At 40.9% G+C, this 142,412-nt stretch overlaps 5 protein-coding genes across 7 annotated transcripts in view; 1 reads left to right on the top strand and 4 right to left on the bottom strand.

The window, feature by feature from the left end:
• The window catches only part of LOC308139382 (uncharacterized protein), a 17,289-nt gene extending 6,300 nt beyond the window's left edge, over positions 1 to 10,989 (bottom strand). The window contains exons 1-7 of the mRNA XM_080508811.1: positions 10,881 to 10,989; positions 9,595 to 10,202; positions 6,168 to 6,306; positions 5,861 to 5,963; positions 4,947 to 4,985; positions 4,808 to 4,849; positions 3,009 to 3,291 (exon numbers count right to left, since the gene is read on the bottom strand). Coding sequence (XP_080364937.1) covers positions 3,009 to 3,291; positions 4,808 to 4,849; positions 4,947 to 4,985; positions 5,861 to 5,963; positions 6,168 to 6,306; positions 9,595 to 9,781 — 793 coding nt within the window. The 5' untranslated portion in view covers positions 9,782 to 10,202; positions 10,881 to 10,989. The remainder of the gene's footprint in view (positions 1 to 3,008; positions 3,292 to 4,807; positions 4,850 to 4,946; positions 4,986 to 5,860; positions 5,964 to 6,167; positions 6,307 to 9,594; positions 10,203 to 10,880) is intronic.
• Positions 10,990 to 16,797: 5,808 nt separating this feature from the next.
• puraa (purine-rich element binding protein Aa) lies at positions 16,798 to 21,993 on the bottom strand. 2 transcript variants are annotated; one of them, XM_080508272.1, is made up of 2 exons: positions 21,883 to 21,993; positions 16,798 to 18,145 (listed from the first exon to the last, which is right to left on the bottom strand). In XM_080508272.1, exon 2 carries the CDS (start codon positions 18,065 to 18,067, stop codon positions 17,210 to 17,212), a length of 858 nt encoding a protein of 285 aa, XP_080364398.1. In that variant the 5' UTR covers positions 18,068 to 18,145; positions 21,883 to 21,993; the 3' UTR covers positions 16,798 to 17,209. The 2 variants fall into 2 exon arrangements, with proteins under 2 accessions (XP_080364398.1, XP_080364397.1); XM_080508271.1 differs by lacking the exon at positions 21,883 to 21,993 and adding an exon at positions 19,791 to 19,930.
• A 3,479-nt stretch (positions 21,994 to 25,472) lies between these two features.
• On the top strand, positions 25,473 to 90,968 carry nrg2a (neuregulin 2a; the record flags this gene model as incomplete). Of its 2 annotated transcripts, XM_080508305.1 has the most annotated exons (11): positions 46,004 to 46,082; positions 55,023 to 55,182; positions 56,789 to 56,907; positions 75,177 to 75,297; positions 79,398 to 79,456; positions 82,907 to 82,930; positions 84,588 to 84,690; positions 84,923 to 85,046; positions 85,183 to 85,310; positions 86,385 to 86,606; positions 89,727 to 90,968. In XM_080508305.1, 11 exons carry the CDS (start codon positions 46,004 to 46,006, stop codon positions 90,379 to 90,381), a joined length of 1,794 nt encoding a protein of 597 aa, XP_080364431.1. In that variant the 3' UTR covers positions 90,382 to 90,968. The 2 variants fall into 2 exon arrangements, with proteins under 2 accessions (XP_080364430.1, XP_080364431.1); XM_080508304.1 differs by lacking the exons at positions 46,004 to 46,082; positions 79,398 to 79,456; positions 82,907 to 82,930 and adding exons at positions 25,473 to 25,881; positions 78,875 to 78,951.
• A 4,450-nt stretch (positions 90,969 to 95,418) lies between these two features.
• On the bottom strand, positions 95,419 to 100,085 carry slc22a6l (solute carrier family 22 member 6, like; the record flags this gene model as incomplete). The annotated part of the gene is made up of 10 exons (XM_080508290.1): positions 95,419 to 95,526; positions 95,725 to 95,928; positions 97,434 to 97,542; positions 97,623 to 97,837; positions 97,937 to 98,052; positions 98,249 to 98,372; positions 98,984 to 99,152; positions 99,251 to 99,405; positions 99,497 to 99,600; positions 99,690 to 100,085. The coding sequence occupies 10 exons, from the start codon at positions 100,083 to 100,085 to the stop codon at positions 95,439 to 95,441; spliced, it is 1,680 nt and encodes a 559-aa protein (XP_080364416.1). The 3' UTR covers positions 95,419 to 95,438.
• A 6,011-nt stretch (positions 100,086 to 106,096) lies between these two features.
• pygma (phosphorylase, glycogen, muscle A) lies at positions 106,097 to 119,926 on the bottom strand. Its single transcript, XM_080508793.1, has 20 exons — positions 119,598 to 119,926; positions 117,439 to 117,540; positions 117,274 to 117,352; positions 117,087 to 117,190; positions 116,744 to 116,875; positions 116,542 to 116,653; positions 116,375 to 116,457; positions 114,490 to 114,633; positions 114,162 to 114,254; positions 113,522 to 113,668; positions 112,747 to 112,910; positions 112,469 to 112,583; positions 112,261 to 112,362; positions 108,274 to 108,421; positions 108,098 to 108,156; positions 107,875 to 108,016; positions 107,572 to 107,779; positions 106,880 to 107,014; positions 106,618 to 106,684; positions 106,097 to 106,516 (listed from the first exon to the last, which is right to left on the bottom strand). The coding sequence occupies exons 1-20, from the start codon at positions 119,838 to 119,840 to the stop codon at positions 106,367 to 106,369; spliced, it is 2,529 nt and encodes an 842-aa protein (XP_080364919.1). The 5' UTR covers positions 119,841 to 119,926; the 3' UTR covers positions 106,097 to 106,366.
• Between the last annotated feature and the right edge of the window lie 22,486 nt (positions 119,927 to 142,412).

Here is a 142,412-nt window from a genome sequence, read left to right as displayed (position 1 = left end):
CACACACACACACACACACACACACACACACACACACACACACACACACACACACACACACACACACACACACACACACTTTGTTGAAATTGTAAATTTGTTTTCTTCTCCGCATCCAGATTTTACTCATTCGTGTTCTGTGAAACTGTTCCTGTTCCAACTGATAAATCACCTTAAATGCTCTGAGCTCACTGCACATGCCTCCACAAACAGATTTCTTACTTGATGTTACTAAAGCAAAATTTTTTCTCTCAAACAGTTTTTGATGATAATATACTGTTTAGACCACTGCAGTTCAGTCGGTATCTGTGAACGGCATTTCACTAATATTTCCACAATTTTTTTGTTTTGTTTCTTGATGACATTAATACAAGCGTTTGAGCGCTCCTGTGTCTGGCTTTTTGAGGGATTCTGCGGCTCTACAATGATATGCCAGAAATTTTTCCAAGATGAACCAATGACAAGACATTTTGAAAAAAAAACCATCATCACAGCTTTGGGGTCTTCTTTTGAAATTCAGTTGTCAGGGGTAAAGACACGCAGGCAAAAAATACACTGGCACAACCTTGAGGAACTATCTGTCAGAGTGTTATTATACAAAAGTTTGCTTTTATGTTTTTTGTTTTTTTTGGTACAGTTTCTGGAGAAACTGATATATTTTCTATAATTGGGACATTTCTGACCTTTCCTTATGCTATTTATTCTAAATTAAATGTTGCCTGGGCCCACACACAGTTATCAGTTTGCAATATATGAGAAAATATTGAATTGTCTTACTTTGAATGAGGGGTTCTTTGTTGTTTTCTTGCAAGAAAAAAAAAGTTCCAGGAGCAATATAACCTCAAGGAACTGTTGCAGCATGTTTACTATGAGATTGTGTTGTAGGTTGAGCTTTTTTCCAGCAGAGGGACCTTATTGAGATGAGATTTTCTATCCAGTTAGATGTTGTTGTTTTTTTTTTTTTCTTTCTACAATATCAATGATTTCCACTGGATGGTGCTACATTCACCCCTACACTACTCTTTTCCATGTAAACCTTTGACTATATGGTGAGTAAGCTTTTGACAAATTAAGAAACAGGAATTCCCCTTTCATATAAAACAAAAGCAATCTGTGTCACAGGCTGTGGGAGCCACTCATGGCAAGCAATATTTAATTGTCAAAATTATCTATTGCATACAATGCAGGCAGAGTTGAAGGTGCAAACTGGATAATGGACACTGAGAGGGTGACAACAAACAAATAATCCACTTGGTTGAGGAAATGAATTGAATTGTGTTTATAAAGGAGCACTTACTCTCTAGTATTGCTCCTCCTCCTACCAGTGTGTCACCTAGTTTCTGAAGCCAAACTACATCCATCAATTTTCTATCCCACTGTCGACGATTCCAGCTGACTATGGATGAAGGCATTGTACATCTTGGTCAGGTTACGAGTCTATTTAATTACAACACGAGATTAATTAACATCACAGGACAATATCTTTCTTTTTTTTTTTTAAATGCTGCTTAATACCAAGTATCTCAGTAGTAAGTAAATATATTAAAAAGTTGTATTTCTGCTAAAGTGTTCATTGTGATGTTTGGTGGATTTAACCTGAAATGCTCGGAAAACATATCAAAACTTGGATTAGCTCTCTGAATAGCAACAGCTCTGTTTGTCAATGAGTATTCAATTTAATTAAACAACATAAACTGATCTGTCATGCTTATAGTCCCAATTTCACTGGTACCAATTCTGAAAGACAATAAAGAAGCTACCAAACCGGCAGGTGTGCCTGACTGATGTGGTACCAAGGGACAAATCCCAGTCACATAAGCTTTTTCCCCCTCTAGGCAGGCCTCTTTTACGCTGCCAGTCTATAAAGATTCCTCGGAGCTGAGCCACTATTTGGCGACCACATTGGGTTTGGGGAAATAAATCTTCCTCCCTTGCCACAGCACTGAGAAACTCATCTAGTGTGAACTTTGTTCAGCCTGGTTCTCCACAGCTCTCCACAACTATTATTATTCTTCGAGAGGAAGCGGCGTTTACAGATTGTCTTGTTGGTCCTGTGGCCGCTGGTGATTGTCATCCCAGCTTGGTGGAATATTGTGGACTAATTTTTGTTGAGAGTGGGTTTTTGTTCAGGATGCAACATCCATGCAGTGGAATATAACACGCATTCGAGTGGCGGCAGGGTGGTGTCATACACACATTAACTCTCACTACATTTGATCAATTATATTTTTTACCAATTACATCATTATGCCTTTTGCATTTATTTCTACTTAATTTCTACTTACTTTATTTCTACTTAAAATAAAACATGTAATCCATCTTTTCTGCTTTTAGAAGATTTTTTAGGAAAACATTGCAACAAATGACTCTCTGCTCTCTAAACCTGCTGAAATCCCACCTGCCACAGTGCTTCCTTTCAGACTAACGTTGGCCAAGGCCTGTCACAACTCTGAGCAAGCATGATGGTAATTCTACATCACCAGCCGTCTTTAGCTTTCACTGCAACATCACTCTTGGCTCGGTTCACAGGCTTGTATTATCTCTGCTATTCTAGGATCTACCCTAAAACATGTTCTTTATTTGTTAAAATATAGGTGACATTTTCCGGAATCGCACAGTCCGGAGTCAATCCTCTATTGGGCTCGTCGTATGTTTGACACCGACAAGTTAGAGTAGAAAGAGCAGGGGCTATCTCAGCTTCATGGATGTCTGTCTGTTTTGTCTGTCCACAGTGGCAACATACTTCATTTCTATTGCTGCATGTGTGTTTATCATTGTTAGCTCGTAAATAAAAAGATAATGGAAGACAATGGTCCGTTGACTGGACACAGGAGCAAATTTTTACATTAGCTCCAAGCACTAATCCTTTCAAGGGTCACACAAGGTCTGGAGACTCTCCAAGATGACAAGGCGTGAGAGGCAATACTCACCCAGGACAATAAGCCAGTCAAATAGAGAACTTAAAACAACATGTTGAAACAAAGCCTTTTTAAATCACGCTCACTCACTCTTGCTGCCCTGTGATCCCTGGGCCTTTGGAGGTTCTTGAGAGTGCGGTCCACCTTTGGTGGGTGACGTCACCCCAGAGTCTGTTTTGACAGTGCTGCTGGGGGAAGAGGTGGCTGCCAGTCTCAGATTTGTGAGGCCGGGTCTCGTGTTGATATAGCCTGGTTCCACATTTGCAGAAGCTGGTCTCACGTTGACAGGGCTTGTTCTCATGGGAGGCCTGGAGCAGATGGAGGGCTGAGGAAGTGACTTCTCCTCAGTTGCGCTGGCTGACTTCGGCTCAGTCTGCAGAGTGAAGAGTGACAAAGGAGGACAGAGGAGTGCGATCAGTGTTGACAGCTAATTCACATACAGTAGAATTACTGTCATGTTTGATTAAATCATTAGATAAATGATTCACCAAATTACAGTTCTCCAATGACAACACTGTGCCATAATGAAACACGCAGAACTATGACCACTGATTAAGACTTTAAGGATGCGCCGAGAGAAAATTATAAGGTGACTTGAAAATCAGGCTGCCTCGCTAATCTTCCTTCCCGATCTTACGCCTTTCTAATCAACAATCTCCCACTCTCCTCCTCTCTCAGGATGACTTGCTCCCTTTCTAAATCAACTGGCGTGAACCTGTAGCAGCCTGAGCAGCAGCCTCTGCCACGGCACCAAACCGGCTCCCTTGCTGTTTCCAGGAACAAATAATTGCGTTTACAAACAAGACATTCAACTAAATAATGAGCCTTATAGAGGGAGGCTTATGCTGTGAATTCTTGGCCGTCACAATGGCCAAACCTCCCAAGGTGTGGACGTGCTCTGCCACATCAGCATGGGTGGGACGTAGATGTGTTGGGGCCTGCAACACGGAGAGTCTGGCGTAAATGTAAGAAGTGAGGGAGAGACATTTCGTTCTGTGGCAAAGAGAAGGGGAAAAAACTGAGAAGAGAGGAGAGCTCACGCGCCCAAACCTCCGGAGACTATCCCACAATCCCATCCATCTGCGACTGACGCATTCTCTATCTCTGGCGTTTTAATTCCCCGATCAAGTTCATCAACCATCTGTTCTAGGGCAGTCCAGAAATCCTTCCTTGCCTCTGTGATTCAGCTGTTCTCGCAAAGCGTGTCACCTGCGCACACACACACACACACACACACACACACACACACACACACACACACACACACACACACACACACACACACACACACACACACACACACACACACACACACACACACACACACACACACACACACACACACACACACACACACACACACACTTGCATGCACATAAACACAGAAAAGAAGGGGGGGACAGGGAACGCACTCCCCAAACGCGCAGGGCTGGAGCGATGATGGAGCCAGTGGGAGGACAGTTCAGTTCAGCTGTTCCCCGGAGAGAGCCGTGAGGGGTGCGGCAGCTCAGACAAGCCGGAGCACACAGGGAGGGAGAATGCTGGGAGAAAGATGATCTGCAGAGAGGCTGGGAGTGAGGGGACAGCTGGCCCTAACCACCATTTCCTGTTAGATACGGGGGGGGGGGGGTTGCCTCATGAAGACACAAAGAAGGACATTCTAAAGTCTTTTCCGAAAATAACTGCAGCTCGGTGTATTTCTAATCATACCTTGGTGGAAAGCTGATTATTTAAGAACACACAATGCCTGAACATAAGCCTCCCTTTGCTCATAAACCACATGGGTTATATTGTAAGTGCAGAAAAAATATTGTAAAAGTCCTAAGTGGATTGAAACCCCCCCCCCCCCAAAAAAAAAAAAACATGCAGTTCCTTTAATTCATAAATACCTTTTGTGCCTCTGGAGCTGGTGAATGCTCGCTCACTGACACCTGTGGGTTTAACCAAGACATTACATGAGCATTTCAGGCCGCGATGCAGCCTGAGAGCACACAGCTCTAAACACAGCAGGCAGTTACTTTGACTCACCGGCAGAGGGAGTGAAGTAGTCATGTCCTCACATTTGCCCTGTGTGGAGAGACATTGCAATGTTAGTTTATACTTGAGGCAACACGTCATCCTCCTCAACTTTGGGCCACTTCTTTGAGTCAGTGTCATACTCAGAGCACAGACAAACAACCAGTTTTCAGCGTTGGGCGAAAGAGAATACATTATCAGATCCTGTAAAATCATTAATTTGATAAGTTTTTCAGAACGTATTTGCACAGTGACTTGGATAAATGTGTCAGCAGGAGAAAGCGGTGATGGGCCAGGATACTCGTGTTTCCACTGAGTGAGCAGCACGCAGCTTTAGCTCAGAGAAGCACCGTGGTCAGGCCAGATGAGACCATCCGCCCTGGCTCACTCTGGCTCAGTGTGTTCAATGTTGCCATGACAACACAGCAAATCTCGTTTTGAGATAGCGTGAAAGGAGGCAAAGACCCCCCCACCCACCCACCCACTGCACTGCAAAACCGACACACTGCACACACCCAAAAATATCACTAGCCCAGTAATCATCTGAACTGAGAGCTCATTTTGACAATAAATAGATGGCAAAAATAACTGGAATACAGTTCTTTAATGAGGGCATTGATTTTCACCAGCTATGCTCCAAAGACTAATTGATAGTTTTCTCCAACTGTTCTGCAGATGAGAGAGAAGAAAATGAAGTGATGGAAGGATTGAATTTGAGATGGAAATCTTATAATGGCCAAGCTGGAGGTGAACTTTATTGATAAGTTGGTCTGTGATTTTTTTGTCTCAATTGTTTTGCACATTTTTTGTGACCATAGTTAGTTTAATGGAAAGATAGAAAGTAAAAGGTTAAGATGTGAGATAAAAGTGAGATATCATGTGAAAAAGAAGAGTTTTCTGAAGGGCACAATAAAACAGTTACACACCTTTAAATTCAGCGAGATACCAGGTTGTGTTTTAGGAGGAAGGTTCTCTCTTTCTCTTCTGTCAGGTTCCGTATTTTTTCTGCTTTTCAAGATAGTTTTGTGGCTGTAAAACAGGAACAGATAAATAAATGCTCTCATTGTTCTCGTGCTTTATGAAAATGATAAAACAACTAACTCACTTACTGAATTACTGTTATTAAATGGTACGACAACACACAATAGATTATTCTGTATGTATCATGTTGATGACCACTAATCAAAACATACATTTTAGTTCAGTAAGTTATATAATCTAAAAGTCCATTACTGGATGTGGTTCTGAGGATTTGGCGTCTTCTTTTCTCCCGAGCAGATGAACTTCGAGGCGAGCTCGTCCACCTCCCCGATCGTGATGACCGCCACGTCGCCATCCCGGCCGGGCATCCAGGTCACACTCTTACTGTTGGCTGTTTGAAACACACACACACACACACACACACACACACACACACACACACACACACACACACACACACACACACACACACACACACACACACACACACACACACACACACACACACACACACACACACACACACACACACACACACACACACACACACACCAGTAATGATCATTTGTTTGCACATATACATTTAAAAAGCGTAGTCGTTAGCACTTTCCTCTCATAATGAAATGATCAAATATGTCAGATTTTAATCCAGATTTGGCCAGGAGGATTTTTTTATGTGTAGCTTGCACATTCTCCATGTGGAAACATGCAAAAACAAAAAACAAAAACCTAAATGACACACCAAATACATTTTCCTCGACAAAATATTCCTTCAATCATTAGGTGACTCTAGATAGGCTAGAGGTATTAATGTGTGTGTTTATACTGCTCTCTGTGTTTGCCTTGTGATGCAGCAGTCCTGCTCTTTGTACTATAACTTTACCCATAGTCAGCTGGGATGGATTGTATAAACAATTTTGAACATGGCGAGATGCTAAGATAATTAAAAAACAAAAAATATAATATGCCACAATATGTCTTGAAGTATTAAGGTGTTTGTGAATTATACACAGTTTCTGTCACTCAAAGAAAAGCTCGACAAAAGTGAAACTGAATCACTTACAGGAAGTTTGATCAGTTTATCATTAGGCCCCGGAGCTGTAACCTTATTATATTCAATTAATCATTTTCAAATGCTCTTTTGACAACTTTGATGTGTGAGATCATGATATGTATCATACAATACATACGAAAGGAGACAGATGCTGAAAAAAATAGGAAATTTTAAAAAAGCATACCTATTTATGAAAAGCAAGCATCTCTCAGTCCCTATTCCTGAAATACCAATACATTAGTTTTTTTTGTTGCAAGAACACAGAGTTCTCACGAGTTTATGAGCTCAAAAGTATGTTCACTCATAGGTATACAAACATATGTTACTGCCGTGTGACTCTGTGAGAGCACAGAAGAGTTACAGAGATAACTGACGCAGGCCTGGGAAGAAGTCTTGTTGGTCAAAAACAGGATCGCATACTTTCATGGTGAACTGGTTTCGCCAGCCTGCCCTGTGAATCACATTCCAACAGGGCATACCACAATGACGACAAAAACACACCAGTCTGAACATACCTGGGTAAACAAGTCAGCAACCCAATGTGACAGCTGAAAGCACAACCCCACTGTCAGGTGCACATGAGAAAACTGTTGTCAGCTGAGTTTAGGAGCACTGCACATTAAGTGTTCCTCCATTACCCAGCGGTAATGCTGTTTCCTCTCAAAGTCATGAAATTATCTTTCAGAAATGTGTTTGTAACACAGCCAGACATTAAGACTGAAGTGCTCCTTCTGAAAGTTACCAGTGTGCTTACAGTATAACACACACACACACACACACACACACACACACACACACACACACACACACACACACACACACACACACACACACACACACACACACACACACACACACACACACACACACACACACACACACACACACACACACACACACACCCCAGTGTGTTGTCACAACCAGCACAAAAACACTAAACACCACAAAGTCAGGTCAACCACAGGAAAAGCACATGATCAGAAAAGTTATAGGCTGAATATGAGCTCTTAAGCACAGCTGAGTTTGTCCCTGACTTTATTCTATGTACCGTGAAAACAAACTTAGTATGGGGGCTCTCCCATGAGGCAATCTAGATACAATCAAAGTCTCTCTTTGTTTGCCAAACACATACATTTCCTGCAAGCTTCCTGTTACTCTCCATGCTAATTGTTTGAAGGATTGAGTCTTGACTCATTTCCTATTTTTAAACAAAAACACAAACTATCCACCATTTCCCCTGTACTAAAAAAAAAAAAAAAAAAATTAGCCTGTGCTGACAAGTGTAGTGACCATGTGATCTCTGGCTGTAGCCTCCTCAGGACAGCTGCACTGGTCATTAAGAGAAAGAAATGAAAGAGTGCTGTTCTCCCACTCTGCTCCCTGGTTAATAGTAAGTGCTTTGTGATCAGCCAAGACGAGACAGATCACATTACCATGTCAGTCAGAGTTAATGCACCAGCTGCAGTGTGCCGTTAATTGGTTTTCAGTCATATCGGGATATGTGGGAGATTTTACCAACTGTCTGATCTTTCTTGTCTTTCTCTGCAGTTTGCTTTGCTGTCTCAGAGCACTTTGTCATGATTAAAAAAAAATATTGAGAAACATATTACGCCAGTCATTACACAAACCTTTATATATATATATATATATATGCAAGAGGAAATGCAGACAAGCAAGATTCAGCAGCATGCGTCAAACCAGTTTTGTGACAGACTTGTAACTTCCTGGGTTTCTGGTTGTGTTGTTTGGCTTGATGGCGCCATGAATACTGCTAACCCCAATTGTTGCTTTCAAGCAGAAGCCAACCGGTGATGAACCAATTTACCTTTCGCAATGCTTGCATAGTTTTTCTGCCATTTACATGTTGATCTGTCTGAGCAAAGTTTTATCTGCAATGTGGGGTTTTTTTCCCCCTCAATATGACTTTCAGACTTCAGTGGAATCTGTGACTCAGTGACGATAATCCTGTGTTGCTTCAAGGCTCAGATTACATGTGTGACTAGGAATAAAATGAGCCTGAAAACAAAACATGTGTGTGTCAACAGCAATCACCACAATGTATTCAGATATCATAATTAAAGTTCACTATTGATATATGTCCTGTATAGAGTGTATTTTCACCCTGACGTCTAATTTACTCAGCTTTGGTAAACGTTAACAACATCTGTGAGTGGGGAGTTGTTGACTTTACTTCATTGAGCAGCTTCTGTCAGCTGTATGTGTTTGGGACTTGAGACATAAATTCAACTTCATGTATAAACGCTCTGTGTTTGTGTTGGCAAACAGCTGCTGAGATGAGGAGGAACATGAGCAACACCAATGAAAGCAAATCCAGCAGCTCAGGGCGTCTGTCACAGGCAATGTTCACATGCTTCAGCAGTCAGCTTGTCAAGCTTTGGAGCGCTCAATCAGGTAATTCACATGACACTATGCACACATTAAGACTAAAAGGGAGCTGAACGCAGCCCTTAAAAGGACAACAGATGGGTTTCTGTCAGAAGCTTTGTTCAAAGTGTGAGGCGCAGTATGCTTGAAAAACTTGAAGCTGCACCCTGTCGCTCTGGATAAACAGGAAGGAGACCAGCTAAAAGAGTGGAGGAGGTAGTGATGGGTCAGTATGGTTACCTTTTCTGGGCTTTGGCCGCTTTGACTCGTTGCTCCTCTCTTCTTTCTCAAGTTTCTCCTCCCGCTCTTTCCAGCGCCGCACCTGCTCCTGGCGCATTTTGAGAAACAGAGTCTTTTTCTGGTCGTCATTGAGAGCGTTGAGCACATCGGGGTCGATGTACATTTCCTTTAGAATCTGCTGCAGCATGTTGTCGGCTGTATGGTGGGTTCACTTGGTACCACCTGGCCAAGCTGAGCTGTCAGTCAGATGGAGGAGGCTGCTGTCCTTTGGCCAGCAGCTTCTTACCAGTGGACCGTAGAGGTTTGATCGTTTATAGTCTCATGTTGTCCGGTAAAAACTTAGTGAGCTTATTTATCATAAAATCACCCCGAATCTCCCACATAAACCCTTCATTAATAGATTGTGTTTGCTCTTTTTTTCATACTGTACAATCTCACACATGCATACACTCATTCAGTCACTCACCCACACACACACACACACACACACATTCACTCACACATTCACTCACACACACGCAATCGGGCTTTCTTTCTGTGTTGTGCTCCCAGTTTCTCCACCCTACATGTCAGTTGTCTTTGACTTTGGACAGCATCATTGGTCCAATCTACAAAAAGAGAAACACAGGGAAGGCATTTGTATGATTACAGTGAGCTTTTTAACGGTGGGAATGTTGTAATACAATATAAATTTCCCATCCTCCACACTTCTTCCGTCATCTATCGTGTCCCTTCCTTTATGAATACGGAAGAGCCTAAATCCTGTTCCTACACTGACACAGAGCCTGCAGCCCAGAATGGGAGGAGATTCCAAAGGAATGGGACTGTTTCTGTCATCAGTGACCCATCTTGCTGCTTCCCCTCCCCAAATCCGTGTTTCTTTCTTCACTAGACTCCCACAAGATAGCGGCTTCATTTTACATGGTCAGTGTCTGGTTGTCAGTGGGATGAAAAAAAAAAATAGAAAAGAAAAGAAAGACGAAACGGGGTCATAGCCTAGAACAGCACGAGCCAGTTGCTCTAACAAGGGGATTGAAATGGACCCCTCCAATCACAGTGGGTAGTTAAACAATGGCTACCACATAAGCAGCACTTGGAGGGAAAGAAAGCTGGTCTCAGACAGGGAAGTATCACACTGGTGGAATACAGATTGGTGTCTGCTAAACACGTTGCAGTGTGCACAGAAGGAAACCCAGGAGAGAGGGGGGGAAAGTGAGTGGAGAAAGTGAGTGATACGGAACAAAGGGGAGTTGTAAGAGAAGGGTAGAATTTGCTGAAGTACTCACAGTGGGATGTAGGCAGCCGCTCCACAGCAGAGTATGCTAACTAAGCTGAGAGAGTCAGAGTGCTTGTGGGTCCTCCTCGTCTTTGTGTGTATGACTGAGGCTGATGACATCACAACATTCCACGATCTTGCTCCCTCCCTCTCCTTACCTCCTTCTCTCCTTCTCTTCTCTCTTTCTCAGGAACCCTCTCAGCAGCTCGCAAAAAAAACCCACATGCACAGTCAATTTAATAAGAGAGGAAGAGCGCAGTTCAGGAAGTTGACCTCACACATTAAATACGTTGTAAAAATGGACAGAGAAAAAAGCGGAACCTCCTCAACTTCCAAACTCCCCTTCCACACAGGAAACTCTCTTTTACTAAACTTTACATCTATGTATTAGTCATTAACAGAAAAGGGACAACCATTACCGGTAACTTAAAACCGACAAGGTATTTCATAGATACTGTTGTTTTATACACTTTGTGTCGGTGTCATTCAGGTCAGCTTCTTTTGCTATGCTTTTTTTTTTTTTTTTATAGCTGGTCATTGTGATATGACAACAAAAAGTAGCAATAAATATAAATACAACAAAAAAACAACACACAATTTCCAAACACATAAAATAGTGTAGCCCTTTCTTCCTAAAGTCTGTCATTACTGAACTTCTCTGGACATGTTCAGATTCATTCAGTGTCAGGCGCTTTATCCACGAGTCTACCACAGAGTTGACTGTCAAGGCTGCAGGACAAAACTTGGATGAGCCTCAGAACAAAATATACAAACCTCTCACAAAAAGGTCAAGGGAGTTTTTTTGGTGGGAGATGACAGTGTTTACCTCTGCACTTAAGAGTGCTGCTTGCTAAATTTCTGTACTGGCGATCTCTACGTCCGCATGTATCAAAGCTTATAAATGGTATGAAAAGGTTTCCATGGCACTGCCAGCATCTTCTTGGCAGAATTTACACCAGTTCAAAGAGTTCAATCTTTTTAAGCAGTTCAAATCTGACAATGAGGGTATACTTTAAAAGAAAGACATTGGGAGTACATTAAGCATTTACCTGCGTCACTTTGAGAAAACAGAACAATCTTTTACGGGAAAAGGATCAGACCCCTGCAGTTAGTTCAAGTTCAAGTGTTTCTACATGTTTAGGGATGAACGTTGTTTTAGGGGATACCTTTTTCTTCGACTGGTATAAGTTCTATAAATGTAGTCAATGCCAGTGAGCAGACAACAACACTGTGACATAAAAGACTATTTGCTTGTCTAATCATTGGTACCATGTGAAACATGAATTCCTGAGTATATTGTGAAGTAAAATACCTAACCTAAATCCGAGTGTTGAAGCTATGTAAAAGTTGAGGCTTTGTCTGTTGAGTCTTCACACATTTTCTCCACTGGAGCTCCTCTCCTGTGTTTCTGAGAGGAGTCATTTGTAGGTGAAGAGCAGCATCTAGTGGCTCACATCAGAGAAGCCTGCAACCAATTACGTCACCACCTAAAAGCTAGTGGCCAACTGCTTCAGCCTGTAGCACTACTACATTATAGTTGAATAAAATGGAAGCAGTAACACACGGACAATTATTTTCCAGCACATGCAGCCACCCTATGGTGCAGTACAGCTCTACATTAAATGTAACCCTGGAAAAAAGGTCTTACAGAGACTCATACAAAGACAGCTTCAAACAAAAAGGAGCACCATGTTGCACGTTGTAGCTAGCAGTTTGTATCATTCATCATTAACTGCATAGAATTACCAGAATGCCTCTCATATATATTGAGCAGTGCAAGGGGCTTACAGAGCAGCATGAAAAAGAGCGATACACCCTTGACATTATGCCAGACATCGGAGGGTTAGCACAAAGAGACAATCTACTGTCACTAACTGGTCCTGAATAGTATGTGTTTACAGTGTGAGAAGGAAGCTGGAGAAAAGCCCACACAGGCATAGAATCAGGCAAGCTCCACATAAAATGATGCCATTTAATAGTTGGTTCAAACAAACCTTTTTGGTTTGATCGACATTGTATTTGAATATACTTCACCTTGAAGTACCAACCAAATCTGAGGACTGACAGCTGCTTATAAAGCTTGTACAAAAATGCGTCAGTGTTTCTCTGTGTATGATAAAGAGAAACGGTCGACTTTGGAGTTGGCATCTGGGCTGGGATCCATTACATTTTATCACATCCGTCTTCAAATTTTTTTTTTTTTCTTTTGTCCCCATCACCCCTGGCCACCATTCTGGGACCGTCAACTTAACAACGGCCCTCAAGAATACAAATGTTCTGCAGCAACGCTGCTGAGCATGTCTAGTGCCTGCACCCTGACCCTGCTGGAACACACTACCTTTGCTTTCTTTCCGCTCATACTGGTTTCTTCTGGTAGGTTGTTGAGGTAAAGGAGAAGACTGTGAACAAAACAACCATCAAAGGCCAAAGAAACACATTTCTACACAGGGCCATGTGTTAAGAAATGAAAAACAGTGAGCCTGCTGATGAACTGATGAATCTACATAACAATTTATTAAAAAAAAAAAAACATTTAACCAGTAGTTAAGACAATGATTCTTTGAATCTTCCTTATAAGCAAAATAATATCCTAATGAAATAATTCAGTAACTTTCAAACATGTGGAAGCAGTTTTTTTTTTCTCCCTTTGGCTTGGCGGTATACAGGTTAATGCCTGTCTTACCAAATATGGTGAATCTCTTGTCAGGAGAAAAAAAAAATCTTATCAGTTCTGTTGGTTCACGATCAATACCTTCTCATTCCTTCAGTGTTATGTAAACAGTACAACTCACAAAAGAGCAACTGTTGCATACAGGTGATCACAAATTGCATAGTCAGAATGATTAGAGAACAAGGTAATGCTTTATTTTACAGCCTGGTTTTACACATACAGTACTAACGTAAAAATCTCTAAGAAGACATAAGAGATACTTGTCATTTGTAAAGTTTGCATTTTGGAGGCTGTAAAATTAAGCTTTCGTTATCAGTATCATCGCAAAATGTAGAGTCAGACAATGTAGACAACACTACATCATAATCAAACATATTTTCAGTGAATTGTAGACATTTTGGTCAGTCTTTTTTTTCCAACAAGAAATGAAACATGAAGAACACATACATATTGAATGTAGATTTTCCCTCATGGGTAAATTAAACTTTTTTCTCTTTTTAATTTGTCAAATGTACATAAATTATATGTAATGCATCATAACCAAATGAGCAATTCAAAATACCCTCTTAAAAAAAAGAAAAAAGAGGCAACATAAGAGAGAACGACATTCTTTGTTGAGATCATATTAAACAAGTATTGGTCAGGCATTTCATTCACCTGGGAAAGCAAAGTGCTACACACAACAACCACTGAAGACAGTTCACCATACACCTTAATGAGGATTGACTGAAGCACCTTTTCTTAGCTTAAAGCTAAAATGGAGATTTCACTGTTTTTGCTTTTTTTTTTTTAGTTTTCCTTTTCACAAAAACTCCATTGTATGTTTACAGTCTACCTTCAATAAACCATTAGCCAAGTGTACCCTTTTCCTTGAGAGGGGCATACTTGCAGAGACAATGATCTAGTTCAAGTACATATGTGAACTGCTTGACCCAACAGGCTGCTAAGACCTTGGTTTAGTATATTTTCCTCCAGGATGGAGCTTTGAGTGCAAATAAAGGCGTACAACTCCTTCGAGAGAAATAAACATGGAATTCAGCCACATGCTTTCAAATAGTAATCATATATTTAATTGATATACATATATTGCCACCATTGGCACATACGATATTGCACACAGTGATGAAATGTTGCACAAAAAAATAGATATATTTTTTGTGGGCGAAAACATTCCAAAATTACAAATAATGTGGAATAACGGCAGAAAGGTAAAACTAGATAAAACAAAACAAAATAGCAACAAAAAAAAACAAGACATGCTTGCTACTCCCCATTATTCGAGCAAATAACTTACACGTAACTACCCAAGCCAAACAACAAGCATTTCAAGGGGTGTGGGGGCTTTCCAACAATTTCTCTCATGTCAGGCCACTGCTGATGTTGACAATCCGCCCCTGCTCTCCCTGCTCGTGCGCTTGGCTAGTGAAGAGCCCACTCTTCTGCATCATCTTGCATCAAGGTGACCACCCCTTTTCCATGTTTACAAGTAGGCCGATACCTGGATGGCTGGGGTTGAACAGGGATGGCAATGAAGTTATAGGAAGGAAGGTAGCAGGGGAAAAAAGTTACGAATTCTGCTCCTGTTGCTTGTTTTTTTGTTGTTGTTGTTTATTTTTGTTTTGTTAAAGAGTTTTAGTTGAACTCTTTTAGCACCACGAGTCGTGCACTAGCACACAAGGGGGCTGAGACACAAAAAGATAATTTAAAAAATGGAAGAAACAGGAAACGGGAACATAAAAAAGAAGCCAAACTGCGATCCAAAGCACCAGGCCAGCGTGTAAGCATGCGGAGTGTGTAAGGCACCAGGTTGTTTATATGCTGAAGAGGATGCTCCCAATCAGGTATCTTTTAGGCTATACCAAAGGCTCCAAAAATAGGTGGTCAAGGACAGTCTAGTTTGCTGGTTTCCAGTCAATCTAAACATGGGAGCAATCATTTAATTCAATGCTGAGGTAACTCTGACATTATCTGATTGTTGCCAGCTTCTCTGGAGATTACTGACAGAGTTTATAAAACTGCTATCACACATCTATGAGATGCGACTGAACTGGACTAGAACCAGTTATTTTCCGTGTGGCAGCCCAAATATGTACAATTAGACCAAAGACAAAATCTCACCACCAACAGATAGATATTTGGGCTTACAAATCTGAAGTCGAGCTAAGAGTGTGTATCTAAAGTAGCCCCACTGAACTTCACACCTCGGGATCCTAAACCTTTTCGGGACGGGCACAACTCGAGGTCCGACCAGGTGAGTCGGACCCTCGTCATCACGGCTAAGCCAGGCGTGCTTCTCAGAAGCCCTCATTCTGTGTTGGCGATGTTTTGATTACTGTTCACAAGGTCCCTCCTTTTAAAAATTACACTTTGAAACAACTTCCACTATAACTACACCAAACCTTTGGATGGAAATCACTCAGTACTTGAACTTGAGATCGGTGAACGACAGGCAGATTTAGATACGTATGGAAGGGTCCTTGAGCCAATATTTTGGGAAACCAACGAAATCTTAGTGCAGATTAACATGCAGCAACAGCACTCCTTGGCACCATTTAGACTTGTATGACTAAACAAGAAAACAAAACGTCTCTGTTTCAGAAATACGAACCAATAATGCTCTGCTGGATTTTACCAATTAACACAGTATGTGCAGGATGTTTGTCTTATATAATCTGCGATTCAGGCCTTTTTTTGCTACATGTTGTCACTGCATTCCCTCTATCAAATACACATTTAGTACCTTTATAATGAGCACATTGCATTAACAACGAGACACAAAGGTAGTCTATGATATATCCATCTGCATGGCAACATTTTCAACTGAAACAGAAGTTACAATATTAATATTTCTTTGAATGCTTCTGGCAAATGTCATCACTCAAGATCCATTGACCAGTTCAATATATATTTGATTTTTATGCAATGCATATTGCACAAGAAATAGACCACTTATTTCATCTCATGAAAATGCCTACATATATATATATATATATATATATATATATATATATATATATATATATACTGTATGACATCTAACCAGTTTTCTGAAGCAGGCCTTACCCTCATATGATTTATGTGTAAACACATCTCTACTCACAGGTAAAGGTAAATAGGATGGCAAGTACATTTGATAACCTTTTACAAACTTTTTTAATTTTGGTTTAAAAATTAAAATATCTGATTTGTGCTGAAGTCATTAGCTCACATGAAAAGGAACCCCCTCCCCCCACCACCCTCCCCCCGAACTGGGCAATATTTCCATTTGAACATTGCAAACACTTTTTTTTTGTTTGTTTTTTAACAATAGCTTTAACTGGTACAAAAGTTGTTGTTTTTTTCTGTTAATCAGGGAAATAAACACTCAGTTCAATATAGTCAAGTAGGAAACCATGTTCAAATATAATGTTATTACTTTGTTTAGCAGCCTGTTACTGTATTAATGGTGGATAAGTGGGGTAACATCCAGCGATGAGTGACAACATGTCATAACTGTCAGGTTGTGGAGGTTTCTTATATTGTGGGTGATGCTCCCTTGGAGTTAGACCATTACAGTTAAATCTTTAGATTTCTTTCTTTATACAGTAGAGTTTTAATTATAATTCTCTTGTTATTTTCATTACTCTTGCACGTTTTTCTTTTCTTTTTTTCCTCTTTTACTGTCTATATCAATCCTCGTCTCCATCATCCGCCTGCATCTCCTCTTGTTGCTGCAGCTCGCATGCCCTTTTCTCCCGCTGCTTCTCCTGGATCTTCTTCATGTCCTCGGCGTATTTACAGAAAGTATTCCCAAATTTGGACCACACTTTGTAGGGCACCGTGATCGAGTTGCGGTACGTGGGCTTCACCTCGCTTACCCGCATAAACACCCCGTACTTATTGGACCCGACGTCGAAGAAAAAGCGCTTGTTGTCCACAGTCAATGATGACCCCTCGGGCAACTCCGCAGGCTCGTCCTCCACGCCGTAATCGTCAATAAGTTTGGCCAAAGCGTCACGAAACTCAATAAGTCCCTGTGCGGGCAGTGCAATGGTCTGGCCCTGCGTGGATCCCAAACCCGGTCCCCGGTTAACGGTCTGTCGGATCCTGAGGAACCGTCCCCTCTGGTTCTCTTTCAGATCCATGTAGTATTTCCGATTCTCCCGCACCAAGAACTCGCTCTTCAGCGCCCGCCGGGGCTCGTCTTGTACCATCCCCGGGTGGCTCGGCCCCAGCTGGGCATAGTGTTCGATGAAGTCCCCCAAGTAGTCGCGGAACTCGACCGCCACGGACATGGACAGAGTGAGGCGGCTCTTGTTTCCACCGGCCCCGACTTCTGCTATCTTTAAGAAGCGGCCCTTCGCGTTCTGCTTTACGTCCAAATAGAAGCGTTTGTTTTGGATGTCAACCCTCTTCGACGCCAGCTCCTGCGTCTCGTGCTGGAGCCCGGAAGCCGAGCCCGCCCCTCCGGCCGCAAGGTGCATGGAAGCGAAGCCTGGGCCCGGGGCTGCTCCTCCCTGCTCACTTCCACTGTCTCTGTCCGCCATGATGCTGCCTGCCTGCCTTCTCCCTCTGTCTACTGCAAAGCCACGGCCAGCTACAGCCGCGCGGGGCTCTCGCGAGATCTGCACACACACAAGGAGGAAAATTAATTAAATAAATAAATAAATAAAAATGTTATAATGCAGAACGATCACGATGACTTCTCCGTGTATCGTTCATGCAATGAGCTGCCACTGCATCAAAACGAAACCAGGCAGGCTTATTTAGGGGAAACGATCAGAGTCTGCTTAAGTTTCGTTTTGAAAACGGTCTCAGAAATAACTGCTCATGCTGACTTGGAAATACCCACAGTTTCCTTCTGTTATAGTTTAGTGAGGGGGAAATACATTTATACATTCACTGTGATCTACTGATTAAAATCACACCTACGTCTATGTCTATGGATTGCACTTGTTGTCTCTTGACTTGATCATTTGACAACTTGCTTATTAAAAGTTTCTTCGGCTTAAAAAAAAGGACGAACTTAGTCATTTGCAAGCCATTAAACCCACTTTATTTTATTTAGTGCTTCAAATGTAGCGCTTCTATAATTCACACCGCATTCTGGAAATGACACTACAAAACTATATAGTTCCAATAGTAATATGAATAAAATAGTTTTGCAAGCATAGTTGCTGTCAGCTATATATCCAAAGCTTTATGGGACATCCATTAAAAATATTCAGTTCATTTAAAGATACAATGTGGTTATTTATTATATTGAGTACATCAATTAAATGTATCGATTTTAAAACGTGACCATTTTCGATTTTTCACTGGCTCAGTGTCATGCTTTATATCTACAACTTAGTATTCCAGGCAAAGGGGGACAAGAAATCGACAGATCAACCAATATTAAACCTAGATTTATCTTTGATTTTAGAATTATTTTCAAAAGTTATTTAACCCACTGTGAGAGGTAATGCCATTACACGAAATAGAGCCACTTATATTTTTGTATAGAGGTACTGATGTTTTTGTATAATCATCGCACTTAACCGAGCTGCCTTCGACGAGCTTTGGTTGTGGTCAACTTGAACTTGTATTTTCATGTGGTATAAATGTATCAGATCACCATCTTGAATATGACAGCATCCATACATGAAGTATATCTATGAGATCCGTACAGCACAGCCACACCGCTCCCTCCAGTAGGACTGAAGTTTAATACTCCTGTTAAATCCAGGAAAATAAAATCACTGATGACCTTAGAACAGATGTCAAGTTATTTGTACAGTATATTATTTATGATTTGTATCCATCGTTCCTTGCAAGCTATAAAGCATGTACCCTGTATTGCGGAGGGCGTTATACCTCGTAGGCCTACTCCTTAATTATTCAGTGAACAGGCCTCCGTCTCTCTCTCTTTTTCCCCATGTCACATCAACTATCAACGGTGCCCATGCTTGCTTTTCTATTTTTTTTAAATTGTGGCAAAAGCGCCTGTTGTGCCACCATGGCACTAGGAGTGTGTTTCAGAGGCGAGGCCACATTATTGATTGTCAGTAATAAATAATCAAAGCATTTTAAAACATAAACATTTGCATCCAGCACTGTTCGACTATATTATAGGCCTGGCGATGCTGTATTTCTAGTTTGGTGCAAGCTCACAATAACATGATGGACACGAGTCGTTTGGACAAATACATATAATCTTAAAAAGCGCAGCCTTGATTCCTAAAAAAAAGAGAGAAAAAATATCAATTTCAAATATAAGACAATATTTACCTGCAACCGCTGAGTTGTGCAAATCCTGGGAAATACTTCATCCACTGTAAATTGTCTTCCGTCGTAACAACAGGTTCAAATGATTCAGTTTAATCATAAACTCAATCACTCTGAACGGACCAATTCACACTTATGCCATTGTAAACATCTTTTATTTTTCAGCCATTGGATAAAATCGATGGAGACTGGCCGTTTTCCTCAGGTCGAAAAAAAAAGGATAATTTTAAGAATCACATGAGATCATTTGAAAGTAAAACGATGCGAGAAACTATGAAATCATGTCGGTTCCAGACCACATGACTGTAATGTCTGACCTGATCTTCAATTCATCCTTTTTTATTTATTTATTTATTTTACTTCATGGATGACGATTTCCCCCCGGAAAGTCTGAATGATGGCAAGTGCAGGATCTCTCAATTTTAAGCGTATATTTGACAAATACCCATTTTAAACTGGTGTTGGAACACACCAGCGATATTAGTTTGATGTGATGCAGTATTTTTTTCAAATGTCAAATTGTATAATTTAAGGCCTTTTTAGTTAGTGCGATATGCGACTCTTTTTCTTGATGCGCCTTTAATTTTTTTTTTTTTTATCGTGCATTAACCAGATTTAAAAATATATATAATAGACTGAGTGACAGTTATGTCTGTATATTCCACAAAGATGCTTTGAAGATCTGAAATTGAAATACAACGGAGTGGAATGCCATTCCATTGTATAAAATCCACAGATCTGCGACCACTTTTAAATGCTTTACATCCCACATGGTGCATGCATATTTTGATAATTAAAAAAAAAAAAAGTAGAATTGCTGTGCTTTTCATTTTTAGACTGCATGAAATTTTTTTTGGAAATAATGGATTATTAAAAAAACAATTCATACAGTGTGTAGCAACTTGAACATGCTTAAGTAAACATTTAATGGGAATCCGATGACCAAGCCCTCCGTTTAGGCCAAAATTCAGCCTACAATATTCAGGACTTCGTTCCTTCTTTACCTGCATGAGACGAGGCGACCGAGCAGGCCTGAAAAACACCATGGTCTTCCCCCATTTTCTTTTCTACCTTTAACTTTAACCGAATCGCTGTTTTTCTAATATTCTGAAGCCATTCAACCGTGACTAGTTTTTCAGTCTAAAAGAAGCCTCCCGCCACTTTTTTTTAACGCAGAGGTCGCTAATACTTGGAAAAAGTAAAATAAAAATAAAAGAAAACTCATTCATAATTAAAAAAATACTCCAAAAAAATACATACAAGTTAAATAAATGTCACGCAGGTTATATACTTATGTGTGTTAACCGTCTTGCAAGTTGCTTTAATACATTTACGATAATTCATTTTATTAGTGTTCGACCTTGTGAATATTTAAAATTATATATTTAGGTCGCTTTATAAAGAAAAAGATGCCTCTCTGATTTTCTTACAGGTTTTAATTACTTCATCAGCTTCACAGGAGCCTGGGTTCATCAATGAAAGACCTTCATTCAGAAATGGTATTATTGAGGATAGCAGGGGATATTAGATGAATAACCCTTGCTAATAGCTTTGATGTAGCCTAAAACAGAGTTTGGCCTATATTCCTTATTTAAAACCCTCAAATTTAAGTCGCTTACCCTTTGCTGACTCAAAATCTTACGTTTTTAAACACGAGACCACCAAATTCATGGGGCCGATTTATATCAGCCCAGCAAACAACCTGCCAATTGAACTAATCTGCCATCAACTTTGCACTTGTCCCATTTTCGGGCCAGCTTTTAATCATGAATATGGGTTTGTAAAATCAGTCCAGTTTATATCCCGAGGCCACGTCCAGCGCTGACTTCAGCCTGAGGAGGTGTGGTTGTCGTCGCAGTTGGTAAAAATCAGCCGTTGCGAAAGTTTCGCCCTACATCCAAAAACAGAGGAAAGCGGCGTCGCTCCAATGCGCAGCTCCCGTCATGTTTGCGGCCATATAGCTCGCATGTCATGCCTCTACAAACTCTGCGAAGCAATGTCACACGCTCGGGCTGCGCATCCCGACGTTTTGCAGGACCGTAACGATCCGAAATGCATGTAAATAAAGCGTCATTGCAACCGAGCGCCTACGTACCTCCCCCACTCTCCCCGCTCGGTCTGCGGGCGCAGCGCCTCAAAGCCTCGACGGGGAGCCGCAGGAGACGAGACGAGGCAGCGGGCGCACGCGAAGCCGCTCGGAAGGCCTTCGTGACGGCACAGGAACCTCCGGAGTGTCTGCTTCCACAAGATGGACAAGCCACGGAGAGTCGTGGCACGGACGGAGACGGTCGCACGCACAAGTTCAACGCCGCACGTTTCACCTCTGATGTCAACACGCAAACGTGCAAACGCGGTGCACGCGCGCCACCCGTCGGCCCGAGTGGGGGATTGCAACCTCGCCGTCTAATGGCAACAACAGGTAGGGCAGCGATTATTTGGGCATCGTCTGCAATGAAGTAAAGTGTAAAGTGATCCCAGCACGATCTCCTGGTTTCATGCCACGATCTTTGTCACACTTTACGTCATTTTAGGGAGTGACCGTTACACCCATCTCGTTACACATCACGTGTGTGTGTGTGTGTGTGTGTGTGTCTGTGGTGTGGACCGTTGTTAAATACACTCACTGACCCGGATGGTCCTCAACAAGGGAGGACCATCCGGTCCTCCCTTGTTGAGGGCTGTTCGGTCGTTGTATTCCCGGAGCAGGAGTCTGGTTCGCATTGCCGGCAGTAAGTCGGACCTGTTTCCTGTGCACGTTGGCCTCCGGCAGGGGTGTCCTTTGTCACCGGTTCTGTTCATCATATATATGGACAGAATTTCTAGGCACAGCCGGGGGCCGGAGGGGGTCCGGTTTGGGGACCACAGAATCTCATCTCTACTATTTGCGGATGATGTGGTTCTGTTGGCCCCATCAAGCCTGGATCTCCAGCGTGCACTGACACGGTTCGCAGCCGAGTGTGAAGCAGCTGGGATGAGGATCAGCACCTCTAAATCCGAGGCCATGGTTCTCGACCGGAAAAAGGTGGCTTGCCCCCTCCAGGTCGGTGGAGTGCCCTTGCCCCAAGTGGAGGAGTTTAAGTATCTTGGGGTCTTGTTCACGAGTGGGGGAAAGATGGAGCGTGAGATCGACAGGCGGATCGGTGCAGCGTCTGCAGTCATGCGGACGTTGTATCGGTCCGTCGTGGTGAAGAAGGAGCTGAGCCAAAAAGCGAAGCTCTCGATTTACCGGTCGATCTTCGTTCCTACCCTCACCTATGGTCATGAACTATGGGTCATGACCGAAAGAACGAGATCTCGGATACAAGCGGCTGAAATGAGCTTCCTCCGTAGGGTGGCTGGGCGTACCCTTAGAGATAGGGTGAGGAGCTCAGTCACCAGGGAGGAGCTCGGAGTAGAGCCGCTGCTCCTCCACATCGAGAGGAACCAGCTGAGGTGGCTCGGGCATCTATTTCGGATGCCCCCCGGACGCCTCCCGAGGGAGGTGTTTCGGGCATGTCCCTCCGGTAGGAGGCCTCGGGGCAGACCCAGGACACGCTGGAGGGACTATGTCTCTCGGCTGGCCTGGGAACGCCTTGGGGTGCCACCGGAGGAGCTGGAGGAAGTGTCTGGGGCGAGGGAAGTCTGGGCAACTCTGCTCGGACTGCTGCCTCCGCGACCCGGCCCCGGATAAAGCGGTAGCCAATGGATGGATGGATGGATGGATGGATGACCCGGATGGTTTCAGAGTGGAGAAATAGATCTCATGCAGTAATAAGTTATGCCTATGCCTGCATGTGTTTGACTTTAACAGTCAAGAGGTTTATTTTATATAAACTATAGAAGAAGAAAAAATCAGCACCACGGAGAGCAGCCACTTCTGTTCCGCGCCTGTCCACCCATACACGACGCGGTCAACACGTCTGACACGATCTCTAATTCCTATCCTAATGTGTTTTCCACAATTTATTGTGCCAAATGAATCGTTTTAACACTTGCTGAGAAAGGTGATATGATGTCAACCCCATGTATTGCCCTGAATATGGCAAAATTCCACCTGGAAGTCATTTGGTTTCAGGATATTTCACACCACACATTTCAAACCTAACACTGCTCTCTTTACATTTCTAACCTTGGTGTTTGCAGCTACATGTGTCAAATTGCTTAGGAATCCGTTTTGGTCAGCAGATGTCGCTCTTTGTGGAAACTGTCACTAACATCCTGTATCCGCATTCTATCTGACAATAAGGCGTAATAAAACCATGACAATAATGACTGAAAATGCATTTCGAGTAATGGCAATAGATATTTCTGTGTTAAATTGTGCGTCCCAGTAAGATCTAGACTGTTTCCAAAGTCCTTTCGTGGAGCTTTTATATATATATATATATATATATATATATATATATATATATATATATATATATATATATATATATATATATATATATATATATATATATATATATATATATATATATATATATAACACATTCAATCAAAATTCTACAAACGCAGTGCAGTTTGATTGCATTGTCCTTTAATACAGGTTATAATATATATTTTTTGTTTATATTTGTACTTCATTGTACAGCTGTTTTAGCTGTATAGATTTAATGCGGTTCTTCAACATCAGTTTTTTTTTTTTTTTTTGAGTCAGAGCAGTGAATGTGACCTGAATGCAGGGCATGACTTAATGGGATGAGACGCAAAACTCATTCAAAACAGTCTCCTGAAGACACTGAATTGCTTTCGCAGCCTTAGTCATCGCAGCCATATGATTTCTCTGGGCTCACCGGACTATATGCGGCTGCAATTTTCAATGTGAATCTATTTCTTCTTTTTTTCCCTTTTTTTGGGGGGAGTGATGCCTTGGCTACAGTAGGATGCGCTTTTGAGGAGGGACAGTCATGGATTTAAGATTCCATTTCTTTCATTATAACGTGAGATCACCGCCGATAAAACACGATGGAGTGATTGACATACAGTAACAGGGTTTTGGGAGTGAGGAGATCGACCCTTCGGTCCGTCGGTTGCCTGTTTCCGAGTGCTCCGATCCTGCGTTTTTGTTGACGGAGCCCCTTGGCAATCGGCGTTATTTTCTCTCCGTCTGTGGCGAGAGGAGGCGGAGAGAGAGCCGCGGTGGAAGGCGGCGTATTGGCGTTGTCGCTGCCGACCAGAAATAATTGTTTTATTTTGTGGAATGAAAAGGTGGCTTTTTGTTTTGCGACCGGACTACCAAACTTGTGGTTCACTGCAGCATTTTGCGTCTTTTCTCTCCGCTGCAGATGATACAGAAAACCATCATAGCGGTACCCAACCACTGCAATTTTTGGGCAAAGATAAGAGTGGCGTCGTCTTGCAGTTAAGGCTACTATGGCAGCGTAGGGGGGCATCTTCTGGATGGGAGATTTCCTCGCTTAGCTTCTCTACAATGCCTTATTATTAGAATACGCTGAGTGGATTCGAGACCCAGTGTCACCCCGCGCGGCCCCCCCTCGTTTCAAAGCTGCTGTTTACCCATTGAAAATCACTCGAAAAAGCAGCGGATCCCGATGGCATGGACACTTATGCAAGGTCTGCCGCGCTGCCGTGCTACTGGAGCCTACTCGCTGTCTCTTCATCCAACCCAGCTCCATCGCCATCGCCCCGCAGCCGAGAGAGCCCTGCCGCAACGCGACCAGCGACCACCGAGCCAAAGCAGGCGGCATGAGGCTTGATTCAGTGCATTTATCCATGCTGGTCATCGGGGTCTCATTCGCCTGCTACTCCCCGAGTTTGAATTCCCTGCAGGACCAGGCTTACAAATCCGCCGTTGTGATCGAGGGCAAGGTGCAGTCTACGCCTGTGAACATCTCTGCGGAGCCGTACCGTGTGAATGTCAAAGTGCTGGATGTTTGGCCCCTGAACAGCGGGGGTCTGGAGCGAGAACAGCTCGTCACCGTGGGGGAATTTGGATCTGAGGCTCCGTGCACCAAAGTGAAGAAGAACCACAAGTACATTTTTTTCATGGACCCCACTGACGAGCCCTTGGTTTTCAAGGCATCGTTTGCGCCTCTTGACACGAGTGGAAAGAACCTAAAAAAGGATGTTGGGAAGATCTTGTGTGAGGACTGCGGTAAGTTAATGTAGCCTATTGTGGATTACCGGTGAAGTCCAACCCGGAAGAATGAACGGTCTGTTGTCAGCCCCTGTCATGGGGCTTTTGGTGACAGGCTTCCCGTTAAATTGTAATTATTTCGGCCACAGCATGGCTTGGAGTCATTGGGTACCAGATAGGTGCCTAAGGGGCGTCTATGCAGCAATTTTCGACAACTCTCGCAGGCTCCCATAGCCCACATGATCAATCAAACTCTCTTTCTCTCTTTCTCTCTCCCTGAACTGCATTAGACATGCGCCTCGCACTGTTGCTTGAGAGGAATTGCAGCCTCTATGTATCGAGCGATCTGCATCAAGTAAACTATCATTACTTTGGTTATTTAAAGACGATTCACACATCATATAGTATATCGCATATGTCCGAGGATTTGTGTAATGGTTTCATTTTTTTTAGTGCAGTTGTAGCTTCTCCAAGGAGCACTACATATGTAGTTTCTGAGGCGCCTGGTATGATTTCAGGACCAGGGACAGCGGCCTCTATCACCGCGATCACGTGTAGAAAATCACGCTGCCCTAAGCAAATTGGCTCCTGTGCTATATTTAGGCTCATGCCCCGCATTAATGCTTAATGCCCCACACTTCTGCATAGCTTATTAAAGTCTATGTCCTTTTTTTGCACACATGCATTTTAACATGAAGTCAGCCAGCAACTCTAGTTGCAGTACTTGCTTGCAATCCTTTGATAATTGAGCACGTGAAATAATCAACATTACCATGCTCATGTTTGGAGTTTTCTCTTTCATTCCCAAGTACTTCAGAAATTATGGTTCATCAATAGATGTCACCCTCTGGGAGTAATTTTAACACTACTGTATATCCTTTTGCAACAAAGTTAGGTGTGGGTTTAATTCCCATTGTGGATTATATGCAAGTGTTTCTTATAATTTTCTGTGCAGTTTGTCATCTTTCTGTCCCTTCCTCTCCCTCAGTCCACCAACTTTGACCTTTATGTCTAGACTATGCAAAGTATCACACTATTGCAGTATATTATTGCTAATATACTGTTCAAGGTGGACTGACACCAATTTATGTTTCAAACCTACTTTTATTCTCATATCCCCAGCAACTTGATTACTGTTAGGCTTTTTCATGTGCTTCTGCATGGTGAAATGAGTATGTTAAGTTGTGCAAGGTAGTGTAGAAGTACTTTGTAAGTGGATCTCTGGATCTGGATCTGTCAGTGCTTATCCTCTGGCCAGTCCTTTGCTTGTGCCCTTGTGTTTACAGCTTATGCCCCATGCTGGTCAGGATGCAACATAACTTTGAAATTTGAGCTGTTTTCTCTTCTTTATTCTAAATGTTTGATACAGCGAGAGGTTATGCCACTCATAAATCTTAGTAAACACATTTGCACTGAAGTGTTGTAGCTTAGAACATGATGTGTGCCCAGGGCTGCTACCTTCCTAAATCCTCTTAGCCTGTACTCATGAGACACACACTCTCCCTTCTCCTCCCGGTTTTGCCACACCCACTCTGGCTTTTAAACTCATCATCCCATCAGAGGGGGTAATACAAAATAGACTTCATACTCTTGGGTTTCTCACACAACCTAAATATCCTTCATCTGTTTTCGTGCCACTTAGTTAAGCTCAGCATTGAGGCGATCAAAGCCACCTATAGTTCCAGAGTAAGTTGCCACACAAATGTCTTGAGACATTTATTGAGTGGAAAGTGCTCAGCAAAGTATTTGATTTGGCACTGTTACACTACTGTAGATGCAGGGATGTTTATTTGGTGTGATGTCTGTCTTCACATCTACAATGTCACTCTCCCGTCACCCAATCATTAGCAGAACCTTGCATTCAGACAGTATGTCAGAAGTAGTAAAAGTATCCTAATATCCCATTGAACTCCAGCCTTCATTCAGAAAACACTAGCAATCAACAATATTCTTTGCATTATTTTTTCCTCTTATATTAGGTTAATTAGCATCACATTCGTACACCTGTGTATTTTCACATCCAACCCTGCCTTCAGTCCCTCTTGTGCAGAGGTACACAAGGTGCGGAGTGTGCAACCTGGGGGATTGCGCGAACTTACTGTACAATTCTCAAAGCGATGCAGTTGTTGTCTTCCTGCTCCTTAGGGCTGCCTTTGACTAAAAGGCTACCTGCAGCGCTCACCACCTGCACCACTTCCTCAGGACCCAGTCAGCTTGGAGCCCTGGGTGCCAGCCAGAAAGGAAAAGGAAACAACGACAAGCACAGCTCATAACAGACAAAACAATGCAATCACAAGTTCAAGTGAGGTTATCATGGTTAGCATTTTGTTTTTTTGGTTTCCTGTGTCTTAAGCCGATCATACAATGATACTGGTTTGTATAAGATGAGCACAGATTTTGAACGACTCAGTCCAGTATCTTAGCAAGAATATGGTATTTCTAGGGAGAGTCCATTTAAAAGAAGGTTACACAGCATATCTTACAGAAGCAAGTATGTTTAGCACACTTGATTCACAGGTTAAAACAGTACATGGTATCTTATCATTTTACTGCATACACCTAAAATTACCTGATAATTCCCTTTGATATAGTCCTGCATCCTTCATATTTTCCCATCGTTTTATTGTTGTTTGTTGAACTGGAGAGGAAGTAGAACTCCCCCACCTTGACACCTCAAGGAACCCATTTTCTTCTCTATGTCTTTAGTAAAAATATACCAGTTCAGCTGCTGATTTGTGTTTTCTGACAGATAAAGAAAACACAGTCAAAAATAGCTTTTTCTTTTTCAGTCTTACCAACTTTTGTTGATCATGTGAGATTTAGTATTCGTTTTATTTCAATTCACCCAGTGTCTGACATTATGATGTGTGACAGATGACAGAAAAGCAAGACAGTAGTTCATCTAATGAAAGTGATTATGTTACATTGGAATCAAACCTGACACTGTTGTACTTTGATGCGTAATTTCAAATATGTCACATTTGCCTGTTAGCTATGATTTGGCATAACAATAGTGTTTTTGTCCCTCATGGCTCGGCCTAAATCACAAGCTTTGTCATAAAACAAGTGGTAGGTGAGGCCCCCCAGAGGCCCCCCAGCTTTCTATCTATTCACAGACTCCATGGAGGAGACCGAGATGTGTGTGGGTGTACTCAGACTCGTGGGAGACGTGGCAATATTTAGGTGCATCAGAAGGTAGTCTGAGTTGACGAGTTGCATGTTGTCTTAAAACCTTTATACAGTACATGTGAAAGCCAAACATGCAAAACACTCCTGCTCCTGTAGTCCTTGTATTCTTGACAAGTGGGTTCCGTGTAACGATATTGTTTTGTTTGCACAGGCTGTTACTAATCTGTCACTGTGAAGATCCACTGTATGCAGGTCTCAGCTGCTGAATTGAGGTGGTAGACAGGCAAGACTTTGCTCCAGGCTATGCATGTTTCTGTGATTTGAAAGAGCTCCTTAGAAAAGCTAGACATAGAACATGAATGACAGCTGCTGCCGGCTACTTGGGTCGCTCCTGCCCCACAAGTTTGTCTGGGAGCACTTTCAGCGCCGAGATGCAGGCACAGGTTGATAGTGTCACTCTAATAACAAGTTCATCAAGCAGGCAGTAGTAATATTCACTGTATTTCACCACCAACTACTGTAATGTTAAGGAAAGAATGACTAAATTGTTTTCATTGGTTTGTGCCTGAGTCTGGATGAACAGATTTGTTTCCATTTCTAACTATGTGAGGTTAAACTGTATGTGTTGTGGAAGTGTTCTTTTTTTTTTTTTAATCCTCACAGGGTCATTTATATAGAATTTTAGCTCTGCTGAAGCTTTGCTTGGCTCCTCCACACTGACAAGATAGCTTGATTTATATTTATAAGACGTGTGAAAAAGGGCGATGGCCATTCTGTGTAATTGGTCGCTCATTTTCCTGTCCATTAGGCACTTTCTCACAATCACTCAGACTTGTACTCTACATTTCTAAAGACAGAATTCTACAAGCTATCATTATGATAGTCAGGGGACATTGGTCGTCCATCTTTTGTGATTGCTGAAGTTCCAATTCAGCAGGGACGGAAAAGTTGATGTGGCAGACTTGAGGTGCACTGATTCAGGTCACGGGTGATTTCTGTTTCCACAGTACCGACTTTTAGAGAAAGGGATGTTTGATGAGAGTAATTGGTGTTTTAAGTCTTGCAGGCTCTGGGCTGCGAGGATTGTTGTTAAGTGATAGTTGTTACAGCATCATGAAAATAAATCTGTGTCTGAGACTGAAAATAGCCTCTATTTCTTTACAGTTTGGAACAAAGTGTGTATTACTTCCAACAAAGATGTATATAATCGGTTGTATTCAATGTGTACATCATTGCTATATGTAGCTGTTTGACCCAACTATAAGAAAGCAGAATAATTTCCTTTTTTCCCCCCAAGACATGTTTGCCACAGACCTGTCTAATAGTGATAGTGTCATTTGATGCATTTATTCTGTAAGTAGCAAGTTAGATGACTCTTAAAGAAATAGGGATTTTATCCAATTTGGCTGCAACTTTGTCCTTGCTACAATTTCTGTAAGTGCTTTACATTCAACAGTCCTTAGAAACTGTTGGTTCATTTGGACCTAAAGCTCCTCCATCTCACTGTCTGCCCCTTCTGTCCATCTATATTCCCAGTTTCTATGGGTTTTGTGGGACTGGAACATCGCTGAACAGGGTACACAACTCCATCGCAGATATATCCCAGAGACAGACCACTCAAGCATGCACATACATATAGGAAACACTAATCATTCCCACAAGCAAAAGGCATTGCTATGTAGTCACCCTTATTACATATTGTACCATTGGAGAGTGCTAATGTCCAATAAATTATATTATATTATAATAATATAATAAAGCACCTGTTTGGATTGTGGGAGTCAGCTAAATAATCCAGTCAAATCCTAGAAAGATACAGGTAGAACATGCAAACCGCACTTGGGCATTTTACAGATGGTATTCAGTTCTGTCGTGAGTTGGTAGGCTTTGCTCATGAAAATCGGCAAAAGAAAAACATGTATCATTATGAGATTGGTTCAGTGTAGCTCTGAACAGTTGCAAAAAATAGTCTTCATAATAGAAAAAGCTAAGTATTATGATGCTATTGCCCAACCATTAAAAACATGCTTTAATTTCTCACAATATTGTCAATATTGTGAGGATTGCTATATGCTGTTAGGATATAACCATAAATATGCTTCATTTTCCTGGACCTGTAATTATAGTTCAACAAAAGTTTACTACAATAAGAAAATTATATAAATCAACGTTTGTATTGTAACTAATGTGTCCATTGCAGTGACACATTGAACCTGTGTACAACAACACCATGAAACTGCTGCTCACTTTAGGCAACATTATGAGCAAAAATGTTATAATGTAAATAATTTCACAATTAGTAAATAGCTTTGATTGAAAGTAATCAGTGTAGCTTCAAATACAGGGTAACTTAACATTATTTCAACTTTTGAAAAAGGCCAACATAACCTACTTTCACAACTATATTATAACTGATATTCACAAATGTGGGTGATACTAATTCATTTGAACAACTTAATATTAGAAAAAACTTTCATTACAGGACACTTGTTGAAACTATGAAATTTTGATACCTACATTGTGGAATATATCAAAACTTTTTGTTTATTTTAAAGTTTTTTAAAGTCAGGAAAAGATAATACTTTGTATTTGAAATTATTTCAGATCTTATATATAGATGATGTATCTAAAAAAATCTTTGCAAATTTCTAGAAAGTTCTTGTTCTTGTTCTTGTTCTTGTTCTTCTTCTTCATTTTATAGTTATTCTGTCTGATTTCAGAAGAGATGCACAAGCTATACCTTATATCCAGCACCAGTTTAATTATTGTTTCATCGCTAGTTTAAAGGTTAAAGGAAGAAATGAGTATGTTACAAAAGACAATAGTTGATGCCTGCTTTAAATTTGCGGATATGACAACAAGCTTAAGGACACATTGGTCTGACATATTTTGTGGTCACAATTATATTAATATGAAACAAGCACCTTTGTAAAGATCCCCAGTTATTCAGGTCAACAGTTATTCAAAAAGCCACATGCATAATAATCTGAAGTTGGTTCTGCTCTGAACTTTTATTTTGTAAAAGTGCTTCCAATGATAGCATATAGTTTTTTTGTTTTTTTTCCACTTTCCCTACAGTTCATGCAGTTATGAAAATTATTGTAAAATAGTGAGTCCCTAAAAGAATGCAGACATTTAATAAGGCTATTAGTTACACAAAATGTGTGTCTTAGAGAGTTGTAAGCAGCTTGCCGGGCATTTCATGCAAGCAGACCTCTGACATATCCAGGCTGGGATTGGACGGTGACATGAACTCATAATAATCCTACCAATTACCATTTTAGAGAAGGAAGCAAAAAAAAATGGAAGGAAAAATTATTATTGTCTTCCTTTTATATATGACTTAAAATATGTTTTTATTTTGTAGTGCTTGTCTTATTTTTTTTTTTTAATCTGTTGCATTACATCACAGTTCATACTGAGGTGAAGGAATTTCAAGAACATGGAGATTTTCAGGATTAAACTCCAAAAAGACTTACAAAAATGAGAACATGCAAGGAAAGTTATGTTTTGATAGATTACAGTAGGTCAAACAAGTTTAACTGGGCTGCATTCACTCTTATTTAACTGGGGGGAAAAACATCTATCCTCATGAAAATAGCTTTTGTCTACTCTGCAGATATAAAGCTAAAATTGTGGTTACCGCTTCTTAATAACTTTAATGTGCTGCACCAACAGACTATAAAGTACTACCAATTTAGTTCTACATGAGTTGCTTAACCATCCCACTGTGGCAGATATTTTCCACAGTTTTAAATGTCTGTTTAACATACCCTTTGATTTCACACACACCAAAGCAATGCTTTGGATGATTATATATTTCCATGCTGTACTACAGAATTATGTTGGGCTCATGGAAAATAATGGGCTTACTTCAGCTGGATAAGAACTATGGGAACAGGTCTACAGTGCCATGCAGTTTAAGGCTTGTAATTTCATATCAAACCAATCACAGGTTCAAATATTTTCAGTGAAACTGTTGGGTGTTTGTTTGACTGTGATCCCGCGGAAGTAGCAATAAGCTTATTGACATCAGACTGATTGGGAAAAAAGTTACATACTGATGGGGCTTTTTTGCAGTTAAAACCTCAATATAATGAATGTACATGCATGTAATCAGTGATTTATCAATTGTACAAAATAGAAATTACGGTATGTAGCATAAAGCAACAACACACATTTTGGTATTTCCAGTGTAAAAGCTCATTTGCTGGGCTTACACACAAAAGCCTCATCAACATTCATATATGTCAATCAGTGGCATTAGATTTTTTTTTTTGATCAATCCTTTATGATTTTCCTCATTTGGAAAAAGTAGACAATGCTTTCACTTGCCAAACGTTTAGAATTTAACTTCCACTTTCTTTCTGAAACTAATAAACATCTATTATGACCGTTGTTCTTCAGGTCGACTGTCTGGAAAAAAAACCAACCAAAAACTACAAAAACATTAGACAGTGATAGAGGATTGGGTCAGCTGGCGGTGTGATTGAAGATTAGTATCTATTTGGTACCTAATCTCACAAGCAATAATCTCCAGTAATCTCAGGCTTGGATGAATGGCACTGGCATTACAGCTGCCTTTGTTATTAGCAGAACTATTCAGAGTGGAATTTCAGTATTTTATAATGAGAATAAAATGCATTTGTCTTTAGAGATGAGAACAAAACGTGGTTTTGTGGAGTGATTCCAAAGCTTTGTCCATCAGGTTCAAGTGAAGAATAGAAAGGCTTAAATCAAAGTAATGAACGGGTCTATAATTAGAGAGCAAAGCACTGGCTATTTTTATGAGGACTTTGAGAGATGATATGATATGATTATAAGAGCACTTTGATGAAGGCAGGGGACATGTAAACATCTTGAGTAATTATATTACATTGTTATTAAGAGATGAGTCATTAGTTATAATAACTATGTCCCTTTGTGTTGTCCACAGTTTCTGCCGAGCAGTTTGCTAACAAATGTGCCTGTATATTTCATGTGTGTCCTTACTTTAACTGTAATAACAATAAAAAAAAATCTGTGTGAATAAATCACAGAAAATGTATTTCTAAATAGAGGAGCTGTTTAACAAAACTGAATTTATGCTTTATCCTGTTGTGATACTACTTTACATAGCGTTTCACAGCTCTTTTCAACAGTTAGGACTCTGAATTTTTCAACCCATTGAAGAATGTTACCTTCACCACAATGAGGCAGTATATGATCAGGATCAGGAAGGAGGAGAAACACCGAAAAGTTGAAAGGGATGAGTCCGTGGGGAATGTCACAGCAGTTGCTAGACTCCCTGCCTCTGCAGCTGGAGCAATGTCAAAAACACTCAAAAGCACAGTCACTGCACAGTCCGGAAGATATGTGCAGGGCAACAACTTCAAGTCACTGCCGGTCGGAGCTCACTTTGATCACAAAAGCAAGCTATCTCTCCTGTGGTAGACCTGTGCTGTTAATTCTGCAGTCAGCTGTAGGTGGATGTTGACGTTTGACTGAACTAAACATAATGGTGTCCCTTGAGGAGAGACAATCACGTACAATGTTAGACTGTGGACAAATAGACGGCCGATTCTAACTCTGGCCCGTCTGTTGTGTAGATAAACACACTTTAAGCTGAAGCATCATTTGACTGGGCTCTTTTCTCCCGAAAAAGAAATGCTGTAATATTTAGTGTCAAATTAAGATCTCAAGAACAAAACCAACCAAATAATTGCAATGAGAAGAGAAATACAGTAAAATAATTTGCTTTATAATCCGTCTGATCCCATTTTCTCCCTCAATGTTACTATATAATGTTTTTATATCGACTTGTATCCTACTGCTTTGTGAAGTCAGTTTAAGTTTATCCAACCTTTTGAATCATTCAGTAATTTGCAGCTATCTTGGGCTGCAATACTCTTCCTTCACAGGCTGCAGCCAGTGCATGTAATTAAATATTTAAACCTTTTTTTTTTCCTGCACAGCATGGAAGGTTGTCTACAAAATTAACCCTTTAGACTCATCACTTGATCAGCTTGAAATCTGGATGTAGGGGTCACAAAAAACCAAGCCCCCACATTAAATAAAACAGTGAACCATAACCTGTGTATTGTGCACGTTTTGTAGACATACAAGTGTATAGCGACCGTCCTAAGAGCCTAACTTTGTTTTAGCATGCAGAAAACAAATAATAAACGGGACTTTTTGCAAGCAGAAACCAACAATCTACAGATAATCCAGCCATTCACCAGCATTAATAAAACACTGATATCTATTTTCACCATAGATGATGAAATAAGGTTGTTTTTTTGTGCCCTGGCTTTGAACCACAAAGGCACTTAATACAACAGACTGGCGAATGATTGGAATTTGATTTAAAAGACGGGGGCGAAGATAGCATTTTTCTGGGTATTTGCCTTTGTTTATATCAATCAGCAGCAAGTTCAGTATTAACCCTGATTTGTCTGGTAATCTAGCTCTAGATCAATGCATGTAAATGGCATAACGCTGAAAACCCCAGGTAAGCTCATTTTTCAGTGATCTGCAATCTTGTTAAGCTGCTTGGCTCACTGTGATATTAAACTGGTTAGTGTGGCATGTAAAATCCTTTCATAGCCACTTCTGGTGCTTGTTGTCTCCGCAGACTGACTGAGTGACTGACTGTCACTTTTGGTGGATACTTTATATGAACAGTAGATTTGCCTGTGACCCTAGGCTTGTGGTTGGGATTGTCAAGATCACACAAATTACTGTTTGGATGAACATTGTTTTGGCATGTTGTAGAAGTGAATCTCCTATTGCTGAGGCCAAGGGGGAGGGGAAAGCTGGCGGGCACACATTTTCATGTTCGGTCGATAGTAGGTTTTTCTAGCTGTGGGCGTACCGCAGAAGAAAACACATTCCATAACATCCATAAACTGGTTTATAGGAGACAATAGAGTTCCTCAATCACAAGGTATCAAAGGTTTGTATAAACAGCTTAAGGTCTTCAGTGTCATCTTTAACTCTGGTTTATTTATGGTACAGCGTCACAGAGAAGTTAGTAAGGTATGTGCTTTACCTTGTTACCAGGGTTGAACAGAGAGATGAGGGGGAACCGCAGGTGAAACTTGAGCAGTCGTTGAATTTCTTTTTTTAAACGTCATTTCTTGCCGAGAGTCTAACAAAACAACACAAAAGCCATGGCATCATGTTTCTGGGGAACCTGCATTGGCAATAAGATAATGATGTTCCAGAAACAGTTTTCAGGACAAACCAAGAGGGGAAAAATAGGAAGAAATGGAATCAAATGTGGCTTTAAATAAATACTACTGGTCAGTCCTCCTTCACTATTGGCTTACCTGAGACCAAGACATATGTCATGTGAAGCAGTATTTCAATGTGTGCAACACATCTACTTTTGTGTGTGTGTGTAAATATGTGTCTATGCATCCATCCTTGGGTTGGTTTTCTTCATATATGTCAATGTTTCCAGGGAAATTGAGTTTGATTTTGCTTGTATGTGAAATCTGCTTGTCAGTTATCCCTGTGTAACTGAGGGCAATTCTTCACTGCAGCATCTCTTCAACAAGGTGTCAGGTAGATTCACAGGAAGCAACATCACACTGAAGGACAGTGCAGAAGATAACCTTTCACTGCACTCTCTCTCTCTCTCTCTCTCTCTCTCTCTCTCTCTCTCTCTGGCATTCAGCGGCTATATAGGCATCGCCACACTCTCATCAAGCCCCCCCGCCGTTTTATCGTAAAATCAATGTGTCATGTTTCATCAGGCTTTGATGTGTCGAACATTTTTTTTTTCTTTTCATCGTGCCATGGCAAAAAAACCCAAAACAAACTTGTTTTAATGGCACAAGAACCTTGATGTTGCATTAAGTCATCTTCATTCTGTAAATACCTCTGCCACTTTCTTCATGAGCAGGAGTGAGTCTTTTCTTTGTGTCATATGACGTTGGAGAGTTTTATAAGGAAGCAAGCTATTTAAGTAAGATTTTATTCCCCAACACTGTGTAGGTTCATGCCAGTGCTTGCGTATGTTATTCTTTGGGTAATTGTCTGAAATTCTGTGAAGTACATTTAGTATAATTCTGCGTTGGCAAGCATATGCATGTCTTCCTGCGTCGGTTGATCGTAAGATGTCTAGTTTTAGAAGTTTTATCCACCTTTCTGCAAGTGTTCAAAGACGATTAGTTGCATGCCAGCTTGATAAGATGCTGTACATTTAGGAAAGTGTTTGTCCAGAGGTGTATTACAACTGTCAGTTATAATTGTCCAAAGAAGTTGACAGTGTCCATGACAGGAACTTCAACAGAACGATACGGAACAAAAGGACCATGGGAAGGGCAACTGTGTTTGTGTGCAGCGTGCCGAAGTGTTGAAAAGAGGGGCTGCCGGCACTCCTGCTGGGCGCCTCCCGGTGTGTTTAAGGGACGTGTCCGGCCATGTTCACCCCACACACAGAGTACATATCCTGAGAGAAGGTTTGTTTCCTCAGGTATGTTGTAGGTGTGGATTGATGTGTGTCTTAACATGAAAAGACTTTACACAGAATGGAATGGCTTGTTGGCAGTGTTGGGAAGTGGACCAAGAGAAAATCTTGTTACCCTCTACAGGGGTCTCTTACTTTGAAACAGTAGTTTGATTCATCAGAGTCAGAGAAAACACGTATTCATAGCAGGGCGGAGAGGAATTGCCTAATTCTGTGATTGAACGTAAGGCAGAGGAGGAGTTGATAAAAGATTGTGACACTGCTGACTCACAAAAGGATAACTTGTCAACAACTGAACACATGCATTCCTTGGTATTTACAAAGTGTATGTTGATATTTAGACAGATTTAAGTTCACCATCATCCCACCATAAGATGACTAGATACTTGACACCCACACTCACAGCAGCTCTTGCACGCTGTCTGTGTTTCTACAAACTGTGACGCCATCAAGTTGTAAATCTTGGATCTTTTCCAGAGTGAATGATTTGGGAAAGATAGCAAGAGATAGTAAATCACTGCAGCTGTTTTCATTCATATTCAAAGTTATATTCTTAAACTTTACAAATAAGAGATGTGAATAGGTAGATATGCGTGCAAAAGAAGTACAGAGCATTGCAAATTTAGACGATGAGGCTTTGACATTCTGAAGATAAAAGAAGCATGCATGGCTGTCTGCGATTTATCCTGCATGTATGATGTGGGTGGGGGGTCGGGGGGGGGGGGGGTGACTGGGGGTGGGGGTGTTTTGGTAGTAGGCTGTTCCTCTGTCCTTTACCCTTGCTTTCTTCTGACCTTCCACCAGTGCTCCTGCTCATTATTGTGTTGCTCTAATCTGGAGGGGACAGGACTGGGTGCAGAAGTGTATTTATCTTCCTGCACAAATAGGACCTCTTTCCGTCTGGTCCCTGTTCAGCTTGTTGTTGAAAGATAGTGAGCAGCGTACAGCGAGTTTCAGTATGTGCATGCGTTTGTGTGTGCTGGTGTGCGTGTGTGCACGGGTGAACTGAGATGTGTCCCAGCTGGCCTACAGACCAGCACACTAACCATCACCTCACTGCAGCAAATGCAGACAAAAGAGGAATATATCTGCCTTGTGATATTGATACCCCTTAACTCCGGGGGTGTTTTACCCTAAATGAGAAAGCAACATTCCTCGCAGAGGTCTGTTGTACTTGTAAAAGCCAGTAAGATCAGTGTTACAGAAAGTCCCTGTAGTGTGAGCCCTGTAGACCTGTTTCCGCTTTTCTCCATCACATCTGTTGGGATGTGTACTTTTGCTACACATTGTCTTGGCATGTTTCTTTTCATTCCTTTGTTTTCCTTCCATGACATTAGACATACAAGCAGGCAGTTATCATACTGCAAGTGGCCATGGGCCAGCAAACCACTGTAGGCTAGTCATTATAACAAAACTAAAAGTAAGCATGAAAAACAACTGAAAAGATAGCCTGTCATTGTTTCCTGCTCCCATACTGTAATGTAATTCTGGTAAATCTACTGGTCAACAACTTGACTTCAGTTTTGTAATGCAGTCAGTAAGACGCTAACATGTGCTCCGCATTCTTAGCTGTTCATTTCATCCACACATGTGCCTGAGAATGATATTATTACTACATGGATTTTGAGCAATCTTTAATACCCCGGTGGCTAAAACTCAACTATTAGATTTTAGGCTAAAGCTTTGGTACTGCATTTCTATCACTAAGCTGCTCATGCTGGCGGTGGCTTGCCTATTTAGGACTATTACAGCCTCAGCTAGCTATGACCTCCTTCTGTGTCAATGGTGCGCTTGGCGGCCGTAGATTTAACTGCAGTGTGTTGAAGAGTGTGTGTGTGTGTGTGTATGTGTGTGTGTGTGTGTGTGTGCAGTCATCTTGTCGCTCTGAGTTGACCCAACCACAGCCCTGGCTTCCTGTCAGCCATGCCTGGCTTGCCAGAGCACAGTGTGAGGCCATCCTGGCACCGTCAGCTGGGGCCACTCTCTTGCCCACTTATCAAGCTCACTTAATTTGAGACCGCCTTGATCTGGGCTTATGCCGCCAAAGAATGATCTAAGCATACACATGCGTAGTGGCCTGTTTTTCAGGAAAAGCCTACATTGGTGAAAAACAAACAAAGAGATAAGAAAGACTCTTGATAAGCTTGTGCTCAGCCATGAGGGGCTAAAGGAGAAATGCAAATGATTCAAGCAAGAAGCTGGTTTCTCTCTGTGTGAAACTCCTCACAGTGTCCTCATTGTGACATGTTTGTGCTGCTCTAAAAGCACATTCTGGAGATAAAGGACAAGTGCAGAGCGCGAAAGGAATTTGATTTGATGTGAAGAATGTGAAGCAGAAAGCGGATGAGTGTATGTTTTTGAAGGGGGGGAAGGTTTTTGCTGATAAGAGCACAACTGTCCCATGTTTTTCCGTGTGTAAATTTGCATTATGTGCTTTAAAACACAGTTGAAATGTTAATTCATGTTTTCTGATACACTACAGTAACATTTATCTCTTGATTTACTTAGATACACAACTTTAATTTCCTTTTACAATTGTGACATTGGTTGTGAATGTTGTGCAGATAAATACGTTTGAAATAAAGATAGAGCAAGTGCGATTAGGTAAAGTCAACAAGAAATACACCAATTTAAAATAATATGTAATACAGGCATGTGGGTACAAGGTTTGTAAATTACAATGTCGGCACAATGGAAAAAACACCCAATCTACAAGTCAAGTCATTGGCCGTCATTCAGATGTGACGTCTGAAAAGTCCATTTTGTAAATGAAGTATGCTCTCATACAGGCAAATGGTTTGTATTTGGTACACTGTGAGTGGGAAAAAAGTCCACTTTGAGAGCATCAATGACCCATGTGCTTCTTCTATTTACGTGTGGATGCACCTGTGTGTTTGCATGTGTATGTGTATGTGCGTGTTTGAGGGGGTATATGTTTGTATTTGAGTGTGACAGTGTATACTTAGTCAGCCGGAGGACACTTAGATTGAGTGTGTGTTGTTCTCTCTGGTGAGAGCACACATATGTGTTTGCGTGAAGACCTGGTTCTATGTGGGTGTGTGTTTGATAAACTGTGAGAGCATGTGGGAGACTGTTTGTCTATTCATCTGGGTGAGAGCAGGAGAGAACGAGCAGAATGAGGAGGTGGAAGAGATCTGCTTCCAGCCTCTATCTTCAAGTCAATCTGCTCACAGTCACACAAACCTCTTTATCTCTTCTTTAGACAGAAGGTAGAGAGACAGGCAGAGAGAGACAGACAGAAAGGCCAAGATTCAGATAATAAGTACATTTAAAAGGAGGAAAAAGAGAGAGGGAAAGACGGATTGAGAGATTCAATCAGACAGCCTTAAGAAGATAGAGAGGATTTTTATTTAAGAGGATCAAAGTCATGGTCAGACAGCATCTGTCATTAAATATATTTGTGCTATTTCAATACCGTACTATAGAGCTATTATCGTCCAATTCATGAAGAGTCATCATTGAAAAATATACATATAATGTACAGCCGATGAAATACAGCAGCTTTTGTGATTTTGTACCATTTCCTACTTTTGCCACAGTGGATGTTGAGTGGCAGTTGTCACCCTCTGCTGCCTTTTCTACAGCACTGATTCCTCTCCTGTATGCACATACATTAGTGAACACACAAACCTCTTCTCTCTCACCCTCATACACGCATGCATAACCACATATTTCATCCCTTAAACATGACTGATGCCAAAAACGGCCACCAATTTTCGACCATGAAACATGACTGAGCAGTTAAATGCCTGTTTAGGTATTTGCCCACAGAATATGTAAAAAAAAAAAAAGAAGAAGAAAAAAAAGCTGAATAATTTAACATCAATTCATTTCTATTGCTGATGTAAATGCATATCTCTCGGTAACTCCTCAGCCCCAGAAAATGTCCAGATAAGGAGGACGGTCAGTGAGAGTTTGGAGGCACAGAGATCACATCTGGTAGCAGGGCTGTGTGCGGTGCTGGCCTGTTATTGCAGTATCATGCCCCATTGGCTGAGGAGTTGCTATGCTCATCACTTGTTCCTCTCAGCCCCAATCAAACCTGTCACAATATGAGTCAGCATGTCCATAAGTGGGGAAGATGCCTCTTTACATTAGCTCAATCGGCTATATCGGTTGTATCCAGTGGGGCAACATCTAAAGGGGAGAAAGAGGGACTGATGGTGTCATATGCTCATCAGAATTTGCTAGTGACAGATGGAGACTGGAGCGGAGCTGAAGAACTGAACAAACTGAGAGGCTAAAGAGCTGAAATCTTATTTTCTCAGTGGCCTTGAGAGTGGAGCATGCTCAGTGCTGATGTTTGTCATCTTTCCCTCTCTGAGATGCTACTGCAGTGCTTCCCAGCAGGCTTGGCACAGGCTTACTCATGGACATCTTTCTTATGGAACGATACAGTGGCCAGACTGCAGCTGCTCAGTAGATACCTTTTTCTGCGCCCCCCCCCCCTTCTCTGTTTATGCTTGGTCTCTGGTTGCTGCTCACCTTTCTTTTTTTTTCTGCCTCTCTCGCTGTTTCTCCCATTGTATTTCTTACACATTATCTCCCACTTTCTCTGCAAGCATCCTTTCTCTCATCCTCACTCCGCCCTTCCACATCTCTCTCTCACATACTCTAGTTGCTACCCTTAAGACTACGGTTGCCATGGTGACAGCTATGTGCTGCGGAAACGTCAAAGAGCCGAATCCACACAGGATCACTTCCTTTTTTAACACTTAAATTCTTTCTTTGTTGTTTCTCTTTGATTTCTCGCAGCTTCCTGTAAATATCAAATAGCTATGCTTGATTGCAACTCATCCATCCATTTGCTATGTTGTAAATGAGGCAGCAAATGTGATCTTTGGTCTCTTTCTGTGATCCTGAACGAAGCTGTGACAGAGCAGAACCATTAGGAACACTCAGATTGAGAATCTCAGTTGACCTTGGCACATCTGACCTTGGGAAAATAGACCATTCTTCAGGCCTCCAGATGTCACTGACATTGATTTGTGTCATGTCTCCCCTCAAGGGGGCTTCACCGGCCCACCCAGTGACACAAGTTTTTCGTGCTTTGTGTTGAATTTTTTGCCAGTTGTTCATATCTTCACTCTGACACAGTACATACATAGAACCACACGTGGTTCATGCCAAAACTGCGAGCATCATTCAGATTGTGAAATGTGTATTTTGTATACTTTTCTGGCTCTCTACAACAACAGACACCGCAGCAGGATGAACAGGGGTTTTATCTCAGCAGTCGGACGGCCTGTCTGTTTTCCTCAAGCACGGTCAGTTGAGGAAAGAGATGCCTTGTTAAAAGGTGAATATTAGCAGGTGGGGCCATTTTCTGTCATCTGATGAAGATAACAATATTTTCAGAGCCACTTCTCACGTCAAACTTTTTACTTTCTATCATTCTCTTTTTCTCCTTACATTTTTGTTAAATTAGTTCCAATCCTTGCTATTTAGTTTCTTCCCCCCTCCTGCCCTCACCTCACCGCTGAGAATACAACCTACACATCTGTGTTAAAAGCAGGCACTATACCCTTCTTTGAGCCCCCCACACATATACACTTTGTTAGCAAAAAAAAAAAAAAAAGGCAGATATAAACAACATAACCTAATGGCTGTTTAAAGCCATTATGTCCAAGAAGATAAACTCATGTGTCTGTGAAAGGGCCGGCGTGCTGTTGAGCAGTATCAGTGTGATGATGTGCAGGTATGCTGTTGTTAAGAGGGACCTCCTCAACTCCATCATGTAGGAAAGCTGTCTCCCTTTTTTCTGGGAGCAACAAGGAGGGATTAGGAGGAAGGCAGAGATGGGGTCTGTGAAGCATTTATGAGCAGGGCATACAAGGAACTTTTAGGGGTTGCTCCTTTTTTTTCTTCCTTTTTGGATGTGTAAAGTTAGGCTCCTCCCACACTGGCCCATTGTGCCCCTCCACCACCAGACCCCGACTCAAGGACGGCCCAGGGCTGCTGAAAAACAGCAGATGCTTTCGAGTAGTTCTGGAAAAAAAAAAAAAAAAAGAAAAGAAAAATTAGATTTGATTCAGATCCATATGTCCAAGACCATATCTATGTCTGGGTGTGAGAAATTGAGTTAATTTCAGACCCATGTTGTACTACATGGGAATGTCACGGACACTTGGGGGCAAAAAGTTCTAAATGAATCGTCTTATCATCAGTATTTTACTACCAGTCTCCTTTCCTCTTTTTTTCTATATGTTATTGCAGTTTTTACATATTTCTTGCAAATGTGCTTTTTCGTCTATAGAATTTAGAACAAATTTTCAGTTTAAATTACGGAAGCTGTATGTGATCCTATAGTTTTGTAAAGTTTACACTCATAACTTATGTCACTGAAGGTTTCATTTAACTAATTTGTGCTATGTGTGGTTGTGCCTGAAGGTAGTCATGTGGTCTTTAAGAGGCGGGATAAGAAATGGCGCGAGAAGCAAATCTTGTTACAAATCTACATCCCATTATGCTGAAAGTCACGTTTCCTATGTCCTCACGTCATAAATACTCACATTTCTGACACACACACACACACACACATAAACCTTATGCCCACCCACAGACAGGCAGTCCTGGGGACGAGTCTCTTCTTGTTGGATGGAGGTAGTGGAAGTGAGTGTTAAGATTGAGGGGCAGATTGGATGTTAGGGTGACGGGGCAGCTCTCTGTCTCACTGTAGCCCTTCGCCAGTCCCAAGTTACGTGTGCTGACTGATTAGATCATCGAGAACAACCACTGGGAGGAGAAAAGAGAGGAAGGAGCTATTTATTTTTCAACCCAGTGAAGCCCTTCATTGGACCTGTTTGGCCTGGCAAAACCTGGCTTTGAGTCAACCTCTCCAGGTTTCTGTCTCGTGAGGTGACCTGTTAAGACATTACCCTTCTACTGCCCCTTTTCAATCCCCGCTGCCACCGCCTACTCTCAACGTCAAGAATCCCCTGAAGGCTTGCCTGGGACCAACCCCGGGATGGTCCCACGGATGACTCATCTACTGATTTTTTTTTCTTGCTTTCAAACTCCAGTTTCATTGAAAGTCACTCTTCTGTTGTTCCAGTTTGTTGTTGATGTGGTGTTTTTTTTGTTGTTTTTTTTAGCTGCTTTACAGGACCATGGAGTTCAGTCAGCATGAAATTAGGAAGCCTTGCTCTGATGTAGTAGCTTAAAGTAAGTCTGGTGATCATGTAGTCACAGTTCAGGCTACGTTAAATGAAGATAAATAGATGTGTTTCCGTGCTGTTATCAAACTTATGTTTGCATTACATCTTGACAATCCTGAAAATACACTTTTCTGTTGTCAAATGAAAATGAAGACGTGAGGCAGTCGTCTTCAAGAAATATGTAGTTTCTGTTGCTTCATACGTACCCTGTTAGCTTGCAAGTTGCCCTGTCTTACCTCTGCCTCATGTGTCTTGTGCCATGCTCTATTTTCTTGTATCCAGTCCGAACAAAGTTGCATAAAAGTGAAAGAAATTAAAGAATTCTAAGGAAGAGTTCCTCATATTGCTATAACAACTTCATGCTGAGCTTGTTGGAGTGATTCTAAATCTTCTTTGCTGCATGGACATTGATGACACCTGGCCAACACTGACAGTGAAAAAGAGAGATTCAACCACAGACATGCCCGAACCCGCCTGTAGTCCTAAGAGAGGTATCGACAGACAAGAGAGGTGAGGAAGGGGAGCAGCATGGCAAAGCCAGAGATGATTTTGTGTAATTTTGCAAGAAGCAGTCTGTCACAGATTGCGATCGGACATTCAGCACCTCACTCACCACTCTGCTACATGTATCCACGGAATCTGTGCTCGGCAAATGTGAACCAGATGTGAAGTGTTTTGGGACCCCAACATCAACCTGGCAAGGGCAGGTCTCCGCCTGAATTATCTGGGTGGGGTCAGCAGTGCAAAGGGGACAGTTGAACTAGTCTCTCTTCACTTTTGCACGGTCCATTACAAAAGGGGAAGATGCTGCCAGCGTTGGAGAAAGTACCGTTGGCTACAACCAGAGTTGTGGAGCTTGAAACAGTCCAGCTTCAGATTTTTTGCGTGAACTCCTTGGGACCAGTCTCTCACTGTCCTCGGTTGCGGCTGCAGGGCCTGGAAGAGCCACTGCTTATCTGATGGATCGTGTAAGGGAACAGTTGATTGCCTTAAAGCAATGGGAAATGCCTTCCACGCTCCCTCCCTCTTCCCTCCCGCCCTCCCTCCCTCCCTCCCCCCTCCCTCCGTCCTCCCTCCTTATTCTCTCTCTTTTCCCCTCTCTATTCCCCTCTCTCTCTCTCTCTCTCCCTACCTTTCTCACTCACTGCTCCCTCCCTTCCTCCGTCTCTCTCCCTCTCTTTCCCTTCCTCTCTTTCTCACTCCTGCCCTGCTGTGAGTAGGTTGGTCCTTGATTGGTGCGAGTCTATATAAGAGGAGAGACACTCTAACAGGCTCAGAGTTTGGTGGTGCCCACTTGCCACACATTTCTAAAAGGACTACTGGGCTATTTTTTTGGTGTTTTTTTTTTTCCCCTGAGGATTTACCTAGTTCTGATAGCATGACGGAGAGCAAGAGGAAAGATAGAAAAGGGAGAAAGAAGGGGGGCAAGAAAGGACACAAGGAGACGGAGACTGCAGGTAAAATCAAATGAAAGGTGGTTTGTGTGTAACATGTGTTTACTTGTGCGTGCGTGAGGAAGAGCGTGAGAAAGTAAAAAAAAAAAGAGTGAGACTACATTTGTATTACTGCATCACGGAAGTATGAGGAAAAATTTAAGTATCACAGTGGCTTGTCAAAGCTTGCTGCCAGGTTGTCACATGGATTGTCCTTCAAATGTGGTCAGTGTGAAAAAAGGCACATCTGGTTTTGGCAGCACTTTGGGAGTGTATAGAAATCAGCTGAGATGGCTTGTGTATAATGTAAAAAAAAAAAAAAACAATACAAAAAAACAAAAAAGCTCTGCACCTCACAGAGGCAGACTGAAGCTGTCTGGTGAGCTTTAAGCAATGAAGTGACTGGATATAATCTGGTCCACATTGAAAAATACTTTTGTTAATGCACATGCTGTATCACCTCTTGAAAGACATACTTATGAAAAATATGCCGCGATGGATTTTGACGTGGTTATTGTGAGGTATTGTACTACATATGTAACGTAAAGCTGTATATGCACCCCCGGATAGGGTTAATAATGCTTTTATGTGCTGATCCTAATTCTGAGTGTGCAGTGAGTCATGCAACATAAAAGTCTGCCTTTTTTTCCATTCTCTTCTTTTGGCAGAGGCTTTTTTAGCATTAGAAGTAGCATGGGAGCTGTTTGGGTTTCGAGTCACAAAGGTAGCAATGTGCTTGCTCAGTAGTGGATCCTACAAGCTACAGCATGTCACTGTAGTTTGACCCCAGGTCATGGGGAAGCCCAACCCCCCACTTCAGTGACACTTTCAGGACAATGCTATTATCATGACTGTAGCAACTATGTGTCATCTTTGCTTTGATATGATGCTCTTCGAAAGCATCTTCTTTTCTTGATTGTGCATTTGTACCTGATGATATCACTCCCGTCAATCTCTGATACATGATTTGTAAACTTCGGTCTCGAGTGTTTTCACATTTTTTTTCCTAATCTTTCTTGAGATTCAAACCTCACATTTTACATATTTTATACACTGTAGTCATATTTTTTTTGTCATCAATTATAACTTTTACTTCTTACATAAACATGGAAATTATTGTTTGTATAAATATACTGCTGGTTTTCATTCTGAGTTTCTGATCTTTGAGCAAAGAAGTTAAACAAGTCCCTGAACTACAGTAGATGTAGAATAGTTCCAGGGGATTTTTTTTTGGCATTTATCAACCGTGCAGCTGCCACACGCACACACGCGCACACACAAACACACGAACACAGAACAGCTGCATGTACTGTGCGCATTCTGGTTTATTCGCTCCACTTTTCACCAAAGTAGTCGTGTGAAAACTAAACCGTGTTTCACTCAATTTGATGGTATTTCAGTGAATTCCTTTATAGATGCCTTTCACCGCTGGATTTGACACATTCTTTCAAACTCTATCCTCCAGCACCAACCTGTTCTCATTACTATCAGGCACTGCCATTTTGTCAAAGCTGCTGGCATCTTAGAGAAACCCGTACAATACAATGCCCTTTTGAATGAAGACACAGAGATGTCTTGGTCAGGTTTCACGAGAGCTTACAACCTGTGTTACAATAAGTATACCACACATGAAGATTAGTTAAAAACGTAAGTTTATTTGACCCGAATGAACATCTGTTTTCTGTGTTGACATGTGCAGATTCTACTTGGTTGAAATTCTTAGTTTTTTCATCCAGGGACCCTTGATATTTTCCCTACATTGGCTTCAATCAATTCATCTTTATACGATCATACTTGTCTTTTTCTTTCTCTGTGGTCTGTCAGAAATGGCTGAGAATACCTGCATTCCTGATACGCCAGCGGCTTTTGCAAAACTATCGGAATTGATGCCTTAGGAAAGTTGCCAGGATGTTTGAGTTAGATTTTTAAATCTTTATTTACACTTTGCAAAAAACTGGGTGAACCGGTGATTTGTGTGTCATAATGAAGACATGCTGAATGCTTGTTGGGTCTATATTCCCAGCGTACAGGTTGTGTTTTGGGTCTACGGCTTCAAATTGGGTCATCTGTAATAGTGAGGAACTAAACCACATTTTTGGAGATTAGCTTTCCATTGACTACTTTCATCTGATTTGGAGGTTGTTAAATCCTTCAAGTAGAAATGTGTAGTCCAGTAAGATAATCGCTCATATACTATTTGTGCCATCTGTGCCTAGTTGAAAAGGAATCAAAGGTCTTTTCATTGCTTTGCTGATGGGCCAAAATCACAGTTACACTATTGTGCAAAATGTTTGAAAAAAGAAATACACAGTAACTGTCTGCAAGCTTCTTCTTTCTTGAAAATGTGGTAATTTATTCGTCTAATTGAAAGAGAACATTTTCCTGTCACAAAATCGGCTCTCGTATCTGCAGTTTGATTTCGGGAATCTTTCACCGGGATGGACGACATATACAATTTTCTGTGTACAGACGTTCATGCGGTGTGCCACACAATCTGAATTGAGAGATCTTTTGAAGCTGGTAGACTATCTCTGTCACTTTGACCACCACTGAACATTGCTGTGTCTTCCTCTGTCCCTCAGGTTTCCCAATAATTTGTATTTCACACATTTTTCTTCAAAAACATGTCTAACATGAAACAGTTCTCAGCTATATTTGCCATTTTACTCAGCATTTTGACCAGAAACAGTTGCGATGTGTTCATTAAGGGCAAACTGCTGCTTGAATGCTACATGATGATTGTAAGCTGACATTAGTTTGAGAAGGTTGCATGAATTCCCAAGTGAAAGAAATTGGAAGACTTTTACAGAAGCTCAGGATGATACTTCTGCCAAATTATTGGTTCTCAATGAAAGCAAGAGACACAAACAAGGGAAAATCTGGGGCTGTACTTGTTGTTGTAGTCCAGCGTGTTAAATACAGTATTAATACATGGCCTTGTAAAGTTATAAGACGTGCCTCTGATTTAATGTTTATGACCTATTTGATCCTATTTGATTGGCAAACATGATATAATTCAGGAACCGCTCTTCTTATCTTGTGCCAAGACAGAACACAACACGTTCTCTTCCGTGTGACTGGGCTTGCATGCGTACTGACGCCTTATGGAAGTGAAGAGTTGGCTCCTTTATTTTATACCAGATGTTTTGTTTTTTTATCATGTACTTGTGCATATCACACCTTTTTAAATTAAACAAATCTACTTCAATCATTCAGCAATAAAATGATTGAGGGATACCAATCAGCAGTGGATGGATACGCTTTTAGGTAAACTTCAGGGGTCACCTTTATTTGAATGATTGCTTTTACATAATAGAGCCTTGGCTATTACTGCAGTAGAATAAAGGTAGGCGAACCTGAAAGCCTACATCGCTTGTACATCACAATGTCTGGTCTCAAATCGTGACCATTTAGGCTTGCAAACAGAAGTCTTTCGAAAGTGATTCAGACATAAGAGATTGGGAAATGCAGTCTCATCATATGATATTATACAGGTCTTTTTTTGGGGGGGCAATTATAAGTGAAAATTCAACCCAATTATGTGTGATTTTCCCCGTCATACAATTCAGTTAGATTTTCATATAATCACTGCACAGCCACCTCTGGTGGGAGAGTCCTCACCTTGAGTGTGGGGGACCCAGGTTTGAGTCCCTGTTGCAACCGAAATGGTAAAAACGGACCCACTCAAATTGCAGTGACTTACTGTGGACTCTTCTTAAAGGAAGTCATCAGACAGTCATTTCAGTTTGCTCGTATGCTCAGAGCATTAATTGAATGATCAGTCAGATGTATATGGTTCCTCTTGATGGAACGAACCCGTTAGGTTATGTCAAATAATATTTTCACATGTGTATCATATGGTCACTGCACAGAGGAGAAAGTGCAAATACCATCAGAGGGTATATCTAAGGTCCATCATTGTGGAAGCAATAAATGTGTGGGTACCTTTGTGAAATTTGAAATTTGATTAGATTGAGGCACAGAATTACCTGGCTAAGTATCCATCCATCCATCCATCCATCCATCCATCCATACAGCCATACATGATCAGAGATGATCTATTCATCTGAGATGTTGGAGAGGACACTCATGCAATACTTCACTTGTTTTAAAGCCACACAAAAGCCTGGTGGTGTTTACTGAAGGGCTCCCACAGGTATTAGATTTGAATATCTACTGTGCCGGTAAAAAAAAAAGAAGTCCTCTTTGATTTAGTAATACAACCATGTAGATTCATAGACTTTGAACTTGGCCTTTCGCTCAACACCTGCTAACTTTGAAAGGGATGATTCTGGATTGGTTTTACATGCCAATGATTTTAGCTGCAACAACAAAGAGAGTTTGAATAATCTTTGAAGCAAAGGCAGGTTGGTTATGCAATTAGCTGAGTAAAATAAAGTATAATCCCCAATAATGTAAAAGTATTAGCACAAGTTATTGTATTTGCAATCGTCCGCCATGACTCAAGAATGCTGCGACTTGGGACCGTCTGACCTGCTTGACCACTGAATCAAATGTAGACAGATTTGTGCTCAGTCACTATGTATCACTGTCCATATATTGGGAAAAGTGGAGACAAACATGGTAAAACGCAAGTTATTGAAATGTGTGCGTCATTGTCAGTGTAACTCGAGGTCAGTTTAATTATTTTGCAAGCAAATATGAGAGCAATACACTTTCTGATAGTTTCAAGTTTATGTTCTTTTTGGAGTCTGTCATCACCCTTTCATAATAGTCCATCTTCCCTTTCTGTATTGTAATTCTATATTTTCTTTTTTAAAGTACATGATTTAATTAATTTCACCGTGATGCTGTCATGATGCTGATGATAGAGTGGTAAAAAATTAATGATAGGTGTTTTTTTCTTCACTTTTTGAAGATTTTCTTTTATTATTTCGGGAACATTTACAAAAAGGAAGAATCATTAAAATAGTTTAACAACATTTCTGTGAAACTCTTTTCATTAGTGTCTGGTCTCCAAAAAGCCTGATGATTTGGATGAATGAAACTCAAATAGTAGCGGCAGTTTAAAGTGGACCTGCAGTGTTCGTAACACAATTGTACCATGTCTTACATGAACAATTCATCACATAATTGTTTGGTCAAAGTGTGTTGGCTTTGAAGGGAGACTGGAAATGATCTCTTCAAACAGATGTTCTGTTACAGTGACTGAGGATGAGTGTTTTAAAACCATTCCCACATCTAAAACTCATTTCTCTGGCTGCCTCACCATATAATTTGTCTTTTGACAACGTGCAGTGAAGTGACATAACAGTATAGTGATCAGGGATACTTTGTCTAAAAGTGAAAGCACAAAGGCATGCCTAAGATTCCTTTTCTAAGCGCCTGGAAGTAAAACAGAAACGTTAAGTCAATAATGTGAGCAGTGCATTGTTAACTCATCAGGCCACTTTGTTTTTGAACAACTATCTGGGCTGAGGTTTCCAACTGTTACCCAGGGCATGAGCTGTTGACTGGCCAGATAGGCTTCTATTCTCAAATTGGGTTTTTATAGTCCATGTCTGCAGCTGCCCCTGTGCTTCAAAAAGAGAGAATCAGGCTGTTGTTGAAGCAAGGGTTTATCATTACTACGCGACACTTTTTCCACTGGGGTAATGGAAAGTGAGACAGCCATTTCTGTTCAGGAAGGAAATAATTAATAAAAAAAAAATAATGATACTGATGCTTTACTTCCCTGTCAAAAATCCGATTTGTAATTTATACAATTTGCATGCTTTATTATAAATATACGCTTGATGGTTTGTGTCCCTCAAAGTGTTTCCTGCGCTGCTGTCTTTTTTTATGTTCTTCCAAACATGAGCAGTTATTGTCTACAATGTAGATTGTACAGTTTAGTTTTTTTCCTGCAACCGGAATGAAAGAGCTGCAGACATTATAAGATTTGTACATGAAGACCTATCTTTTCATGGTTTATTCTTACCAATAAATGTACCTCAGGGGTAAAACTGGAGCTGCAGGATTTGACAGATTCCTGCGTCTTCATTAGAAGTCTGGGTTGTAGATGGAGCAGACCTACACATCTGGCTCAGCGAGTTGATGAGAAGTGCAGTCCTGTGTTTCTGTAACTTCTCCAGTCAAGGACAATGCTTGTTTAATTTACTTGGCAAGGGCATACTTGTGTCCAGGCAAAGTACTAAACATTTTACTATACAGTGCAACCTCATTTCTGCCGTGTTTTAAATGTGACTGACAAGGCTTTCCTCGGGCACCGTGATTGGCCCGAGTCTGGCAAAGTTCAGTGTGTATGGAGATCATGTAAAGTTGTTCAATTATACAGAGCTGGGACCACACAGTTAAACCTCCATTTAGTTCCTTTGGTTTTTATGTCATCAGAAGTAGCTGTAGACTTAAAAAAGAAGAAGAAAAAAACCCCTCTATTGAAATCTTAAAATAGGTGCAAGGGGAAGATGTTTTTCAAACATGTCACTGCAATGAAATGTTGTGGAATTACTTTTAATAAAACCACCTGGATAGTCTTGCTATTTTCAAATAAGCTGTTTGAAATTAATAGAACCAACAAACCATTGGTCATCATTTAGCAAAAATAACAAATCACATCTGGAGCTTCAGGAGTTTCACACTCAGTATGTGGTCTTGCAGGGGGAGATCGATAAAACCAAACTGCTTGCAGAGTTGATTATAAATGGCAGTTGGCAGTGTATGTTCAGTCTATATAATGTATATAATGGTTTTTATAAATGTGGGTTTTATCAATTCGAGCGATCGGGTACCCAAAACCATGAACTTAGTGCTTGTAAAGTTGTAGCCCAAAAATCTATTTTGAGACCACAAGCTCTGTCTTTCCCTGTCATCTTTGAATCTTTGTCGTTGTTTTCCAAATGCCATGAATATCATCAGTCACATTTTCCAACAGGAAACTGTGCGGATAAAAGTCCCTTGTTTTACCAGCCGCAGAGTAATTTTAGTAACAAATGGCTGCGATTGAACTAAGAATAACTGTCTTTCCATTGATCTCTGTTGGTTGTGATCTATTCTGAATCTGACATTTGGCTATCTGTAATTCCACAGGAAATCAGCATGTACATCAAACAGATATATACTTGGCTTACTGTCTCGGGCAGTTGAAATAAATTGGGGAAGTCATGCAGGGTCAAAATGTCAACGCCTTTTAAAAAAATTTGAAAACAGGTCACTGGTGACCATTAAAATGGTGAAAAGAAATATCAGTAAAGACTGCAGCACTGCCAATTACCACTCAAAAATGTCATTCTAGGCTTATCACTTGTAAATATTTACCAGAAATGGAATATAGCTAACTCTCTACATACAATGTGTTTCTCATTAATACCAGCCGAGAATCTGTCCAGCGCCAGCAACCAAAGAGGTTAGTGGCTGTGACTGAGAGCGCTGACCTCTGGCTTCTGTCCGCAGGAGAAGCGCCAAGTGACGAGAAGAGGCCAAGCAGAGCTTTATAGTCAGGGTGCAGACTGAGGATACACTCTCGAACTTCATGCATAGACACCAGTTTGCCCTCAACAGATCTGCTTCACTCTTTATATAAATGCGCTTGCTGTGCATGTGGATCTTCTCTTTAGTTGAGTGAGGATCTGTACTAAACCACAGTGACCTCTGCAGAAATGACAAGGGACAAGGTCCTTCTCAACATTGTGGGGAATTTCAAGCACTCACACATGTTGCTGAAATTCTCATTGGCAGAGGCAAAGTAAAAGAGACAAAATGCGTTCTTGCAAAACAAAACTGCATGCAAACGCCATCACGGTCGGCTACCTATAATCCCACAAACACAACAAGAATTGCAACATCATTGGGGTTGTAGTTTGTGTGCAGACATGTTGCTTTTAGCAGGTCAGTGAAGTAGGACAGTCTCCTCAAACAAAAACAAAAAAGAGGACAACTGAGGATAATTCTGGTGCGCCACTATTTCAGTGTTTAACTTAATTTATCACCTGTGTGGACTTCATTTCGCCTGTCATGCTTTGTTTGTCTTCATTTAGTTGTCAGCCTTAAGACGTTATGCACAGCAAACAGCTGTAATTTGTAGGACAATTCAGTTCAGCATGTGCATGAAATTGTAAATGCTACACATGGAGAAAGAGCGTGTGTGTGCATGCATGTGTATATCAGTGTGTGTGTGTGTGTGTGTGTGTGTTTTCTTTTGAAGGGGGGTTAGGGGGGGTTGGTTTTGGCCAGCCCAGGGCTGACCCCTGTTCACCCCTTTACTCTCGCTCTGCCGTGGATGAGTCTTCTTCTAAACATGTGTGCAGCTGTCAGCTGACAAGTGTTTGTGAATGTGTGTTGTGTGTGCATGTATATACATGTTTGGACTCTGACCTCTTTATATCTCAGTTAAAACAACAAGCAACAACAAATGACAGACCATATCGATGTCTTCATTAAAGGTATGAACATACTCAGGCGGAATCTGAACAAAGAATATGAAAGTTCGACGGGAAAAAAAAGCACTGTGTGTTTGGATTTCTTGACAGTATTCAACAGGACTTTCAGTATTGCCCGGGACCTCTGAGTTATAGTTAAAGTGTTTTCTTCTGGTTTTTATCATCATTACAATGGTATCATAATGTTACCAGCTCTTTTGTTTACACATTGTCTGTAATTGTGCATGAGTTTGTAGTTTGCAGGTCTTTTTCATCAGCTGGTGGATGTTTGCTAAATATTGCTTCAGGTGTTTTTATAGCAGCAAACCTGGAGTGAAAATCAGCCTGTTTATTAGTCTGAGGCAAGCTGATGATGTCTCTTGTGACAACATCTGGAGGTCACATGAGAAAACTATTGGCTCAGTCTGTAAAGGTGGTGATCGTCTCTGCCGCTGTCTTTTTTTTCTCTTTATTTTTCTTCTTCTGCTTAAATACACAAATATACTTCAAACAAACCCATTAAAAAGTCTGTGTCCATATATTGACAATCGCTTCTCTTTCTCTCTCTGGCTCTCTCCCCATGTAGCTGTGGCTCCAAAGTTAAAACCGATGAAGAATCCAATAATAGTGGGCGAGGGAAGCAAGCTCACAGTCAAGTGTGAGGCCACAGGAAACCCTACCTACAGATGGTTCAAAGATGGCTACGAGTTGAAGAAGAGCAGCAAAATCAAAATAAGGAACAGCCAGTAAGTACAAACCACCCGTGTCCTGTAAACATAACAAGCATTGGAAGATGAAAAGACATGTAGGTGCTCCGGAGGTGAAGCATGGTTGTTATTATCGGCAGGCCGGGCTAATGCAGTTGTTTTTTCTTCAAGAAGGGGTCTTAAGGGTGCATTTGCTTCAGTTCATAACTTTGTCAGCCAACATGTTACATTGAAAAGTGATGCATCTTTTGCAAGAGCACCCAATTTAACACAATCAAAATTTTGGCGTATGACCAATAGAAAATGATCCCTTTATAACAGTGATTTGCATAAACAATCTGGGGTTCAGGGGATTCACACATGATTGTTTTACTTTCAATTAAGAAAAAATGAATAGAGATAAATAGAGTGAAACATTAGGATTAGGGTTTTGTTTTAGTTTTTTGCTTTTATTAAAGCACACACTTGTATGACTGAATATATTCTGAGTGAAATAAAAATTAATTATAATAATAAACTTTGGTGCAAAATAAATGAATACTTGTAACAGATATATAGACATGACAGTTGCAGACTAGGTATACCTGTAAGCATGAAGGACAAGTGTTTTTTATTAGCTGTGGACCAACAGCTGGTGACAACAATGCATTTCGACATGAAACTATTCAAGAGGTCGCACATCCATCAAAAACATCATATTGTGAGAAAAAGCATGTGCAGTGTGAGGGAATAGACTTAGATTTGTTAAATTTGTGCTCCTGTTGCAAACTATTTGAGCATGTTGTAACAAAAAATAAAACCATACAGACAGTCAGAGCAGTTCACTTTTTTTCTGATTTGGTCCTGTGCTTTAAAAATTTTTTTATTATTGCACTAACCAAAACTCCTAAATGTTGCCCGGCTGTTCTGCAAAGCTTTATTTTATATATTTTATTCTTATATGTTGAGCATACAGCCTCTACTGTAGTTGTTTTGCTACTGCTCTGCCCTTAAACTTCAATTTGGGATAATATCACATCCAAAAATGAGCCGTTTCATGCTTTGAGAATTCACAGCACATAGAGGAATAAGTTACTTTGAGGATTGAGAACTGTCCTCTTGAAAGTTTTACAGACTCCTCTCTTTATGATATGGTCTTCTGGAAAACAATAAAAAAAAGACCCGCAAATTAGTCAGAGGACACTGTAGTAATTTTATTTAATGATGACTTGGATATTAACAATAACACTGTGAAGGAAATAGACCTGAAACAATGTCTTAATAAGGGATAGGTAACTTGCTTTTATGCTGTGAGCACCCCCTGTGGCCACACATGATAGTTACAATCCAAAGAATAGATATTTGCTGAAAGCGAAAGTAATTACGCAGACATTATAGTCCTTTTTTTTCATGAGGATGTTTACATGGGGTGGTGCAGTAGGACAACATGTTAGGTCGCTGGATCATGTTGTCCTTTTCTTTCTCATTACTGACAGTCCTCCGCCCCTCCAGAGCAAGTGCTCATGTGTCCTTATTAGTGCCATGCTGCTTTTCGCCCTGTTGTCTGCATCTCTGCGTCTCCATGTTTCCACTTGTTGCGTTTCCATGCTATTTCCTCTCTGCCCTGATTCCCCTGACTCAGCTGCGCGAGTGTTGTCACCCACAGGAAAAACTCCAAAGTCCAGATCAGCAAAGCAAAACTGGAGGATTCTGGGAATTACACATGTGTGGTGGAGAACCCGCTGGGAAAGGACAACTCCACTGGCACTGTAAATGTCCAAAGCAGTGAGTACTGACTCCTAAGCAACTAGTGAAGCGGCATAAATGCACCAGCATTGTTGTTGTTATGATTGTTCTCTTGCCAATTGAGAGATCTAAAGGAGGCCTCCCAAACAGGCATGTAACAACGGTAACACGCATGAAGAACAACTGTCTGAACATGTGGCCCATCAGTCAGTGCAACCGGGCATTGTACTCTGAGATAGATGGGATTGAAATGCAGTATATGGTCTGTTGCCCTACTTTGTGATTCAATGCAAATTGCGTGTGATCCGCACACAACTACTGTACATTGCAGAGTGCCTTTGACTGTCACCAGAGAACAACACAAGCAGCAGACGACAGATCAAAATCTGAAACTTAATTTTAGTATAAATGTTGTAAATAGTGCCTTCAGAGCTTGTGATAGAATCGAACAGGCTGCTTCAGTGTGTGTGTGTGTGTGTGCGTGCGTGCGTGCGTGCGTGCGTGCGTGCGTGCGTGCGTGCGTGCGTGCGTGCGTGCGTGTGTGTTTGTGTGCGTGCATGTGCATGTGCATGCATTGCAGATTTTCGCAAAGTACTGTAGCAGATGAAAGAGTTTTGTTAACAGCTGCATCCATTTGGTGAAGTGGTGAGTTTGTGTTTGTTCCCAGCAGTGCGGGCAGTGAGCTTGTGGCTGCTGTGGGCAGTTTGTTGTCAGAGTGGCTGAAGATGGTATGAAAAAAAAAAAGAAAAGTTTTTTAAGGACCATACACAGCTGATACAGTTCATGCAGCTCCTGCCTCCTTTGTAGAACTGATGTTATCGGGTGCTGGACTGTCAAAGAATTTTATAGCAGGCTGTCTGGCACGCAAGAGTCAGAAACTGTATGATGTGCTTTAGGAAATGCAACTTCCTACTGGTACATTGAGTTCACTTGGCTGCTCCGGCTGGAGATTGCTGAATAATGGCTTAAGGCTTTGATACTGTGCAGAAAAGAGGCTGTGATGCAGGTGAAACACTGTTCAGATGGTGATTTCATGCCTGAATCAAGTCTAAGTTGATGACATTTGTATATTTACTTTGTTGTCACTGTATACAGTGGAAGAAGACTGAGGTGTCTATATCTTCAATCTCATTGCTGACTTTGACACCTGAGCAATTTCTTTAGACATCCCTCTTGGGCAGAGGTGTTGCTGGTGTAAATATGGGACAGAGTGACGTTTGGCCATCACTCAATGTCCTTGTGTTCACATTCAGGCGTCATAATCTCCCCTTTTTTTTCTCTTTACATTTGTCAAGGCCACCTTTTAGAACCATTGTTTTTTTGTTGGAGGATTTAAGCTACATTATTAGAGTCAGAGCTCTTTTCGGACAAAGAAAGGACCCACAGAGATTCTCAGGGGTTTGAACATGTGAAGTTTAATTTCCAGCAAACAATTCTGCAGAAAAAAAGAAGTCATCCCTCTTACATTTAAATGGGGGCCTTTGTGTTCGCCTTCTTTTATTTTGTGACAGCTAAAAAGCTTCACAGGAGTTTTATGGACAGATCGTGTGGCTCGTACTGTGTTCTATGTTATGACACTTGCCCTCTTTAGTGCTGCGGTGACCTGCTTCCAACTCATGAGCATGCAATATTAAAAAAGTCAATATTGCTACGTTCTGAGACATACTGTGCTCACATTTATGAAACATTAATTTGCTAATCTGTAATTACCGCGTAACAACTATGTTCAATGGTAATTAGGTAAAATGGGTTAAACCGTGCCCTAAACCCTGCAGAGGTCGGGGAATCCCTGGTGGTAGCACCTGTTGCATGAATATTTAATAAACGCTTATGAACATGTAACTGGTGGCCCATGAAACTGTATATGATGATCTTAGCAGGCATAAGTTCTGGTAATTCAACCATATCAAAGAAAATATAGTATTACAAAGCAGGGAACAAGTGGGCCAGGATGTGCAGTAGCCTGGATGGATAAAACATGACTGAACAATGATATGGTGGACTAGACATTGTTTTCACTTATAACACACGTTGTTTAAGACAAGTAAAACATGATATCCCTTCATGTGGTGCAGAATGTAGAGAGCACATTTGATGAATGGAATACCAACTGTTGAAGTTTCCTTCGCTGGAAGCACAAGTTTGCATACCGATGCGCACACAGAATCACACGCTTTGGCATTTTGTGTGAGTGTGTGTGTGTCTGTGTGCGTGTGTGTGCATCTCTGTATGGTCTTTGTGTGGCTGTCTGTCAGCACTGTCATTTCCTTAAGTCGCTCCTGGATACTCCAACAATGGCATCACTGTACGTCCTTTCGTATGCCGTGATCACGAGATGTCTGTCTCTGTGTACGTGTGAACATGTTTGTTCACTGTTAAAATAAAAAGAAAAAAAAGAAGTCCCATTGTGCTACAACAGCAAGCCTAGTTCTGTCATGCTTGAGGGGAGAAAGACAAGACGGGGCGAATCAGGGGCGATATGTCCATAGGCAGGGGGAGGGCTTCATTCAAAATACATACGTCATTAAAAGGAATTGGCAGCGAAACAGTGCATGTTACTGTGATTGCCATGTGTTGCTGACAGACTAAAATCAGCAGACACTCAGAAATAAAACACGACATTGCATTTACAGTGAGAATGGGACAATAACATGCTTTCTCTGTCTATGAAACATCTTACATCTTTCACTTTAAAACATCTGCCTGAAGTGAAGATACCATGTGCATGTTTCTAATGCAGTGGTTGGCCCATCGCTGTAGACCGAAAGCTGCTTTTCATCCTAAGGTCATAAGAGAAATGGCAATTGTGTTAAAGGGCTGCAGTGGAGTATGCTTGCCTGCTGCAGTATGTTGCCGAAGCAGCATGTAGCCGCAGTATTATCTGTGTATGTGTGCCTTTTAGGGAGGGAGAGCGAGAGGAGGAGGTGCAGATGGACAGAGAGAGCAAAAGAAGAGGAGAGCGTGAATAAAGGGGGGGGGGAAATACAAAATGAGGGAATGCATGACAGAAAGCAGACAAAGACATTAGGCTCGTGAGTGAGAAAGAGATATAGCCAGAGGAAACCAAGACAGACAGTGAGGGAGAGTGGAAGGCAGGGGAAAGTATGAAGAGGAGGAAGACATGAGCCCGTTGTGTTGCAGAGGAGAGTTTCACACCCATTTTAGAATGCAGTTAGCTTTGTCTGAGGCATCTCCGTACTGTATCTCATGTCTACGTTCAAGTGCGAGAGCGTGTTCTGCCTGTGACACACCACGGCGTGCACGCTAACTGCATTACCAAGGTGAGGTCTTCGGAGAAAATCCCATTAATGGATATGTGCTCACCTGCTGAATTTGCACAGTCAGAAAGTAAGATCGTCACACGGCTACTCGGCATCATCCGACCACTGGGTTACAGTGTAGCACATGGCTATGCCTTGCTGCTGTCTGTTCTGGTGAAAGCAGCGCTGAGCTCCACCACATGGTGAACACAGGCCACCACACCCAGCACAGCAGCTCACTCAATTGACTGCTTGTGCCTGTGTTAAGTGGATGATGAATGATTATTTAATCAAAATTTCTGCATATATGTTTTGTAATTATTGTTCTTTTTTCTCTCCTTTCGAGGATTTAAAGATAAGTCATTCCAATGCAAATCGAAACTTCTTTTTGGATTCTCATTGGACTCCAAGATTGAAAAAAGTAGTCCTCTTCTGTACTGGCATAGCAAAACATTTGCAACGTGTCTGAATAGGAACATAGAGTTACAATTAATTACACAAGGAGTGCCAGACAAAGCTGACTCGTAGCCCCAAGGAGTGATTAAATAGGAGTTGCCTAAGCATTCCCTAAATTAAAAGTGATGCTTCAATTTAGTACAAAATGACTCAATGAAGAATCACTGCCATGTCCCATAAAAAAAAAGAGGGGGGGGGCATGTTTAATTGATAGTACACAGAATTGCTGGACACCAACCTGTGTCAACATTGAAGTTGAAGAAATGCAACATTTATGTAAGCTGGAGTGGCGATCGTGTGCAGAGCTGCCCCAGTCAGGAAAGATTAGCCTGTGTGCTCCGGGCTGAAGCATCCGTCAAAGTGAACCCTTTTTCTGCATTCTAAGGCATGCAGTGCATCGTGGCCCCTTGCCAGCCATGCAGTTTGCCAATAACATTGATTGATTGGACTTGTGTGGGAATTTTACTTCTGTTTTTTCTGTTGGACCAGTAGAAGAGAAACACATGCTGATTAAGTGCCAGTTACTGTATAATTATTCAGCACAGATGGTTGGACGTTCTGCTGAGTCGAATGTTTTAGTTGCTCGTTATCAATGTTTCACCCTTAAGACCCATTTAATGCTCTCTCTGAATGCTTTGGCTCTTTGGCAACATGTGATCAATCAGTGGAGCAATTTTTAAATTCTTTTCCAAATCCACAAGAGTTTCCCTCCATGTTTTATTGTTTTTGTTTTGCCAACTTCGGCATTGAGGCCAAATGTATAACAGCATGCGGCATGTGTGTGTTTCCAGGTTCTGACTATCATGTGTCTTTTAAACAGTCTCTGTAACAATTGCTGCCTTTTTGAGAGTGGTGTTTGCAGCCTTATGCCCAACCCCCAGTGCAGAGGGCCAGGGACCATTTGTTGTCCATGTGGTCTGACCTCTCCCCTGTAATCAGTCTGCCATGGTGAGACCTGCTGGCCTTCTGCTGAACGGTGTAGTATATCATCGACTGTTTTCTATAAGGCCAGCATGAAGGAGCAACACTAGTCAAAGTTTGCTTGGCTCCACGTGGCTTCAGATTAAGGCCTCCCATTATCCTACAGGCTGCTGTGTTGTGATAAGCGCTTGTGAGGCAGCCATGTGTCTGCAGGCTGCAGGTCACATCCTTGGGGGGTGCTGCGCACAGCTCCACTGAGAGAGTGTGTGAGCGTCCAGGAATGTGTTGATGGAAATCACAGCTGAACATATGATTGCTCCAACCTCAGCAGTCCTGCTGAGGCCCACCAGCAACAATTTAGCGCATGCACGCACAATGCCCCTCCCCTTTTCCAATTCCACACACACACACACACACATAGGCACACGTGCAAATGTGCACGTACCTTTACATTTTTCACCCCATATCCTGAAGTCAAACACACTCCTGCTGTCAAAAAAACAAACACAAAACAAACTATAAATGCTCCATAACTCTCGCAGTCAAGTAGACACAACACTTTAACGTCTTTGTAAAGCTACAGCATCGTCTGTTTGTTGATACATGCATGTTGCAGCCTTGTCATCTTAAAACATAATCATGGGTGTGTGTTTCATAAGGTCCAATACATGTTGAATCTGCAGAAATCGTTGCTGTTTTCAGAAGGAAATATATGTACTGAAAAAAGTATTAATTGTGAATCTATTTAAACAGTAAATTTAGATAATGGTTGTGATCACAAATTATTTGATCTAATTCATACGAGAAAGCACTAATAGCAAGAAAAAAGATAATATACCATCCGGATTCACAACCATTAAAGTTTTACTAATCAGTTCTCTCCTGTCAGTGGATGCTCCCAAACTTTTTACTTCAAAACACTTGATTTTGCTGTCTTATAAATTAGTAAAAAAGGCCAGAGTATAGATCAAAGACGTTTGGAGCATGTTTTTCCATGCCATGATTCATGAATATTTTCCTCAGATTTGACTTTCCTTTTTGTACTTGATGTTAAATGCTACTAAGAAAATAATTTACGTAGTAGATCAAAGAAGCCCACCTCTTTTTTTTTCTGTTTTCTTCCAGTAATTCTCTGTATCTGTGCAGCGTAAAAGAAACATGACCGTAAGTACTACTTTGAGCCAGATAAACAACAACTTCCTTCACTCCTTCTATGTCACTGCGCGGTCCACATAGTAAAAACAAAGCTTACTCACTCCTACTACGCAAGTGACAAGATAAACTCCTCCATAATGACGCTAAAGGATGTTAGTTGTGGCCTTGGCTGAATGTGGAGTATCTGTAAGCCGGTCAATTCTATTGATTGCTGTGGGTAAGTAGCAGAAGCAGCAGCCATGTCTGAAAGGAACAGGCCTTCACATCTGCCAAGTGTTGTGTATTTACAGGCCACTGGAGAACAGCTTGTCAGGCTCTGTGGATCAAGCCGCTGCGCTATTAGTCATGCCCACTTTTTCAAAATTATCTCGGGGTCTTGAGCCCTGGACAGACGTTTGTCCACGGTGGCCGTCTGATCTCGTGTCTCATGAGCTGGAGAGCTTAAAGAACATTAGGATCAAGTCCAGGTGCGATGCAGGAAATTGGATGTTGTAATCTAAGAGACAGAAATTACAACGAACTGTTTGTAGGGAGCACACATGGTTTTTGAGAGTAGAAGCAAAACAATAGACTTTTTAAAGTTTCGGTTGCAGTTGTTCTGTGTGATATTCATGATAGCCTCCAGGCAAATAGAAAATATGTTATCTCACTCATTATATTGTCAGGATGTATACTGCCTCTTTTTGACATCATTTCTCACCACATGACATCTTGAACATAATACGATTTTCGACCTTGTCTTTGTAAATTAATCCCAAAATCAGAATTCTGTCCAACTTTTTTTTCTTCTTTTAATATGGTGGTGACTTGGTTATTGGCTGCATTAAGTATAACAACAAGATCCAGAAACGTTCATGCCACAAGTGGCTAAACTCCCACAACCAGTGGGCTGCAATTAATGTCTGATCCAGAAACGATTTACGATATATTATTTTGTGTGGGTTCGGGATTCATGTATAGCCTATAAATAACTTTATAAAACAAAACAATTTATTCATTCATGAAACACATATGGAAACTTCATAGGACTCCACATCAAGGCTTTCTTTGACATATTTTCGTGAATGACAGTAACAAGACTGGTGTGTGCTTGTAGTACCTGTTGCCATCTTTGGCATCAGATGTACATATTTTCCTAGGTTTTAGGGCCTGGGCATGTGTGTTTTGATCACACATGTGATATACTTAAATAAAGTCTGTAAGGCATTTTAGTCCAACACTGCATAAAGTCATATATTTAATATGCTTGCACTCATGTAATTGGTATTTTCCTTCAATTTCAATAATCTCAACATATTCTGACGGAAGACACATAGTGTGTGACTCATAAAATGTAAATCAACTCCAGTTTATGTCAGTAATTCATTGCTTTTTGACAGAGACTACACGTGGTATGAGTTATTGGCTTCTTTATCTATGTGCTAATTTTTCTAAGACGCAGCTGCTCAATCCTATCAGTGCCAGAGCTCAAGAAAAATAACTAAAAGTTGTAAATAAAAACAAGTAAAGTTTCTCTATACATCGTGGAATTTCCTTTGCTCTCCTAATTCGCTTTAATCCTGCCAATCCCATGCGATGAGGGGGCGTCCTCAATCAGATCTCTGCAAGAAATGACTGAGTTATTAAATCTCGTCTCACTTCTTAGGATATCCAGTAATCTGGCTGTGTTATGTGGGACAGTTAAGCCGTCAGTGTGAATGAGTGAGGATATTGCTATGTGTGAGGAAGGAAGCAGCTGTTACACTTGAAAAGCTGAGTGATGTGAGCAGGAGGTGACACAAGGTTTTTGCTGTGTGCGGGGCTTTGTTAACTCTTCCACTACCTTGCATGCGAGACCTAATTTCATAGCATAATAAAAGAATCACTTTGAGCCGCCTCCCCCCCCCCCGCCTCCCCTCCCCAGCTGTCCCGGTGGTCCTCTCCCTGATTGTGACCTCAACTGTGGGTGCCAGCACAGGGTTCAGTTTTAACTTGCCCAATAACCGACACAAGCACTTTGTTGTCCCCTCAAACTTTCAAAGAGGAGAAATTACTGCCCCTAAAGTCGCTCATTGCATCATAAAGGCTGACTTCTACTGAGTCAGTAATAATTTGCTGCTACTTGAAAGTCACGTTAGCGGAGCCACATCCCTGGTCTGTGAGTTAACCATTGTTCACTCACATCAAACAAAGTCCCTGCTCCTCCTGTTACTCCACACTTTTCTGAATAGGGCACTACGGTACTAATTCTCTGTGTCGTCACACCTTTTTTTCAAAGTGTGTGTGTGTGTGTGTGTGTGTGTGTGTGTGTGTGTGTGTGTGTGTGTGTGTGTGTGTGTGTGTGTGTGTGTGTGTGTGTGTGTGTGTGTGTACATGGGGAACATATACTTACCATTCCATTGCTTAAAGCTCAAGAGCACAATGCTATAGTTTGGTTGCCACAGCTGTCTCTCATCCTAACCCTCCCATTACTCCATCACGCTTGCTTCCTTTTGTTGGTGATTAAGCAATTCATCACATCATGTCTGCTGGGGTGAGTAAGTCCTTTCCAGTGAATTCTGTAGTGGGTACAGAGTTACCGTTAGCAGCACCGGAACCTGTTTTTTTGGGGTGTGTGTGTGTAGGCGTGATGTATATATGGAATAGGGCGCACTTTAGTCATTGATACACTCACACTGAGCTCATCCTGTAGTATATACAAGGGCGGCAGGCTAACAAAACACCCTTTGCTCCATTTGCCTATTTTCACAACATACAGCAAGTTGTGGGTGGTGTCAGTGCGTGTGTGTTTATGAGTGAAAGAGGGCTGCGGCGCACACGTATGGGGATGTGTGCCTTCTGGCTTTCGGGGAACAGCAGGGGGAAAAACCTTTCGTCCGAGCAGCTGGCCACTACTGTAGTTGTGAGCACAAGACCCAAATATGGAGCTGTGGTATATGTCTTCTGTATCTGGTAAAGGTTGCAAAGTCTGCTTCTCCTCCGAAATGAGGGCCAGCTGTTGAAGATAAGAGACGAAGAGCACATGGAGGATACCGCACTTTTTGTCCTTTTAAAGTAAAGAAATTTAATTGTATTATGCCGTGTTAATCACCGATCCGCCTTACAAAGTTGTGGTTTCTGTTCCTACTGTTGTCCTGCAATTAATATCTTGAAGCAGTAAATATATGACAGCTGAAACTTCAGCTGTAAGTTTCTGGTACTGACCAACCTCATATGATATGAATCAGTTCATATTAGTTCAGTGGCTCCGGTTGAGTAAAAGGTGTTTGAAACATCTGGCTGATTGGCCCTTCATCGACAGATGCTGTAGGAATTTGGCCCTCAGCTCCAAACTTGTCACCTTCAAATCGCAAATCTGCTTCTCTGACCTTCACCATCAGCTGTCAGCGCCGCTGCCTATCAGGCCGGGTTCGACCAAATATGTCGCCGTGTTTATTGACTCCCAAGTAGACCATATGTTCCCTCGGCCCCTGGAGGGTTTTCCTTTTTCACTACAGTGAATCAGTAGTTTGAGTCTTTGGCGAGAGTAAATTCACAGTGACAAAGGAAATTATCTGAACTCGTGCCCTCATTCCCTTTGTCACCTTTCACTGCTCACCAGTTGTCACTCTGCCTACCTGCTGGAAACGATTCAAACTGAAGGATGCAGTAAACAATAGTTTCTCGGGTCAGAGTGGGAAATGGAAAGCAACGGACATCCTCACACTTAAAACGTGAGAGCAAGCAGATTTTCAAGCCCGAGCGGCATCTGAAAAACGCAAAGCAAAGAACAACCCTGTCAGGAAGTGGGCCACAGAAAACACCATGTGTCACTTTGTTGCCAACTGCACGCATACTGGTGCCCGCCAGCGGTCACACTCGCACACGTTACTGCGCCCGCATCGTACCCTGCCCTTTCCCAAGTGCACTGTGCTTCTTCGCAGCGCGTGAGCAGCTGTTGTGCAATCACATACTAGGTTGCTCTTTGATTTCACTTCACCGCTGAGACGATCGAGGCAGGCAAGACCAGGCATATCAGCTATGTGACTGAAAAATGGTAATAGGAGACAAGAATATAAAAGAAGACGCACTGGTTGTTGCAGTGGCAGTCTTGCTGAAGAGTGGGTGGTAGATTAATGTGCCGAGCTGGCTCCATTTTGTTCATTTCTAAACATTCCTGTTTCATTCTGAAGGTGTTTGAATTGTGGATAATTTTCTATTGAAAAAAGCTTTAAGTGCACTCTCTTTCATAATGGGCGCTTTCGTGCGTCGTACCCACAGTAAATAGTAATTTAATTCCTCTTTGGGTATTTGACATGAAATCTCTTTTCTCATTTTAAACTCCGTACAAAACGCTTCAAGGCACAGATGCTGGATATTGCTATTGATTGGGTGTGGCAATACTGTATGTGTGGAAGTAACATGCTTGGTTTTTGTTGGCCTTGGCACACAGAAATATTTTCCAACTTCTGATCCTGTCAATGATCCTTCTCCTCTCTGCCTTCTTCCTCCCTGCTGTATGTCTGTATCCATCTCTTTTTTTCCCCCTCATCTGTTTCGCTCCTTTTTTTTCCTTCTTTTGTCCATTGCTGTCACATTTGTCTGGACTCGAGCGCTTGTCAAAATATGTCGTGGGTCTAAATCTGGAAATGAAAACATGAATCTCGTCCCATTTGTTATTCAATTTGCAGCATTAAACTAACAACGTATCAATCTTTCACTAATTTAAACCAATTGTGTATCCATAGCAGACAGTTAATATTTTATGCAGACAATTTCCATGTACTATCTGGCCTTATTAATGGTGTGATCTGTCTTTGCTTCCAACTCCTATAGAAACTGTAGCACTATTCAGTATCTCTTGCAATATAACGTTAATCCCAGGGGTAAAAAGCTTTTTCTTCCTTTTCTGTCATGCATGTATTATCTAAAAACTCATGGCACATCCTCCTTCACCACATCAGACGCAGCTGTCAACAACCTCATACTGAACCAAAACCACACTTCCCAGTTTGGTTCTTTGTACCACGTCTTATCTGCTAATCTTATTTATTCATTCCATGGAGAATAGACGGTCTTGCAGGACAGCAAAAAAAAAAGAAAAGAAAAAAAAAAACTTAGCACTGTGCATACAAGTGTAGCAAGAATGCATGCAATATGAACCGGCCTTTAGTATTGAGATAAAAGATTGAGGTCCCAGCTGTAACAGGAGACATGTCAAAGATTCTCTGCCAAAAGTCGAGAGGTGAGAGGAGTGTGCATTCAGAGCTTTTTCTGGTACATAAAACTGACTTGTGGAAAAGCATGTCTGGGTGGCAGAGCTATTACAGATACCCCCCTATTTATGTGTCTGCTGAAGGGTGTGCACTTAAAACATTTATCACTTTCCCCATCTGATTTTTATGGCCTGACTCAATTGGCTCCCCTTGTTTTGAATTGGGTTGAAAATGGACTTGATTGGATCAAACAAAGTCTTGCCCCTCAGTGGTACCGTGTTTGTAGCATTTAGATTACACTGATGACTATATATTTATGTGGTCAATGAATAGTTGATTGAGAATTTTAGTTCCTTTATGTAGTGTCTACATCCATTGACAGAGAAAAATATCCATATTTAGGTCTGCACACTGTTCTCACTCGGGGACACACTCCCAGATACTAGGCAGCATAATTTATTATTTTTATCATAGTAAAATCATTTTTAGGAGTTAAAACAAAAAAGTTGTAATAAAGTCCAGCTGGATCTTGTCTTCTGCTGCTTGAATACGTTCCTTGGCTTTTTCCCCCTGCACAGATTCAGGTGTGTGTGTGTGTGTGTGTGTGTATGTGTGTGTGTGTGTGTGTGTGCATGTGTGTGCATGTGTGAGTGCGTGTGTGGGTAGGTGGGGGTAAATTGTGCTGCAGAAGTGAAACAGATTAAGCCAAGCTGAAGTGAATTATCAACATTTGTCATGAATTAGGGGTACATGCATGCAACTCTGCACAGTGGACCGTCCAATTGGAAATGTATTTCATTACACAATTCAGTGTTCAGGGCTGGGTTGCAAGGTGAAGCGCGGGGCTCACCATTCAGTGCAAGCCCGTTTCTGTTTGCTGCATATGCACAGGGTGCCTCAAGAGGAAAAAAAACTATGCAAACGGGACCTCTCTTTTCATTTTTACGATTTTCCTAGAATCCTTTGGAGAGCGTGGAAAGACAGGCATGTTTATGAAGGTTTCCAGATGGTCTTGCTTGCACCCCCAGCTTTCCTTTTCAGTTCTAGGGCCATGAAGGATTAATCAAAGTCAGTGGCAAGGGCTGATGGCTAAACACTGTGGCTCTCGCTAACACAGAGGAACCCTCTCTCCGACTTCCCTCAACTCAGATTCAGCCCCTGGGCTACAGTACCGAGGAAAGTTAAAAACCAAGGTTAGAAAACCAAGCAAACCCAACCAAACCTTGACTACATAAGTGCAGATAAACAAACGCTACCCACAGTTGTGTTTAGCAGAGCAGTTGATCTCCTCCTCAGGTTAAGGATATTCATCTCTGACATCCAGCCAGGAGACAACCTTCACGATCGCACCTAAACCCTGGTGCTCTCTGTGAGGAGGGGGATTGTGCAGCACAGCTGGAGACAGACAGCACCATATGGCAATGTAAAAAAAAGTGCACCAGAACAAATTGATGCAAGTTGAGTCATATAGACATAGGTATGTATACATTCCCTGTAACATCAGAAGGATTTCAATTTGATGACTTTCTTTTTTGATGGTCTCAAATCCATCCTCTGTGATTCAACACATCACACTGTGCTGCATTAGGAGAGGGAAAGATTTTCTATTGCTCTGTTCTGTTCAAGGTCTCTCGTTTAGAAACCATTTTTAGCTTCGCCATTACAGTCTTGTCTCTAGGGATAAATGCAGATGAAAGTGCTGTCTGTGGAGAAATGTTGACAACCAAGAAAAACCACAAAGGCAAAGTTGAAATAAAACAGTTAATTTCAAAATTAGATAAAGCTATTTTTGTCAGTAGTGCCACACATGGGCCCTTCTGTTATTGAGCCTTTCAAAATGAGAAAGAAAATCAAACAGTTCTTTTGTTGAAAGAATTAACTCCAATCTGAATCTGCATCTTTGCTGGTTGGTAAACTGGATCGTCTAATCAACACTGGGGCTTTCATGGGCTTTACTATACGTTGTTACTGGCCAAAATGTCTTTATCAGACAAATGCAAGAACAGTACCACACTCATCTGACTGCAGCTGCTCGATATGGCAAAGATGAACGCGCACAGCATTCACAACACATGTGATGAGAACAACTGACAAGAGAAATGTGCTGCGGTTTGTTACCAGCAGCTTCATTGGATGAACAGACCAGGTTCAGCTCAGACCAATATTTTCAGTAATGTTACAAACAATAAGGGAAAGTGAGGAAACAGTCTCTAGACAGTCTGATAAAAACATATTGGCCATGTATTCTCCATCAATACATCTAAGACATGATAAAGGGCAGATTACCATCTGGACAGGTCGCCAGTTCATCACAATGTCAATACAAAGACATAAACAATCGCACACACAATTTATAGTGACTTTTTTATCCAAATGTATACAGGAAGAACTTGCATACCCCACACTGAAAGGCCTTATCAGGATGCAGGTTCAAACCAGGACCTTTGTTGGTCTTAAATTGTGAAACATGCTTATTTAGACACGCTGCATCTGAGAGTTTTTGGAAATGTATGAAACATTGTATATTTGGAGAAACAATATTATCATATTGTAGCTCTGCTAATATTTCCACAGGATATATCTGTATTTATAAAAATCTAAATCCTCATTACCAAGTTGTAAAACTTGATATCTTTCTTGGACTTTTCAATCGGGTTTTTGGCCTTGTCATGGCTCTTTAATCCGGAGTAAACATGTAGTGCAGACTGAGTAAACACTTTGTTGGCTGAACTGGCTCACCTCAGAAAGAAAACACCATTCTTACATCATGAGTGGGATGGGGTTTGTATGTTCCTGTCCTTGTATGGGTTGGAAGGCAGATAGCGGCTACCTGTGATGGTGGCGCTCTCATTCTCCTCATTTTTGGGTTGAGGTTGAAGTACACTGGCGCTCAAAGTGAAGGGTATCAGGACACACTGTGAACTACTACAGCACCTTCTGTTTGCCATTATTTCGATTGTGTCACTTTTGAGATTCAAGCTTTTTTTTTTTAATGTTAAAATGAGTTAGACGCACAGAGAAGGAGAATTTGTGTTGAGTGAAAAGTGAGAGAAAAATTGCAGACGTTCAGCAATGCACAAAATGCATTTTTCTGTCACTGAACAGTCATTTCAATTTATTGCACAATAACGTTGCTTCTGACTCTGTATTTTGCGGTTGAGTGTACTTCATGTGGTGAAACGCCTTTGTGTGGTGACCTGTTGAAAGAACATTTTCATCAGACTCGCCTCACTGCCGAAGGGGCTCAGTCAACAATGGACAACGTAGAGTTTTTATTGGTTTGAAGTGACTTCTTCTGCCATAAACTCTGCCTCGTGAATATAAAACCTTCATGAATGCCACAATCCAGTTCTGTCTGCTGGAAATCACATTCCTTGTGTGGAGCATTTTTTCTCCATTATCTGCAAGGGAACTTAGTTTGCTGCCTGTGCTCTGTGCAACAAGAGGATTGGCTATGTTTAAGGAACTTTTATAACAAATGGTGATCTTTAATTGAACTTTGTTGAAAACAAACAAAAACAAATTTTTCACTACTATTTTTCCTTTCGAATTGTTACTTAAAGGATGTGAAATTGTATATTCTGTATTTTATTGTGGAGGCAGGCAGGTTTAACATAACACTGACAAAAAAAAAGCTGAGACTGCAGATGAAGATAAAAAGCAGTAACAGGCCCTCGTGCGGAAAGTCAAAGGCATCTCATGGTCCTGGCCTAATATTTTACTGCTTCTCAGCAGGTTTTTACATACTTTTTGTCAGGCTTTACAAGTTTATTATAAAACGTGAAGTGGCTGCATGTGGATGATTTATATGGGCTCAGTGCATCAGTTTCTTTGCAGGTCTCTTGCTGTTTAAATCAAAGCATATTTTAAACTTGAAATCTAACTTCATAGTTTGAAACGTTGAATCTTTTCACATTGACCACTCCTGGTGTCCCTGGCTTCACGGGGTGTGCACATTATGTACTAAAGATTTGTAATTCTTTTCACTGTGGCCACTAATGTGGCTTACATTTGACTGTGGTTCTGTGGTGAGTTGTCGTCACTGTATAGCTTTAAGGTCTTTTGGATCTCTGCCCCACATGTTGTCATGTCCAGCTCTTTCATTACGGGGTTCTGCTGACAATGCTCGTATGCATCATAATTAAACATTTTTTAACCTTTCTGCACCAGATGTGCTGAATCGAGGACTTGTCTTCAGTCTTCCGCGCTGGAGCAAAGCATCTGCTATAGGGGAGTAACTGGAGGACACAAGGAAAAGAAGGGAGGACAGCAGCGGAAAGGAGGAGAGGAGGGGAAAACTGGGACACTGACTGTGCACTGTCATAGATTGGATGTCAGTAGTTAATGACTGCAGGCCAATAAATGTTCCCAAATGAATCATTTTTGTTAGTACTGGGATGCATGCCATCTTTGAAGTCAGCGAGCACAGACGCACTTGCTTGCACTTGCAACGCAATGGGAAAAAAAAAAAAATAAATCAACTTCCTCTTCAAAGTTTGGTTCAGTTACCTGTAAGAATTTATCACTTTAACGGCTTGATGATTTTTAAAAAATCTGTGGTAAAGCTAATATTAACTTGATACGATACAAGATGTCATCAAGGCAGATTTATATGTAAAGCTGGAAATGATCAGATATAGCTATGGAGTAGTAATATTTTTATGTTGATGTTATAGATATAGGCTATCATTTGAAAACATTAGGAAACTAATGAGTGCACAGATACTTAAAAGGAGAAATAAAAAGTTCACCATGAATGCTAAAAGCCAACTTAGGCTAATTCCTTTGAAGTGTCCGAACAAGGCGTTCAGTTTTTTATGGCTTTGAGGGTAAAATAATGTCCAAAGAACCATGTTTCTGTTTCTCCTGAAAGCTCTTGAATGCAGGCAGGTGGTGTTTGTTGTTTAGGCTATTGAACCCTGTCTGTTGAGGGGAGATGTGTGGGCTCAACTTGCAGGCTTTCAGCTGGACGGCATGGCAAAAACAACCTCAGTGTTACAGCTGTTCAAATCTAAAGTTTACTCACAAAGAGCAGCTATTTATCCAAGACGGTTCAAAATAAGGTTTTTAAGTCTTTCTTTTACTGTGATAGAGGGACATATTGGTAATTTCTCCTCACTTCACTTAGCCTAACTTATTTCGATCGTTACCTGGCACATCTGATGAGCAAATAGAACCACAATTGCATTTAGTGTGTTGTCATTGGGAATCAAGTTTTACCCTGGGAGCAGAAATGTTCTTTTCTCAGTTTTTTTTTCTTTCTTTTTTCTTTTGTGTGAATGTGGTTGAGAGTGAGGTTTCAGTTCAGCCCAAAATCTGTGATAAACCACAAAAATCTTAGTTACGAGAGCATTGATCATGGAGACAAAGTGGAGAAAAGACCTTTGTGACCTGTGGCCAGTTTAAATTAATTTCAAGTTAAGAATCAACATCAGGTTGTAAAACAGCAGAATTGCGATAAGATTTTAGACAAAACGAATGTGAGGCAGCTAAAGTAATAAAGTCTTTTTGACTGAACATGATGAGAATGAGGGGGAGAAGAAGAAAAAAAAAGGGACTACAGTGAAACAGATTTGGCATGACTAGTAGCCAAATAAACTTTGACAGCAGAGCTTGTCCACGGTTCAAATATCAGCCTTGATCCTTTCTGTGTGAAGTTTACATGTTCTCCAGCTCCCTGTGTGAGTTTTCTCCGGGTCGTCTGTTTTCCACACACAGTCCGCCCACATGCAAGCCAGGTGGACTGGAGATTATGTGTGAGTGCGATTGTTGGTGCGTTGAGCAGCCCTACGGAGGACTGATGATCTGTCAGGACGTTATCCTCCTTTTTCTCCCGGTGCATTCTGGGACAGGGCTCTCCCCTTCACAAAGATCTGCGCAACTTGTTTCTGCCGCCTTTTGTTTTGCGTGTTTTTTACCGTTCATGTCTGCACAAGGTTTCTATTTTGAGCGTAGGAGGGCTTTTACAATGTTTTGAGTTTCTCTCTTCCTGACAGCTTTGTCTGATCTTTTTATGAGGTGTTTTACACGCGAGCACTCCAAGCAAGGGGTCAGGTGATGATGAAGTAGTTCTGATTAACTGGTAAATCTGGAAATGCATTTGGAAATTCTGGAGGTGGCTATGGAAAAGGGCTTGTTATGAAAATGTTCAATCTCCTCTGGGGGAAACTTAAACAGTGCTGTACCGCGACATTCTATATAGTAGCCTCAACTACGCTAGATTTGCAACTCTAGAATTATAGAAGATCAAATATAACTCTCAAGTCATATCTACATATCATCAAATGAAACGAGTGAGTAACACAATGCATTTTTGCACACCTTATTTTCTTTGGGAGTACATTTTGTTTACGAAAACACATTTCTAGTATTTCTTATAATATTTACTTTGGACCTACATGTGCTGGCTGATTTTTACAAAACCCAGACCGATGTTATCTATTTGCCTTGTTATGGTAACCAGTGAGGGACTAACTTTCTGTTGTTTTAGCCGAACAGGACATGTTCTCTCACACCTCTCCAACCAGCACAGACAGCCACTCTGTAAATGTAACCGTGCAACAAATGGAAGTTGTGAAATCTTGTTGCGGTGGCAAAAAGCCCACGATATGTCAGAGCCAGCGTCCCGGCTGAAAATAAAACCCGAGTGCAATTTCTTGTCACAACACTCTGCATGACATGAGCATCAGGCTGCTGGAGCTGATGTATTGTGGTTGTAAAGGTCTCCCAATCGGAAACTTCTCTCTCCCTACCAAACAAACTGTCACATTCAGCCAAGGTGCTAATGGCGCCTGGCAGCAGGTACACAGTTACAATCATGTGTCAGCATCTGACATGTGAAGCACACTCCTCCGTTCTCAAGCCCAGTCCCGCCACGGCACAGCTCTCTCTACTTCATCCCAAACTTATTATATCTATTCAATCGGGGGGGGTTAAGTGCAGATACATGACATTTTGGGTCATTCCAAGGATCTGCGTCAATGCATAAACAACTCCTACGCCGTGTCGGGGAAATATTTATGTTTGCACGTAGAACTTCTTGAGATGATGTCAACACTGCTTTAAGACACAATTACATCTACACACTTTGTAGATGGAAAACTAAGAGTCCTTGTGGTGATACAAGTGTATAATGTGAGTAACACACAGGAAACTTCCTAGAGATTCACTCAAGTTCACATCAAACGGAAATGCTCATTTGAACTTTACGTCATCATTTATTAATGTTACTGGAAGAGATGAGGAGCGTAAACGTGACAGTAAAAAATGATTTGCTCTGTCAAGTTGTAATATTTTTTTTTCCCCTTCCCATTGTCTTTCCTCCGTTGTTCCTTTTTCCTAGTAACCACAACGCCATCGCCAGGCTCAGGCCACGCCAGAAGATGCAACGACACAGAGAAGGCCTACTGTGTGAATGGCGGCGACTGTTACTTCATCCATGGTATAAATCAGCTTTCCTGCAAGTGAGTGATCATTTTTGCTTTTTGACCATTGTGTTTATCAAGCTTTGTTCTTGGAATGATCATTCTCAAAGAAAAATTTTTTTTTCGTGTCTTTTTCTTATAATCATTAATTTCTGTTTTTGCTCCTCTTTTTTTTAACCCGCCTGTTTGTTTTCATACTATTGCTATATTCCCCGTCTTTTTCCTTCCAGCCGCAGCAGCAGCAGCAGCAGCAGCAACTCATCACAGGGACATGCTGCCAGTTTGCATAACTACCCACCTGTTGTGTATTTTAACACTAATAATGGAGTGAAGCGGTGGTTTGCTCATCCTTTTAAGTCATGTTTAGTGTACAGCAGGGCCGCACATTAAAAGCCTTTTGAAAATGTCATGAGTCACTGGTTTAGTAGTGAGCAAATATTTATGCCTGTTAGAGGCCCCCAATGAGGTAAATAGAATCATTGCTTACATTTGGCAGAGGGGATCAAGACCCATGTGTAAAGTGGACTGGATGAACCATGCACTGCTGCTTTCCAGGGACAAAACAGGTTGAGTCTATCACAGGAATGACCTTTTTTGATCTTTAACATTTAGATTTTAGTTTGTGTTGGATGTGAGTTCGAAGAAACATGTTGATGTTCACGGTGACTTGGGGAAAAAAACCCACATCTTTTCGGGGGGGTTTTGTATTTACAAACACATTTTAAAGTTTAAAACTGCAATGTTCAGTAATAATCAATTGAAAATAAATTTGCGATTAAATGTTTTAATTCAATGTTAAGTTATGTTTACAGTTTAAGCCTCTGGAAATGTGTTGCCCGCCGTTAAAATAATCATATTTAAGGTCTGAATCCTTCATTAATGTGAAAGTATCCATGCTTGGGTAAAGCAAAGAACAGTGCAAGTATTTTAACTTGCATCACCTTTTTTTGATTAATAATGAAACCCAGTCCACGTATACAAATTATCCCTCGTCGTGGTTGTCAGCTATCATGTTGCCTGTTCTGTTGGAGCATGTGTCAACGTTGCACAAGTCCTCTGACTGGTGTGATATACAAGCTAAAACTCTGGGTGGGCCCTCTGTGCCCAGTTGGCTGAAGGCAGCGTGCTCGACAAGCAACGAATGAGGACATGGCTGCAACAGCCGTTCAATACGCTGTGTACAAATTGGAGGCAGCAATAACTCAATTGCTGCAGCTAATTCACTCACGGCCGGGGCATGGGTCCAGAAAAGTTGGATAATGCAGTGAAGGCCTGCAGGGATTTGTTGCCCCACAGCCATCTCATTCAATATAGGCCAGGCTTCAGTGGGTATTACTCACCGGCTAAACAAGTCCCGCAGACAGCTAGCCCTACTTCTATGCCCAGCTCCTTCACTTTGAAGTATTGAACTTTGCTTTAAGTAAGGTTGATGCATGACCTAAACTAAGTAACTCAGAGGAGTACATACCTTTATATGTAATTACACTATATTCATCATAAAAATCGGATTCCGTAAATGGGTTTTGTTACCAGCTAAAAGTAAACTACGCATTTGTCTGGTGTATTAGTTATTTTTTTATATTTATTTATATACTATATTCATTTATAGAATGGGCTCCAAGGGGAATTCTCTTTCAGTTTCACAGAGCTCAAATCAAGCCTATTGTTCTCAAATACAAAGACCTGCGAGCTTACAGTATTCCTGCAGCGTTCTCACTGCTATATGACGTTCCCATATATTTTAATGGATATATGCATTTATGTTTCCCTCCCTGGTGTCTCATTTCCCCCCCAAAGTTGTTAAAGCTACCTCACCTACAGACCATACAAAAAAGTCAAATAAATGGATTTTAATATCTAAGTAAAGCAGAGTTTTAAACTTCTGAGCATTGACAGTGAAAGTAAGTTGATTATCTCTAAAGTCAAACCAAATGTTACATTTTGTCTCAAAGCTCAGGTTCCTGCATATTCAAGCTAAAACATTATTGTCCTGTGCAGATCCATTAGGGACAAATGATTTAAGTTGACAAGTGTCATTCACAGGCTTATATTACGACAGTGAAAGCTATATTATGTAATGTAAAAACATATCCCCCTTCTGCTTTTATCACAAATCTCACCCTGCATGTATGGTTCTTCTGCCATTGCAGTTCATTACCAGCTCAGGCCATATTAATTCAACAGCGATCAGACCGGTGGGAAATCTCTCGGTGCTCCCGATGAAAAGTCCAGCCCTGGTCTACATGTGGTTTGAGGTGTGACAATTCCCTGAAGTTATATTAATTACACTTTACCTCGGTGACTCACTCAGAAGTTTCAATTATAAAGACATTGAGTTAACAATCACATGAAGCTGAGAGAATGTTTACATTTTCTAAAAGTTATTAAAAGTGCATTTGACGGCTGACTTGAAATGCAAAAAGAAAATTCTTGTCTTAAAATACCAATGGGAGCATGGTGAGTTGTGTCCACAGTGAATACGGTCTGCGGTTTATTATTTTAAGAATGACTCCTGCTTCACATCTCTTAACACGTGGCTAAATGCTTTTTCCTCCTGAATGTCACATGTTTATTTTTCTGCACCACGGTGGACATTTGCCCACTCCTCTGATTTTTAAATTATCTGGTGACAGTTGATTTCTTTCATCTTTCAGCCAACTTTCCCCAGCCTAGGTGGTGCTATCCCCCAGTTAAACGCCATCACTCAGGATGAGTAATTTAATGCTGGACGTTATGGTGCTCCTGGGAGGGGTTGTGTGAAACCAGTAAATCTGGAGCGGTGACCTTTGTTGGATTGGTGGTCTAGTTGTGGCTGTTAGTGGAATGCTGGTGGCCCTAAAAGACCAACTGCTCATCCTAATGGGATTATAATGAGGAAATATGCTTCAGCCCTCGCACACTTGATCGTGACGGCAGTCAGTCTTCAGTTACAAAAACATAAACTGACATGTAAGAAACCCTGACTTATGTTTCCAGGCAAAAATAAACAGAAAAAAAAAAAAAAAGAAAAGTTGTGCAGGCATGTTTGTTCCCAGATATACAGCCACACATTTAGTTTTCAGCTTATTTATCAAACTAAAAACTGAAATTTGGGATCACATTCACATTTGATTGTCATGTTCTTTGGTCATAATTATGATGCCATCACATTTGCAGTTACAAGGATTCCTGCTCAGAGAAGAAACTACATTGCCCCATTTTCAGCTTTTCTTGCACAAGTTCCCTTGGATTAATTTATTGATTACCCATGAAGCGGTGCATTGTTTATTCCCAGCTACAGTCCAGTCGTATTGTATCTTCTTGCACTCTTTTCTCATCCCCCAAATATAGACCGGTGTCAGAAAGATACCTGCACTAAGAGTGTTGGATTCTGTTTTTTTTGGCGTCCTATTTCCTTTGCTTCTGTATTGTTTTGTGTTGTGGGTCACTTTTGAAAGTTTTTTTTATTTTTTATTTTACTGCTTATTTTCGCTTTACTTTTTGTGATGTGCTTGCATTTCAACCAACTTGACGGTAGGGCAACAATGTGTGCCAAGGGATTTGCAGTCCGTGAAATTTACAATGCTCCTCACTTCCTGTGTTTTCCTTTTCATAACACTTGTCTGCTCCTTCCCAGATGTCCGGATGGATACTTCGGCCCACGATGCTTAGAGACTGAGCCACTGCGGTTGTACATGCCCAATCCATTCAAAAGTATGTTCACTTGATATGAGCAGCTGAGAACAGAGACACAGTTGTCACTGGATTACCTCTGTGGACTCCTGCCGCCACCCCACCCTCCAGTTTTCTTCCTCTCTCTCGTCCTCTTTCTCCCTCTCAGGTCGACATGCAATGAGCTGTGCACTACACCCTGCACACGGTGGTGTCATCCATGGGAACACTCTGCTTCTGCTGTCTGCAATTGTGCGGTTGTTCTAATTCTGTGTCTCTCTCTCTCTCTCTCTCTCTCTCTGTCTCTCTCTCTCTCTCTATTTCCCTCCCACCCTACATCCCTCTTTTCTCACTTTTCTCTTACGCACACTCTCCTTTTCACTCCACCCTTGCCCTCTCTCCCTCTCTTTTCTCTCTCTCTCTCTCACACTTACCCACCACTCTCCCCTCCTCCTCTCTCTTTCTGTGGCTTTGTATCTTTCCATCAGGTGTCCAAATGACTTTACTGGTGATCGCTGTCAAACCTACGTTATGGCCAGTTTCTACCGTATGTCGATTTCCTCTTCTGACTTTCTGCTATAGACTGTCCTCGTGTCGTGCGTGCATGTTGGGTGTAGAGAGCCTGCATTCATTTCCTGTTATTACCTAATAGTTGTGTCTGTCTCCGATGACTCATTCACAAGCTGGCATAGATTAGTGGCGTGTTACTGTGTTTGGTCTGCATGTGAAATTGTCTGTTTTTTAACTCGTGGTGTGTTGCATGTTGCATTGTAAGAAAAAGAGCCCATAGTCGGTCTGATATCAACAAGCAACCATCTGATTTTAGACGCTTTGTTTGATGCTACATGATTTGCACACAGTCAGCTGCATGCAACAACAAAGTCAGAAGAATTACGCTAATATACTAATGTTGCCTCATTATGCAATCAGCCGGTAAAAATGCAAGCATGTTATGGTCCAACCATTACTGGTTTTTGGATGAAAAGCCAGGCCTGAACAATTAGAATCAACTAATAGGCATGAGGAATGATTGGGTTTGTTTGAAATGCACCATTGTATCTTTAAGTACATATTTAACTTGATGAGATCTCTACGTATTTCTGTAGGAAATATAATGGATCGCAAACAATATATTATATGCAGACATTAAACATATGTGAAGGCTGATTTGGAAAGTAGTTATTCACAATTTCTTCACAATAATTATTTTGTTTTGCTGTTGTTAAATCAAAAACCCTGAACTGAATGAGAGTAACACAAGATGTCAGTTCATCAACTTTTGCACATTTTAATGTTGAGAGATTAGCAATGAGATTTCCTCGGTTTGTAGTCCCACATGTACAACACAAAGTTGCTGCGAGCCACTCTAGCTTCCAGTCTGTCTTCAGACCAATGAAAAAAACAAGCAGCAGGTTGGAAGATGAGATAGCCAATGCTATTTTTGCTTACTAGCCCTGCAAACAGAGAGCAGACTGAACCCTCCAGTGACTCTTCACTGCCGCCTGCATAAATCTCACAACGTGCATCTTTAAAGATACTCGCAGCTTCTTCATTTCACAAATTAATTGCAAAAATCTTTAATGTTACTGTTCTTACTCACTTGATCATAGTTTAATTATATGTAGCATTAGTTGTCTTAAGTGCTTAAGGGCATCAAGTCAGTTCATGTTACAACAAGATGTTAAATAACAGTCACATTTACTTTTCCAGTTTCCGATCAGTCCATAACTTGCTCAATGCCTGAGCATGATCGAGTCCACACTGGATCACCCAGGAAATTTCAGTTGTTGCTAAAATTCGTTGCTTTAGAGGAAACAACAAAATGGTGCTCTCACAGCAGATGTCCTCGGCGTAGAGTTCAAGCGTTGTAGTAAAATGCCGTGTCGAACAGCTTTGCGAGCCTGGGGTAAGAGAAGTCAACTCTGCACTGTTCCACATGGCAACATCAGCAAACACATCCATCAACTGCAGAATTATAGCAAGATTAGAGGATGGTTTGTGGAAGACTGCTGCTTGATAGATCTTGCCCCGAAGGCTTTTTTTCTTTGAAAAATATCCGCATGGTCTTGAATCAGACTTTTTGAGATTATGGACTTGTTGATGCAGTCTCCTTTATTTAGATGACACTATCACTTGTTGGTTGATTACTTGTATGTAAAGTAATGTTAAATGTAGTGATTGATCTGACATTAATGAAACATAAACAACAGATTTTATATAGCTCGGACTCGGATTTCTTTTTTTTTTTTTAAAGATGCTGTATACACTATGTTAAACATGGCATAATCATAATAATATAGAATTAAATACCAAGTCTGTCATTTGAATTGGATAATAACCAAGAATTCTTTGCGATCTCATTGCATTTTTGTCAGCACCATGTCTTCGCAAGCCCACACAGTTGCAATTAAATGTAAGATGGGAGGTAGAAAATAACAAAGTGTGTCTGTTTTGAAGCCACATTGTGGTGTATAGTCGCTTCCCTGTAGTCTGAACATATTTTGTACAGTTTACACTTAGTGTTTGTTGTATGTTGGCACAGAGTACAATGCAGGAAAAAAAAGGCTCCTAACTACAAGTAATTTCATCTCACATTAAGTCGTAACGCACTGTGCTGAAATTGCTTGGTTTTTGGCAGAGCAGACACTGATGTGTGGGAGCTCTTTTTCCGACTTTCACTCACTCACTTCCCTGCACTTTTTTCTGTTCAACTTCGAGGCAGCTGTGCATTTGCATCAAGCAGCAGCGTTTAGTTGCTCTTCTCAACCAGCGACACCAACAAGGACCAGAAACTTTGATTACTATTGCTATTTGATTATTATTATTGTAAACGTACCACTGATAATTAAAACAAGTCAGTTGAAACATACTTGAGTTGCGAGAGCCTAAACAAAAGCAGAATTCTACCTGTTTACATTTACGTTACGCACAAATGAAAAACAGGCTTCTTCTGTGCATGATGATATTGTCAGGGGAACCACTTGCTTTTTAGATTCTACCCTCAATCAAAGAGAAGAAGTCAGGTTTAGTTTGGAAGAGCAGGCCCATGTGCACACACACATCAATTCAATACAACAAGGTCCGCCTCCAGAAGGGGCGCCTCCCATCCCCAGGAGATGTCGAAAAGAAGGAGGATGGCTTCTGCTCCTCAGCTATAAGAGCTTGGATTAATAAAAGCATGTTGTCATAAGAACAGCTGGGACTTGCTTTAGCCCAAGTAAAGCATGTGAGTTGCCAGAGATATGGACTCAGTGAGTTGGTACAACCGCCCCCGAAGGCCTCACCTCGCCATAAAACACAAAGTCCGGCCATAATTCTCATTCGCTGTGATTATTCCTAAACAGTACACATACACTCCTTTTAACTTGTCCGTTCATGTGATGGGTGTGTCCGAGAGCTACCACTGTAGCATTTTTAGAAAGGAAAAAAACAACACAAAACAAACTTAAAGTGCAGGTAATCTCAGCTGTTGACGCACGTCTGCATCACACGATAGTCACGGGAGAAGCTGTGTGACCAATATCTACGTCAGATTAGGAAATTTCATCCATTCGTGCAATAAAGTTGCACTTTCTAACAACCGGAAACATTGGGATAAAGTTCATGTGGAAAATGTGTGTTTTCTTGCTGAAGTTTGCATGAAAACAGTTTTGATGAAAAATAAAAATACTTCCCACAGACAAAATAATACAGTTTTTAGTTAATCATTATCAGTCAAAAATGTATATAATAATACATTAAAGCAAACCTGTACGCTCTGTGCATTCATAGCTGTGTGTGGTTGTTTGTAGAGTGGTTTTGGATTCTGTGTTGCATGCCAGTTTTCCTTTCTGGACTTTCACTGACTGTGTTGACAATTACAGACAAGTGATTTTTGTCTGAGTTGCTGTCATGCCAATTTGTGTGTATTCCACTTTATGCCGGAACATGCGACACTCTTAATCTGGTCTTCTCTTTCTGTTTTTCCTCCACCTCTCTCAACCCTCTGCAATGGCAGAGCATCTTGGGATTGAATTTATGGGTATGAAACAATCCATTTTGACTCTCCACCATAGCGTAGCTTCGTCGACGTCCTTCATTTTTGACATGCTCCTGCTCCATCTGTGGTGTGAAACCTGTAAATCATATCGCCACCCCCCCCCCCCCCCCCCCCCCCCCCGATTAACCATTTGATCACCATTCAGTAACTCATTAGAATGAGAAACTCTCAACTCATGCAACCAATCCTCCATCAAATTAACATGGATGTGATCGCCTTGAACTCTCATACCCGTGCAATGACACTGACGATTAACTGAGTTTCTCTCCTTTTCCCTTTGGATTTTTCCATCTGTAACAAGCATGATGTGTCATGTTTGTGGCCGCCAAACGTCTTCCTTCAATATTCAGCTCTGTCTTTCCAACCCCTTCAGTCTGATCCCTGAAGTTTCTCTCATTGTCTTTGATATGCCATCTCCTCCTTTTTATTCATGTATGACCTTGTCTATTCAATCTCCATCACTCCGTCGTTAGTATAGGTGAAATGTAACTTTTGGATGGGAACTTTAATACCTGAATTATCCTTTAGTGAGTAAATGCTGTGACGTGAGCATGCGATGCCAAATTTAGAATGAGAAGTGTTTCTTCTATCTGTCACTGTTTCCATCCTCCTTCATTGTGAGCTCTTGTTTTCCAGAAAAGTGCTTCAGTGGTTGAGAGAATGAAAAAAAAAATCTTGAGGGGTTTATTCAGAGATCAAGTGCATTCATGTACTGGACAATGCAAACATCAATTTAATTGTATTTGTTTAACAGTCATAAGTAGGTAACAAGTGAATTATTGCCTCGCTTCCTGCTATAAATGAACTGGCTTCAGTGATTTATTTAAGGTGCCAGAAATTTGACACAAATCGGGCTGCTAATGTAAAATGCTGCTGGTGACTGAAATAAAGGAGACTCGTTTGGAAGGAGTTTTACAACTTCAAATCATTTATACTTCATTGTTTATCCGGGACCTCAATTTCCCCACTCAGGAAACACAGACTCTGCCTCAACCACGCATAGGCTCTTCTCTCGAAAAGCAAAAAACAGCAATCATATATTGTATTCACCTCATTTCAAAATGTATTTATTCTTGGAGAAATTATTTTAAAAAGATCAAATATCTGTATTTTTCTTCTCTAAATTCCTGAGTAGATGAACACTTCGTGATGGATTTATCAGATGAAGTATAACACATATCGAAGTGAGCTGTTCTATGAAAAACACTAGTTTACAAGTGTAACAGATTACTCATTTCAAATGTTGACCATATATACATTGAAACTACATTTTCAGAAACTGCAGTTGCTTAATAGATCAGCCTGAGCTCCAAACCCCCACCTCCTCCACGTTACTGCAGCAGAGGGAGCAACAGCATCTGTCGTATTTGTGATTATGTGAGAGGAGAGATTTGAGTGTGAAGTTCGTTGTCAGGGAGAGGGAGGATGAAGCTTCATACTGCTCAGGATTTAGTCAGAAAGAAAAAAAAAAAGATGTGGATGTACATTGAAAAACTGTGAAAATCTTGAAGGTGCTAATTTTTCTTTCCCGTCATTTCTCCATGGTGTGCGTGCGTGTGTGTGTGTGTGTGTGTGTGTGTGTGTGTGTGTGTGTGTGTGTGTGTGTGTGTGTGTGTATTTATGGGTGTGATGTTGACAGAGGCAGAGGAACTTTACCAGAAAAGAGTCCTGACAATCACGGGTATTTGTGTGGCTCTGTTGGTGGTGGGCATCGTGTGTGTCGTTGCCTACTGTAAAACCAAGTAAGTCCAGCTCACAATAGAAACCAATAATCATTTTTGCAGATTTAGCCACATTTCATCCTCAGAAAAAAAAAAAGTAGCTGTTTGCTGCGTGTACAAGCTGCTGGTGCGCTGTAATGGGAATAACAGCTTACTGTCTGAAATCCAATCTTTTTATATTATTACATATGTTTAAATAGTTTGTTGCATTTTGATGTAAAGCAGCTTACTGGGACCAATGTCTGGTTCACAGGAAACAAAGAAAGAAGATGCACAATCATCTGCGACAAAACATGTGTCCAGAACATCCTAATCGCAGCCTAGCAAACGGACCCAATCACCCAGGACCCGGCCCAGAGGAAATCCCGATGGTAAAAGTATGTTTCCAACTGGATTCCTGACTTTGTTAAAGATCACATGTACACAAATGTTATTTTGAGTTATGCACACAGTTTAACCTTGCTTTTTTTTTTTTTTTGTACCTCTGCGTTTTCCACTTCTTCCCCATCCTAGTGCATATCAAAGAATGTCCCACCAACAGAACGAGTCATATGGCCTGTAACAGAAGGATCGATCCCTTCCAGTCACGCCTCTTCCAGATCTCACAACTCTTCCACACGAGCCCACTCATCAACTCACAGGTAGGGGTCTGCTACATGCTCTCTCAGGTGTGCTGTTCAGTTAATATAATTCTCCTCTGGTAAAATATTCAAGTCCATGTTATAGCTTATTAACAGAACAAAATAAACCACCAAATACATTTACATAAACGATCATGTACTATTATGATTAGTTTTCTGCACTGGGCCATAAAATGTATAAAAACTGAATAAAGGCACCTGAAAGAAGAGATATGCTGAGTTTGATTCAGCTTCTCATAATATTTGACTGATTTTAGACAAAACTGCAAAAGCACATACTGTGATGTTAAACTGACTTCCATTTCTTAAATGATGAGATGGAGCTAATCTGCTGCTGACAACAAAATCCATCCAACCTTCTTGTGTGCCGCTTTATCAAACTTAGCATCGCAGGACACTAAAGCCGATCCTAGCCGACTGGATTAAGGCAGGTTACACCTTGTACGGGTCACCGGTTCATCACAGGACAAACTGGGAAAGACATTGTTGCAGGAAAAATGACAGAACTGACACATGCTCAAGGAGAACATGTAAACCCCTACACAGCTTGTGGATACTTTTCCACAAACCTGAACAGAATTGTTACTGTTAATGTTAGCTCCAGACATTTCTATGTCTGACAATTTTTTGACACCTTATGTGTATGTGTAATCCAAGATGGAACCTAAGCCACACACAGAATCTATTGCTTCCATGAGAACATGTGAGGAAACAATATGAATGTGTTGTGCTCGCAATTCTATCCATTACTCCATTTTTGGTTGATTAACTTTTTCCAGATTAGTGCTGGAGCTATTCCCAACTGACATTTCAAAAGTGGCAAGTCTACCTCAGAGAGGTCCAAACTAACACAAAGAGACAGATATATGTAACTGAAGAAAGCATGTCTATGCGAACCAGAAGGAAGGGTGGAAGGAGATCACGCAAGCTCTTCCAGTAAAGTGACAGATGCACCGGCTGGAAGAGAGGTGTAGGATTAAATCATCTGCCTTTGAGAATATTTGCACATTGCCAAGCTTCTTCTCGCCCTGGAACCTGCTGTGTGGGCCGTTAACTCCTTTGTGTGATTATCAGACACGAGGAGCGGACATGGAGCCTGGAACATTCTGACAGCATCCTCTCCGACTCGCCGGGAATGATGTCGTCATCCGTGGGGACCAGTAAATGCAGCAGCCCTGCGTGCATGGAGGCACGAGCACGGCGCGCTGCACACTGTGGTTACTCTGACCCCCATCGGCCGGGGCTGCAGTACGGGGAGTCCTTCGACTCGCTGGGAGACTCTCCGCACAGCGACAGGTGGGACAGCGGCCTGTGTGGCTGATATGGCACTGGGTTTGTCATGAACATTTTGAGAAGTTTCCTCTCTCTGCTGGTTCTCTCTCAGCCTCGAGAGGCCAGTCAGGGCACTCTGAGTGACTCAGTGGAAACTGACACACAGCAGGCATGATGATGAAATACGCTAAGGTAGGCAAGAGTGAGAAACAGTGCTTATTTTAATGGGAACTCAGTGCATACAGCTATTGTAACATTAATCCCTGGCTAGTATGTGATTCCAATTGGCTCGTGTTCCCTTTAAGTTTACGTAAGGAGCGGTTTGAAGTTTTGTGAAATATACGTGTTTGCTGTTTTGCTCACAGTCACATAAGAAGATGTCAATTTCAGTTCCTCATCCAGAATGGTTGGCAGATAAAGTGGAGACACTCTGTCAAAGCAAAGAAACACAGCCTTCATCACCTCCACAGCAGCTTATATTTAGCGTGTACATATTTCTGCTCTGAATCCGCAGAGATGTCAATCTTCTCATGTGACTCTGGGAAACACGTCAAACAGTCATATTTCCCCAAATATCGGACTGTTCCCTTACCATGAACTAGTACATGACAGGTCAAATGCAGTATATTTACTCTAAATATCGTGCTGTCAGGTCTTCCACATGGTGTATATTCAGATAATGTATTTCAGGAGTTTTCACTGTTACCCATGACCTTGATCCGAGTTTGATCTCCAGGCACCTCAGATAGTCCCAGATGTTGTTATAGGAACTCATAGTGACCCCACAACTTTCAAAATGCTCTTCTCGCTCATTCCTAACACTTTTGAATTACAATACAGCTCCGACTTTAAGGATGTGTTGCTCAACAAGGTCGGCTTTAGCACTGCGCTGGGTGGAAATTCAGACATCTGGGAGCATAATTGGTCTCTACTGCATTAACACAACTTCGCCCTCAAAAAACATTTGTGAAACATGCTAATAGACCACAAAGTAGTTTAAATAAGAAAGTGTGTGTGTGTGTGGGGGGGGGTTGTTATGTAAGAAACTTCTGCCTTCCTATCGCTTGTACCATTGTTTCCAAATCTTGGTCCAGAGAGACCCGCACGTCTGCGTGCTTCACACATCTCACAACTCCAGCGCATCTGATACAAATGAATGGGTTGTCATCAGGCTTTTGCAGGGCTTGATGACGGTCCAATGATTTGAATCAGGTGTGTTGGAGCAAGGGTACACCTAACACATGCAGGCCAGTAGGTCTCCCTGGACTACAAATTGGAAACACTGGTTTTATACACAGGCATTTTTTCACTATTTAAAGTCTTCAGAGTCAACATTAATCTCAGTATCTTGCAGGCCAATTATTCCAGAAGAGTCGCTATGAGAAAAGATCTGAGGATACATTTTCATCATCATTTTTCCATTTATTAAAAACAGAAGTGGTCTTATTTTACCATGAAATTTTCATCCAAGGGGGACTAAATCATAATTTGGTGTGTTTGGACACTGACATGAGGCCACATTTATTTCAACAAAGACAAATTGAAAATGTAAACAAATGTTCAGACTTCAGATCTGTATTTATTTTAGATGTATTGGAGTGTCCATTGAACCACTCATCATCGTGGCGTCTTCCAATCAGAAGTGCAGCTGCTTCAGTGAACTACTGCTCACATTTAATCTGAAGAAGATTCAATTATCTCCTCAATTTAATTTTTTTTTTTTTTTAACATTGGGGCCGTCCAGAAGAATAACAGGGAACAGATGTAGGCATCTTATTATACTAAACAATTCTAAAGGTGAAGCACACTGCAGTGATTCATGGACTGCTATTGTTGCAAGATGCAGACTGTAGGTGTTGTCCAGCTTCACTCAAGCTTTATCAGCTGAGCCAAATTTTAAGGAGGTTCGTAAAGCAGCTGAAAACCATAAATATAACAGTATCTGGGTGAACCCTCCTCCCAAGAACTTCTCCATAGCGAGTCAAACAAGATATAGCTGGCCTTTTACGTACTTCACTTCTGAGGATATCAGTTATACCTGCAGAGAGGAGGCATGTGTGCATGAATATCACCGTGGCCACTATGTTGCTCTGCATAGCCAGTTGCTTAATCAACATCCCCCTCAGAGTCCTCCCAGGTAACACATACCTCTTATATCATGGTGACAGCCTCTGCATCAGCTGCATCAGCTGCATCAGCTGAATCAGCGGTGCTGTGGGAACATCTCAGGCTTATGTCTCACACAGCCTCTTTCCCAGTTTCCTACAGGCAGTAAACAAACTCTCCATCCGCTCTGGTTCAAATCAATTCACTACTGCCTTGTCAAATGTAAATCCTGAAATGCTTTTCAGATGTATTGTTTTCTGATTGTAATAATGTAACAGTATATGTATACGTGTGTGTATGTGTGTATATATATGTGTCTCATATATATATATATATGAGACTTATATATGAGACTTTGTTCAGAAAATCAGGCAGCCTTAGTTGTTAGTGGACAGTGGTAAATTTCACGCTATCACCATGAATTGAAAACTTTGTTTTGAAAAGTTGAACATAGAGTTTGCTTATCCATCTCATCGGACAGGCTGGTCCAGACTCCAGACCCCAAGGCAGAATAAATTGAGCCACGAGTTAATTTTAGTAACTGTACAAAGGTTGTCAAAGTTCCTTACTGTTAAGAGCAGATTAAATGTTACAAAGAGGACCATGGTGTTAATAGGCATAGAATAATAATTTGACTTTCACAGTCAATTTATATTTTATACAGTTTGACAACAAAATTATTGACAAAAGAAGGGGATCCAAGACAGATCCCTGACGGACACCACATGAAGCGTGTAAGTGATGATATTGGACATATTATAATTCAAGCAAGTGAAATACACTTCCTTTTTTTGGGGGGGGGGGGTGACTTCGAAAATAATCAATAAAGTGAGTTTTGCTTGGATGATGGGCTATTATTCATAAAACCAGGTTAAATGTATCGGTGGAAATATGACCTATTTCCTTGTTTTTAAGTGCCGGCACAACTTGACACTTGGTGTCAAATGTATATTTAAGCAACAGACTGCTTCCTCTTTCTCAATTCTGGTCTTTGGTCTTCTCTAATTAACGATAGTTTTCTCTGTGTATTTATCGCAGATACGTGTCAGCCCTGACAACACCAGCCCGCCTCTCCCCAGTGGATTTCCATTATTCATTGCCCCCGCAGGTGCCTACCTTCCAGATCACGTCCCCCAATGCCAGTCATGCCATGTCCCTCCCTCCTGCTGTCCACAATCCCTACCCTCTGGAGGACGACCAACCTCTGCTGCGTCGCTACCAGGTGCCCCTACACGACGCCCAGTGCCAGGAGCCCTACCGGCAGCAGCGTCGTACTTATCTAAATGACAGCAGGGGAAGCCTGCCCTCCAGCCCCTACCGGCTGGCTGAGGAAGAAGACTATGAGACCACCCAGGAGTATCTCTCCTCTCGGGAGCAACCAAAGAGAAGTGGGTCCAGTGGAACGGGCAGCCGGCGCTGGCGCAGATCCAGACTGAACGGCCACGTGGCCCCACGTGGATACGAGGCATCTCGGGACTATGGGTCGCGAAGCTGCCTAACAGATAGTGAGTCAGAGGAGGACGGGGAGAGCACGCCCTTCCTCAGTATGCAGAACATGAATGCCGAGCCCTCCACCATCTACAGGCCGGTGGACAGTCGGACTTCTCACTCGTCAGGGCGGCACAGTGGGCATGGGAACATGCACACGAGACTCACACACTCACGCTCCAAACCGGACAATACACCCCATTAAAGAGTGATACTGAACCAACAAAAATCAATATAGTATAGACCTGCATCTATAAGAAATATTTTTATTTTATATAACTGACAGATATTCTAAACAAATGAAATATTTATTTTCATTTTAGCAAAAGTTGTCTACTAGTTAACAGCAAAGACTTTTTTATAGGGAAAACTCTATTTATATGTACATTTTGATTTACAGCATAAAAAGATGTGCCAGTTTTTTCACAACGTAAAAAATAGAGTAATATTGTGGTGCCTTTTGCTGTATGCCGATGCCAGAGGGCCAGTGGAGGTTTTTGTAGCCTTTCTTATATGGACGCCTCATTTTTTTATACACATTTATGTTTGTTTTTTCCTCTCTGGTTTCTTGTTTCACTTTCTTTTCAAATTGCATTCTTTAAGAAGTCTAGCCCCACTGGAGCATAACTCCTTTCATATCATGCAATATAAACCAATTCAACATAAAGTGTATGTTTACATTGATATGATTCGCCTTTAGGGTTTTTTGATTTCGGATCTATTAGAGCGCCTGATAAATACAACGTAGATTACTTTTGCCCTCTGACTAATGTCTACAGAGAGAGAGAGAGATGGAGGGAGAGAAACAGAGAGAGAGAGAGAGAGAGAGAGAGTGTGTGTGTGTGTGTGTGTGTGTGTGTGTGTGTGTGTGTGTGTGTGTGTGTGTGTGTGTGTGTGTGTGTGTGTGTGTGTGTGTGTGTGTGTGTGTGTGTGTGTGTGTGTGTGTGTGTGTGTGTGTGTGTGTGTGTGTGTGTGCATGCCAGCTTGCTTGCATGCATTTGTGATTGTTAGATGAATTTCATTGTTTGTTGTGATAACATCAAACGTGTGGGTCTGCTGGCATCTCAGGAGAGCTGAGAGTGGAGCGTCTCCGAGGTTCACAGAGTAGTGGTTTATCAGAACAGAGGCAGAGGCAAAACAAAAACATTGCATCTGCTTTCACTCCAATCCTCCTCCGCTCCATCTCCCATGTCCCATCATCTTTCTGTGTCCTATCTGTGTTTGTGGCATGGTGTTAAAAGGCCACACAGTGTCTCAGGATTTCCACATGCTCTCCCCCACTTCCACCTTAAAACTCCGTTCACTCTCTTCCTCAACTTAAGGTCTACCTAAGACTACGGTTCTCACCTGCTGAGTACCTCGATGTAAACATACAGTCTACCAGTTCCCTGCATACTCCTCTCCAGAGAAAAAGAAAAGCCAGGTGGAAACCGCTCAGTGGAGAACAGTACTAGACAAATTAATATAAACGAAATAGCTGTGAAACTTTGGAGGATCATACAATGCAAAAATATGCAAACTTTCTATTTTGCTGTTTGATTACATCATTTTCTAAGAGGTGACTGTAGTGTGTTGTGTGTGAAAAAACTATGTGATGCCTGTAGTGTAGAATGAAATAACATGATACAAATGCATATTTACCTGAGTTATGTTTTTGAAACCATTATGCAGCCATCTATCAAGCTGTCAGCCTTTCTTGTTCACGTACTCACCTCCATCGAATGACTGTGTACATGAGTTATTTTATCACTTGTTTTTATCCCACTCCACTTCACATGCACACTTCTAATGTCAAATAGCATCCAGATAGTGTCTCCTCCGATAGTACTGTGTGCTGCTTTGTCTCGTTGACGGATCTAGTCATTTCAAATTTCAGCCTGTAAATGATGATAATTAAAGGAATTCATTTAAGCCCTTTGTCCTCCACTGATGAGAAATGATATTGAAAATGTATTTCAAAACAAACCATGGAAAGGTGATGCTGTGATAAAAGACAGCTGATAATGTTTATTGGTTTGTTCCTACTCCTTGTTTTAAAAAGAAAACGACGAAATGCTGAATTATCAAGCGATTTTTGACCTTTTAAAAACGTCTTAATAAGATTGATCGGCTACCCAAACGGTAAATGCACGGGAGTGTTGTTTTAGGGAATGGTCGCTGGTCACACCACAGTCACATGTTACAAATATTTCATTGAGTTTCTCACATCCCGGTCTAATTTTGTATGTCTGAATAATGCAGAAGACGGCACTGCACTACTAGTTCCAGCGTGATACTTCCCTCACTTTGCCAGTCCCCTCACCGCAATTGAGATGCTCCCAGGCACATCCTGCCAGTCTCTACTGTTTAATTTTATGACCTCCTCCCACCCCGCCCCACCTGACCCCGCCCTCGCTTGAAATGTTTGAACACCTCTCCTCTGCATGTCCTTGTGGTCAAGGTTAGATGGGTGCATGGTTAATAAAAAAAAAAAAAAGAAGAAAAAATTTTAAAAAAGCAGCAGACAATTCTTTTTCCAGTCAGTGAAAGTGTATTTCATTTAACATTCAGCAATAAAAAAGAGAACCTTTCCCCCATGTCATTCCTGAAATATGCTAGAAAAAAAAAAGAAGAAAAAATGCGAGATTGTCATAGATTGTAAAATAAAATGAAAAATGAATCCACCTGTTCATATGAGAAAATAAATCTTTATTCATATCATTTTACGTTGTAGTTATTTCTGCAGAAAACTTTTGCTCTGCATTTTGAAGTCATGGTTTGTTTTTGGAGTACGGTTTCCACCCGTCTGCCGTCCGTATGATACACAGTGTGTCTCCCGAGTGCACACATAAAACCTGATGTTGAAATAAAATCTGTTTAATACGGTGAGTGGGGATTTATAAATTATGCCTAAAACTGGTTTAGATTGTTGCTGTGCTCTTTAAAGTGATAGTTAATACAGACATCTACCATAAAAACTACACCTCTTGCGTGAGAGCTGAATATTGTAAAATTATATAACTATGTCAAAGAGGAAAATCTGATGTAGGTCTGGTCTCAGTTAAAGAACAATAACCATCAAACGGCTGTTACATCATTTATATTACCAATCAACTGGATATGGATTACACCGGCATCATCAGATTAATGTTGAGGATCATTTGTGATCATTTAATCCTGTAAGTTATATCAGCCTTATCAAATGGAACACAAGCCACTTTGTCAGACTCATATCTTTAAAAAAATAGATGTTTGTGGTCAGTGTGGTCAAAGCTTGATGAAATACTTTGACTTATAGCTTCAAGGAGTTTGAGCCTCATTTTTTTTTAAATCATATACAGATGTTGCTCTGATGAGATTGTGCATTAGCAGGAATGATCCACTAGATGGTGTCACAGCAGTGAACTGCTCAGTCTCATTTTTATAATAAGAGGTTATACTGTATTTTCATTTTATCAAATAGCAGAACCACGTGTATAAAACAGACAGGAGTGGGATTTGTGTCAAACATATGAGCAAAGACACTGACCTGACTGCCCTTTGAAATCACAATCAAAAAACATAAAATATGCTGTATAAACTCAAGTAAAGCTGTAGTGTTTAACCCTTTATGGGTAAAGTCTCTGTACTTGATAACTTCCTCATTTCTTTAAATTTCTTAGTATTTTAGCCACCAATGAATACACGACACATTAAGTTGTTGTGCAACACACTGACATATGTGAAGCTTGGCCACAGTTGAAAAACTGCTGTGGAAATTATGGTAATTTCTACTTAAAATCACTTAAAAATATAGAACAACGTTGTTATTAAAGTTCATGTCATCCTTTATTTTAAAAAAAATCATATCTAATGATACAGTCATATTTACATATAAGGCATTGAAATGTTGATCAGTAGTATTTTCCTGAAATGAGCAGGCTTTTGCTCAGTTTTACGCTTTACAATTGATTTTGATATTACTAATGACCTAAAATAGGAATTTCATTCCTTAAATAAAATTTAAAAAAAATCCTCCCAAAATAAAAGACAATGTTAAAAAAAAAACACAAAAAACTAAGTAGCCCTCCATACAACATTGTGAAAAGTTCTTATTAAATGCCCTAACAGGTCCTAATAAAAACTAGCCATGAGGAGCAGCGAAACACACTCTTTTTCCTCCTTGCGTGTAAATGTGTATTAATGTCATCGGGAGCACTTTATTGATTCTCATGTTGGTTTCTAGATTTTGACATGTTTCCGGATCCTGCTGGTTTTTCTTCTCTGTCATGGAAATATTGCATAAAGTCTCACTGCTGGATCATGGCAGGAGTGGGAGAGGTTTGTTATGCCAGTGCATAAAACATGGTCACCAAGTGGAAACAAAAACACACACACTGCACAATCTTTCTCATCAAACATTGAAAGCTTTACAGATATTAGTTACACAAGCCTGTGAGACTTACAGGCTTAATATTTAAAGGCTGGCGGGATCGTTTCAACCTTATTCCTGGAAAGCCTACATGCAGGTACAAGGTTAATAATCAAGAACAAACAAAAATGTCAGCCGTGCTTGGGAGAAATCCTTCTTTTATGCGTTCCTTCATAATGTAACATTAGGTCGGTTTACTCATTGATCTTTCCAGACCAGGCTCAGGCTCAGGCTGGCAAAAATCATGGCACAGCAGCTCTTGCATCTCTTTCTTTCTGCTGTTTGCCCGCCTTGCGATGGGTGGCACTGTTTTGTTCCTGTTTTTTTCCATGTGTTTGAAATTGAGTCCTTGATGTCCTGCTCTGACTTGCTTGAATTAATTGAGCTGATGATGACTCAGTCCAGTTCAATGTGACTTTACCATACCACGCTTTGCTGGTATTGGGCTTCAGCAGATGAAGACAAAGGACATATTCACACAGAATAGCTGTTGATTTCAATCAAGACTTGTTTAGATATACAACATTCTTCATATTCAAGTATCAAAAACAACAGTGAATGCATGCTTCTTTTTTTTTTAACCGCTCAGGTTTAAAAATACAAGTTAATCTAAACAGATACTTACAATAAAAAAATTGTGCTTGGTGCAACATTGTGGCTAAATTACTTTGTGCCTAAGATAAGCAAAAATCTGATTGTCGACAACACTCATTTCTCCATATTGACCTGTCAAACAATAGCATTTGCAACTCCATTTCTCCATGAAACACAATGAACTCTTCATGGAAATCAAAGCCACAGAAAAGAAGCAGTACCTGCTCTACTCTCATTAACATGTCAGCAGAAACATCAGGAGCACAGTGCAGACGCCCTCAGGCAGCCTGCTTCAGGAGATTCGCCTGGGTGTCTTGTAAGATTACTGCCTCCTTTGGTGACTGTTTGGATCGTATCCCAGATCCCCTGTGTTCAAAATAGAAAAAAAAAAAAAATGCAAATCTGACAAATCAGTTTCTCTCTCTCTCTCTCTCTCTCTTTCTCTCAACTGTCTATGCCTTTCTTTTTTTGCACAAGTAAACCGTGACGGTGAGGCATTTGTTTCATCGTTTCCTTGCTGAATGCAGGAAATGTGGAGAAGGAAGAAAAGACTTAATACTTCACCTTTCCTCCACGTCTTGTATTGTGTCAGGAAGGGGAATGCCGCGTGTTTCTGGGAGGAATATTCCAGCCAGCCCGCTGATGATTGGAGCGCCTCCATAGATCAAACCAGGCAGCCAGGCAATGTATTCACCAGTGAGGAGCACCATGGGAGCCACCATCGCTCCGACACGAGCCATCATGGACACCCATCCCATACCAGTCTGACTGTGGTGCAGAGAGAAGACCCCAAAAAAATAAAACCCGACATTTGAAAACAGTAAAACATTACCCAGAGTGCAGTAGGGATCTCCAGCTGCACCTTTAAAATGTGCACTATGGTTAATGATCTCAATACAACATATTGGAAGGGAAAAAAAGACAACTGAGGCCTTTGTTTCTCAGAAACATGTGCGACTGCACAGTGTGCAGCACACATATCAGGTCACGTTCATTCCTGCATTTGAATATTTGAAAAGCCAATCCGCTTGAGGACTGTTTGTTTGAGGCTGATGAAACTCGGAAAAACACGCCATTCAGGACCAACCGTTGCTGCGTTTCCAGAGATTGGTATGATAAACAAACAGACTTCTGCCCCAGAGGCCGTTGTGTATGCAAATAGCTTCAGAACCCCAGTGTCAATAGCACCTTGGATATGCATGAACTGAGCAGACAGTGAGACTGAGCTGAATCTGAACTTATTACTGATGGCATGACCCAAAATCTATAAAATCTCTGCACAAATCAAGATGTTGCATCATTTAGGTTACTGGCACAAAAATGCTCCGCGTGGATTTGTACTGCAACTGTTTCCAACTCTTCGCGACCTTTGAACTCCGGGTCAGTGTCTGCTCTATTAATTGTTCCCGTCTCCTCTGTGACCCGTTTTCTCTGTCTGTACATGGAACTATATCATAACAAAGTGCAGCAACGCATAGATCTTTGGGTGTAACCACAAGTGCATTTTGAAATATTTTCATGCAGAAAGTTCCAGGCCAGTGTTCGGATTAACGCAATATAATGTTAGTAGGATGTTCCTGGGATGCCACTGTTTTTGCCGTAGTGTTCTTGTAATGTAAATGATTTCTCTGATGAAATGAGTTACTAACCAGTCATTAATTCCCTGTAGTGAGCTTGTTACAAATGTTGCAGAGCTGATATAGAACTTTAGCCAAAGCTGTTGCATATATATATATATATATATATATTCATTCAGCCATCGGTTTTCGGATTTCTCTGAAGGACAAGTCAGCTGCCATCCGGTCCTGAAACAGCACCACAGGAGCTGCAATTGGAACTGCTCTACCTTCAATCTGACTCCATCTTAAAGTATCAGTTCAACTCTCTGAATTACTTTTAAGCTTCACTTAATGAAGCCGCATTTCCAAACCGCTGAAGGACGCCGCATGCGGTGTTGATATGTGTGAGCCAACCCTCCATTTCATGAATGTCAATGAAGCTACCACAAATCCAAGTTCAGGGACGAACTGCTCAGATCTATTTTCAGATTTGACACAACAAAACTAACAACAGACTTTGATGCACTGGCCAAAAAGGGAGACCAAGGACACTGTCAATGTAAGTTTATCCAAATGAACTATTAACTGGTATTCAGAAAGTTTGATTTTGTTGCTGTATAAACAAAAGATAGGGTCCATGCGGTCAGTAGAATCTCGACTGAATTGGTGGAAACCTATTTGATGGAGACACATTTGTTGCCATGAGAGACTTACCGAATGATGGTTGGGTACAGCTCTCCTGAGTAAAGGTAACAGCAGTTGAAGGATGCGGCGAGACAACCTTTACCCCACACGGCCAGACAAGTGCGTGCAGTTTGATTTTCTGAACACAAACGCAACGGCATAATGAGATCACTGACTTGCTTCGACACAACCTCACGTGAATCGTAGTGTGTGTCGTACCAAGAGGTACCAGCACGTTGATCAAAATAGTGATTCCAGCGATGATCAGAGCGCCACACTGTGAAGGCCGGCGGCCAATAAAACTCATACAGATAGTTATGACAACTTTAGCTGGGATGTCAACGGCTCCAAAGATGACTTGTATCAAGTAGATATCCACGCCAAACTTTTGTAGATCCATGGCAAGACCATAGTAAGCAAAGCTGGTTGATAACCTAAGAAAAAAAAACAAAAACACATTTAGTGTCTTTACAGTTTTAGAAAAAGAACTCAAAAGCTGCCACCTTCTTCTCGAGTAAGTATAGAGTGTGTACCAGACGGCACTGAGGCTGAGAGTCATGACCCTCATATGGGGAGTACGAAAGAGATCCAGGACCGAGTAGGAGCCCTGAGCACAGGACAGCTCCTTTTTCATCGACTCCTGGAGTGTCTACACACAAAGACAGTCATATCACTGCGTCATCCCTCACACACACACACACACACACACACACACACACACACACACACACACACACACACACACACACACACACACACACACACACACACACACACACACACACACACACACACACACACACACACACGCACACACAGTGGTGGTACAACAACAGTCAACTTACTTTAATACTAATTTTTTCTCCTTCCTCTTTGTACCCGTTGAACTTTGCCACACTCTGGAGGTTCTTCACGGCTATATCGGCCTTATTATTTAGGGCTAACCATCTTGCGGATTCATGAAACCACCTGAAAGAAACATTTGTTTAGTGTGTTTGGTAACATATCAAACTATGTATTCCAGTTACATTCATAATATTGATCTTAAATATCAAAGGTGCTGTGACTGAGAAAATGACAATTACTTCCAGGAATGTTCCCTTTATCACAAGACAGACTGGATACTAGAAGAACTACATTTATTGCAACACACCTGTCAATATATGTATGTATGTATGTATGTATGTATGTATGTATGTATGTATGTATGTATGTATGTATGTATGTATGTATGTATGTATATATGTATGTATGTATGTATGTATGTATGTATGTATGTATGTATGTATGTATGTATGTATGTATGTATGTATGTGTGCTACATGTGCATGTACCAATGCATAATTGTAATGGAATGTATATACAGTGTATACATATATACTTAATAATAGTTATGGCATAACATTAGTCAAATGGTAAAAGGGCTAAAGTGCACTTTCTATCCATAGCCAGTCATGGGGATCTGGGGATTATATAACTTTGAGACAATAGTGTTATCCACTCCCGCAATGTGTGTGTCCCTTTTTATGTATCCTTGTCGCTGTAAGTGATTCTTTTTTTGTGTGTGATTTGCAACTCACCAGGATATCAGGAAGAAGACATAAAAGGGCAAGGATACGGCCAGGGTCAGCCACCTCCAGTCTCGTAGGAAGTAGGCTATGAGTGCCAGGATCAGCTGTCCCACCGTGTAACAGTAGCCTGTTATTGTCCCCATCAAAGTTCGCACACGGGTAGGGATCCACTCGACAACTACGATTTAAAAATGCCACATATTGAAGTATTTTGGCATTTTCAATATACTCTCTCAGTATGTGGCTGTATTTCCTCTGTGCGCCGAAATGTCTTACTGAGTGAGAAGGTGTTGAGTCCCACACCGGACAGGGCCATGCCGCAGCCGAACCGGAAAAAACAGTACATGGAGAAGGAGGTGGAGAAAGCAACGCCTGTCCCGGACACTGCCATCAGCAGGTTAGAGATGAGCACGAGGATTCGCCGGCCATATCTAAGACCAGGAATGAGCCATACAAATGCTTATCTGATGCTTTGCATTGTTTGGCACAGAAGAGAAATGCATGTTTGCAAATATACTTTACCGGTCTGCAAGGCCTCCAAAGACGATAGCACCTACAAGCACACCTCCCATGTATACAGTTTGTCCCATTTCCTTGAAGGAGCGCATGTCACACACCAAATGCCACTGAAAAATGAACACAAGTTAAAATCTTTACACATTGAACAGTTCACGTCAAACATCTTGGAACAAAACACAAAATAATTGGTCCTCACGTCCGATATGATCGTGGAGCTCATCTCGGTCATATTATAGGACCAACCGTCTGTGCATCTCTGCAGGTCAGTATCGTCAACATCCCCCTGCTGCCCTGAATCTGAGCTCCCGTTCTTAGCCAGGAGGTGCCACTGTGGAGCAATGTAACGCTGGCATCTGTGTGGATTCCCCTTGTGGTCCATTGGCACTGTGATGCGTAGCATTTCCTCCGGGCTCAGCTGGCTCTGGGACATATTGGAGTGTGCGCTGCAGAAGTGGGGAGGCACGGCGGCCACAAAGTTCTGCAGCAGGTTGTGACTGGCCATCATCAGGACAGGTATGGACAGGAGGGTCACATGCGTGATCTGAAAGCGGCCTGTGCCACCCACCTGATCCAGGAGGTCACCAAAAGCCATATTTCTCTTCTGAATGCCTCTAAAAGGATGTTGTTGTTTCCCAGATTAAATCTTGGATGTGCAAAATAGAGTTGGCTGTTTCTGCACCTGTGACAACATTGGAAAAAAGCATCAGCTGCAAAAAAAAAGCACTTAGTGAGCCACTTAAAAGTGTTAGATAACAGGAAATTTGTTAGACTTACCTGGTAAATTAGTCCTTTCTCGTTACATAAGATATACAGAAAAAAAAATCTGCCAGTTTAGTAAATTTGGCAGCTTTATTAAAACAGCTCCCTCACATTGCTATTATTTCGCATTAAATCTTTCAAAGTGTCCCAGAGAGAGTCCTTTAAAAAAAAATAAAAAAAAAAATCTGAAAGAAGTAAAAGAAGCCGTCTTGTTGCTGCAGCGTCTCAATGTGAGTAATCAGCTCTCAAATTCCAACAGCTTTTCAGAACTTCGGATTATTTGAAGTACAGTCAAACCTCCGGAGGTATTACCAGCTCACTCCGCGAGTGCTGAGGTAGAATGCAGAGTTCTTACTGTGCAGACGCAAAGTAGCGTTGAAGTATTTGAGAGCAAATGAGCTCCAGCATCCAGAGTGGGCTCATAACTCCGGTCAGCTCTTTGCCCCTTTGCACCGAGACACACTCTATGACCTTTAGTCCTGTTTCGCTCATCTGTGTGCAAGTGTTGTGCTTTTCAGCTTCTCTGCATGTGAGGTTACGTAAAGAATCTTTTTTTTCTTGGACGGTTTTGCTTTCCCTTATTTACTTTTCTTTCTTTTTTTTAACTTGTGATTGTAAATTGATTTTTTCATAAATACAAGGATCAATATTAACAGTAAGAGGAAATAATGTTCAGACGTCATTAAGTAAAACAATAGGTACAGAACTTAGAAAAGATTTGGATGAACATTTAACTTTGAATCCCATGTTCAAACACAGACGTCATTGTCAATAACTGACTCTGAAATTATGTCAGAAGGAGATCTTTTCACACAGTAATGAGCACCTTATTTTCTCTAGACAATGTATTATTTGTATTCTGTTTGTTGAGCATGTGTAGCTAAAAAAAAAAAAAATCACATTCCAAAACACATATGTGACATTTCAGCCTGGCTTGCATCCTGGAAATGAGTTTTGAAGAATGTGTGCATTGTGTAAGGATCAGCATGAGATGTCAAACCCAATGAAGCTGCAGGTGCGCCAAAGAAAAAAACAACAAACCCAGTTTTTTCAGCTGTGAGAGTGTTCGGTGGAAAGATTTGTCCCTTTTGATTCCCCTCTTTATCACGTTACTTTGTACTTTGAGCCTGTGTCGCATTGCTTTCTGACAGAATATATGAAAAAGTGCTGGAGACTGAAAATGGGGATACAAACAGTCTGCTACACAGACCTTGTGAGCTTTGTGGAAGTTCAAACGGGTGCAAGTCAAGAGTGACTACTCAAAAAGACAGTATCCAGTTACTTTGTGTACAATCACTTCAAACAACAGTCTTGTTATGTAACAAAGGTGATTTTTGTAATGAGTATGGGAAACAAGTAAAAGAGTGCTCTGCATACATGACTGATGCATTGTGTAATTGGATGTAAGAGGTAACCAGGTTTTCATTCATGTGGTATTTTGAAAGTAATTGTGTGTTTCCAGAAGTCTGCTCTGGCATGTAGAAGCTACCAGAGGCCAACAGGCTCATGACCAAAACAAAACAAACAGAATTACTGCGTCTCTTATTAGGGAGGGCATGATTGCATGGGCCGAGTGGAGAGAAGTGTGCATCCATCACCTCACCATTGTGGATCATTGTGGTGATTACTCTTCTTTACTGGACACGATTGTCTGAGCAGAGTTTGTGATATCTGTCTGATCCAGTATTTGAGAATCCCCAAGTATTAATTTGAAGGGACAAAGTCAGAGTCAAAACATTCAACACAACCACATTCAGATGTGGATAAGCATACACTGACATCAATAAGACAGAAGGGAAATAAAGACCTACATGTATTGACCAACTGCAGATTTGTTTCTGCTGCATAACACCCACAGTTTCACCCAAGATGACCTTCGCTTCCTCTAACTACTGAGCTGAGAACAAGCACAGGCAGCCGCATCATTTTCAACATCTGCTGAGCCAAACAAGCTCATCAGATGGGTAAACACATATTTATTTATGCATGTAAGTGCCGTCTACCAATAGACTTTCACTGTTCATATTGATCAGATTGACTGTAATTGTATGTACATAAGACATTACATTAATTTTGCACTGTTGTTGAGGAGAAATTTTTATAAAGCCCTCCGGGTTTCTTTGTCTTCCTGGCCCACATCCACATACTGAACTATGAAACTGTAAACAATTTCTGTGCTTGGATGTGCTAAACTAATAAATAAATGCATTAAAGTCCATCTGGTGGTAAACATCGTGAAAGCGATGGAATTAATATGCATGACTTACACACACAACCTACAGACACAAGCGAACATCCCGTAAGAATACAAAATATGTTCCTCAAAATGTGTTAATCCTGCATCTCATGAAGAAATATTCAGTTCACCGGCTGCAACAATGCCTGTTTTTACGTCTCTTCAATAGACAAAAAGAGACCCCAGAACTTTGTCAAAACATGTTTATATGAAAGGGAATTACTAATAGGTCTTTGATTTGGAACAGCATGGAAACAATCTTGTGACACATTGTGAATGTTTTTGATGAGGACCTGCATCCATCTTTTAAGCTGTTTCCTTAAACTCAAAGTTGCAGGGGTCAGGACTCAACCACAGACAATTCAAAGCCTCAAATACAAGGTTTTTTTTTTAGGGGGGGCTGTATAAGTAAAGTAGAGTACCTGGAGAAAACTTGCGCAACTTACACTCCGGACAGTACGAACCTGAACTCAGTATATTCTCACTGTGAGATGAGAGTTTGTTTAAAATGATGCACATCCTTGTTTTTTGTACAGAACTGTACAGTTAATATTTAAAACAATATCTAACCATGTTCTTCTGGTCCCAGATTGCAATACTACTCCAAAGTTCAGCGGTTTTTGTATTCACCTTCTGGAAAACCATGAATTGAAAAAAAAAAAAAAAAATGAATGCCTTAACCATGTAAAATATATGCAGTAAAAATAAGTGTTATTTGATTAAGTTAAAATTAGCTGCAGGCATCACAGTTGTACCTCAACAGTTGTAATGAGGTTTTTTTCACGATATGAAATATGTCAATATCATCTTTCTTGTCAACACTGAATAATAAAGTAATTTTTCTCTTTTTTCTTGTAAACCCATTGAAGCGATTTGAGGAGTGCTAGCTTTATAGCTGAAAATAAATATTTTGTGTAAACCTGTCATGTTCGGGTCTTTGGGTTTGCTTTACGCACATTGACGAACATTGTCAGCCTGCTGTTAACGCGTAACAAATTTCCAACTGTGAGTTAGTGTTTGTCACTAAATTGCAGTTCTCATGAGAGCAAAGGGTCTTTCTGGGAACATATTGACAAACTCTTTCCTTTTTTGTTTTTTCCTTGACGTTATCTGAAGCCATTCAGTATTTCTTGCGTTTGAACTTTAAACTTCTTTAAAAAGACAAACTCTGAACGAACGAGTTATCTTACAATTTATCGCTCAGGTGAGCCTACTGTTGCGGTCACGTTGACAATAGCGAGAAAACCACGTGTGAACTCATGTGTGGTGTTGTTTCTGTTGATGTGTCCATAGTTCCTGAGCTATGACGGACTATCTTGGCCTTGGCGTCACCGAAAGTACAGAATGGTTTAATATTTGTGAAAACACCAGGTCTACTACTATAAACTATTTCCCTTTTCATCCTCAAGATGCTCTTTTTTTAAAATCTCTTTGTGAAAATGTTAAATGTTTCCAAATGTTTGCTGTTTGCTACTGGTTTAATGATTTGAGTGCAGCAAAGTTTTTTTTTTGTTTTGTTTGTTTGGATTTTTTTTAATCTGATGGCCTATTTTATCTTGTAATTTGTATAGCAGTGGTGTTTGGGGTATGAAACACAGCTGCAAAACCTTCATTGTCACTGTGTCCAGTTTCACCTTTACACCCGCTCTGAATTTTTTCTGTCTATGAATAAAATGAGAAACGATTCGTCTGAAGTGCCACTGACCATTCATAACATCAACCTTCCAATGAAATTAATTTCATTTACGTAAGCAGTCCACTTTTTCAATGAAAAATCTCAGTGATATTCGAGTGAAAACCATTAAAACTTGCATTATTGGAAATTGTGGATTTTCTTCTAGTTGTGTTCAAAACAACATATGTAGCTTTGTGCAATGTAGTGTTTGTTTGTTTTTTGTGTAGTGTTGATCTATGTGCTGGTCTTTCATGTAGGTCGTAGGGATGTTGCATCATCACTGCACAAATACAAGCTGATCCAGGGAGTACATGCCATATGGTAAATAAGTGAACATAATAATGCAATAATCATCAACCAGTTAAACAATGTTACTGCATGTCACGAAATGTTGTCATTAAGCAAGATGAATGTATGTCCTCTTTCTCCACTTCACCTTTTTACAACACTGCTACGAGCAGGCACATCAGGGAACTTCAGTTAGGAGCTTTTTCTGCTTTTTGCACGTTTCAGCCATAGACTGAATGCTCCAACGATCCTCCAAAAGAAATCAATGGTTTTTAAGACGTAGTGATTATGTAACTTTTCTTGACAGTTCTTGTAATTTGTGGCTTTAGAGGAAAGTTTCCTGGTGTTTTTTTCTTTTCTTTCTTTTTTTTTTGGGGGGGGGGATTGCATTGCAATACATTATCAGCTCGGTCTACGATAAGATTTACTGCCACCTGGCTACATGCCATCATTGAAGGTCAGAGCACAGAGCCAAAGTCCTGTATGGCGTCTCGTGCTGTTGTTGTCATATATGGGACTGATGGCCTTGGCCTATTAATCACTAATCTCACTTTTGTGTAATTGTTTGTGCTTCTTTTTCAGGAAACTCCACTTTTTTCACGGTCACCCTTGGCCACTTAGTATCAATCAAACTTCAGTTCAGGAGTCCAGCTTGAACTTATTCACATCACGGCTGATTCAATATTTGCTATAAATCACCATGACAGGTTTGATGGCTCATGCAATTTTAGATTAATTACAAATAATCACGTTCCTGCACGCAAACAACAGACCAACACCAGAGAGTCTCTTTTCATTTTCACTGACATCATGCAGAGTCTGCTGTGTTTCGCAGGAAGCTGACAGCATGCTCAGGTTTTTATTTTCTGCCTTCACACTAGGCTTCCTCCAGTTTGAGAGAAAGAAGAAACCTTTTTTGGTTTGTCCACAGAAAATCCATCATACAAAACACAGAGAGGTGTTTCGGCATTGACATCACCACTTCCTTCAAATTACAGAGTGGACTTGGAGGCCTTAAGGATGATTGAGTGCTTTCTTTTTTTCAGAAGTATCTAATTATACTTTTGTGCTTTACCACCCAATCATTGATGTCATCATTAGACAGGCCCTTTTTCCCTTATTAATGCAATTACACTCCCATTTCACATCTGTCATATTCACTGTAGCTGCACAATGAGTAAAACATCCAGTAGATGGAGATGAGTCATACGGGTGCAAAAAAAAAGAAGTACAAATAATATTTTTCTTGCTTTTGTCATTCTAGATCATGTATAATGAAAAGAAAACTTCATGAAACACTGTCAAAATGTTATTACATGACATATGTCTGACCTTGTAATTTAATCAGAGGTTCATTGACTTCTCCTCTGAGTTTTCAATTTGTTTGTCAAACCCTAGCGTAATGTTTAAAATATGAACTAACCTGACTTTTACCTTATAATATCAATGGTATTGCAGGCAAAAAAGTCCCTTTGCAACATTATATGCATGTCAATGAAGCAATAACTCAGTAATAAAAGAGATTAAAAAAAAAAGCTCTCAGATTGTTATTGTATTTTAGACAAATTTACTCAGAATGGGACTGTGGAAACGCAAGAGTTTATATTTTAGAATAAAAAAAAAAAAAAAAGTACCACCATTAATATAACAAAGCCAACCACAAAGCTTTTAATCCACTTCTGTACTTGTGCACAGATACTTGCAACCGTTTTTTCAGACCAGACTAAAACCTGGACATTGTGGATATGTAGCTATGAAAATGTAAACCTTTAATAGAACAGGGTGTGAAACACTGTAAAAAATGTGGATGCAGGTTTGTGGGGGCTTTTACGAGACAAGCAGTATCCACCATGTAGGTTCCAAGGGCATTTGAGCCTATGGGGAAAGTTGATGTGTTCGCTGTTAAGTGGACAGTTTATTGCTTGTCATCGGGGGCCGGGAGTTTCTCAAGCGTGGGCTCCATTCCCCAGATCTCACGAGCATACTGAGCGATGGTGCGATCGCTGGAGAATTTTCCACATCCGGCAATGTTATAGATCACCTTCTTGGTCCATTCCTTGGGATTCTGTCAAATCGAGAAAGAATGATGAATGACCAATTCGACTTGCGATTGGTTCAATTATTCAATAGTTTAGAGCATTTTAATAAAGATGTTTGAGCAAATACCTTGTAAAGATCATTGACCTTCTCCTGGCTATGGATGTACTCTTCATAGTCAGCAAAGACCTTAAACCTTTGCAGAAAATAGTGATTAATCACGTGTGAACACACCTAACATGTACTAAGTAGTGCAATTGCATATGTGCATGAGTGCTGAATATTGAGCATGCAAAAGACTCGCAAAAGCTTGCAAGTTTATACACATTCTTATTTGTATGTGTGTATGCATGTTGGTGCCGCAGGCTGCTCATGTTAGATGTGTCTCTACCTGTCATGATGCATCAGCATGTTGACAATTTCCTTAAACAGGTCAGGCTGCTTTGGGCTAAAGAAGCCTCCAGCAATCTGGTCAATCGCCTGTTTCAGCTCAGGCAGGCGGTTGTAGTACTCTCCGGCGTGGTATCTAAGCAGGACCAGAAATAAATAAAGAGAAGCTTGTCACTGTAGTAACCGCCTCATTCACAAAGGAGTCATCATCAATTGTTGCACAGAAACATAGGCAGGTTCCCCAAGGTCACATCCTTGAGCGTGGCAAACCTCAGCTTGTGTGAACAAAACATTGAGTCAGGGAGCACCAGCAGGCTGAGTACAAGACAGAGATCAGTACCAGTACCACTGCAGGACTGCAGAGCTGCAGGATTGTCAGACCGGATGGGACTCACTGAGTTGACACTAAAAAGTGTTGACAGTTGCCCTATCTTGGAGGTATTTCCCCAAATGGATGTGATAAGTGGCAACACACTATGTTCTTATATGCAAAGATATTGCAAGCATGAACCCTTTTTCTGCCTCCGCTCCCATGTATTCCCCCCTGTGGAACTATATCAAGGTCAAATATCAGCTGACTTGAAAAGATTTGATTGGCGGCAGGACAAAATGTGCTTGAAGCATGACAAAAAAAAAAAAAATGCTGTGTTTGGAGTGATTGGGGCTTGTTTTGAATTTTTTTTTTTCTTTTACCCTTTCATGTCAAGTTTATCAACGTCATCCACCCTCATGCCGAAGATGAAGAGGTTGTCTTCACCAGCTTCCTCTGCCATCTCAACATTGGCTCCGTCCATGGTGCCAATGGTCAGAGCACCGTTCAGCATGAACTTCATGTTGCCGGTGCCAGAGGCCTCAGTGCCGGCTGTGGAAATCTGCTGTGACAGGTCAGCTGCAGGGATTGCTGAAAGATGACAGAAAGGGAGCATTAATGACTCTAATAAGCATTTTGTGTTTGTTTGGGTTTTTTTTAATGCTGCATAATGATTTGGTAATTACCCCTCTCAGCCAGTGTGACTCTGTAGTTCTCCAAAAAGATGACTTTAAGACGATCTCCGATGACAGGATCATTGTTGACCACCTCACCAATAGCTGTGATCAGACGGATGATCATCTTGGCAGTGTGGTAGCCAGGAGCAGCCTACAAGAAAAACCCAAGTGATGACTGTGTAAACGCATTACTTCATGTGCTGAACTTCTCATTTTCCAGTAAAAAGCAAACCTTTCCTCCGATCATGACTGTTCTGGGAGTCCACTGCTTGTTGGGCTCCTTCTTGATACCTGGCAGGGATATGGAGGGAGATAGTAAAACTGAGGGGCTTTGAAAAATGATTTTCTGGCTCCCATACATAATCTGTGAATCTGAGCTTTTACAGAGGATTTTGAATGTGCACTCACGGTTGAAATATGTAATGATGTGCAGGCAGTTGAGCAGCTGTCTCTTGTATTCATGGATTCTCTTGACTTGAATGTCAAACATGGAGTTGGGGTTGATCTTGACCTTGTAGTGCTCCTCCAGGTGCACGGCAAACTTCAGTTTGTTCTCCTGCCGGATCAAAACACTTATATATTTAGGTCTTAATATAATTCAAGCAGTTTTATGTCTGTATCGTATGAACTGTGGAAAAAAAACCCAACAAATCATCTGCATAGAGGAGTGCAAAAACTCACTCCGTACATTTTCACCTCTTAAAGTCAATTAGTGGCTGTCAAACGAATGGGTGTTGGCTGAGAATATGTTTTATTTTACAACTTCAGGCAGAAACAGACATAATGAAAGAGTGTCACGATTTTGAAGACGAGCGGTATCTGGTAACTTTCTAAAAATGATCAAAATGTTTGACAAGTCTATCAAAGAGCGCTTCACTCCTTAAAAAAAAACAAAACAACAACAACAAAAAACAAGGTGAGGAGGATCGGTGGCTGACCCTGACATGATGAAGAGCCAATAAAGAGGAGAGCCAGCTGCTAAATATTGTGTCTGTCAAACGTAGTGAAGCATTGCCCTGAAGTCTGAGGTAACCCCGCTGACTGACGCCAGGCTGACAGGCAGTAGTCATCTTTATCCTGCCTTCAGTAAAGCACAGGGTATGCACAGCGGCACACAATGGAAATCCCGAGTATAATTACTATCTACGCAATAAAATGATGACGTCCCCACAGTGGAGAGGTTACCCTGACAACATGTTTACAATTACAGCAAAGACGTGGATGGTTCATCTCACCATATCAGCTGTTATAACAAAAACTAATGAAAATCCTCACCTGATCAGCATTGATTCGTGACTACAAGTCCTAAAACCACTACAGCAAGCTGACCTCTATGAATCCGAATGACACAGCCAACATCATGTGTCTTCTGAGAAAAATAGTAAAGACAGGCTGTCAAGAACTATAAAGGAAAATGATTCTAAGATATGAAACAAGATATGAGGAAGACAACATCATAAAAAGTCGTGCTGAAAAAAAAAATATTCTTCAGGTTTTGCTTCTCCCAGCACTTTACCAATCCAACACACAAGGGAAACCGTTTGAATGAATTTATTTTGAACTCACTTCTGAGGCCGTTGCAATTTCCCTTAGTTTCTGACTGTGTGTGCTGACACCACCAGCAGCAATACAGGGTCAATTAGACAGCGCTACAAAAAGAAGCTCTCACACGTGTACATTATTCATGTATACATGTAAATAATTCCCTTGAACTTTTACACCCGCGTCAGTTCTGCTTTTAAAGAGAGAGAGGGGGAGAGAGAGAGAGCAAGAGAGAGGGAGAGAGAGAGAGAGAGAGAGAGCGAGAGAGAGAGAGAGAGAGAGAGAGAGAGAGAGAGAGAGAGAGAGAGAGAGAGAGAGAGAGGACCATTCTGATGTCTATTTAAAAAAAAAAAAAAAAAACCTTACTTCAACACAACTTTACATCTATAACAGTGAACAAAACAGGCAAAACTAAGTTTTTCACTGGAAGACTTATTTAACATAACAATGTCCAGAGCTTGTTATAAAAGCAGATTGTCTAAGCCTGCTCAATCAGCTCCTCTTGAACTGTTAATTACAGAGTCATGCAATGACTTTGAATCATTTTAATTCTGGGGATGAAACAAACTGCAAATGCTTCTCAGGCAAATTGTCACTCTAGTTAATTTGGCAAAATGTCAACCCCGAGATTATGTTGTCATGACATAAATTGTTCATCACCTTAGGCCTACTATTGTTGCCTTAACGTTACACCTACAAGCTGCTTTTAGAAAAAAAATATTTTCACTGCACAACATTGCAACTACGACAGTCAATAGTTCTCACCAGTCAGACCTTTTTCCAAGAGCCCTGAAGGCAGCTGTTATTTAAAAAAAAAAAAAAAAAAAAAAAAATCCAATCTGGATGTCTAAGTAATAAATAACTTCAGGACACTGTCAAACCTGGCCTTTTAGAAAAGATTATTTGACAGGCTGTTTTTGATACTTTTTTTGTTGCAAAGTAGGTTCTTAAAAGCTTGTCACATGGATTTTAAACACTCAAATCACAAACACTGCATCTATGAAACACTTAAACAATAGACCTTTTAGCAGTGACAAAACAAAATTTACATTTTTGGTGATTTTAATGCTACATTTTCTACACAGGAAATTATTTTCTGGCTTTCAGGCCTTGGGATGAAAAACTGTGTATTGATTCCTTATTTAGTGACCAAAAAGAGCATGCTACTTCTTGGATATTGTGTTGATGCATGTCGATGCTTTAGCTGCCCAGCCATCTTCTATACCACTCCATGGTCACAGGAACAAATTTCAACTGGAAAGATCACCAGTCCATCACACGCAAACACAGGGAAGAAGTCAGTCACACACATTCACATTCATATGTGCAGGTAATTTAGATTCACCAGTTAACCTGAAACAATTGTGGTTGTTGTTGTTGCTGTGGATTTGTACTGCAGTACTCCAAGAATACCCATGCACATTCACTGTGAAGTAAGAGTGGTACCCACTACCCCACGTGAAGACCCAGGGCGGTGTCTGCAGTTGTCTGTGTGTGCGTGTGAGTTGCCTATTAACTTTATCTCCTTAATAGCTCCTGGCTGGCCACTCAGCAGAGTTGGAGCACCTGGGCTTGGTGCTGCAGCAGGTTATAAAAACTATGCCTCCTTTGAGGAAATGTTGGGCTTTTCTTTGTTGGACTCCTGCCAGGGTCACAATAGCACCTTTTTGGTTTGGTATTTTGTATCTCAACACATCATGCACCATGTATGACTCCTAATATTGCTGCAGGGTCATGTTCTGAACCGTTTTATACTGGTGAGCATGTTCTTGGTCGTGAGATGGGTTCAACAGTCCAATTAAATTACATGAGGTGTGTTACTGGATGGGTTACTGGATGCTCCACTATCGCCTGTGGTCACAAACAACCTGATTAAAGGTAAAACTCAGGAGGTCTGCAGTTCTGTACCGGAGGTCATGTCTGCCTGTGCAGTGATATGCTGTATGAAGGACTCTCATGGTGTCAAATACTTGAGGGGGTAATGTGGGTCAGAAGTCATATATTTGATCAGATTTCTCCTCTTCCAATCTCTCAACACGAAGATACAATATATATTATGTTTCATAAATTTTCATAACAATATTTAATGTCTTCTGATGAAATCAAGGTCATGGCTGATGGTTACTTTGAGGGGCAAAAAAAATGGGGCACGGTCATTTTCAACAGATGAAATTGTATTGAAACACCTTGAAACATTTTCATCGCCACACATCAAAAGGGATCGTTGCGGTATTGTCAGGAAAGCCAAATCAGTGCACTGAAGCGATTTCACCAGACACCAAAATCACTGTTGTGCGTTTACTGCACAGGACTTGGTTCAAAAGAAGAACTGCCGCCGTTGATGTTGGCCGCCAGAGAAGCACTAGAGGAAAGCACCAGACTTGTTTTTTGGGGCATAAACTATGTTGTACTAAACAAGGGCTGATGGATCAATGTGAAACAATTTTACTCATGTACTTTGATGTGTGTGCTTAATGTGACATTGTTAGTCACGTATATGTATGAAATACTTGTTTGACATTTTGCATGTTGATCATCATTTAAACTACTCAAATGTTTAAGTACAATTTAAGTCGAATTAAAACATTTTTCTTTCTGATATAATTTTTTTCCATGACTTTGAGAAGGTTAGGAAATTCACTGTGCTCCCCAATTGTTTACAAGTGAATAGCAATACGCCAGGGGAGAGCTCTAATACATTTTTTTGAGTAAATTTATCAAGGTCATTGTCAACTTGGGGTTTTTGAGTCTCAAATTCAAGAAATAGAAAATTTGGTTCCCGTGTTCATCTTCAATGAGGTTTGAAGTCTTGTCACAGTTTTTCAGAAAAAAAAAAGAAGATATTTTTCTCACCTGCTTCACTTTGGCAACGTCACGAATGAAGGCATCATCGTTGACGTACCCGCGGAGAGCCTGCAGCTGATCAAGGTCACGAATGAAGTCCTCACCGATCCTCTGTGGAGCAATTAGCCAAACAAATTGAACACAGTATACATTTTTCTGCCCTGTTAGGTACAAACCAATTATCAGCTTTGTGTTGTTTGTGTGTTCGACTGCTGACCTCTGCGATGACCTCGGCCAGCCCGGGGTTGCACATAACCAGCCAGCGGCGGGGAGTGATGCCGTTGGTCTTGTTCTGGAACTTATGTGGCTCCATTTCGTAGAAGTCCTTGAAACTGCAGACCGAGCAAAACACAACATGCATCACTCAGATGATATGTGAGCCAACAAAAGAAACAAAACAGATACTGCAAATACAGCACCCTTTTTTTTTTATTAATTGTGATTTATTTGCCATAATGCAACATAAACAAATCAGTGTTTCTTTTAGGAACATACACTGTAGCTTTGAGGATGTCGGAGTGTATCTGGGCCACGCCGTTGACAGCATGAGAGCCAACTATGCACAAGTGGGCCATATTGATCCTCTTCTGCCCCCCTTCCTCAATGAGGGACATACGGGAGAGACGGTCGTTGTCGCCCGGGTACTTAGCTGCAACTCTCTGCCGAGACAAAGGGAAAATTAATCTGTTGCATTCCAGTTGGCATACATGTAAGAGCAGATAAGCACGCTTCCTAATATCAAACCTCGATCAATAGAATAATTACTGAAATGAAAATGTATTAAGCTCAGTGTTGATTGAGCTACAGCTTAATGTCAGAAACAATTATTTATCCATTCAGCAGGAGGGCGTGAAGCTCAAGTCTAACAGATGTTGCAATTAAAAGTCAATCAACACCATTTAGTTCATTGGCTTTCACATTACACTACTTTGGTCTTTGTGCCAGACTTTAAGAGCTTGCACTGTATACATATCCATTTGCACAAGCACAACGTAAAGGCATTTTCCAATTAGAAATATACACCGAATACTTCTATTTTTCAAAATATTTTTTTTCTACCTTCCATTAAGGATCAGTCTCTTTTGTTCCCCTAATCCTTACAGGGAGAATTATTAATTGCACAAAGCTTTGACATGAGATTCCTTTTCTAGGATGTAACTTAATTACAGATCTCATTTGGTGTGCTATGCAATCCTACAAGAAGGAGTAGCAGCACTCTTTGCCTGACGTCACGGAAGTGAGGTTACACGTTGCAGTGCACCACACTGACCTCCAGGTGGCGGCGGTTGATCTCATAGACAATTTCCAGGTGACGGGGCAGCAGATGAGCAAACAGGTCGACTGGCCAGCGCTCCAGAGCTTCAGGAAGGACTGTGTGGTTGGTGTAAGCACAGGTGCGCACACAGATGTCCCAGGCCTAAAAAAAAAAAAAAAACCAGCATGGAAAAATAGGAAAAGGCTTATAAAGTTCTGTGGTGATTTTCGTCTTTGCCCCTCTAACACTCCAACATGATCCATCTATCTATCCATTTATCTTTGACATCACTTTATTCAACTGGGTGGCTTGGGTGGGAATCTAGAGTCAATTTAGAGTCACCAATTAACCTCATGTGGTCGGAAACTCACAATGCAAGGAAAGCCCAAGCACACTAGAACATACAATCACATCACAGAGAGGTCAACTTAACACAACCTGAGTTCAAGCTGGAGAACTTCTCACTAAAGAGAGAGTACTATCTCACTATCAACACCATGATGGAAATTAAATGGAAAAACACGTTAGTGAATATCAAGACTAAAATAAACCTAAGCAATAATGTTGAAAAAAAATACAGTAAAATGTCAAATGGAGTCATAAAATAAAATCCGGTGTAAGAATTCCTTATTTTGGCAGCATTGTCCTTCCTCACCTTATCCCAGGCAAGCATCTCTTCGTCAACCAGAACCCTCATCAGCTCAGGAATAGCCATGGCTGGGTGGGTGTCATTCAGCTGGATGGCGACCTGAATATGCAGAACATCATTAAAACTCAATACAGAATTAGACTTTGCCTCAGCGGTGCTTTGTAGATACTATTCATTTCAACTATTCTCCTAAGGTATAATGGAAAAAAAAAAAACCCACGTACAACCTGTTCAACACACTGACAGAGGCAATTAAATGAAGACCCATAGAGAACATCATGGGAAAATCCTTTCATTTCTGACAGAAACTATTTTGTTGAGTTTTTCACTTCACCTTGTCAGGCAGTTTGCTGAAGTCTGTGCGAGCGATCTCCCTGGAGCCAAACTTAGAGACCTTGAAACGACGGATGATGTCTTGCAGGGTGGCAGACACCACAAAGTATTCCTGCTTCAGACGGAGCTCCTTTCCTTCAAAGAACTAAGGGTAAAGACACACATTTGTCTCTTTTTGTTCTGCTGGCAAACATGAATAGGTTATCTTATATATTAAACATATGGTTTTGCATGATAAAGACTGTCTTTAGTTCATGGGTGCCTAAAACCAACTTTTATAAAATATTAACAAGAGCAAAGTATGGAAAGGCGTTGTGATATCACATGGCTTCATTAACTTTAGGTCTGAGATGTGGATATTTCATAATAAAAACGCTTTGCCTGTAAAATATGTTAAAATAATCAAAGTGTAAGACATTAATGCAAATCATGAGACATTCTGAAAGCTTTCCAGAGTTCAGGATTTCAATTTGAACATTCTAGAAATGCACATCTAATGAGATACAGGAAAATAGCTAACCACAAGAGGTTTAAGGCATCGTTAGTTTTAAAGATTCCTATCTGTTTTAATGTTAGCTTTATCCATCAAACAATAAAAATGGGTGTAAATAAACTGCAACACTGACTATATATGATGAACTGATAGCATGGAGCATGCAAGCAAATAATTACTCAGATAGAAAAACAGAAATAAGTAATCCTCCAAAGTACAGCGCAAACAATCATGAAACTAAGAAAAAGAAGTCACGTTGGAGAACCTGTAACCTTTGCTTGTAGGAGGTGACATTTAAAATGTTCATGTTGATTGAATTAATAAATATTCAACCTATTCTCTCAGTGCGGCTTTGTTTCCCACAGGAAAACCACAGTGTGATTGAACAGTAGTGAGACAGTGACTGAGGTATGAGGTCCACCTCGGCTTCTGCACTCACACGCACAGACATAAATTACAAGACCAGACATGAGTTATGTCTCAGGCTAGATGGTTATCTCCTAAATCCTCCTCCTCAAGCCTTCGGGGAGTCAGCACATTGGACAGGTCTTATGTCAGATTTAAAAGACAGATTCAGGGAAAGCGGGAGGAGTGCATGGAGGCCCTGGCTGAACATAGAGGAGGTTGAATTGGGTCCAAATTATGGAAATCCACCTCCCCGCTGAGCGAAAGTAAGCCCTGTTCTGTCATACAGGAGCCACAGAGTTCACAACCCGCTTATCTCCACCATCAACATTCATCTGCTTAATGTGAAGATCATGGGTGTCAAACATGCAATCCGTGGGTTCAATCTGACTGAAGTTGCAAAGTTTTAAAAAAAAAAGACATAAGAGGAAATTAAGTGCAGTTTTTCAAATTAGTTCCTAATTTGTCCGCTGGGTATGCTAGTAAGATTAGAGGTCATAATGCACCAAACAGATTGAAACCGGCACAGCCATGCTCATCGCAGCAGACATATATTCTCACTAAATTATTTGAATGTTGAAATAGAACTAGAATTAAAGTCATTCTGGTCATTTTAGTTGTTTAAAAAAAAAAAAAAAAAGATGACCAGATTTGGATGTTATCCCAAACTTTGCAAAAACTTCAGTGTTCTGAAAAGTGACCGTCTCATGTTATTCTCAACAAACAAGATTTAAGTTTGCAAACTTGTTTTCCTGAGATATATTCAGATTATATTAGCAGGTTAGAACAGATTTTGTAAAAGTGGATTAAATGAGATCGCTTGCAGGTTGCATTTGTACATTTTCTTTTCCCACTAATATCACTTGTTATGATGTTATAGCTTTAGCAGTCTCACCGAAATGATTAAATTAGTTTGTTTGTGACCCATGAACCATGAACAGAGGTGCAGGCCTATTGAACCAAAAGGTAAACAGTCATATCATCTCACATTATCATTGGGATACAACACACGGGAGATGTTCTCAGCCAAGTTTCTGTCCAAAACAGCCTGGATGTAGCCACCAACATTGACTGTAAGAGGATAAACATTGCATGAATATATTCAGTTGAAGATGATCCACATTGAATGGCTGTGACATAATTGAAACCGGTTACAGTCTTTCAGGTTGAAATCGCAGGGTGCCTTGGCGGACCACAGCCTCATGGTGTTGACAATGTTGTTTCTGTAGCCTGGTACAGGGGTGTCATATGGCAGAGCCAATACTACCTGTTTTTGGGAAGAGACGGACATTTGAATGATATGTGTACAATATCTCAGAAATGATCTCCCATGCCACTTTACTAATCATAATCTCACCTGAGCGTCAACCCATTTGACTCCATCGGGGCCATGCTCGGTCCTGCCATAGAATTTCACTGGACGCATGTACTCGGGGCGCGCTTTCTCCCAGGGGTTGCCATAGCGCAGCCAATCGTCAGCCTCCTCAACCTGGATAATGACACACATTCAGGCCGGAGGAGAAAAACACTCATTAGACAAGCTGAGCCAGACATAGAAAATGACAAGGAACATCAGGTTGAGATAATGATAAAGGAAAGTCATCCAGCAGGTGCTTTCAGGTGAAAACAGACATACTAACAGCTACTCTCAGTCACTGAAGCAAGAATCTGAAGTTTCAAACATAAGTTTAAGTCCTCACCTGCCAGCCGTTCACAATTTTCTGATTGAAGATGCCGAATTCATAGCGAATGCCATAGCCATAGGCAGCCAGGCCCAGGGAAGCCATGGAGTCCAAGAAACAGGCTGGAAACACAAAGGAAGAATGCAAATGATGAATTGATTATTTAAACAGTGGCAACAAGCTATGATGGGGAAAAGATGCCTACCAGCAAGACGACCCAGGCCACCATTACCCAGACCAGCGTCCTCCTCCATGTCCTCCAACTCCTCCATGTCCAGACCCAACTATAGAAGACAATAAGGAAAATTGCAGTAGTAATTTGGGGATTTGCTTCATGTTCAAGATGGTATTTATAGCTCCCCTGTTGTACCTGGTATGTGGCCTCATCGCAGGCATTTTCCAGAGCGAGGTTCACCATGGTGTTTTGGAGGGTGCGGCCCATGTAGAATTCAAGGGAGATGTAGTACACGCGCTACAGGGACAAAACATGGCCAGTCACACAACGCGTCAAAGTGAACAAACTCTAAATTGTTCGATGAGCACTTGTGAGGTTTTTCCATTAACATTGCACGTTTCAGGTCCCACAGCGGGCCCTGTAGATGTGTAACGAGGACAGGATTGGCACTGAAACCAAAAGCCTGTGAAATCATATGCCAAATGTCACCCCACCACGGCCACCGAGGACGGCCATGAAATCTTCAGGTTTCATGATTCAGCTTCATGGTTGGAGGTGCATGGTAAATGTGCCACCTGAGCCTGTGGTTAGCCTTTGCCATTTAGCAACCCCCCCCCCCGATATACATGGATGGGCAGACACAGACTGAAGAAGAAAGGCAGAAGAGAGGAGAGGAGGGAGGAGAAGCGACTGGAGGACAGATTGCTTCGGGTGTTGCGTAACGCCAACATTTTGGCCGGGGCAAAAATAGCCCCTGTAGAGGTCGCTACAAAGGTCAGCCTGAGCCCGATACCCTTTCATTGTGGAGTTCAAGTATGAAGCGGTACAGAAGACTGTTTGGATAGATAAATATAATAACGAATGCAACTGACAGAGTCTGATTATTGATTAGGCAACAGGATCTTTTGAATTATATATGACTGTGTGTTGGAAATTTGATCTCACGTGATAAATTTCATCCATTCACTTCATTATGCTGACTGGCTCATTTTCCACCAAAGTATCCATATTTGCAATGAAAGAAATGTCAATCTGACTTCTTGTTGTATTTAGAAGCTTTGCTGATTGAAATTTTCTGCCCAAAAATATCCGCAAACTCAGACCTCATCTGTCCTTGAGTTTCCCACTGAGACCTTTAAAGGATTCACTTTTGACCTTTTAGGCTAAAGCACAGGAGCGCAGTATCAGATGGCTTGCGGAGTTTTAATCATATGCTGGACCCAATCAACATCTTATTAAACTGTTTCAAGGAGCTAGCTTAATGTGAGAAGTAAAAGACTCCCTGCTCAAATCAATGCTTTGCCACTTAAGTTACAGAACTCACGTACACATGGGGAATTTTGATCTGTTTTTAAGAGACAAAAAATCACTCTACTTATTCAGCGGGGTTAATGATGATCTTGCAAGGGGGATTTTTTTTTTTTTTTTTTTTTTTAAGGTTGAACTGCGTTTTCACTCTGCCTCTGAACCTTGTTTTGTAATGGCACACAAGGCTTTGTGTGACATTTGCAAGCAATAATATGGTGCGGTTTAAAAAAACATTTGCTGCTTTATTCAAATGAAGCCAGCCCCGCATTGTTCTTCTCTGGCTGTTTCTCTTGCTGTTGGTTAATGACACCACAGTTGCTGAGATACAGCTTGGATGTGGCTGCTTTTACATGAACTCAGGTGCCCTCAGAGGCATGCGCTCATATGACACAAGTTAGGCCTATGTTCTTCATGGTCACACAGGAAAGGAACAGAAGGTCTTGGGGTGGTTTAATGTTTCAACACACTGTAAGCACAGCAGCATACCAGCTGAGTGTCGAGAACTCCCAGTGAAGTTTAAATGTCATGCCTCGGCATTACAGTGACATCAGGCTGTTAAATGTTCTGATGAAGTCTATAAAGACTGTAATCTCAGTGCTGGAGGTACTATTCACATTCTTTAGTTACTGTAAAGTACAAATTCAGTGATATGAAAACAGTCCTGCATACAGTGTGGGTTTGAAAGAGCAAGAGCAAAAATGTTAAGGGACTGGTTCTTGAAATCCCATACAGTAAGAGCCGCTTGGTCAGGAGATTCCTGAGGCAGGCAACATGCCTCCTAACAGAGATGAAGCCAAAGAAAAAAGCTTTTGGATGAAAATCTACTTTGACTGAATCATGTGATTCGTTGTTTTTTCTAATCTGTATGAAAACATTTCTCTTTATTACTAGTTTAAGAGTTAGTGATGGGTAAATTATTCTAGTGTCCTAACATCCCTAAAATATGAAGTAGTACTTTGATCAAAAGCATAGATATCATTGAGTGGCACATGCTCAACAACAACAGGTTTTTTATGGCTAGCTGGCTGTGTTTGACTCAGACTTACTTTGGGATCCTTCTCATAGTAGTGCTGCTGGGTTCTGATCCACCTGCCAATCAAGTGGTCCCGCACTGTGTTGGCAAGAGCAAAGTAGTAATCCCTTTTGGTTGCCACATTTCTGTCCTTGACCAGCGTAAAGTGGAGATGTCTGTTGAAGTTTAGCTTCAATTCTGCGACGTTCTCGATCCCGGCAAGGCCTCGCACTGAAATCTGTTTCTTCCTATCATGGTCAGACAAAGGCTTCGACATGGTGGCACGAGTTGTGGCAGCTCAGCTGACTCTGACTGGAAGAATGTATCAGTAACACAGTGAGTACCAGACCCAAACACAGCAAGAGAGGCACCCACAGTGCGGGCTCAGGTTCAGGGTTTTAAAGGCACAGCTATTAATATTAAGTAGAAGGCGGGCCTGATATCATCTATTTGGTAAAGGGTGGGACATATGCTGAGGGCATGGGATGCAGCTTTTTTAATTATGTAACTCCTAAATAACCCAGAGGCCTATTTGAGATGAAGTATGTGTGACTGGCAGGACATCCCAGTAACGTAAAGCATGATTGCAGTGTTTTCATGATGGTATAGTACTCGAGTTAACCAATGAGTCTCAATGTCATTTAATCTACTTAACTGTTCCAGGATCTTCAAACCAAAATTGAAACCTTAAACCTCTTTGTTTATGGAGTTGGAGATTTTTCTTCCCTTATATTGTTTCTCATTAAGTTTGTCAAAAATGGTATTTAGTTTGAGTATTACAGCAATTCACACCTTAAATACAAGTCTTAATATATGCCATGTGTATAGTAACCCATCATGTTTTGGCTCCATACCTTGAAAGTGTTCAAAACAAACAGAGCAAGGTGCATGTGAGGGGACCGGCAGAGTCTCTGACATCTGACTCTAATCTCATGTTCTCATTTTGTTTGAATGTTCAACTTCCTAATTTGCATCACATAAAACTTCACAATTTCACAACATAAACAGATCTAACTATTACTGGTTTTGAGTCATAGTCTGTTTTACAACTTTATATTTGTTCTCTTCACAGTTATTGCTGTATTTCATGCAAATGAAGATTAAGTGGATTGTGTTGTTTCTTTTTTTGTTTTATTTATCTAAACGTTTCTTTTTTCTTTCTTTCTTTTTTACATTTGTGTGTTCAAAATAAAGATGAATCAATTAATTCAATTATTTATACATCCATACATTCATTAATTCATTCCTTCATTCGGGTTGAGTTGAATTTATGTCAGTTTGTTTATTGTCAGAGTATGATCTTCTTGTATTGTAGTAGTAGTAGTAGTAGTAGTAGTAGTAGTAGTAATAATAATAATAATAATAATAATAATAATAATAATAATAATAATAATAATAATAATAGCGACAGTGTGGTCGATATGGAAATTGAGCAGAGCAAAAATGTACATTAGATGAAGAAGAACCAGACATAGTTAGAAAATAATTTAATTGTGTATGTATAGGATACATAATTGATTTTTCATTTTTATATTTTTAAAGAATATGAGTAAATTCGCGATGTGACAAGTGCCTTTACTCACTATAAAACCTGAAGAAAAAGATCTCAGAACAACTGTAAGGAGGAAGTCATGCTGGGAAATGCTCTCCATGAGGTAACATGCACATCTTTCCCAATCTTCAGCAAAAAGTTTTCTATTTGAAAGACCCCTGGAACAAAGCTGCCTGGATATACTAAGTACAGACTTGGTTGTGATTTTAGGTTCCTGTTTTGTTTTTTTGCAGAACGAAGCATATGGGCAGAATATTACATGTATGCAAACATGTTTATTGTTTGAAACTGCAGCAGTGAGTTACATTGGTAAACCAGTTTTGAAAGTTAGATAGTTGGAAAAGAAAAAGAGGTTTATTGTGGTTCAAGGTGTCCAGACTTATAAGTTAATTGACTTGACTGAACCAACATTGTATCTGTATGACTGTCAATGATCAATATACCAAGGAGTATTAATGCACTTATGAAGTGATCAAGTTATATATAGAGTCATTATGGCAAGATTTCCTGTTTCTGTTTTGATGAAGAAATTAGTGGTATTTTATAGACAGTCTGGCCGAGAAATCCAGAAAACAGTTTTATGGATTGTATTTGTTGCACAAGTTGTATCATGATTTGCCAAGTTTTTTTTTTATGATGAGGCTGACAAATATGACAAACAACAAGTTCGTATTATATGTGTGTGAGAGAGACTTTTACAGCTCTTTCATTCATGACAGAATTTGTCTTGTTTTTCCCAGTGCGTCATGGGCTGCATTTCATAGTATTACATCAGGGCATAAAACAATTTGCACTAATTTAATGCCTGCAAGACAACAGATACTTGATTAAGTTTTTGATTATTGGAATCATTTTGCTTGTGCAGATTGAAAAATCACAAATGTTAGTGGTACAATCTTTCAGTTTGTATTGTGGACGTTCATACTGTAGTTCTGAGTTGCTTTCTTCTGCAGTTACAGCAGTTGAGCAGTTTACTGTTTAGTCACTGGATCAGGTCTCACATGGCCTTTTCTGACACCCAGACAGCAACATTAAACATTTCCATGCTACTGTATCAATCCATAACTACTGTAAATAGTAGTACTGTGAATTGTAATGAACCAGTGGTCTCGTTTGTGTTTGTGGGATCACATCTGTGTAGGAGCCTGAAGCAATAACAGGCACAAACTCAGCTGCAGCGTGGCAACTAAAGCCCGCTCTATTTTCAGTTATCACTCCAGCGAGCTAAACTATCATAAAGTCCTGACCTTCTATAAATAGTAACCCTGACCCAGTCCCAAAGGCCATGATATTTGAAAGGCATATCTTGTTAATGTCAGCAAGAGCCAGCAGACAACACTAGTGTATTACTATTAGCTGGACTACAGCACAAGGGGGAAAGTAGTGTTCACTGAGTGGCTGTTCTCTGTGGGACGTAGTACAACATGATTATCATTATCTTGTTATAGGGGGAGTTCTGCCATGGGACTGAAATTGGTTAAAAGCTGGATGAAAGAATGACTCTTACTTAGGTGTCAAGATGCACTGGATTGGACAGTACTTTAAATAAATGCTGACAGGAAAAGTATTGAGAATAAAATTATCCTGTCTTTCTAGCCATTCGCCGGTGTCACGCTATTGGGCAAGATGCGGATCGAGAGAGAAAAACCCCAAAACAAAACAAAAGATGGTGCTGTCAAATGGCAGAGCAGTCCGACAGCAACTAAATAGAAATCAAATTGTAGGTGGTAGTTGAAGTGCTCGGCAGTGCTTCGTGGCAGTCTCTGCATCATTTGAAGAATTTTGAGAACTTGCACAGCACATAAATGCCATCAACACCATTTCCTGATATGTTCCTTTCTAATGGCCATGCATGCCAAATGACCCCCAGAACGGAGGAACCATCACACAGCAGATGACAGAGATTGAAGCTGGCGTGCCCCTGATTTGTCCATTATGATGAGCAAATTATGTTCTTACATGTCTACTGGCTGTTCTGTCAAATGGTACATCAAGCATTTCAAGACCGAACTGAATGAACGCACTGCCTGATGGAGAGTGAAAAAACATTATTCTTGATGTGGAGGCAAATTTTCAACAACAAAATGAAATTGTTGTGGCAATCTTGCCACTGAACCAGGCCCATGTTCCAGCTTATTATGGCAATTTTCCAAAATAAAGCATGAAATAATCTCTTTATTTTCTATGTGCAGCATTAGCTTGTCCATGGCGTCTTTTCATCATTTAATCAGTAAGACGCACGGGTTTAATGAGTTGAAATCCACTCTATCGTAAGTTAAAGTGCTGTTAATTCAACAATAATTGCTGGGATAGTTTCCATCTTTCAGTTTTATGAGCACATTTTCTAACACAACTTCCAAACCAGGGTAAGATGGCTCTGTATGGGGAGAGCGAGGTGTCGATCCTGATGTTGGTGGTTGGATCACAGTTTCTCCCAATGGTGTGTACACCTTGCATGCAGCCTTCACCTTGTGCGTGTGTGTAATCAAATGATCATGTGAAGTATTTATGATGTAGTGTATTCTATAATTTATTCATATATACCATGTGCCCCCACTATATAGATTCGAAGACAACAGGGTGATTCTGGGATTCTCCTAATATAATAATGTGTTTTATTGCTCAGTTAAATAGATGTTAGAATTATGTTTAATGGATATTAATTTGTTGGATACACTAGCTCAGGTCAGCTCTGGTATTTTATTTTTCTTCTTTTGCTGTTGTTTTGCTTACGTGAAACTCTGGCCTCGCCTCACTCGGTTCCAAATATGAAGCTGACATTACTGCGAAACCTCTCCTCACACAGTTGTAAACATATCTGAAAGCTGCCAAAGAAAATAATATGCTATGTTTGCAGGTGCAATCTATGTCTCTCACCTTAACATCATGCTGCCCTGCAACCTTTCATAAGCTTTCAGGCTTTCGATTGATGCTTTTTCACCACCTCTCTTAGCACCAGCGCCCCCACCTCTCATCCTCCTTCAGCCTCTTATTCAACAGCAAATGAATTAAGCCTTTCCAAGACGAAGAAAGGAAGTAATTATTAATTTTCACAATGGTTGGACTGGGGAGTTAGGGGATTAGCGACATTGAATACAAAAGAAAAGAAAAGTAGGGACTTGTCAGACTCTTGTGAGAAGGGTTTTGTGTGGCTGAGTTGACCTGAGATTGCATTTGTTCGATACACTGACACAAGAATAGTGTATGACTAATGGGCAGCACAGAGCATTGCATTGTCAGTTTTTTTTCCTCATTTTTATGTTACCGGCTTTGCACTCACCAACAGCCACCTCCTGTACCCAACTTTACCGCACAGCAGCCAAATAAGCAGATCTGAAAATCTCGAGTTGATCTGGCTGCAGCTCCTCTTTGTTCGCTCTCCTGGCTCATTCGCACATTGACATCAACATTGTTGCACACAGCCTGTTTGGAAAGCTGTTCCCTCTTCGCCTGAGGAGAGAGAGCATCTTTGTTTACATCTCACCAAAAGTTAAGGACTTAAGGTATTACACCTACTGCCTGGCACACAGTCGCCTCTTTGCATGCGAGCAGCGATTGTTTGTCGGCCTCGGTCCTTTGTGACGAGGACACGCTGAATCTAATTAAGTCACATAGTTTAAAAACATGTTTGACTAAACTGTAAAATCTTAACTTACTCAATTAATTTCTATTCCCCATGAAATCATTTATCTCCAGTTTCCCTACAATGATTTTGAATGGTGACAGGCAAGATAAGTGTTATTAGTGTGTGTGTGTGTGTGTGTGTGTGTGTGTGTGTGTGTGTGTGTGTGTGTGTGTGTGTGTGTGTGTGTGTGTGTGTGTGTGTGTGTGTGTGTGTGTGTGTGTGTGTGTGTGTGTGTGTGTGTGTGTGTGTGTGTGTGTGTGTTATCTCTGATGGTTGGAAAAGGCATTTAATTGCATCCTCACTAAGTATGTCTGTTGTGTAGAATAAAAGCGGCGTTGTGTTTGTAGAATACAAATCATCTGATTTGCATTTCGTGTATCGCAGGAGGGGAAGCTTCGTGGGGACGTTGAGGATTTGCAGTGTGTTTGTTCTCGGGTCAGACACTATTCTGCCTGTGTGTGAACTTGTCAGCGTGACGCTCACACACACAACAGAAGGAATACTGTCACCTGGTGGTAAATATGGAAACCTCACTATGAAAACCAGCAGGTTGCTTCTGCAGCAAGTGGAGAGGAGAGGTCTGGCTGCTGTACCTACAGGGAGCGTGCTAATTAAATACATTCATAATTAACACACAGGGATGTATTGATTAATTAAAGGGGAACGCCACCAATTTAACACATGGGATTGTGTTTATTCCTTACAAGGAGGTAGCTTGTAAAAACAGATGTTTCATGTCTTTCATGGCTCCACTGAAATGGAAGTTGGTGGGAGATTTCAGGGTAGTATTCAGCAGCATGTGGGTTACTTTGAGCTTTCTTAGATCGGCCCACTGTTGACAAAAATCAGCTCATTTCAGCCTCTGCCGCTTTGATTTTCCTGTTTCCTTCTTTTCATCTTTTCCGCTCTGTATCCACCGATTTATGAAACAGCAATGCTAATTTAAAGCCACACACAAAGACCACAAGGACAAGTTATCAGAGGGTTAGACTACAGGGAATCAAATATTCTACGTTTTCAACCCCGAATGTGAAACAACAAAAGCTGCTTTCCTCTACACCCATCCGTCTAGCGATATCCCCTTTCGGGTCACATGGTGCTGGACAGGTCATCAGTCCATCGCAGGGAAAACCCAGAGAGACACATAGCAATGTAGAGTCACCAATTAGCCACATATGCATCTTTTAGACTTTGGAAGGGAATCAAAGTAGCCTTTGAAAAACACATGCATGCAGAAGGAGAGAAGACAATGCAAATTCTACACAAAAAGCCCCCTGAGTCGTTCTGCAATAGAGCAAGAGTGCAAACCACTACAGTTTGGGTCACATGGGCCACATAAGTGTATCTCACAGTCTTTTTTCCCAACAAAAAAGAATGTTGTCGCTTGAAACAATGAAGAAAGTTTGAAAATGGCTTCTCTTTTTGATTGGGGTGAACTGGGATTACTTTATTCACAGCAAAGCTTGAGATGCTTGGATGAAAGAGAACAATGCTGATTAGATTTTGCAAAGGGCTTGATTCAGAAGTTGAATATGAGCTCAGTAAATCATCAAAAAAGACTTTCCTTTATGGCAATTTAAAAAAAAAGCATATTCCAAAACGTTTGGGACGATGTATGAGTTGATGGGATACTTTGTTTTTGTAACCTCATAAATGTACTTAGAATTTATTTTCCAATTGAGCAAAGATGCCATATGAGATGAAGATAATTTGACATTTTTACAAGAACCCTTGTAGATCATTTAGAATTTTATGGCAGCGATATATGTAAAAAAAACAAAACAAGAAATCTGTGGCAATATTTTGCTGCCATTCTGACTGAGTATAAAACTAGCATTTTAGAAAGTCTCTCAAAACTAAAACTTGGTGCAGGGTTTCCTTTCTGCAAAGAATTGTAGCATACTCCAGCAGTATATGCAGTTCTTATTATTATGAGATTATTCAGGGAATCAAGAAAAGTGGAACAAGTTTGAAGGTCAATGTTAGTTCCTCAATATGTTTCACACTGCATTAAGAACAGGTAGGAATGATTCCACGTAGACAACCACTGCAAGGCCTCAGGAGCACATCCAGTTGTTATTTGTGAACACAGTTCACAGCAAAAAAAAAAAAAAGAATAAAATCATATGTTAACACGATATGGAAATAGATTTTAGGAAAAAAAATTTGTGCAAAGAGGGCTCGTCCAATCGTGAGTCATAATAGACACTAACACTGAGAAGAATATTAAGGAATTGGGACAGCGTCAGCCTCAATCTAGACAGCTTCTCTTTCAGAGAAGACCTTCCTAATTTCAGCGAGATAATTCCAACATTTGAATTATAATAAAACTCAGACCGGCAAAGAAAACCTTTGAATGTTGAGCAGCTGAAATCCCTCCAAAAATGAACATCATTTCTCTTCCCACAAACTGATGGCCTCACTTGGTTTGATGTTTACAGACTGTGATACAAGAAGAGCAAGAGATACTTAATAGTAAACATGGTAAACTGATGAAATCAAAATGACACCATTGAGAAGCTTTTTATTTTATTTTTTATTTTTTTCAAGTCGAAACCATTATTTATCACATACGTTGAATTCATAATAAATTCTGGTCTCTGTTAAGGAGAGTTGGAAGTCTTGGCTTTAGGAGTCTCCAACCTTTATGACCAAAAGAGTCAAATTTGCTGCTTTTTCACTCAAAACAATTCGTCTGGAGCAAAAAAAACAAACACCCAACAACAATAAAAGAACATGTGCCACTTTTAAAATGAGAATAACACATTTTATAAAGTTCATGATGATATTCAATCTTTTATTGCTTTTGGCATTTTGAAGCCATTTTTACTGATTTCGTCACATGGTAGCCTTTATATATATATATATATATATATATATTTCAGTTATTTTAGCCATTTTATCATTTTTTCCAAGTAATTATAGAAGTTTTCGCTTTTTTGGTTGGTGTAGCTGTTTTACCTATTTGAGCCAGTTTTGAGCAATTTTTGTGTTTTTTTCTTATTTTATCTGCTCTCCCTGTTTTAGATTTCTTCCCCCCATTTGAGCTGTTTCTACCAATTTCGTTGTTTGTTTTATATATTTCAGTAAATTCACCTTTTTAGGACATTTTTAGGCAACAGATGAATCAATTTTTGAAAGGTTGTGCGCCCCCGGTCTCGGGCCTTGCTCACTTTTTTTTTTTTTTTTTTTTTTAAATCTTTCATGGAAAGACTGGAAATTCAACATTGTATCACAAGCTGGTGCAGTGAGTGACTGTACTATCTAGTCTGTCCTCGATCAAACATTAAAGGAATGAGCAGCATTTTCAAATGTCCAATGCAACAGTAAACACATTGATTGCTAAATTTCTTGCCAAACAAACTGAAAATCTAACTGCCAAAGCTTGGGGAGCTTGAATAATAACAGATTGGCCCTGTAGCGTTTCACCAAATGTTTTTGTTGGTTAAATCTATACCTTTTAAAAGTGGTAGCGTCTTATCTATGTACATATTCAATAACTAAAAATTAAAAACTGCCTTGTTCTGCAAACAGTAATACATTTTCAAAGCAGATTTTTTTAAGGGGGCTTGAATGCCCAGATATTATTAATGAATTCACAATTGCTTGGACCATGAGCTACAGCCAGTGAGCCAGCATTCAAATACCAAGACCCTCAATGAAGCTGCCAGACAGAATTCGGCCACCATTCAGTTTATTATTCACACCTATGAATTTCCAACTGCGACTTGTCAGTACGCCTTCTGTGAAAAGACCTATTGATTTTCTGTCTTTGTCTACGATATGTCATGTTCCCACATAATCATATCAATAGGATGTGTGAAGTCAGTGGTTGTAATGTAGTTAAACACAATTATTGTGTGAGTGATACTCTATGTTAGTCATGACTTCATCTGAAACCCAAACTCACTAATAACATGCTAACCAATTACCCACCAATATGTCATTCATGTTCATCCATTCCAGTACTGCATTACAGAGACACAAGATCAATGGAGTGTGGCTTTTCCGAGACTATTATTGCTTGCTATTATTTTTGTTTAATTTGACTTCTTAACTGCCTAATCTCAATGAGGAAACTGCTTGAACAGGCAGCATTTTGATGTTCTGATTTTACTATGATTCTGAAAATTTAATTAAATTGACCCCCCCCATCCCCCCAAAAAAGAACTGCACAGAAGTGTTGTGTATAACTGTTCTTTTGTCACAAACTGAGTAGCTTACTGTTTGCAGCTAAGTCTCAGAAAGCAGGTTCAATAGCGTGCATGCCTTCTTTAAGTCCTTGGGGCTTTCTCATGATATAGATATTGCTTAATATTTTATTGCAATTGTATCTCTCAGCCCAACAGATGAGCGCCTCTATTTCCTCAGTGAGGCCACAGAGCTTCGCTCAGCTTTAGACCAGAATGAAAATCAATAATTGCAATAGACAGATCACTAAAACACACACACATATATAAGTCAAAAAAGTGCTGTAGGTAGTGTAAGTAGCAACGCCACATTGGTGCAAAGATGAGTGCATGCTCAAATGAAATAACATATGGATAAAGGCTTTAATTGAACATGCAAACTACTCCAATGAAGTCAAGCACATGGAGTATGTAACACATGCAGCAGCACAAAAAGTAATAATTATGAAGTTTTAGAATGGCAGGAAAAATTGTGTTTGAAGAGGACACATTTACTGGTTTCCTTTTTATGCTTTAGGGAGATCATGATAGAAATGAATGACAAGCTTGTAAAACTATTGATATTTTTTGTAAGTATAATGAAAACGCTTTAAAATAATGAGAAGTGCAACAGTTATGAGAATTGCAGTCACTATATAAAGACTTCCCAAATACTTCATAATAGCATCTGACAAAAGTTATGTTTTTTTTTTTTTAATCTCAAGTGGAGTCACTAAGTAATATCATATAATGGAAAATGCATTAGGACATCCAACCTTGAACAGAAAATAACTCATCCAACGAATTCTAAAACACAAAACGCCCAAAAAGAGAGACTGGAGGCAATTTAAGATGATGACTAAAGAGGAAATTCATAACCACTCAACCTCGCTGCTAAGTAAGAGCAACCAACTATCCACTGGTAATTAACCTCGAAAATATCTGTGGACTTCATGTTTCAATGAGCACTTGAGACAATTAGACCTGGCTTGGATCTCAGTTCATATGCTATATAAATATAATCACAAGTCAGATGGGCTAGTAGGTTGGATCAGGTTAGTAATGTATGGTTTAATACAACCAAGTTTTATTGGAAATATTTGTTGCAATTATAATATTGCACAGGAAAAATAAAATTTTACAACCACTCTCATACATATAGTTGCTCTACAACACACAGATGAGATACTACATACTTAAAATGCTTTCATTCAAAGCCCCGCTCTCTTCATTCTTATCAAAATGATGATGCATCACGAAATTCCCACAGGTGTTAAATTATAAAGAGTGGTGTCGCGTTAATTTTTAGCAGTCAGGGTTCTGAAATATAGCTGTAAAAGTATTCAACCCCATTTACTCACTCAGGCTGAATTGTTTCACAGGAAAAAAAAAAAAAAACATTTCAAGACATTCATTATTCATTCGTCATCCTCTGATTCAAGATTGCTTTGATTCTATCTGTCTCGCAAGGAAAGGCTTAGACCCATACCGGCTCACCTTAACAGGCTTTTAGAGGTTTGCATGGGCGAGTCAACCATCACTGATAAGTCAAATAACGGACGCTGACTTCACAGCATGATGCAGCGACCCAGTATAGGATAGTGAACATAAAAGCAGGGTTTTACAGGATGATATGTTTGAGACGTTTCCTAGTAATCTTGCTGTCTTTTACTGCACAAACTAAACTCGTCTCAGGCTATTTGGTCCTTTGACACTTATCCAACATGGAAAAGCAGCTTTATTAGATTTCACATGGCTGAGAAAACATGAGGTTAAACATTGATGTTCTCCAGCAACACATTTATATGAGCTTGTGTTTACGATCCAAACATTCTTCCTATTTATTAAAATCTTTTTCTTTTCAATTTCCAATGTCAATCTAAAGTTTATTTCCTCTCTCTTACTGTGTGTCTTCCATGTTTTAATAAACATTACCTTCTGCATTTATACTTGGATTAAATTCATCTTGTTTCTAAGCTGCATTTTGCACTACTAGGTTTAAAAAGCTTGGCCACACAATTGATAACGAAACCCTGCTTAGTGAGTGCAACTTTATTGATGAAAACCAAAATTAAATACAGTTTAATCAATATGGAAATGTGTGCATTGTGCTTTCTCATTATGCTTGTGCTGGTTCCCCAGACTTTCTGTCGCCCTTGCCGCTTTGCAGACCATTTAGCAGACAGTGGTGCCAAACAGGTCCCCGTCCACCCTCTGGAAAGAGGTTAGACTTGAAAAAATAAATTAAATATATACACAATTATGAATATTGTTGGACTGCTTTTGCATTTGGTAATACACTAATATTGATGTTTTTTTCCCTCCCATTTCACACTCTGCTGGCCTTCTTGTATCCATTTAATCACAAATTCCCAACAAAAATTTAATTAAAGTTTTAACTGTTACTATTCTTAATCATAGAATCCCCCATGTCCCCTTTTCCCTGCCATTAATGTGACAGGGGGAACTCTGGAGCGGCTGCAGCACTTAAGGTTTCTCAGTGTGTAACCCCGGGGGCCATGATACAGCACAGACCCCACAATTACAGTCTACATATTATTCTACTGCATGCAAACTCATGTCACCAAGTGACGTACTGGAAGGATGGTAAGTGGATGGTAAATGGAAGATATCTCATTTAGAAATAGAGTATATGCATGATTATACAGCGTGATGCACATTCTGACATTTCATATCAACACTTGTGTCTGATCAAAGCAATGGAAGACTTCCTGAAAGCAATTCTGAGGAAGAAAAAGATTGAAAATAAGGTGGGATAGGTGGTCTGGATACTAGCTGAACCTTCTTTACACCCACACAAATCTGCATATGTAAAAGTAAATTCAGAGCAGATGTACTTGTAATATATGTAAAATGATGCATTTAAAGTTATAAAACCATAGGGGTTAATTTACATATATATTCAATGCACTATTTACTGTGTCTATTGTATTGTACTTTACTGTTTTTTTTTTTTGCAGACATGTTCTGCTTGTGCATGCAGGCGTTTCCTCCGATGGTCAGAAACATGTGCATTTAAAGGTTTATAGTGACAAATGTGATGGAGGGGAGGCCAGGACAGGTTAAGGAAGACTAACCCTGCAGCAGTGAGTTGGATAAAGAAGCGGTGTAGGATATAAGAGGATTAAAATCTCAATTTAGAATGGGGGAGTTCTTTTCTTTGCACCATTGAGTGAACTGGTACTGGTGGTCTGGAGGGATCGATCAACTGGTTGAATCTGGCCTTGCTTAAGGGCACTCTGCCAGTAATGGTGGTGGTGGTAAGGGGGGGGAAGGGGGGGGATTTGAACCATTTTCTAATATCATGCCTGATATGGGGAAATAAAGGATGTTCGGTTGTGGGTCTATAGTTAAAACGCCGTTTAATCCTTCATGGCAACGCATTCGTTAGTTATCTGGGGAGCGGGATTGGTCAGCGGCGGATGACCGCGCCCTCAACCCGTGTGAGGTACCTACCAAACTATTACCATCAAGTGTCGGGGGGGATCGAGTGCTGTGCTGCTGCCGCTGCCGCTGCCTCTGCTGCTTGCCTCTGCTGCCCTCGGTGCGGCGGAGGAGAGAAAGCATCTTTGTCTGAGCTCCGGAGCTCCGGGCTTTTCCCTTCCCGCTCGCCTCCATCGACACAGCCAAAGATAAGAAGAGCATCCTTCCTCAAGACAGAGGTCGCAGATTCATCTGCCGCATTCATCTCTGCTCAATTTAGGATTTTTCTTCTCTCTCTCTCCCACCTCTCTCTCTCCCACCTCTCTCCTCCTCCTCCTCTCTTTCTCTCTCCTCTCTCCCTCCTTCTCTTTTGTGCTTCGCCGTTTGCCTGGTTGGAATATTCTAACCCTCCCTTGTCTCCATGTGTCGGATCGCCGGATGATGTTCAGGTAAATGACACCTCCTACACACAGACGACCTTACGGAGGTAATCAGCTTTTAAAAACGTGCTGCGGTACAAAGCTACAGGATAAAAGAAAAAAAACCAAAAACGTATTTGTGTATCTTTTTTTCTCTCTCCCAATGTCAGTGGTCCGGGATTGTTTGTATTTCATTTCTGGGGGGGGGGGGGATACTGCGCTGCTTTCCGCCGCCGCCGCCGCCGCTCTCCAATTACTGGCACTTCTTTCAAGCTTCTTTCTTATTTTTCACTTAATGTGGGCAGAGATTGTTCAGAGATTGCCCTGTATTGTTATTTTTGTTTTTTCTTAATGCTCCCCACCACCAGTGTTTACAGTCAGTTGAGGTGGGTGGAGGAGAGGAGAGGTGTATACACGCATATATGCTTTCCAAATTCAACACGGCTGCGGATGAGGTCGCTTAATTGCGTGCCGGAAGACATGCCCTGTGGTCGGGCTTCTGTCCCTGTGAATAAAGACTGCAGCTCCAACGGAAATATGAAAACCAGCAAGCACCATCCATTGTTTGACTGTCCTCGAGATGCCACATGCCGGGCTGACTGGCTATTAATTTTTTATATATGTATAAAAGTGAAGTTAAGGTGGTCTTTGAGTCATGCTGCATGCAGGGCCCTTGTCTCTGAAATGCTTGAGGTAGCCTATTTATTATTGAGAGGGATTTCATGTTCTGTGCCAGAGGACTGGCCAGTTTAAAGATAGGGGAAGGAGAGAGACAGACGAGATACAGACAGAGAGAGAGAGAGAGGTGGGGGGGATAGCAGGAGTTGAGTCAAGGAGCCACCACATCATTTGCAACAAAGGGAGCCTCGCTGTCGGCTCCAAATCCTGCTCGAAATGAAGGCAAGAAAGTTGTGAACATTAGAGGATTTTTTTTTTTTTTTTACCTTGGAGATAAGGTAGCATTTCTTAACACCTTCAGCCTGAGTATCTATATCCCCTTAGGAAGCTGCTGCCTCCATACAGCAGATTAGGTAGCACCAATTAAGGAGGGTTGACCACTGAGGAGATAGTGTTCAAATTGCAGCCTGTGTCTAAAAATACTGGAATGTTTTTCAAAGAAATGGAAGTGTCAGTAAATCCCCCACACTCATGTACAACCCTGCATATTTTAAATGAATGAACAGAGACAGTTCACTTTATCATCATCTATTGTGCACAGGATTGCAGGAACTGGCATAGTGTGGGCTTTTAATATTGTAATTCCATCCGAGGATGTGTTTGTTCTCTCCTTTTGAGCGTGCGTCTTCAGGGCTGTCACTTGAAATGGCAACTAGTCTGGGTCACAGCATGATATTCCTCCCCAATAATTAGATTAATTTATCAAAGAAAGGAAAAAAAAAGATGGGAGGTGCCCAACATTTGGAGCTCCATTGCCGCACAACTCACAGGAGTCTGCTGCCCTACCTGCACCTCCTGCAAACGTATTTGCTTTGCAAATTCTGCTCCAACTGTAATCCAACACATTTTGTTACCGAGTCTCCCGAAAAAGCTGAAATTCAAGCATTAACATAACAGGTTAGAGGAGTTACGAGCTCCGATTCCATGTTCACCTGAAATAGGTGACCACCTTCCATTTGAATAGTGTTGCAATCTCACCTGTGGGTGTCACGAGTGTTGAATGTCAGGAAAAAAAGTATATATATATATATATATAAATATAGAGAGAGACAGAGAGGGAGAGAATGAGAGGGAGAGGGAGATAGGGCCCCATTTTGATACTAATAACAAAGTCATGGCTTGCAAACCTCTAAACACGAGCTCCTGCAATGCTGAGCACGACTTTTTGTTCGAGTGTTTTTATGATTATATTTTGAAGCAGCAATAAAACAGCAGGGTGTGTCACAGTCCTGCTTTTCTTTTTCTTTTTCTTTTTTTTTTTTTTGTTTTTGTTAGGTTGCATTATACTATCCCTTTGACGTGCCTCCTTGATGCTGGCAGCACACACAGTACAATTTCCGTGTTTATTTTCATGACTTATCAGCTCTGTTGTGACACAGGGCGCGTAATTGCCAGGCTTTCGCTCATCATTTGGTATTTTTGGTGACTTCGGTGCCATCTTTACCACACTCGTGTTGCTATGATCTGACTCACAAGACATCTGTCTCAGTTGCTGCTTCCAATGAGATTTAAGGGGCTGGAAAGAGTTAGGGATATAAAAAAAGAAAATGGTGTCACTGCAGTTGCGACAACAACAAACATTTAACAAAAAAAAGATATTTTTTATAGCTTGTAGCAGCATTACACTGTGGAGTAGGTTGCATCTCTTTTGCCCACATGGCGCTTAATGTTTCAACACATTTGAATCATTATTAGTTAAAGCTGATTTGACTTTTGCATTAGTGTGGCAGCTGCTATGCATGAACAAGAAATGTAGAATTAAGATATCATGCGCGAAGCACCAGCCGATACACAAAGGGAGATGGATGTCTGGATGACATGAAGGAGGAGACTGCCTGAAATAACAACAGGGCACAGTTGACATGGTGTGTACGTGCGTGCGCGCGTGTATGTGTGAGCGACTGTATGTGTGTCAGAGCTCAATAGCTTCAGCGTGCATACTGGGGAAGTGGAAGGTTACAGATATTGTGTGGCATTGCGAATCGTGTCGCTTCCTCTCTATCATACTCCATCAAGGTCATATCCACAGACTGAAAGTGGTGGCCCTGGCCTTTTCCACTCCTGGCTCTGGCAGAGGAACGGGGCCCGCGGACCACTGCTGCTTCTAATCAGGGCTGACGCGTGACTCAGTTGCATGCCAGCTGCACAGCCAAACAGGGATTATGTCCCTGGATGGTGAAGACAAAAAAAAAAAAAAAGGTCACTGTGGAGATCTTTGTCTCTCTACACCTTTGGCGAGTTGGTTTAATTTAATTATTTGTACATTGTCTCTAACGAACTTTACTCAGAGGCTGAAGCGATGATGCTTAAAAAAAAAACATCAACAACAATCCTGCACACGATCCAAGTCATGTAGCCAGAAGTCGTGCAGTCGGAATTATGACACCAGCAGCGTACTCTTGGCTAGCTTGCAATGTGGGTCATTGTGCCATTTGTTTTATGAGTAGCTGCTGGGTTGTAAAAAGGTATTAAGATCCAGATGTGGACACTAAAAGGAAAAGATTTTAAAAAAGTGAAAAATAAAGTCTACTTATACGGTCGTAACTGATTTGAAAAGCTTGATTGGTCTTGTTATACATTTGTGAAATAATAGACAGTGAAATTGCCAGTTATTTTCTCCACAGGTGGTACAGTAGGTGGATTGGGATGGAAGGTGGTCTGTAATTTTCCCTAAGCAGAATGCTACTCAGGATTCAGCAAAGGTTGGTACATTGGAGGCTGTCATACTGAGGACACTTTGAGAAAAATGTTCTTTTTGTTTTTTTTCCTCAAAATGCTCGGCTGTAATTTATTAAATACGTGCATGACAAAAATATACCAGATCACATTTCAGCAAGAGGGACTATGATGAAGGAATTACATTTGTTGCATAGTTCTTTTTGGTTCTAACTGGTAAAAGGCTGTCAGATGGAAATTTGTCATGATTTAAAATATTAAACCTTAAAATAATTTTTTCACACCATTTTCAGGAAAGAAAATGATGGGAAGAGTGTTGGAAAATTAAAGATTTTTCATCCAATCATTCTTTTCACAGTGTAGATTTAACTGATGAGATTCTCGTTTCTATCTATTGGTATTTTCCTGCAATAGGTGGTAGTGCTGGACAAGAATATTGAGGACATTTCGATGTTGTGTCTACAGTTTGTAATCGTCCTTTGCTCTGGATTATAAAGCTTACTTTAGATCATTTATAGCAAAGGAGAACAGAAACAAGATGACATGAATGTTCCTGATCACATTGTTATACTCTGCAGGTACCTGTTGTATTAGAACCAAAAGAAATAGAAAGTTCTTTGAGTACAGATACAAGCCTCAGAAGGTGATATTTATTATAATACGCATTTACCGCTCAACTTAACATATGAGGCCCCGCAGTTAAAGAAAGCAGCTTTGTCTTTCTGCTCCATTCAGGTATCTGGAGCACATTCATGGGGTTGCATTACATTGCAAATGTAAGTATTTATGCTCATTCATCGCCGGTACCGTGTGACGGCATGGACAAGGAGAAGCTGAAACCGCACCGTTAACCAAAATGTGCCCAGGCAGCATAATCAGTGCCCTTAGAGATATAAAACACAATATCACCCTGTCAGGCTATACATTATGCAGTTACAGTGCTCAAAAGACGGCAGAGTAACAAGGCCCAAAACTACCACACAGTCTTGATGAGGGAACTCTAGAAGTGGTAAAGAATAGAAACGACTCGGTATGCTCCAGTTAGGTTATCATTTTTCTTACCGTAATCTGCGTTTTGTCTCCGGATGTACATTGTGTGGCATTTCAGCGGCGCTCTGATATCACAATGTACATTTTGTGTGTTTTCATCATCGCAGAGTCCCAATTCTGTGTCGTATCGACTGTAAAGAACAAGTCATTTTCCAAAGTTTTCCCTCAAATTTCTGTCCGTTGATGTATTGCATAACGGTGGGATATTTGGGTTCTGCGTGTTCTATATTTGGATTTGGCATACCCAAATGCTTTAGTAATGAATGTCAAGAAATAAGATAGATCACAAGTCTAACAACAGGCTGGATCGACTGTATAATTCATGACTGCACTGGAGTTGGCTCCTTATTTTTTTTTACGCTACATCAGTGCCATCTTTAAAGAAATGTCTCCAGAAGCCAGTTTCCTTCACAGAAAAAGAAAAAAAAAAGGGGAAAAAAATGCCAGCGAAACGAGGAAAGTCAAATGCTCACCTTGGTTGCCTGTCAGCCTGATAATAAGTATCATCTCCATCATCTCAGCGGTCATTAACTTACAAAAAAAATAACTTTTTGAAAATGAATCCAGACGACTGTTGGGCCACTTGAAATGTTTTGATTGAACTTGCATCAGATCTGTTGCCAGGGACATCTGACAGGGCCGCCGAGGTCTTACACTGTCTTAGTTGCAGATCACTCAATGAATCTTTCTCTTTCATTCTTCACATTTGCTTTTCGTGGCACAGGCATTTATCTTTTCAACCTAATATCAACACTCTCATGGGTGGCATGGGAGATTTCACAATGAGAGGTAGCGTTCGCTTTGGGGGAAAAAAAAAAAAAAAATCAAACATAACACCTTGCAAGCCAATGTAAAACTGCTCTGTGAGACTGAGGCTGAAAGAGTAGAATAATGATGGTTTAGCTTTGACTGTCTTATCTTGTCACATTAAGGCCAATGGGCTTTTTACGCGACGCATTGACCAGTGAGCAGCAGGCTAGTCGCGAATCAAAAGGTTTTTAGCAGCTGCCTGACTGTCCATCCATCACTGTGATTTCTGTCGTGCTTGAACTGGGCCTGTCACACTCAGATGGCCAACGGACTGCAGCGCGAGGGTTGGTGTGGTAAACACTGGGGCAGTCGTTTATTTCAATTCCAACTGTGTCATCAGGCATCTCTCATGGGGAACAGATTCATGCTAATTTGTTATAGTATGCATCGGAAATCTCATCTAATGCTGCATTGCAAAATCAATCTTATCCTTGCCCGAGGCTGCTTTGTCTATAAAGGCGTTTGTCTCATGCGTCCTACCTGTACGAGAAGGCTCCATTCCATATCAATGTCAGCATTCATTGGGTCTTCGTGAAGCTGTCTGATCCTGGCCAAGAAGCTGTTACCCAAGATTAACCCAGGCTGTTCTTTTGCATAGCAGCTGAAGAGGAGTGTGTGTGTGTGTGTGTGCGCGTGTGTGTGTGTGTGTGTGTGTGTGTGTGTGCGCGTGTGTGTGTGTGTGTGTGTGTGTGTGTGTGTGTGTGTGTGTGTGTGTGTGTGTGTAAAGAAAAGGATCAGTGAGTAGGATCTGTGCTTGCTCCCACTCTCGGTTTTGTCTGGTGGCATCCTCCTCAGGATGGGATGTGACAGCACTGGATGATCTAATCATGGATGTCATTACATAGCTGCTTATTAACTGAGATTTTCAAGGGCAAACATTTCCATCATTAGTATACTGTATAAATGAGTGAGCTCCACAAGCAAGAGCAGTGCTGAATGATGGCTCGTGGTAATGTCACTGAAACACAGGAGGGACTGGTTGTCTCATTAAATTTTTTGTGCATGTATTTCAGATGGCGTCTTCACGACGGGCGAGTTTATAGAGCGTGCATTTGATACGTTGCATCCAACAAGAGGACAGGGTCTCAACAGCAATTTAAGTCTTCTTAGAGAGTTGTGAAGGAAGGTCTGTCATTTGTTATAAAAATCACTGGGGGTTGCTTTCGTGATAGTTGCCTTGTAGAGTATTTGCATATCCCGAGTCCTGAGGAGGAAATGAGAACGATGAGCAAATTTCACAGGAACAGAGAAACTTCATTGATCGCATACATCTGTATTTTCTCTGTATTGCTTTTGGATGTTTTGACAGATTGGATTTTTTTTTAAAAGACGACGCGGCCATACTGCTTTAAATGTGTGCAGCTGGTTGAGTTTGCCTTTCAGAAGCTCCTGGTGTCTTCCAGTGAGGAGTTATTTTGAGTTTTCTCTCCGCGAGCTGCGGCAGATGAGGATAACTCAATAAGTGCCGTCAATATTGAGCTTTTGTTCGCTCATTTTCCACATTTGCTGTATGTTAGCAACAATAACAAGATAATCTGCTTTGATCACATTTGATGACAGAGATTTACAGCGGTCTACATTATCAGATGGCATTATAGCTTCATAGGTGTGACAGTGGATTTGTCTGTCAGTCCAACAGCTTTGTCCACAAGGATACACCGAAGTCGGAGCAACAAAAAGCTAGCAGGTTTTTCATGTTTTAGTTCTTTTACAGCAACCCGGCAGTCTTTTCAATAAAAAATATTGAGAGCGGTAAAATGAGGTCGAACTGTTTTTTTGTTTTTTTTTTGGTGACTGTTTTGCTCTATTTTGATGTCAATTCCTTCAACTTTATAGAGCTGTCAGTCAAACATCCTGAATTTCATGCCTCGCAGGAATCCAAAGCAACACACCCTCATCAATGCAGCCCCTGCATTGTTCTTATGCAGGACTGAGCACGCACTCAGACAAGAGGTATTTTCCTAAACCATCGGGACTGCAAGATCACACTGTGTCATCAGAATATCAAATGCATTCGTGAGGCCAAACCAAAAGAATTTCTCACTCGTTCCTACTTTAGCTTACCTGTGTGAGATTGACGGCGTCTGACGAAATGGCGCTCCACGCCATCCTTTTGCTCGTCCACACATATCACTCATGTCATTATGTGCTGGAACAGAGTGGAGTGGGTGGCAAGCAGAGAAATTCTGGCTTTTCTTGTGGAAAAAAAAAGAATGGCTCAAACAAATACTTCAGTTTATGTTCTGCACATAATCAATTTTGCCTAGAACATTGAAATGCAAGTGAAAGAATTTGGAGTTGACTGTGAATATGACAAATCAAAAACCTGTCCAGTGATTCACTGCAGCCTATGATAGGCGTAGCCCACCTTCACCTCTGTGTATGATAAGGGTTGTGCTCTTATCCTGCTGGGTAGGACAGAGACGCTGATGCAGCCTCATTTGCAGCGTGCAAGCAAAGCTGGATGAAGCTTGCTGTCTTGTCATTTAAATCTTTTCCTTTTTCATTTTTTTTTTAATGCTGCAGGAACCCAACCAAATAAAATCTCTGGAGAAAAAAAAGCATTTTGAATAGTATTACAGTTACAGCTATGTAGCGAGCAGATGTGCATGCATTTCATCCCTACTACGCCTACAGTACATTTATGTTCACTTAATGAGAATACTGTGCACCATGTTTACGCTTGTAGCTAGTTACCTAATTACCTGGCTTGCTGGTTTGTGAAAATGTCAGCTGTTAGGGCGCTCTATACTACAGAGAAAATGGAGAGGTCTGTTTTGTTGACATGCACTCAGCGTGTATAGGCTACACTGTGCAAGCAGATAGGTACTTTAAATTGGTTATTCTGCCGGTGTGTGGTTCAAGCCACGGGATCATATCTGCTCATATTTATCACACTTAAATCCACAGGTGAAGTTATAACACAACTTTCTCCTCTCTGTGCCTTCCTCTGTAGGAGTGTTACCAGCAATTTGGCTGTTTTCCAAGAGATATAAAAGCATGACCATGTCAGTAAATGTTGCAAAACCTTACATGATTGCAGAATGTTGAGCGATTGAATGAAAAGGCCACTTTCGAGTCAAATCCAAACGTGTTGCGCAGCATGCTGCGTGGACATAGTGCAGCTGCAAATATCTCATTTTCATCCCTTGATGTATTTGAAAGAGTTATACATCGCTTCAAATTGTGCGACCTATAAGTCACAAGGATAGCAGCTGATGCAGGGTAATGAGTTATTGGTCAAGATGAGGATCAAGTGGATGATGAAGATGAGGATAATGATGGCTTTGTTGATGATGAAGACTTTATGCCTGATGGCGAGTGTGATGATAGTGCTGATGCAGATGTTGACGAGGGTGGTGATTATATCTCTTTACATCACAGCTGAAGTGAAAACATTCCACAAATGCAAGCGGTGCAGGACATACACACAAAAATAAAGTCCGTGCATGATCTGACAATTTTTGTTTTAGCTGCCAAATATTATAGCTTATTTTTATTGTCCAAAATATGTGCCAATACCTTGAGAACTATACAAATGGTGTATTTGAAGGTTGTTTTTGGTTAACAGAGAAGGCCAAAATCTCAATGCAGCAGCATGAAAGGAAAAGTTCACTGCATAGTAAAAAAAAAAAAAAAAAATGGTCTACTTATTTCCTGTCTTACAGTGAGTTAGAAAAGATAATTAATGGCACTCTGGTGCCTGTATAGTAAATATTAAGCCTCTTCCTGCAGACAGCTAATTTATCTTAGCACAAAGCGTGGAAACAAGGGGACAGTTGGCTTTGACCAGAGTTTACAGAATCTGCCTATCAGCAACTCTCAAGAGCACAAAATCCTTAAAAAAAAAAAAAGAAGTAAAAGAAGAAAATGTTATTTTGCAAACTATTTATTAGTGTGGACCAGTGGTCTGTCACCCTGTGATGACTCTGGAAAACTGTTGTTGACCATAAAATTGCCTCTTTCTCCTTCCTCAGTCTTTTTGCTCTGCCAATATTTTGAGCCACTGCAGCCTGCAGCTTCAGGCACGCTATGCTGTGAGTCTCATCAATCTCATATGTTTTCTAAAATGTCAGACTTTTCTTTTAGATATTATGTTATCACAAGCAGCCATGCAAGAACTCTCCCTTTTATGAAATACCTTATCAGGGATGGGCAACTTTGATCATTGTGAGGGCCATGAAAATTACATTTTCACCACCAAAGCAAATATGAGCGAGCACTTGCGCATGAGGATTCATGTGAAGTGTGGCTTTCATACTGAAGAAATACATACATGAATTCAATTCTGTTTGTAATTCGATTAAGTTTATTAAATAGAAATGCTTAATGTTTTTAATGTTCCACCTGAAAATGCATAAAATGATTCCAGAATACTTGTACATATACTTGATGTTGTAAAGATGTTATTATACAATAATTTCAG

This window comes from Blennius ocellaris, assembly GCF_963422515.1.
Source record: "Blennius ocellaris genome assembly, chromosome: 14".
NCBI classification, from domain to species: domain Eukaryota; kingdom Metazoa; phylum Chordata; class Actinopteri; order Blenniiformes; family Blenniidae; genus Blennius; species Blennius ocellaris.
This window is presented reverse-complemented; position numbering and strand designations above follow the sequence as displayed.

Coding starts and splice junctions, on each gene's coding strand:
- puraa (XM_080508272.1), bottom strand. CDS start 18,067: ATGGCGGACAGAGACAGTGGAAGTGAGCAGGGAGGAGCAGCCCCGGGC.
- pygma (XM_080508793.1), bottom strand. CDS start 119,840: ATGTCGAAGCCTTTGTCTGACCATGATAGGAAGAAACAGATTTCAGTG. Junction 112,911..113,521: donor TCAACCGCCGCCACCTGGAG/GTCAGTGTGGTG, acceptor TTGTCTCGGCAG/AGAGTTGCAGCTAAGTACCC. Junction 112,363..112,468: donor TGGCCGAGGTCATCGCAGAG/GTCAGCAGTCGA, acceptor ATTGCTCCACAG/AGGATCGGTGAGGACTTCAT.